At 43.2% G+C, this 144,179-nt stretch overlaps 1 protein-coding gene across 1 annotated transcript; it reads left to right on the forward strand.

The window, feature by feature from the left end:
- The first annotated feature begins 46,376 nt into the window (after window positions 1-46,376).
- Window positions 46,377-119,657, forward strand: LOC126146654 (UDP-sugar transporter UST74c-like). Its single transcript, XM_049915635.1, has 4 exons — window positions 46,377-46,435; window positions 78,416-78,572; window positions 94,005-94,241; window positions 118,811-119,657. Exons 2-4 carry the CDS (start codon window positions 78,426-78,428, stop codon window positions 119,447-119,449), a joined length of 1,023 nt encoding a protein of 340 aa, XP_049771592.1. The 5' UTR covers window positions 46,377-46,435; window positions 78,416-78,425; the 3' UTR covers window positions 119,450-119,657.
- Window positions 119,658-144,179: the final 24,522 nt, after the last annotated feature.

Raw genomic sequence — 144,179 nt, forward strand, 5'->3', positions numbered from 1 at the left:
TAATTAATTTTCGTTATTATCTTGCTTTCAAAGGCACAGCTCTCATATAAACATCCTTGTCATACAGCAGCAACAAGACGACTGCTGCCTATAGTGGCGTAAGGATTTTTAACTCCTTCATGTGGCAGTGTGTGAGATGTGCGACAGACGTTGATTCGTTCGCGAGTTGATAGTTCGAGTTCCATAAATAGCTTGATTAAACTTATTACGTCAAAACTATCTCTTTTCCTGCGCCATTACGTCCGGTGTCCTGAGGGCTAATACATCGATCCGCATGTTTCTGACAATTTTGGAAAGCATTACTGAAGTCGTACTTTATTAGTGTGTTCAGTATCCTCTGCCAGTCCACCCGAGTCTCTTCCGCTGCATCAAATCTTCGCTCCTTCAACCTGATTTCACCTCGAGGAAGAGGAAGAAATCATGCTAGCGAAGTCCCGTGAATATGGCGGGTGGGAAACAATTATTGTTATCTTGTTTGTCATCAATAATTCCCTAATAAAAGGGACGTATTCGGTCGTGAATTGTCATGATAGAGTACTCAGCCATTCCTACAGTACGTCGCAGCAGTGGACCTTCTTCCTCCCTCAATATTACATGTTTGCACCATATCTAAATGCATCAGGACCGTAATAAGGGATAAATTGTTTCATGGGGATGTAACAGGGTGAAAAGGTGAAGTAGGGGGTAGATGCATGAGGGAAAGTATGTCGTCAGATTGTGGTTGTAAATTTCCCTTCTTCGTAGGTCTGCAAAATGAAGAGCGAGCAGGCGAGTCCCCACTCTCGCTCTATCACTTCGTCACAAGAAGTAACTGCAGCGTGTTTCAAAAAGTTATACCGACCCTTCCATAGTTCGCCTTATGAATCACTGGCACGTTAATGCTAAATGGAATACAGATTAGATTAGTACTTGTCCCATAGATCATCAATACGACACTTCGTAATGATGTGGAACGTGTCAGCTTAATAAAAGGTGTCTATACAAGATAGTACATTACACAAAATATTACATGACACTTAATATTTTTTTTATGGTGGGGGTTGGGGAAATTACCCACTTACTATATCTAAAAATTCATCTAATGAGTAGAAGGAGTTGCCATTAAGAAATTCTTTTAATTTCCTTTTAAATGCTATATGGCTATCTGTCAGACTTTTGATGCTATTAGGTAAGTGACCAAAGACTTTGTGGCAGCATAATTTACCCCCTTCTGAGCCAAAGTTAGATTTAACCTTGAGTAGTGAAGATCATCCTTTCTCCTAGTGTTGTAGCCATGTACACTGCTATTACTTTTGAATTCGTTCAGATTGTTAATAACAAATTTCATAAGTGAATATATATATTGTGAGGCTACAGTGAAGATCTCTAGCTCTTTAAATAAGTGCTTGCAGGATGATCTTGGATGAGTTCCAGCTAGTATTCTGATTACACGCTTTTGTGCAATGAACACTCTTTTACTCAATGATGAGTTACCCCAGAATATGATGCCATACGAAAGCAGAGAATAAAAATAGGCGTGGTAAGCTAATTTACTGAGATGTATATCGCCAAAATTTGCAATGACCCTAATAGCATAAGTAGCTGAACTCAAACGTTTCAGCAGATCTTCAGTGTGTTTTTTCCAGTTCAACCCCTCATCAATGCATACACCTAGAAATTTTGAATATTCTACCTTAGCTACCGATTTCTGATCGAAGTCTATATTTATTAATGGTGTCATTCCATTTACTGTGTGGAACTGTATGTACTGTGTTTTGTCAAAGTTTAATGAGAGCCCATTTGCAGAGAACCACTTAACGATTTTCTGAAAAACATCGTTTACAATTTCACCATTAAATTCTTGTCTGTTGGGTGTGATAACTATACTTGTATCATCGGCAAAAAGTACCAGTTTTGCATCTTCGTGAATATAGAATGGCAATCATTAATTAAGAACAGCAGAGGACCCAAGACCGAACCTTGCGGTACCCCATTCTTTATTGTTCCCCAGATACGAATTACTAATAATACTAACGCAAGACATGCATATGGGCAGAGTCTATGTAAATCTCTGCAGGCCGTTCTACAATGCTAGAGGGGAAATTAATTCTTTGTCATGCTGTACAGGAGCTGTAGCGCTCTTCCGGGAAAACCTACTCACCCACACTGAGCAGTACCAGCTTTTGCCGGCTGGTGTGGCCAGCGGTCCTAGGCGCTTCAGTCCGGAACCACGTGGCTGCTACGCTCGCAGGTTCGAATCCTGCCTCGGGCATGGATGTGTGTAATGTCCTTCGGTTAGTTAGGTTTATGTAGTTCTAAGTCTAGGGAACTGATGACCTCAGATGTTAAGTCCCCTAGTGCTTAGAGCCATTTGAACCATTTTGTACCAGCTTCACTGTTTATAGATATAATACACCTCCCCAGTAATTCCTCACCACTTCTCTCGTGTGAACAGACAAAAGTACTTCACTGAGCTGGTATTTATATAGTAGAGTTATTTCTGGTTTATCAAGTGAGTATCTGTCTGCAGTTGTTAAGAGAGCTACATGTAGAAAAACTCAACAGCTGGAGCTGCTGGCTGGCTACGACACTGAATGGACTTCCCCAAGTGCAATACGCTGTCAGTGTATATTTCATTGTTTCCACTGTAAATGGATGGAGTCCTTTTCGCATCTTGATGGTATCAAATGCAACACCCCACTCCTAGGTCTCTCATGTGAAGATAACCTGAGGCTTAAATTGGTTCCCTCTGTAAGAGACGTAGGTCCCCTAGGTGTTACGGAACTTCAGATAATTCAACATAAGTCAAGCAATGCTTCTATTGTATATTTAAACATGACATCACACGTATTGACAACTACCTTGCATGATGTACTGTGGATGTGTGGTAAGTGCAGCCCACTCTACAAGGGCCAGCAATTCCTGAATGCAGAAGATTTATGCAGTCTACCAGTAACACAAATAATGGTGAGAGAAGTGCAGAAATTTTCTGGTCATTCACTAATTCACCACCATGTGACTACAACATGGTTACACAGCTTTACAAAATGATATCATTGACAGCCAACAACAAGGTGTCACATTTACCAATTCAGTCCCTTTCCCACAACGCTAAATAGGCCACTGACAACATCACAGTCAAGAATGAAGCATTTCTCAGCCATTGCTCATAGGAAGTCATTTTAAATAAAAGCTCACTTACCGACATCAAAACCGCACTTACTTAATAAACCCAAAGAAATCCGCTGTACAACTCAGTGAAGCGTAAGAGAACTGGACAGGTAACGCTAGGGAGGAAAACTGAAAAGCCAGCAGCGCTCATGTTGGAGGAAGTCGTCTTTACCAGAACAGTACAACTGCTGTACAGGACGTCTAATAATCAATTTCCCCCGCAACAGTGTTGAACAGTGATCGGAGATTTATGCAGAATTCCTCGATATACTTTTCTGTCCTGTGTATTATTAGCAACTCAAATATGCATTCAAAGTTGTGTTAACAAACATTGTGAAAAATAAACACCTCCACCCCCTCCCCCTGCGATTGTGTCTGCACAGTGTCGCCAGCGATTCTTTTATTTCGTCTATCGTTGCACATCGTCGTCTCAACCGGGTTTTCAACTTTGGAAATAAAAAAAGTTCGGAAGCTCGGGTCTGCAGAGTACGGAGGATGAGGCAGCAAAGTGATTTCGTTATCTGTGCAATAGTCGCGCACCAACGGGGATGAATGTCCGGATGCGTTATCGTGATGCAAGAGCCATGAAGTGTCACGCCACGTTTCAGGTCGTTTCCTTCTCACATTTTGTCACCATCAATTAACAGTTTGTCCCTGCGGCACGAATTCATGATGAACTAATCCTTCAAAGTCAAAGAAAACTATCAGCGTGGCTTTTGACATGAGCTTGACCCTCTTAAAGCTGTCGGCACACGGACCGTGCTGTCGAACGTTAACACTGAGCGTGCCGAGTTCAACGTGCTGCTGAACGCTCAGGAGTGATGAGACTTGTGCATACGGTACGTGGGCCCCAACGTGGTATACACGATCGCAATGCACTCCAGCGGCAGTTGAGGGATGTTTCTAGTTCGTAAATCACACTGTTTACTCAACGGGCGCGCGAAAAATTCCCACGTTAGTTCTATTAAAACGCACATTTCCTCCATCGTCCACGAAAAGGAAACTACCATGTCCAATCAATAAGGACACATGCTTATAAAAGTTCCATTACAAACAGTGCGATACAAATTTGGAATACTTCTCCGCATAAGATAAACATTACTTCATCATTCCCACATTTTAGTAAAACTCCAAGGTCAGTTTTACTTTATCACTGTTCCTACACAGTAGCAGAATCTCTGCGACATGTGAATTACGAAGCGTAAAAGAAAAAGGAGCAAAATACAAGTAGCACAAGCTGTCCTGTAATTAAGCCAATTGAACAAAGTTACCCCTCAAAGAAAGGTGAACTTATATTTACATAACATCAAATATTATAGCATATACTTATATTAAACTAATAATGAAGTATCAGAACTACATAAAAACGCGAATGTTAGGAAAAATAATTTGCGAGTGTTACCGGACAGAGACGCTACTCATTACACTAAACCAACAACAGGCTAAGTTTTTAAAAATATTGTTTTACGCCTTGCTAAAAACGTTAATCGTAGATAGTTATGTTATTAATTGAAATTTAATTATAACAAATTGCACGAAGAACCTAGCATTTTGGGTGGATCTTCAGTGTGTCGCTGCCTTCAGATAGCCTACTCTCATAATACGCTCATTACAATAATTCTTTTGCCATGAATATGATGTTTCTCATTAATTTATTGGAACGAATCACACAACTAACAACGGGTTTTCCAGTGATTCTCAATTTGCTGGTGCTCAGAAACGGCATATATACATATAGGCTTGAAATGAATGCCAATATGGCGCCTCGCAACTCCGTACTGAAGGGAGACGGCGTGCGTGTGACGTAGGTGGCGTTCTGCCATCTCATTGGTCAACGCTCAGACGCACGCTCAGAATATCTGACATGCCAGCTGCACGTTCGGAAAGACTCCGCAAACGTGCTATTCCACGCTGTGACGTCAGAAACTCAGCACGCTCAACCCTCAACGTTCGGATGCACGGTCCATGTGCCGACGGCTTAAGGAACATCTCGTTCTCATTTGCGCGATCCAAAAGCTCTTCACAAACTACGAGGCGAAGATCTATCTTGTCTTGACCCATGAGCCGTGGGACGAACTTGGCCGCAACACGATGCATTCCAAGATGCTGTATCGGGATTTCACGACACGATCCAACTGAAATGTTACATGCTTCTGCGGTCTCTCGGACAGTCAATCTTCGATCAGCACGCACAGTTTCGTTGACGTTCGTGACACGAGTGTCGTCGGTAGACGTCGAAGCGCATCGTGAAAAACGGTCATCTTTAACTTCAGTCCAGCCATTTTTAAACAGTGTGAGCTATTCGCAACACCGAGTACGGCTTAAGCACTCATCACCGTAGGCTTCCTGAATCATTTCGTTTGTCTCCGTAAAGCTCTTCTTGAGTTTCAGGCAAGATTTAATGCAGACGCGTTGCTCCTCTAACTCTGCGACCTCGAAATTCGCAGACTGCGACACAACGTCCTACTCAATACAGCACTGAACAATAATTAACAGTCGTACAACAATGAAACTTCCGACAGTTACACATCAAGCACAGGCGTGTGTAGGGATGCCAGCAGTATTTGGCTCCTGTACACCGTTGGCGCGAAATTAGGAATATTCTGGAATTTTTTGAACAGACCTCGTATTTGTTTTTAACTCCATTTAACAATAAACACAAGTTTTATAGCATTAAAACGTTATGTTTTCGTTTCTTCATCCCTGCAACGCGGTAACTATTAGTCCTCGAGAAAAAAGGAACAAGACCTTTTTCTAGGATAACCATTTTCGCTAGAAACAGCGGCTTGCGAGTTATTCAAGCAGTGTTGTTCATTACACTCCCCTTCCCAACCACTAACAAAAATTGACGACTACACGAATTTCCCCCCCCCCCCCCCCAGACATTTTTTGGCCTTTGTATAATGGGTTTTCTCCGTTTGCACTTCCTTAATAAGAATAAGCAGAAAGAGACTTTTGTTCCTTGTTAGTGTACAAAACTATTTGTGACACACTTACTAACGCTTTACCTGACTGTACACAACAAGCTGATAACAACTCACTTGACGCTGAAGTGATACCCAATTGCTGAAACATTTTTTTTCATTGCGCCAGCTACTACATTTAGTTGTTAACTTATGACTCATGAATCTATCTAAAGCATTTAGTTGTTTTTCTTATAGGCCATTTCTGCTGTTTGAAGACATTGTCCATGTTTTGTGATTGCCAGGAAAGAATCCCACAGTTAAGAACAGAGTGTAGACAGTGATAGTACATCATCACAAGCAGGGCCGTTGCTAGGTGTTTTGCTATCCTAGGCGACAATTGAAAAATAACGCCCCCTCTCTTTTACTACCATCTGTCTCCCCGATATCCCCTCCCCCCTCCACCAACACCACCAACATCCAACGGCACAACAGTGCAAATTTCATAATTTGGTTTAAATCGTTAAATTAATGTGACCAGATGACATCATTTCCTGGGGACAGTCCTCAATTTTCATGCTTTGCTATCCGTTCCTTTAAAACTAATCGAGGACAACAACGATTTTTTGTCCTTGATTTTTGAAATTTCCCAAAACAATTTAAATAGGGAGGGTGTATTGAACTTTTTAAACTAGAACTCAACTGAATATACTAGTGCAACCAAATTTAGCATCAGTTACTTATTTTATTGCAAGAAAATGGACTAATAAAGGTGTGGAACTATTTTATGGTGAATTAATTTTTCCTTGAATTTAGAAATCATGCTATATTGATGTAAGACATGCCGAAGCATCAGACTGTCATCTACATAACAGTGGTGTTATTTCATTTCTGTTTTAGCTGAAATATTTTTAAAATGACGAGCAAATATAATCGTTTTCAGCATCCACTTTCATCAGTGTAAATAAAGATGTATTAAGTAACTGTTTCGTATGCTTTTGAAACAAGTTTGGTGTTTTAAATTTTCCTCTTTTCCTTTTACCCCCCATTTGCTCAGTCTTTTCGCCATTTGGTTTGAAATTAATTTTTTCCGTCACTTGCCGCCCTTAAAATTTTGTCGCCGTCGACGGCTGCCTAGTCTTGCCTGACGGTAGAAACGAGCCTGACCACAAGGAATTCACTGTTACACGATGGTAATGGGAATCTAAGATCATAACATGCTGATGATATTCTCTACACCATTATCTTCTTATGTTCGTTCCATGTCAATTGACGACAGACAATATTAGAAATTAGTAGGACAGTTCTAAATATATTGAGTGTTCTTGATAAGATAAGGACATCCGATACTAGATACACACTTGAGCGACTTATATTCAAGGACACTTCCACTCCCCCCCCCCCCCCCCCAGGAAACCACTGGGAATTGATTAAAGTCACCCAGGGGAATAACCAGCCCTCCGTCTTCCCCTCCCATCCTAATCCCCCCTCCCCCACCTGGACCAATGAGGATCAAGCACATCGTATTTCCCCTCTCCACAATCTGGAACCGCGCGACCACTACGGTCGCAGGTTCGAATCCTGCCTCGGGCGTGCATGTGTGTGATGTCCTTAGGTTAGTTAGGTTTAAGTAGTTCTAAGTCCTATTTGTTAACAACAAATTACGTTAAGACATGTCGTTTGAGTTCTGTTTGTTAATACCAATTTAATATAGCGTTATTCAAGACACCAGTGGACACCAAACCCAGGACGTGCTGCTCTTTTTTAAACTTTCTCGATGCCCTCCTCCGATCCTATCTGGTAAGGATCCCACACTGCGCAGTAGAACTCAAAAAGAGGATGGACAAGTGTAGTGTAAGGAGTCTCCTTGGTAGATCTGTTGCGTCTTCTGAGTGTTCTGCCAATAAAACGTAGTCTTCAGTTTGCTTTCCCCCACAACTTTTCTGTACATTCATTCCAATTTAAATTATTCGTAATTGTAATTCTAGGAATTTAGCTGAATTTAGGCGTTTAGATTTGATTGAGTTATCGTGTAACCGAATTCTAACGGATTCCTTTTACATCTACTCTGCAAACCACTGTGAGGTGCATGGCAGAGGGTCCATCTCATTGTACCAGTTATTACGGTTTCTTCCTGTTCCATATACTTATAGAGCTCGGGAAGAATGATTGTTGGAACGCCACTGTGCGTGCAGTAATCATTCTAACCGTCTCCTCCGATACCATGTGAGCGATACATAGAGGATTGTAGTGTATTCCTAGAGTAATCATTCAAAGGCAGTTCTTCAAACTTTGTTAACAGAATTCCTCGGGATAGTTTACATCGGTTTTCAAGGCTCTTGCCATTTAGTTCCTTCAGTATCTCTGTGACAGTCTCCCATGGAATAAACAAATCTGTGACCATTCGTGCTGCCATTCCCTGTACACGTTCAATATCCCTGTTAGTCGTATCTGGTACGCGTCCTACGCACTTAAGTGATATTCTAGGATGGGTCGCACGAGTGATTTGTAAATTAGTAGGCTGATTGCACTTTCCCAGTATTCTATCAAAAAATCGAAGTCTACCTGCTTTACCCACGACTGAACCTATGTGATCGTTCCGTTTCATATCCCTACAATGTGTTACACCCAGGTACTTGAATGAGTTGGCCAATTCAAACAGTCTCATTGATATTATAGGATACTACGTTTTTCGTTTTGTAAAGTGGATAATTTTTGATTTCTGAACATTTAGAGCAATTTGCCAACCTGTGCACTATGTTGAAATCTTATCAAGATCTGACTGAATATTTATGCAGCTTTTCTCAGATAGTACTTCATTATAGATAACTGCATCATCTGCAAAAAGCCTGATTTTGCTATTAATATTGTCTGCCAGGTCATTAATATACAACATGAACAGCAAGGATCTTAACACACTTTCCTGGGGCACACCCGAAAGCTACCTCTACATCCGACGATGACTCTCCATCCGAGATAACACTCTGTGTCCTCCCTACCAAAAAGTCCTCAACCCAGTCACAAATTTCGCTTGATATCCCATACGATCGTACTTTTGACAATAAGCGCAGATGCATTAATGAGTCAAATGCCTTTCGGAAATCAAAAAACACTGCGTCTAACTGGTTGCCTTGATCCAAAGCTTTCAGTAAGTCATATGAGAAAAGTGCGAGTTGGGTTTCATATGATCAGTGTTTTCGAAGACCATGTTGTTGGTTGGCATTGAGAAGGTCATTCTGTTCAAGATACCTCATTATGATTGACTTCGGAATATGTTCTACGATTCTGCAACAAATCGATGTCAAGTATATTGGTCGGTAGGTTTGTAGATCACTTCTACAACCCTTCTTGTAGATGGGTGAGACCTGTGCCCTTTTCCAAGAACTGGGCACAGTTCGAGAAATTTACGATAGATTATAATGATGAAGAGGAGCTAACTCAGCCGCAAATTCAGTACAGAATCTGACAGGGATTCCACCGAGGCCTGCAACTTTGTTCAATTTCAACGGTTTCAACTGTTTCTGAACACCACTGGCACTAATACTAATTTCACTCGTCTTTTCAATGGTATGAGGATTAAACTGGGACAGTTCTCCTGGGTTTTCCTTTGTGAAGGAACAATTGAAATAGGAGTTAAGCATATCAGCTTTTGCATTCCTATCCTCAATTTGAGTTTCTGTCTCATTCGCTAGGGATTGGACACTAACATTGATCCCACTAACAGCCTTTATATACGATCAGAATTTCTTTGGGTTCTGTGAAAGACCATTTGCCAGTATTCCGCTATGGTCACCGAAGGTATCATGCATTGCTCTCTTGAGAGCCAAACGTGTTTCATTCACCATCTCTCTATCTATAGCCGTACGCTTTATTTTACACCTATTATGCAGTACCCTCTGTTTCTTTAGAAGTGTATTTACATTATGAACTGTCCTACTGGGTACATATCTGTCCAGTACGTGGTCAACTATTCTTTTAAACTTAAGCCATAGTTCATCTACATGCTCCTGACCTGTTCTGAAAGTTTGAAGTTCCTCATTGATATATAACATTACTGATTTTTTCTCATATATAGTTTTCTGCTTTTTTAGTTCTCCTTTGTACTTTGGTAATCATTGTTGCCGCAACTGCGTTATGGTCACTGATACCAGTTTCGGTGTGGACATCCTCAAAGAGGTGAGGTGTGCTTCTTTTAGCGCTAATGTGGATGGCCCCACACTTTTCATTATTTAGGGTCTATTGCAACTTTCGCATCATACAGATATCTCATTAAATCGTTTTGCAAATGGTTGTTATCTTCTGATGAACTTACAAGACGATAAACGACAGCGTCATCTGCTTAAACCTAAGACAGCTGCTCAGATTGTCTCCTAAATCGTTTGCATAGATAAGGGACTGCAGAAGGCCTGTAACACTACACTGTGAAACGCCAGAAATCACTTTTGTTTTACTCGATGACTTTCCATCAGTTATTACGAACTGTGACCTCTCTGACAGGAAATTAGGAATCTAGTAGCATAACTGAGACGATATTCGATAAGCACGCAGTTTGGTTACAAGCCGCTTGTGAGGTACATTAAAAGTATTCTGGAAATCTAGAAATACAGAATCAATTTGTCGATAGTACTGTACACTTTGTATAAGTAAAGAGCTAGATGTGTTTCACAAGAACGATGTTTAGTAAATCCGTTTTGACTAAGCGTCAATAGACCGTTCTGTTCGAGGTAATTCATAATGTTCTAACACAAAATATGTTCCAAAAACTTCCTGCATATCGACGTTAGTGATATGAGACTATAATTTAGTGGATTACACTTATTGCTTGTTGGTGTGACTTGTGCAACTTTCCAGTCATTGAGTACAATTTTTAGTCGAGCGAGCGGCTATAAATGTCTGTTAAGTGTGGAACTATTGCATCAGTATACTCTGAAAGGAACCTAACTGGCATCCAATCTGGACTGGAAGACTTGCAATTATTAAGTGACTTAAGCTGCTTCGCTACTCCGAGAATATCTAAGTTGAGTTAGTCATGGTGGCAGCTATTCTTGATACGAATTCTGTAATATTTACTTCAACTCCTTTGATGAAGGAACTTCGGGAGGCTGTGTTTAGTAACTCTTCTTTAACAGCACTGTTATCGGCAGTATTTGCATTGGTATCACGCAGAGAATGCATTGAGTGTGTCTTGCCGCTAGCGGACTTCAATATGACCAGAAGCTCTTTGGATATTCTGCCAGGTTTGGAGGAAAAGTTTCGTTGTGGAAACTATTATAACCATCTCGCATTGAAGTCCGCGCTAAATTTCGAACTTCTGTAAAAGATCGCCATTTTTGAATCGATTTATTTTTCGTTTATTTTTGGTGGATTTTGGAGCTGCAGCATTCAGTCCCGCTACGATAATCCTGTGTTCACTAATCCTTGTATCCGTTTTGATGCTCATTATTAGCTAAGAGTTATTTGGTGGTAGGAGATTAAGTGCGTTTTCACAACCGTTTACTATTCGAGCAAGCTCATGAATTAATTGCTCGAAATAATTTTCAGAGAATACGTTTTGTACAATTTCGGATGATGTTTTATGCATACCTCCGGATTTAAACATGTATTTTCGCCAACATATCGAGAGTAAATTGAAGTCGCCACCACTATAATTGTATGAGTCGTATGCGTGTTTGAAATTAGACTCAAGTTTTCACATCACATAAATAAGGTCACAGCAAATTGTATAAGCCTTAACGATTTCTAACCACGGATTCTGTATGTAAAAGAAATACCACACATTGATAAACAAACCCCTGCCAAACAACAACTACATTACCAGATTGTGTGATGTATCACAGTCACAAAACATTTCTCTAGAGAGATGAGCCATAGTTGCAATAAGAGTGTCAGCTGCAAGATAGCCCACGTCGTGCTCCAATCTGAGGCTGTATTACTCATGTGCCGGATAATATTGCCATTTCACCTTGACGCCACATCTGTAGAATGCATCCTGTCTGCACTATATGTAAGATTAGTCTACTCTCCTCCTCCAGAACACGCAATTTGATTGATTTTGCTCAATACTCGTTTCATAGTATTTGTCTCTAATTTTGTGTATTCTCAGTAAATATCTGCAACTTTACCAAGTTTTCACGATTATACGTGTTTTATGGTATTTCCCTTAATTTTTAATTATTTTACATCAAGTTTTCGTGATTATACCAGGTTTCCGTTGGATTTTTCCGATTTTATGTCTGTTTAATATTTTCCGACAGCTTCCCATATATATACGAACCTGCTAAAAATCCCAAGACTTGTCGTCTACCCAATGATCCACATGCATGCGTTTTGGATAGGACGAACATGAAAAATATAGTAACAATCACTTTGTACCTACATGAAACTGAAGACTCGATTTATGTACAAGATGTGACTCAGAAACAGAGTATTTCGCATATATCTTCGTTCGTCTAGAGGAGGATACCGAAACAGGTTTTCCATCGATGGACACGTTTCATCACATATGAGTTGAAAGTCCTCGGATGACTGTGGTATGGAGAAGTTTGCTGTAAACAATCGCAGGTAGATTGTGCTCTAAGTCGCACACAGAACACGCAGCTACATGCGAGTCGATTGCAGATGACACCACGCAACTGACACCCGCCCCCCCTCCCCCCGAGAGATCAACGGGAAAAATGATTAAATGCGTGATAAATTACCTGCAACACAACATCTCCCTCTCTCTAGAATGCATCATCAGTCTGCCATTAAATCATACCTTGTTAGAACCCCTCTCAACCGATCACTCCATCTACTTTCTATCATCCTTTAAAGCAGATCCATGTCAGTTTAGAGGCAGAAGGCTCTCTCTCCCAGAAAAGCATCAACGACAGCAGTAACTTGCAAGTATCACCATTACATTAATAGACATACAGTAGAATGTTGTAAAAAAGTGCACAGCAACTGTTTGTAGGGTATTTGTCAGCTGACATTACATTTATTTATTTATTTATCTATTCTTTTCCCATGGATTCCAGCTGAGAGTATTGGGTGTGTCATACAATAGGCTATGAATATCAAACTTGATTTCATTATATATAAATGAAACAAATAATTAAACAGATATAGTCTATAAGCATACAAAGTTATCACATGTTTCACATTATATATACACAAAAATCCAAACAACATACAAAAATGATAATTTTTAAGGGTACATTTCAGTGATGATATAACATATTTAAACACCATCTTAATATTCACTCAAATTGTATATACATTTCTCTGTGAGATATAGTTTCAAATGATTTTTAAAGCATTTTAGGTCTGTTTCTTTTTTAATGATTTTGGGGAGTTTATTAAAAAACCTTTTGCCTGCTTCTTTGGGGGCAGTCATAGACAGTTTTAGATTTCTATTATTTATCATGCAGTAATTTTCATATCCTCTTGTACCATGTTCATGTACATCTTTATTTAGGAGGTATTTATCGCTTGACCTTACCACCATTATGCCTTGGTATATGTACAGTGAATATACTGTCATAATATTATAGTGTACAAAAGCTTGCCTACAGGTCTGTCTTGGTGGTATTTTTGCAATGCATCTCAATGTCCTTTTCTGAATTGTGAATAGTCTTTTTAAGTAGCCAGCTTGTGCATTTCCCCATATATGAACTGAATAAGACAAATGTGGGAAGACAAGTCCATGATACATTGATCTGAGGACTTTATCATCCGCAGTATTAGCTGTTTTATGCATGATGAAGATCTGTTTGTTTATCTTCTCACACAGTGCATCTATGTGCTCCCCCCCCCCTTGCCCCCCATGCCAAATGTTTGTCTATTATAGTTCCTAGAAAGTTTGTGCTGGTTACTTCTTTAATAGTCTTTCCATTTATATTAACATTTATATTATAATTTTCACTATGCTTGGTGTGAAATACTACATTCATTGTTTTAGAATGATTCATAAGAAGGTTGTTTTGTGTTAAATATTTATTTGAATTTTCGATATTCATGAGTGCTTCCTTCTCAAGCTCCTCCTTTGTGTCAGCTGTGCAAAAGATTGTTGTGTCATCAGCCTACATTATAAGTTTCTGATTTATATAGCTAGGGAAGTCATTTACGTAGAGTATAAATAGTATTGGCCCAAGCTCCGACCCTTGCGGCACACCGTGTTTTACTGTTTGCAATTCTGATCTGTAGTTTGTTATATTTCCCCCACTAGTATGTCTGATTTCCGTTCATTGTTTCCTATTTGTAATGTATGATTTAAATATGTCACAGCATTTTCCTCTAATTCCGTACTGATATAATTTCATCATTAATTTTGAGTGGTTCACACAATCAAAAGTCTTAGATAGGTCCATAAAAATCCGACAAGTCTTTTGTTGCCTGTCAAGTAAATTAAGAATGTGCTCAACTATATCTGTTGATGCTGTTTTTGTTGACTTCCCCTCTCTGAAACCATCTAGTGATGAATGCAGTATACTGCGCTTTGTTATAAAACTTATAATTCTATAGATTTTAGCAAATGTTGAGATCAATTATACTGGCCTGTAATTTCCTAATTCATACCTGTTCCCTTTCTTAAATATTGGCTTCACTTTACTTACTTTCAGTGAATCTGGAAATATGCCTTCTTCTATCACAGCATTCAGCATGTCTGTCAATGGTTTTAATAAACATTCTCTGCATTCCTTTATGAGATGTGATGTGACACCATCCAAGCCAGATGAATGTTTAATTTTAAGTTGTTTTATTAGGTTTGACATTTCTGTATCTGTTGTAGGTATGAAAACCATAGTATGATTTGTTTGTGGGGAGTTTAACAATTTTCTTACTGCATTTGTTTTATTTTGTCTTATTAATTCGTCTGCTACAGTAATATAATATCTGTTAAAAGTATTGGCTATTTCTAGAGGGTTTGCGTTGCTTTTCCCACTCATCAGTGGGCAGACGTCCTATGCCTGATTTGTTACTTTTCCTCTCTCTTCATTAATGAAAGACCATAAACCTTTTGAATAGTTCTTCCCCTTATCTATAGACATCCTGATGAATGATGCTTTAGTTTCTCTGATAAAACTACAGTACTCTTATACAGTGTGTTGTAGGCCTTAGTATTTATTTGTTTGGAGAGGTCATAATACTCTCTCAGATTATTTCTGGCATGGATTACTTCTCCAGTCACCCAGCTTTTCTTTTTTTTGTTGCTTTCTGACAAGCGTTTTACTAACAGGACATGTAACATCATAATAATAATTGAATAAAGAAAAAAACTGGTTCCATTTGGTGTTTGAATCTTTAGCTGCACATATTTTTTCCCAGTTTTCTGCCTCTAACATCTTTTTTAGCAGATTTATGTTATGTGGATAGGTCTGTCTTCTCACCTCCCATATCTTCTGCACTGAATCACTAGGCTTTATATTTATATCTATCATGATTGAAAAATGGTCTGCTAATGTGGAGTTTATTACCTGTGTGTCACAATAGCATGTAGGAATACTTGTTATTACATCCATGGTTGTGGTTGGTGGAGAGAACAGAGAAGCACATTCTAAATGCTGACTGTTAGGGTTTAAAACACCTAAACAGTCCTGCACAGGCGATCCATTCTGTAGCTGCATATTGCAGTCACCCCAGTTGCTAATATAACGCCCTTTAGCTCACCTGGGCTTGTGATCTGCCATATATAAATTTATTACTCTATATTTGGTGGTCATCCATTCCAACCGTCTTATCGCCGTCGACGAAAAATGACTGTTTCCCTAGTTCCCAGTACTTCCATGTCAACTGTTTTTCGCATTCCTCTTGCTGTCGAATATTTGTCCCCACATAAAGGAATTTTCCTGCACCAAGCAGAAGACGTGCAATTGCTCCCTCATTACCTCTCCATTTCCCCAGTATTATCATTATTTTCCTCAATTTATACGTATTTTCTGTCATTTTTCGCAATTTTCTCAATTTTAAGTCTCTTCTGCCCATGCAATCATGACATCGCTTCTCGCCACGTATTTTAAAATTGCTTGTAAATGTAGTACAGTTCTCAACACCTAGTGGAAATGCACTATTTTTCTGGTTTGACGGCACAGTATAGCGCTGGACTCGAAAGCATCCAGTCACCTCCGCCATCACACCATTGGCGCAAAATTAGGAATATTCCAGAATTTTTTGAACAGGCCTCATACTTGTCTGCAAGTTATGACTGGCTTGCCTAGGTGATACGCCGTCACCACCGTAATGATTGACTGTCTTGTGTACCAGCAGCCAGACTGGAGATGTTAGTAGTGGAGGAAAGTATGTTTCAGCACATTTTGTTAGTGCTGGTTGCCTACATCAGGGGCAGGTATGCACTCGGGGGCAAACCTATTCTTCTCCTTTGATTGACAGGTACTTAACCTACTGTTCTCCTTTGATTCACAAGTACTTAACCTATTGTTCTCCTTTGATTGACAGGTCCTTAACCTGTTGTTCTGCTAAAAGGATCTTCCTTTTGATCAACAGGCACTTAACCTACTGTCCCCCCCCCCACCCCTCACTCCCCTCTACCCACAGGAAACCTCCCCCCTCGTTGCTACAGGTACACTTCCAGGTCTGAGTTATTGGATAGCCCCTCTCACTCTTATCAATTTGACTGCCTACTTAATTAAATTGATCAATTAATTAACCTCTCCCCCTCTAGTGAACCCCTCCCACCCCACCCTCCCTCCTGGAAATTGGCGGGAAAAAGACACAGTTGATCGATCATTTGCAGGGAACTTGATTGTAGTGTACGGAATATTGTTTAAACAATTTAGACAATGTGTGGAATATTGTTTAGTTATACAATTTAGGGGATTCAAGACAGTGTATGAAATATAGTATATTTATTTATTTAAAGAATTTTTCAGGAAATCAATCACTACCACCGCCACCCCATCCCCATCGCACTTGATCCTTCCCAACTCCCCCTCCCCTCCTTTACCTGGAAATTGGCGGCTCTGAGGTAGAGAGGAAATATCTCACGAAGGGGAAATTCGCTTGCATTTCTTTTCCTCATCATTCTCTGGCGTTTAGAAAGATACATATCTTGTGAGAAGTAATTACATCGATCACATTTCTTTTTTATTCCAATTGTGCAAGGAATACCATCATGAAACACAAATCACACGTAATTACACACAGTTAAAAATCTTTCCATCACGAAGAACGCACCGCCCGCCATCCCCTGTCCACTGGACCACACAGGACACTACCACACACGCTCCCAGGAGCCGGGATTCACGGGCACCCCCTGCAAAGTGACAATGCGACCGTCAGCTGCCAAACCACCCGAAGGTGTCAGTTCGGGTCCCACGAGGATGACGTGGCGGCATCCCGTTGATACATGATAACTGAGACAAACGTCGAAAAATACGTGTTCACCTAGGCACTGTTGCTGGCGCGATACCTCTCTACCTGTGGATAGTGACTACACAGGTCGTGCTATAGAAATCTGTTCCAATGCTTCCCAGAACAGCACTGGATGCATTGTTCCTAGCGATCCCAACGGAACAGCCCGCCCTTTACATATGAGTCCCTTCCCAAAATTCGTAAAAAAATAGTTAACCTTCACAGAAATAGTTAACCTTCGCTTTTGTAGGAGCTTTCATGATATCTCAGCTTGTCGCGTCCTAACAGGACCTGTTTACGAAAATAGCCCAGAGTAACACTGGCTGCATTCTTCCTGATGCCGCTAATGTGGCACCGCATTTGTCACGTGTTTCCCCTATCTGGAAATTGCGACGTCCGGCTTTCAACATACGTCTGCGAAATGGTAAGCGTTCTCACCGCTATGTAGAGGCTCCTATGTCCCAGTACAAAGTATATCTTGCGAATGAATGGAGCATTCTGATTGGCTCTTACTGAATTTACCCGCCAAATTACTGATGCTGCCGGTGTTGAAGCACTGTCCGCCTTTTTCTTTCTGCAGACGAGACCTTCAGCGGCAAAACTGTTTTGCACAGATCGCCACATTCCACTGACAGTTAAGCCATCCTAAAATGGCCTACAGATCATCAAATTCATCCCACATACTCACTGTGTTGCAGCGCAGCGCTGACAGAGGAAATTGGCACCGCAAACACGGCCCATGATTGCAGCCATGGAAGTGCGTGTCAGCCAGAGAGAGGCCGGTCAGCTGTGGGTGACCCCTCACCCCAGGAGGTTCTGAATGGTTAAAATGGCTCTGCGCGCTATGGGACTTAACATCGGAGGTCATCAGTACCTTAGAACTTAGAACTACTTAAACCTAACTAACCTCAGGATATCACACACATCCATGCCCGAAGCAGGATTCCAACCTGCGACCGGAGCAGTCGCACGGTTCCAGACTGAAGTACCTAGAACTGCTCAGTCACAGTGGCTGGCTGGAGAATCTGAGTTGTAGGAGTTGGAACACTGTCAATACTCCCAGCACAAGCACTCGTATTAAATCTTCTCAAATTTCTGCACAGTATACATGTGACACACGTGGTCCTGAAGGGAACTCAGTGCAAACTGAGTATTAGTTAACTGAATGAGATTTTCACTTTGCAGTGGAGTGTGCGCTGATATGAAACTTCCTAGCAGATGAAAACTGTGTGCCGGACCGAGACTCGAACGTGGGACCTTTGCCTTTCGCGGGCAAGTGCTCTACCAACTGAGCTACCCAAGCACGACTCACGTCCCGTCCTCACAGCTTTATTTCCGCCAGTACCTCGACTCCTACCTTCCAAACTTTACAGAAGCTCTCCTGCGAACCTTGCAAGACTAGCACTCCTGAAAGAAAGGATATTGCGGAGACATGGCTTAGCCACAGCCTGGGGGATGCTTCCAGAATGAGATTTTCACTCTGCAGCCGAGTGTGCGCTGATATGAAACTTCCTGGCAGATTAAAACTGTGTGCCGGACTGAGACTCGAGTGCTTGGGTAGCTCAGTTGGTAGAGACTTGCCCACGAAAGACAAAATGCACTGAAACATACTTTGTTCTACTACTGATGTTTATATATACGATGTTCAAATCTCTCTACCATGCCTGCAGAGATGGCCTAGTTACTGCTGGACCAGCATCTCACTTGGCTTTCTCAACACGCAAATACTGGTGTGAGTTCCTCGTAATCTAGAAATGTAGTAGCAGAAAGTCTCTGATATATCCACTGATGTCTCGAGGTCGGTTCGATGTTACTACCACTACCAGTACATCCCATGGCCAGAACTCAAATACTCGTAGCAGCACTGTGTCTTTTGTCAGTCATCAGACCAGAGAGGATTATACCGCAACTTTCTCGGCCATTATAGGTATGTTGGTGAGAGGGGGGGTTAGTTTTTGCGGTTACACCCTGCGTGTTGGACTGCGAGGGGTGGGCTATCTAGCAGCTCACACTCTTTTCACTGGGTCTGTTGCAACTATGGCTCATCTCTCTAGAGATACGTTTTGTAGCATTGTGGTACACCACACAATCTAGTATTGTAGTGGTTGTTTGGTGGGGGTTTATCTATCAATGTGTGGTATTTCTTTTACATACAGTATCCGTGGTTAGAAATCGATAGGGCTTATACAGTTTGCTGTGTCCTTATTTATGTGATGTGGAAACTTGAGTCTAATTTCAAACACGTATACGACTCATACAATTATAGTGGTGGCGACTTCAATTTACCCTCGATATGTTGGCAAAGATACATGTTTAAATCCGGAGGTATGCATAAAACATCATCCGAAATTGTACTAAAAGTATTTTCTGAAAATTATTTCGAGCAGTTAGTTTATGAACCTGTTCGAATGGTAAACGGTTGTGAAAACGCACTTAATCTCCTACCACCAAATAACTCTGAGCTAATAATGAGCATCAAAACGGATACGAGGATTACTGAACACAGGATTATCGTAGCGGGACTGAATGCCACAACTCTCAAAACAAAACAAAACATAAATAAACAAAAAATAGATCTATTCAAAAATGCAGTTATAAATTTTCTTGACGCCTTTCTCCACTTCTTCCAAATTAACAATGTATGTGTAGATCAGACTCAAAGAAAAGGCATCGACTCTAAGTGAGAGATGTATACCAAATAAACTAACAAACGACGGAGATGATCCCCCATGGTACATAAAACAGGTCAGAACACTATTGCAGAAACAACGAAAAAAGCATGCCAAATTTAAACGATCGGAAATTCCCCAAGATTGGCGATCTTTTACAGAAGTTAGAAATTTAGCGCGGACATCAATGCGAGATGTCTCTAACAGTTTCCACAACGAAACTTTGCCTCCAAACCTGGCGGAATATCCAAAGAGATTGTCGCCGTATGTAAAGTTCGCTAACGGCAAGACACAATCAATGCCTTCTTTGCGGGATACCAATGCAAATACTGTCAATAACAGTGCTGTTAAAGCGCCCCACTGGGCGCAAGGAATCATCTCGCACTCGTACTTTTAATTAAACACATGCTGGCAACCAGTATCAAAATCCCACGCCGATTGTGGCTTATCACAAGTTACGAATCATCAGTTCTTTGCTCATACTGAATGTAACACACTGCCAGTACATTTCCTAGTATACATCACCAGGATACATAAGGCTTGTAATACTTTCACAGGCAATGTCGCTAACGACGCAGTCCTCCTCATTTATCTCGGGTGTGACGCCGTGAAAATAAGTCTGAACAAGTACAATACGATCAACGCCCATGTATATATCTGTAATCACGTCCTGTTACTGGAGAGTAAAACGCCAGCTGTGGAACACTTATAGCAATGTTCAAGGAGAGAGAGAGAATGAAGTCCCACGGTTTGCTATCAGTCTCAAGTCAGACAATCAGAATAACACAAATACCATACGACAGCGCTGGACCAACTGACATGGGCTGAACTCTCCTTTGGATCAGACACAGCTAACCTTGTTCCGCGCATGTTGAGGTGCACATAACCCACTACAGTAAGTCAGTAGCTAATTTGTAGCGTGTGCTGTCCTGGAGCTTCCACAGACTTCCAGTCCTGGTTGCTGCACACGCAATCGCACCTCTTTTCACAATAACGTATTTTCTCTGCCTAATAGTGAACTAGCACTGAAAGACCTGAGTCGAAACAAGGCCCCGGGAGTAGACAACATTCCATTAGAACTACTGACAGCCTTGGGAGAGCCAGTCCTGACAAAACTCTACCATCTAGTGAGCAAGATGTATGAGACAGGCGAAATACCCTCAGACTTCAAGAAGAATATAATAATTCCAATCCCAAAGAAAGCAGGTGTTGACAGATGTGAAAATTACCGAACTATCAGTTTAATAAGTCACAGCTGCAAAATACTAACGCGAATTCTTTACAGACGAATGGAAAAACTGATAGAAGCCGACCTCGGGGAAGATCAGTTTGGATTCCGTAGAAATATTGGAAGACGTGAGGCAATACTGACCCTACGACTTATCTTAGAAGAAAGATTAAGGAAAGGCAAACCTACGTTTCTAGCATTTGTAGACTTAGAGAAAGCTTTTGACAATGTTGACTGGAATACTCTCTTCCAAATTCTGAAGGTGGCAGGGGTAAAATACAGGGAGCAAAAGGCTATTTACAATTTGTACCGAAAGCAGATGGCAGTTATTAGAGTCGAGGGGTATGAAAGGGAAGCAGTGGTTGGGAAGGGAGTGAGACAGTGTTGTAGCCTATCCCCGATGTTATTCAATCTGTATATGAGCAAGCAATAAAGGAAACAAAAGAAAAGTTCGGAGTAGGCATTAAAATCCATGGAGAAGAAATAAAAACTTTGAGGTTTGCCGATGACATTGTAATTCTGTTAGAGACAGCAAAGGACTTGGAAGAGCAGTTGAACGGAATGGACAGTGTCTTCAAATGAGGATATAAGATGAACATCAACAAAAGCAAAACGAGGATAATGGAATGTAGTCGAACTAAGTCGGGTGATGCTGAGGGAATTAGATTAGGAAATGAGACACTTTAAGTAGTAAATGAGTTTTGCTATTTGGGGAGCAAAATAACCGATGATGGTCGAAGTAGAGAGGATATAAAATGTAGACTGGCAATGGCAAGGAAAGTGTTTCTGAAGAAGAAAAATTTGTTAACATCGAGTATAGATTTAAATGTCAGGAAGTCGTTTCTGAAAGTATTTGTATGGAGTGTAGCCATGTATGGAAGTGAAACGTGGACGATAAATAGTTTAGACAAGAAGAGAATAGAAGCTTTAGAAATGTGGTGCTACAGAAGAATGCTGAAGATTAGCTGGGTAGATTACATAACTAATGAGGAGGTATTGAATAAAATTGGGGAGAAGAGGAGCTTGTGGCACAACTTGACTAGAAGAAGGGATCGGTTGGTAGGACATGTTCTGAGACATCGAGGGATCACCAATTTAGTATTGGAGGGCAGCGTGGAGGGTAAAAATCGTAGAGGGAGACCAAGAGATGAATACACTAAGTAGATTCAGAAGGATGTAGGTTGCAGTAGGTACTGGGAGATGAAGAAGCTTGCACAGGATAGAGTAGCATGGAGAGCTGCATCAAATCAGTCTCAGGACAGAAGACCACAACAACAACAACAACAACAATAGTGAACTCTCGCAAAACAGCGAAGCCAAGGAGTTCTTACCAACAACAACGCTGGACAAAATCCAAACTGCACACCACTCATAATTCCGCCTTACCAGAGCGTGCCAACAGAAACTGCCACCAACTACGGCGTCGACGCTGAACTAAAACAATAGCAGACTCAAGGTACGATACAAAACAAATCAACTCAATACAAAAAAGTGTCGTGTGGCACCACAGCCTCCTGGTCTTTCATTTGGACTCCACTTCGGCGACTTGCGTGTCGTTAAAACCAACATCACCCGGTTTTCCCGTACGATCACCGATGCAAGCACCAGCCGTGCCCAGCGTTGCTTAACTTCATTGATCAGATGGGAACAGGTTTTACCAACATGGCAAGGCCGTTGCTAACTCAGCATAAATGAGCGGCGTTCATTCAGTCACCGGGTATGTTGCATTTGCGTCAGCGACCCCGTACACTAATGTAATACCATTCCTATCAAACTGGTAATTGAAAAACAAATCACGCAGAAATCAAGGTGAAAGACTGTTGGTCTATGATGTGTTCACGGACGCCAGCCATTAACATTTTGCCCTGTTGTGCCTGAGCCGCACCGCGCAACTTCCGCGATTAGAACGGACTTAACTTGCACAAAATGTTCGCTTCAGAGGTTGCTCCTCGACAGCCTAGAGCAGTGCTCAAGGGCTAGAACTAACAATATGATGTGGCACCTCGGACCGCATGTTTTCAGATCTTTTTATTAACTAGCAAACCACGTAAATGGTGTGCTATGAACCTCCAATACACTAGCTATAGACAGAGAGAGGTGGCGCAGTGGTTAGACACTGGACGGCGGTTCAATCCCGCGTCCGGCCATCCTGATTTAGGTTTTCCGTAATTTCCCTAAGTTGCTGTAGGCAAATGCCGGGATGGTTTTCAAAGGTCACGGGCGACTTCCTTCCCCGTCCTACCCTAATCCGATGAGACCGATGACCTCGCTATCTGGTCTCCTTCCCCAAAACAACCCAACTAGCTATAGTAAAGAAGCGAGATGACTGGGTGTTACTGTGTCGTCTTCACCATCATCATTCATCCCCATTGCGGTCGGAGGAAGGCAAAGGCAAACCACCTCCACTAGGACCTTGCCTAGTACGGCGGGGCGGGTCTCCCTCATCGTCCTATACGCTCTGTTACGGAGTATGGGACTTAATCATCATCATAATTATCTCTAGTCGAATTGCTTGTGAAGTGGCGACGCTGTCTCGAATGTTGGCTACACTGCATTATATCGGAAAACTGAGCGCAGCTGTGTGAGAAGCTCGTATTGTTGAGTTGTTACAGAAATGGGGCAGCTTGCATTGGAACAGTGAATTGATATTGTGGAGTGTTACATAAAGACAGGCTCCATCAAGGAATGTAAAGAAACGTTTCAACCGAGGTCTCCTGGTAGGAAGCTCCCCGCGAGTAACACTATTCAAGACCTGTACAAGAAAAGGATTGGTCTAAGATCCGTTCAGAGTGCGCCGAGGAACAGCCGACCGACAGTCAGGAACCCTGAAACTATAGACAAAATTCGCACGGACATTACGAGAAGTCCCTGCAAGTCAGTAAGGAGGTTATCGCAACAGGTTGGTGTATCTCGTACATCGCGACATCGTGTACTGAAAGATAAGAAATTAAAAGCCTATCGTGTGCAAGAGTTGAAATCTGATGATCAAGAAAAAAAAGAGTTCATTACTGTAACTGGCTGTCAACAACATCTGCTAACGATTTCTAGGTCCTCTCGCTTTACTTCATGTCAGATGAGACCTGGTTTCATTTGTCAGTTTATGCAACCTCCCAGAATTGTAGATACTGCCGCAGGACAACGCACATATTCTGAGTGAAGAACCTCTCTACCCGTAGAGGTGTTTGGTGTACGTTGTGCGGCACGCGCTGTAAAGGCCGTGTATTTTTCAATTATACCTTACACAGTGTCAGTATCTGGAGATCTTTGACTCTTTCTACGCACAATTAGCAGATGCAGAAAAGCTGTATGCAGTATTCCAACAAGAAGGAACAAGAGCAACCGCTCACACATCCAACCAAATTATGGCCCACACCACCACTATGTTCCCTAGAGACAGAATTGTCAGTAAATGTCCTCAGACTTACCATCGTGTAATTCTTACTTATGGGGCGCAATAGAAAACAAAGTCTATGCTGACAATTCTCGCACAACAGAGGATTTAAACGGACTGTTACTAGAGCAGGTAACAACACCACACCTACAGAATTACAGCGTGTTGCCGATATCGTCATCATACGAAGTCAGCGATGCGTTGGTGCCCAGGGCCACCACTTCCAGCATCTCTTATAAACCAGTAACTACATGTTTTTAATGTTACTATTATCTATGATATTTTCGTTAGCACATTTTTACTCGAATCTCGGGCGTGAAACATAACGGTTTTATGTGGCACACCCTGTATTAATTCTTCACATCCGTGTGATGTTACAGGTATAATCGTCGACTGATTCAAGCTGATTTTGAAGTTACTGCTAAGTGATCTTTTCTTTAAGATTTTGATATAACTGATAAGTGTTTTGTTCGCTGTTGCTAGATTGGCATCTATATCTATATGTGTACTATCGTTGTTACTAAAAAGGCTCCCTAAGTACTAATCTTTTGAAATTCGTCACGTATTAGTACTAAAACAATGGCAGCTCGGAAACAGGCCCAATAGACATAGTTTTTTTTTCTTTCTTTAATTTCGATTCCCCCCAAAGGGGGGCGGGTTGGCAACAGCTTAGTATGCCGCTCTTCAGCCTACAGACTTTGTTTGAAAAAGATGAAGAGAATAAATAATAAAAACAGGCGATAAAATCGGAGACTTAAATAGTAACAAGGCGAAAAAAATCTTGTAACTTAAAACATAGACGAAAGGGGTGATGAAGCGAATAAAATACATACGAAGCAGACAGGTAAAATAATAGACAATTAAAAAACACGGCGACAGTCCAGTCTGGTTTCTGTTCGCAAAAGGCATAAAATTCACACCCAGCGACAGCATAGTTTCTGTTCGTAACACTAGAAAGACGAACAACACTGAACATTCACTGGAACACTGCACTAAAAGGTTGGCAAATGTGACATACCACAGCCAAGAGCAGGTGAGGGGAAACTGTACAGATAACGTGGAAATAAGAAAGGGGGGGGGGGGGGGGAAGGAGAGGAAAAGCGAAAGGGGGAGGGGGCAAAGTAGTCGATGGGGGATGAGGACCCATAAGAGGGGTGGGGGGGTGCTGGGCAGACGCGACAGGGAGTGGGGAAGGCAGAGGAGGGGAATACAAAAAGGTCTCGAGGGGCAGAAGGGAGGTTGGGAGAGGTTTGGCGAAGAGAAAACAGGATGGAAGGGAGGGGGAAGAGGGAGCCCAGGGAAAGGACGGAGGAAAGGAGGGGGGGGGGGTGAGGATCAGCGTTGATAGGAGGGATAGATGGAGGGAGAGAGGGCATCATCCGGAAGGGGTAGTTGGGAAGCCACCTTGGGAAAGTAGATGAAGGGTGTAGTGATGGAGGGTAGGGGGGACACAACAGTGAAGGCGTGGCAGGGGGTGGGGATGGGAGAGGAGAGGAGCAACCACGGGCTGAGGGGGATCAAGGCAGCGGGAGGTGTAGAGTATGCGGATATGTTCGAGGAATAGGAGCAGATGAGGGAAAGGGATGAGGTCACAGAGGATCCGCATGGGGGACGTGAGGCGTATACGAAAGGCGAGGACATAGTTTGTATACAGGCAGCATTTAAATAAACTTTGTTGTCAAGGAATGGAAATTTTATATGAAAGTTCTCGTTGGAAGATTTGCTACTTTTTCGTGAAGACGTTTCTTAAAAATAATGCCTCGAAATCGTTCACTACATTTTTGATAAAAAATACCATTAGTGGTCTTGCGTCCGTCATAGATGATTTTCGTGAATGTCGACTTAGTCGATTGTTGTTCCAAGTACACCGATGCTGCGTGCGCCATGATCACAGAGAGTGTGCTCTCTATTCTGTGCCATGATTGCAGAGAATCCGCAACTGATTTAGCCCGAGACAGGCATTTTCGGCTGCATCAAAGACTGCAGTGCGTTCCGTTTTGTGCGAAATGTCGGCTGCCTACTGGCACTATTTGACTGAAGCTCACGATCAGGCCTCTGTAACTGGTATAAGGAAATGCTAAATCCGTACCCAATATGGTAACAGTAGCCCATACTTTGATATATTCCTACGACATGGTAACTAGGAGCAGTGAATTTTTTTTGCGTTTCAAGGTGAACCGAAACCAACAAATCGTTCCTTCTCGAAGCACCCCAAAGGAAATGATCACTTGTTTTTCTGGTTGCGCCGGAAGTGTCGCGACCATTGCTTACCTTATGGCAGGGATGTCCAGCCTTTTAGCTTACCTGGACCACATTGGAAGAAGACGAGTATTTTCAGTCCGCACATAATATACTTGACACTAACTGCTGGCAAAAAGGGGGGAGGCGGCCGTCGGAGGTATATAGTTGACACATTTAAGTAATTCAGAGTTTATTAATTTATGGTTCTAAAATGAATTAACTTGAAATTTTTTATATGAGATTTCATTAGTTTCATAACTTTACAGTAACAGAATTTCATGGATTTTTTTACCGATAATATGACAGACGATGCCACGATATTACAGGAGGACAAGGCGTACACGCCTTACAGTCTATAAAGCAATAGACAATATTGCCATTAATACCTCTAACTACGTAGGTGCACAAGTCGTCCTGCATGGTCCAACAGTTTTCTGTGGTGGAGTTCTTAACTTTACCATTAGCAACAATGATAACCTACAGCAAGGTAACGGCTGGTTATCCGTGGCCCTCGTCCGTGGACCAAAAGTGGATTATCGGACATTTCACATCGCAGAGGTATACAAGAAAGACATAGGTAAATCATATTACCTGCCGTCAATGCCATTCGTCTTGAGGACCAGGAATCATCGTAAAATAAATGAATCTGAATCTGTGTCAGTGTGGGTTAAAGGTGCATTGCAAAAAAAATCAAACTTGGCGATCTCACCCATTATTACAGGAATTAAATAAAATCCGCCGCATTGGTATGTGCATTGGGCCGCATGCGGCCCGCAGGACGCGGTTTGGACACCTCTGCCTTATAGGATCGAACAACGGTTTGTGCTGAAAGATATTCAACTATTTGTTTGCCACAATTCGCCAGTCAGATCAGGAACAACAATCGCATCATTCTTCATTGTAACAATGCTTTTGTCAATACTGGACATTGAACAATTCATTATTTAAGAGAGGAAGCCAAAAAATTAAGGTCTCATCGCCCATATTCACATGTTTTATCCTAACGACTTCTTTTTGCTCTCTAATCCAAAATAATAAATGCGATTTTTATGATCACATGAACTATTGATTCCTTCGAAAACCATGTTTTTGAGACACCAACAGGCCGGCCGGAGTGGCCGAGCGGTTAAAGGCGCTACAGTCTGGAACCGCACGACCGCTACGGTCGCAGGTTCGAATCCTGCCTCGGGCATGGATGTGTGTGATGTCCTTAGGTTAGTTAGGTTTAAGTATTTCTAAGTTCTAGGGGACTTATGACCACAGCAGTTGAGTCCCATAGTGCTCAGAGCCATTTGAACCATTTGAGACACCAACGTCAAAGTGGAAGAATATTTCCAGAATGCATTCAAAAATGAATAAAGTTGAAAGATTTTGAGAAACAATAAAACTGTTTATAACATTTTTTTTAGTTGTACTGTTTTTGTAAAAAATGATGATAGTAGTACTGGCATTTAGTAAACAGATATAACAAGAAGTTTCCGATTGTGCAGTGCCATAGCAGAGGCTTCAAACACATAACTTGTTGCCAGTGAATAGCCATATGGCACAAACAAGCTCATTTCTGACTTTTATTCCAGTGTTCATTCACACATAGAATGCTGTGCATATTTCAACCGACCAGTACTGGAGATCAGTAACTTTACTACTTAAGAAGTTCACATTCATATGTACAAAATTAGTTCATTTCTCCTGCAGGGAAGTGCAGTGTTTACATTGGGTGTATTCTGTTCATTTGTTTTTAGTGTCTCTTTTCTACTACAATATGATGCTCTTTGTTATGAGCCAGACTAACCTATCTCTAGTTTGATCAGTGTTATATGTTTCTTGATCAGATTCTGAGTGTTGAGGCATGTGGTCTTACTTGTTAGAGCAGGTTAATTTATTATTTCCCATGTTAAGTTTTTTTGGGTCAGTTTTTGAGAATGAACTGCTCTGAGAAAGAATGTGGTAATCACAATGCTCAAAATATTTGCGAAAAGGGAATAAAGATTTCAACTTGCTTTCTGCATAATGGGACTTGGGAAAAGAACAGGGAGACCAGTATGAATGGCCAGACACTGAGGTCATTATGATAACTTGACTAATAGTTCATAAATATCTACCAGAAATATTTATAAAATGTAATATTTGGCATTAACAAATATGATAGTTTCCAAAAAAACTATTTTAAACTTGCCCTCCAGTAATATTAGTTCTACTTTATTAACATAATGGTAATCAGTTCTGCATAGTTATGTGGTTTATTGGTTATAGGTATGTGAACAACATTTTCACCCTCATGAAATTACAAGAATATCTCAAGATAACAGAAGAAATAGACAAGTTCCTCACACCTCACCAGACAAAATCTGCTTTAAACAGCAGTTACATCTGTTTACCCAAATTGCTCTCACTATTTGAGCAAACCTAGAAGCTACAGGGTTGGTCCTGAGGTCAAGAGATAGAAACTTGAAGAGAAAATCATCCAGGCAGCTGTTCAGGAGAGTCTGAAGGAAAGGGAAATTCATTTAAAAGCTCAGTGCATTGCATCACTGTGTGAGTTAAAGGCCAACTTGTCGATGTTAAAATTATCTGATTTCTGGAGCATCATTACAAAACCTACATTTGTATTGTTTGCTAACATTCAAACAGTTCCTGCTCCTGTGATAAAATATTCTGTTCTTGTTAATGAAATTCTTGATGCACCAGTATTTCTTTTGAACAAGCAAAGAAACAAGACAGACCTAAATGGGGATGAGTTTTTAAGAAGTGTTTCAAGCATTGTTGAATTAGGTAATCTGTTAGACTGCAAGGAAAAACCTGATATGCAGATTAATGTGGCAAATAATATTGAGCAAATTTTGAGTTTCGTGTGCGACTTCTTGCATACACTTCAAATATCTTACACTTTATTATTGAACAATTTAAGTTACTATCATTGAAGAAACTTCCATATTCTCCCTCATTCATGATATTTTCTTCTTTATCTTACAGTATATCTCCATGTGCTTATAGGCTTAATTGGGATCATTTTTTTGCAGGTCCTCATCCATCAACAGATCAGAGAGTGTGTTCTGGTATTAATTTAGGTCCCCAGAAAGAGCAATGTGAAACTCATTTTTGTCATACACAAGAGATAAATGTAAATTTCTTAAACGCCACAAATATCATGTCAACCTTCTAATAGATGAAATACATCTAAAAGAACATTTTTACTATAAAGGAGGAAGTGTTGTTGGCATGGTTAATGATGACTGTTCAACAGCAAATTCAGCATATGTTTTCATGATCAGCAGTAATTTTAAACCTGTTGTTCATATTTTACCAGTCAAGAAATTAACAGGTGATAGTCTGCATCTGTGGATTAAAAGATTTATTTTGGGTCTTGAAGAAACAGGGTTCAACTGTTGTCTGTAATTTCAGATAATATTTCCATTAACAGAAAGACTACGTCATCATTTTCAAATACTCCTTCAATATCTTATGTATTAACTATGCTAAAGATTCAACAAGACCTTCGTTTTTTGTAATTGCCTCTGTACAAAGTAGAAAAGAAGCTTCGCTTGCAGTCTGTAATTAGGCTAAATTTAAAATCAACTGTTTTTGGTGAGATTGGTATACAATCCATACAGAACATTTTCTCTGAGGTACCAAATACTGGTACTGAGATTTCTTCCCCATATGATAAAATAGTAATTAATCCATCAGAAATTACTGAAAACTGTGATGAAGATTTGCCTCTTCTGACATGCACTGCAGGTTATTACTACTACTCTTTTTTGAAACATACAAAATGTGAATTTTGTAAAGATATTCATGTGTTAGATGAGCAAGGAATGTATTCCCTTATAAAGAATGTGAGTAGAGGAAAATTACTCAGTCTTTGCTCTCAAGTTATCAGTGTGGTTGTCACTACATACATGATAGTTCCAAAATTGTGTTATAAATTTGAAACTGAGTTTCTTAAAGTTCCAAACCAAAGAGAAGTGGTTTCAAACCTGAATTGTAATTTAGTCTTAATGAATGAAGTGCTTGCGGAAAGCAAATGTGGTAGCCACAGTGCTCAAGATATTTTCAAAGAAGTAACATGGATTTCAACAAATGTTATTCATAAGAATTTCACTAGAAAGAAGAATCAAAGCATTTGGGAGGATGCTGTCCCTAGAAAGAAAAACATATTTAGTGAAAGCAAATGAAGCCTGAATTAAGCTTTAATTTTACAGTGCATGCAGAATTTATGTGTTGGAATATGGTTGCAATACATACTGTACATATAAGTTATAACAATATTATTATTCATATATGCTGTTTTCCCCAAAAATATTATGACTAATAAATCTATTACTTAAAAAAAGACTGAAATCAACCAGTGATGTGGTTCTTGACACCTTAGATTTTGATCATTTTTTTACATTATCTTCATGTTTGTTCCTGCTATCATTATTTTCACATATTGATTAGGTGTACAAATGCAAACAGTGTGACTCTCATTAGCTCCAGCTATCATACAATCGTTTGGTTTTAATACAGCAAACTTTGAGAATCCAATTTGATTTGAAAAGTTTGTACACTTCTCTTAGGTTTCTTCAAACTAATTTGTTTTGAACGCACATAGGCTTCCCATCACCATCTTTTCCCATAGAAAGGTAATCACGTTTGTTAGGCATTCACCTGCTACTATTGTCATTACAAAAAACTCTTTCACTAACAGAACTGTTTTAGCAGACAAGGACTGTCAAGGCTTAGTACCAGGAGTAAAGTGTATGCACTTTTGTTCCATTACTTTTTTCCTTACTATTTAGTTGCTTACTCCAAACTCTTTTTACAGGAGTACACTGCCAACTTTGGTTAGGGAAGTCAGCACTAAAAAATTTTCGGTTTTACTACAAATGTGAAGCTTGTCTTTAAACCAGTCACTTAACTTTGATTATGTAATATCACATCCACATGTTTTCTGATATTCACCTGTTTCTCCCTGATAAAAGTTTTCAGTTAATTTTAATGTACAATTTTGGTAAACATTTTTGGAATACAGTGATTATTATATTTTGACTAAAGTTCAGTCTTGATCACACCATTTATGTTTCAATGACGTAGGTAATTGGTTTCGGTTATTTTTACATAACCATCATCAGACCCATGGCTCCCTTAGGATGGTAGGCGGAGCTCTCCTCAGCTGCTACGAAGATCAGTTGACTTCGTAGCAGCTGAGGAGAGCTCCGTCTACCATCCTAAGGGAGCCATGGGTCTGATGATGGTTATGTAAAAATAACCGAAACCGGTTACCTACGTCATTGAAACATAAATAGTGTGATCAAGACTGAACTTTAGTAAAAAAAAAATAATAATAATATAAGTTGATCAGCTTTATCTTCGCAATATTTCTTTGAGCTGATATTTTTCTTTATTACTGAGGATTCCATACAGAATCCAAAGAGCAGTTCAACAAACACAAGCCTTCTTCAACATCAACAAACTCAGGGTTGTCAGTCATTCTATAACTCAGTTGTGCTTTTCCATAAGAGCCTTTTGTTTCAGTTATCAGTAATTTAGGTTTTCTTTCATTGATAATTTCTCTCTAAATGAAGTGCAGATTTTCATTCTTTCTTCAGTACCCAAGTCCAAATCAATCATCCAGTGTGAGTTTCTTTTTAAGGGATTGCAACAAGACTTTGACCACTTTTTATTCATAGTGTGTATCCTTAGGAAATAAAAGAAAGGTAAGGCACAATCATTGAAAAGATGAAACCTGTAAGAGGTATAAAAATGTAAAATTCATTAATATAAATTAAATTAGTGCGTTAATTGTGAAGGAACAACTTTCTGAAATACTATTACACAAATCTAGAAATGCATGACAATGAAGTTGGGTGTTTGAGTCCCCAGATTTTAATGAATCTTACTGCATTTTATGTAAAATGCCACTATTACTATTTCATAAAGGTTACTAAACATAACTGAATGCGATGTGTCGACAGAGGGGCCGACACAGTGTTATTTTGAGGGGGCCGAATAGGCACGCTATAAGCTCACCCAGAATATCGTGAAGTCTGAAACAGGACGCTCAATGAATGCTAATAAGAAAAGAACGTAATGTCTGTTTACTTAACTTTATTATCCTTGTGGTATACATCGTTCTTGTTGAGACATGCTTTGGACGATAATTATCAATTGCTATGTAAGGCTAATGGCGCCTTGCTAGGTCGTAGCCATGGACTTAGCTGAAGGCTATTCTAACTATCTGCTCGGCTAATGAGCGATGCTTCGTCAGTGTAGTCGCTAGCAATGTCGTAGTACAACTGGGGCGAGTGCTAGTCCGCCTCTATAGACCTGCCATGTGGTGGCGCTAGGTCTGCAAGTACTGACAGTGGCGACACGCGGGTCCAACATGTACTAATGGACCTCGGCCGATTTAAGCTACCACCTAGCAAGTGTGGTGTCTGGCGGTGACACCACAGAATGTGCATCAGATGCTGCATTGCAGCAACCTGCTCCTCTTTCCCCCTCCAGTGCTTTGATAATTTTGTGTCAAAAATTGATATCTACTGAAGTCCATTATTGTGTCAATAAAATTGAAAAGTTTTGTTCAATAATTGTTTATTGGTTGTACTTCTTTTCTGTTATGTTAGTTGTAATTCAGTAATTGTAAAACAAACAGCTTTATATGGAGATCTGAGATTCAGTGAAGACACCTTGTAAATAAGATGAAATGGATCTGGGTGCACAAGTAAAATAAAAAATACTTCATGTGCAGCTTACAGAAGGCATTTTTCTTTTAAGCTACTGCAGTTTATATACAGCTGCTGCCAAAATGGCGCCATGAATAACTTTTTAATATGATTTTAACTTTAGTTGAACCATAGTTTTATCAACCAGTCTCCAAAAGTTGTGATACAGATGGCAAATTTCAGTACAATTAAATTAATTTCAGTATGTTCCCACTGGAATACTATCATGAGATTTAGCACACTTGTTATAGATAGTGTATAAGATACTTTTTTCCAAAACAAAAAATTCTAATTTTGAAATTTTAAGAATTAAAATTGTTTGTTTTTGAAACATTCAATATTTTTCTAAATCTAATGAAGTTGCACACATTTTTAAACCTCGAAAGAAACTGAATGAAGTAGAACAAATTTCAGTTCTATAATTCAAGTAGTTTTGAGGATGTAGCCATTTTATGATTTCAAAGCATGACAAAAATGTCACGTTTATTGATCGCTTTAAAAATTATGAGCTCTAAAATGAAAAGACCAAAGAAATATTTAATTTTGGATTTTTCATTGATGTGACAGGTAGAATAAAATGACAAATAATTTCAAAATTCTATATCATCAATGTTCAAATTTAATTTATTATTGGTTAATTTCACGTGGACTGACCATGATGTTTTCATTATTAAACATGCTAATTTTTGTGTAGTATGTGTATAGGCGTAATGAAACACAAAGATACAAATGAAGGCAATTAGAGAAAAAAGATGGTGGACATACAAACGGAGACAAACACTTTTTAAAATACAAGGTGCCGTTCACGTGCGTAGAGTCCAAAATAAAATTGTTCAGACAATTGGACACATACAGAGACGAAAATTGTCACACGTGAACGTAGGGGCACAGAACGAACAACACTGATCCACTTAAGCACAAAACGACGGCACACACAGAAACACGAGGCGTTGATCTCCGATGCGCGAATGTTCACTAACCGTGTACGAGTCCGGGGACCTGCCAAGAGGGGAGGAGGGGGGGGTGCGAGAGGGAGAGGGAAGAGCAGATGCCATGGGCAGGGGAGATAGGGGGAAGGGAGGAAGGGGGAGGGGAAAGCCCAGGGGAAGAGGGGTGGAGGAAGGGGATGGGGGAAAAGGAAAGAGAAGGGAGGGAGGGTACCTAAAGGAAAGGACACAGGAAGTGTGGGGGAGGATCAAAGTTGATAGGAGGGGTAGATGGAGGGGAGGAGGACATCATCAGGGAGGGGGAGCTGGCAGAAGCCACCTTGGGAGAGGGTAAGGAGGGTGGAGAGATGGAGACCGGGTGGGACGTGGGAATACAGGCGCGGCAGCGGGCAGGGGTGGGAGAGGATGGGCAAGACAAACGGGTGAGGAGGATTGAGTTTGCGGGATGTGTACAGGATCCGTATCCTTTCCAGGAAAAGGAGGAGGTGGGGGAACGGAATGAGATCGTACAGGATCCACGTGGGGAAGGGGAGACGGATGTGATAGGCGAGGCAGAGAGCATGGCGTTCAAGGATTTGAAGTGATTTATAAAAGGTAGGGGAGCCGAGATCCAGGGCGGATGGGTATAACAAAGGATAGGGGGGATGAGGGATTTATAGGTGTGGAGGATGGTGGAGGGGTACAGACCCCACATACGGCTGGAAAGGAGCTTGAGGAGATGGAGTCGGGAGCGTGCTTTGGCTTGGATTGTCCAGAGATGGGGGGTCCAGGAGAGGCGACGGTCGAGGGTGACGCCAAGGTACTTGAGGGTGGGGGTGAGGGCGATAGGACGGCCATAGACGTGAGATAGAAATCAAGGAGGTGGAAGGAAGGGGTGGTTTTGCCTACAATGATCGCCTGGGTTTTGGAGGGATTGACCTTGAGCAACCACTGGTTGCACCAAGCGGTGAACCGGTCAAGATGGGATTGGAGAAGGTGTTGGGAGCACTGCAGGGTTGGGGCAAGGGCAAGGGAGGCGGTGTCATTGGCAAACTGGAGAAGGTGGACGGGGGGTGACGGTGGCGGCATGTCCGCCGTATACAAAAGGTACAGAAGGGGAGAGAGGACGGAGCCTTGGGGCACACCGGCGGAGGGAAAAAAGGTGTAGGAATCCGTGTTATGGATGGTGACATAGGAAGGACGGTGGGAGAGAAAGGAGCCGATCAGACGGACGTAGTTAATGGGTAGGGTATAGGTTTGGAGCTTGAAGAGGAGACCGGAATGCCATACGCGGTCATAAGCACGTTCGAGGTCCAGGGAGAGGAAGATTGCGGAGCGACGGGAATTAAGCTGTTCAGAAAGGAGATGAGTGAGGTGATGGAGAAAGTCGTCAAAAGAGAAGGACGGCTGAAAGCCACACTGGGTAATGGGAAGGAGGTGGTGCTGTCAGGAGATGCTGGTGGATGCGGCGGGTGAGTATGGATTCCAGGACCTTGCTGAAGACCGAGGTAAGGCTGATGGGATGGTAGGAGGAGACGGCAGATGGCGGTTTGCCAGGTTTAAGGAACATCAGGATACGGGAGGTTCTCCACAGGTCGGGGTAGTAGCTGGTGGACAGGATTACATTGTAGGGCCTGGCCATGGTGGAGAGGAAAGAGACAGGAGCTTCAAGAAGGTGACGGTAGGTGACACGATCATGACCAGGAGCGGTGTTGCATTTTGTGCGGAGTGTAGCAATGAGATCCTGTGTAGTGATAGGGGCATTGAGTTCCGTGTGTGCTATGTTGTCCAAGTACTGGAAACCATGGGCAAGGGGAGGGACAGAGGTGTCAGTTCGATCGCGGACATTGGGGAAGAGGGAGTAATCGAACTGGGGATCATTGGGGATGGAAAACACATCAGAGAGGTAGGAGGCAAAGTGATTGGCCTTACTAAGGGTGTCAGGGAAGGGGTGATCATCATGGAGCAGAGGATAGTAGGGGGAGGGTTTAGTTCCGGTAAGGCAACAGAAGGCTGACCATAACTTGGACAAGTTGATAGGTAGGGTAGCATTTAAATGGGTGCATGTCTGTCGCCAGTCCCGGCGTTTCTTAGCCACGAGGAAATTACGAACGTGTCGCTGGAGTTGCCGGTGGCGTCGTAGTGTGTCTGGGTCACGCGTGCGGAGGAAGGCACGGTAGAGACAGCGGGATTCACGGAGGAGGAGGACGGCCTGTGGAGGTAAGGTAGGACGGTGGGGGTGGATGGCGATAGTAGGGACGTAGGCCTCCACGGCCTCAGACAAGGTCTGCTGGAGAAAGGAGGCGGCATGGGTTACATTGTCAGGGTGGTGGTAGGTGAAGGGGTGGCTATCGACCTGGATGGAGAGGGTATCCCGGTAGGCATTCCAGTTGGCATGGGAATAGTCATGGACATACTTAGGGGGAGGGTCATTACAAGGGTTGGGGCGGGGGCGATGACCGTCCGAAACGGTGAGGAGGACAGGGAGATGGTCGCTACCAATAGGCTCCAGGACATCCACCGTTATGCAGCCAAGGAGGTTGGGGGAGGAAAGGACAACATCGGGAGTGGAGTTGGATTCGGGACGGGTGTGCTGGGGGATGGGGATGAGGTCGCATTGAAGGGAGGAGAGGAACCGATGCCACTGCCATAACTGGGCGGCAGAACGACTATGGATGTTGAGGTCGGCTGCGATCATGTAGGAGGAGAAGGTACGGTCACTGTGGGAGAGGAAGTCGAAGGGAATAGGGGCGTTAGGGCGGACATAGATGGTGGCGCAGGTGACGATAAGGCCGGGGAAGAAGAGACTAAGGATCAGGTGTTCGGTGGGGTCGGTAAGGAGAGGTTGGAGCTGAACGGGGATCTGGCGGTGGTGACCAATAGCAACTCCACCACGCACAATCGGGAGGGGATTATCGGAGCGGTGAAGGAGGTAGGGTGAAGTGTGGACGGTGTGGTGGGGTTGAAGGAAGGTTTCATTGAGGAGGAAGGCATCCACGCGGTGGGTGGCAAGGGTGTGCAGGAAGAGGTTCTTGTTGGCGGGAAGGGAGCGGATGTTGTTGAAAAGGATACAGTGCTGTCGTGCCATGACAGGGAGTTAGACGAGGGTGTCAAGACGGGAGAAGGTGAAATGGGCCTGGTCGTTGGAGTAGGTGGAGTACATTTTTAGTTGGAAAATGGAACGGGCGGCGAGGGATATCTGTTGGAGGGTGTGGGGGTGCTGAAAAGGATGAACATTTTGAATGACGATGGTGAGGAATCAGATGATGTCCTCAGCAGTAGGGGGTGGGCGAAGGGAATTGCCTGGAGGGGGGGGGGGGGCGTCCAGAGGGCGGACAGGAACGGTGAGTTCAGGAGTGGTAGGAGGGGGTCAGGCTTACATTTCTGGGAGTACGTAGGATGAGGGAAGTTACAGGTATTACAGGAGGGGGGGGACTGGAGATTGGGGCACTGCCGTAAAAAGTGGGCTTGCCTACAGTGCGGGCAGGTGGGGGCCTCGCAGCACTTAGATGTCGGGTGTGCATTATACCGCAAGCACATTTGGCAGCGGAGAGATTGAGGAGGGGAACGGGAAGGGTCAACTTGGTAGCGTTGGTGAAAGAGAAGGGCACCCTCCTTCAGGAGACGGTCGATGGAGGGGGCGTGTTCAGAAAAGACCCGCATAAGGCGGGTGGGGCCGGCTGAGTTATGGATGCGGCGAACCGCACACACCTCCAGATGGGGATGCGCATTGAGTTCCGCCAACACCTCCTCCTCCGTGATCGCTGGACTAAGCCAAGTGATCATGGCGGTGAGGGTTGGTGGGCGACGCGGGGGTTGGGGTTGGCAGGAGGGAGGCGGGGAAGGAGTAAGGGTGAGGGAGGCATTAGGGCCAAAGCAGGTGACAGGGATGCGGGAAAGGAGATCTGTGTGGAGGGTAGGGCTGGGGGAGGAGATGAGCACCCAATCATGGCGAGGAGTGAGGAGGGAGATGGGGGCACCAGGAAAATTCTGGCGAAGGAAGAGGGTGAGGTTCCGGGCCTCAAGAAGGGAGGGATCAGGACGGGAGAGGATGTAGCGGTAGGAGGAGGGGGAGGGGGAGGAGGAGGAGGAGGGGGCGGGGACAGGCGGGGAGACATCCATGGCATCATGGGCGGGGGAAGGGGGACGAGGCGGAGCCTTTTTGGGAGTAGAGGAGGCAGGGGTGCCACTGGGGCACTTGACGGCGGTGGAGAAGGTGTAGGGGATGGGAGTGACTGGAATGTGTCGGGGAGTGGCAGGTCCCGGTGCTGGAGTCGGCGCTGGAGACAGTGAGGGCGACGGCAAAGGTGACGGTGAAGACGATGATGATGTAGGTGAAGGGGAGAGTTGAGCGTGGGCCGTAGCCCGCCGGGCGACCACCCTAGCGGGGGCCACAGAAATGGAAGGAGCAGAGGGAGGGAGTGGAGGGAAGAGATCAGAGGAGGCGCAGGAGGGAGGAGCTGGGGACGGGGTGACAAATAGTGAGGGAGATGGGAGAGTGAGGAGTGGGGGGATGGACTGAGGGGGGAGAGATGCAGCACACCACGTGATAGTGGTGGCGGCGGCGGAGGGGGATGTGTATATGATGGCAGTGGTGGTGGCAGTAGTGGTGGTGGTGGGGGTCGACATTACGAGAAGGGGAAAAGCACAGGACAGGACAGAGAAGTAAACGAGGGATGGACAAGGCGGCGAGAAACACAGAGTAGAAGGGACGGAGAAACTATGAAGGAGACTGGGGCCGAAGCCCCACTCTGCTGCTGCTGGCGGGGGAGGTGACCTGGCTGGCTGGCTGGTGGGGACGCTATTGCTGCTGCTGCTGCTGCTGCTGGACGCTGCTGGCTGCTGGACGCTGCTGGCTGAGACCGCTGCTGGACGCTGGCTGCTGGCAGGAATCGCTGCTGGCTGCTGGCAGGAACCGCTGCTGTACGCTGGCAGGAACCGCTGCTGGAAGCTGGCAGGAACCGCTGCTAGCTGCTGGCTGCTGGCAGGAACGGCTGCTGGAGGCTGGTTGGGACTGCTGCTGGACGCTGGCTGCAGGCTGCAGTCTGCTGGCTGCTGGCAGGAACCGCTGCTGGCTGCTCGCTGGGACCGCTGCTGGCTGCTGGCTGGACCGCTGCAGGGTGGCTGGCACCTGCAATATACCTAACACTTCGAGTAGGACCGAAAGGCCAATCGAAGGTCGGTATCCTTCCGGATTACCGCCGGAGATGGGCGTAATGAAGCCATCAGTCCCTGTATAAGTTTCTGATATTTTCACTATCAAAACAGGTGAGTTTGAGAGTATAAGTGTGCGAAATAACCGATATGACTAATTTCGTTAAAACAGCGACTTATGCCACTAGAAAGATAATATTTAGCCAGAAAAAAGCGTTTCTAGAAGTGCCTGCCACAAGAAATTGTTCTTGGGTTGAAAATACTTGTATGACTAGTCTTGTTAAGCGAGACGCCCGGTGCATAGGTCTTTTCGCTAGGTGGCGTTCACTTCACCCACGAATCCTTTCTCTGGGCCTGTCGTAGAAGCGGCTCCGTCTTACAAACTCTAAAGCAAATCTCCCACATGAATTCATTACGCGCCAAATATTCATTAGTCGCATAAAATACTTCTTCACTGGTTGCAAATTCGGGTAGTTCTTCTGAAAAAAAAAGAAGAACCTGCAGTTACATCCTCATCAACATACCTTATGTAGGAAAGAAGTCGTGGTCGACCGCCAGTGTCGGTTGTCTCATCGTTCTGAGGCGAGAACTTACGACTGCTCTTTATTTTTCTCCTTCAAAATGTCTTTAGTGTCACTGGACATATCGCTAAGTCGACGACTGACTGAGTCAGCAGAGAGAGGAATATTTTACTATTTCTCTACACTCGTGTGCGAAGAGCGTTTCTGCTATTGTGTGTGGGTTTTTAAAAAAACGGCTCTGAGCACTATGGGACTTAACAGCTATGGTCATCAGTCCCCTAGAACTTAGAACTACTTAAACCTAACTAACCTAAGGACAGCACACAACACCCAGTCATCACGAGGCAGAGAAAATCCCTGACCCCGCCGGGAATCGAACCCGGGAACCCGGGCGTGGGAAGCGTGAACGCTACCGCACGACCACGAGCTGCGGACTGTGGGTTTTTAGCCTTCATGATAAGTTCAGCTATCTTATGGCTAGTCTATGCGCGATGCCAGCACTGCTGTGAATGTCAGCGCCCTTCAGCCAGAGACAAGAGGCCTGTACATATTGCAAAACAAGTATCGACGTTGTCATGAGCGTCACTTCCTTTTTTATTTTGTAACCGACGATCGATGAAAATAATTAGCGTCTTTACTTAGTAGATAGGAATGTTTTGTTGACAAAAGTCGTTTCAATTTTCCAGAAACTGAGTTTTTCACCAGACACAACACCTTCGGGTATTAAGCAACTTGGTCCTTGTTAGTCTTTGATTTACCTGTTGTCTTTTCTTTCCATTTGCGTGTAGCTTTATGATACGAAAATTGTCGACTATGGTGGTGGTTTTTTACTATTCCTCTTAGTGTGTTCAGTTCAGATGTTATGATTTCTTTAGTAAATGGATATTTTATTTGTCTCTCTATACAGGTTCGAAAATATGCTTCTTTGTATGGTTTCGGATGTTAAGAAATACTACCCTGATGAGCCCAACCATTATGACCACCCGCTTAATAGCTTGTTTCTCCGTCTTTGGAACAAAATACACACATGAAAAAAAGTTTTGCATCACCTCGGTTCCGAGAGTTCCGCAACCTGTACAGAAAATTGGAATAGAGATCAACATAAAAATCGTTTCCGCCCTTTTTATTGCTCATGAAAACCACACATTGCATGTTGTACCACCATATAGCGAGACCTTCAGAGATGGTGGTCCATAATGCTGTACACACCAGTACCTCTAATACCCAGTAGCACGTCCTCTAGCATTGATGCATGCCTGTATTGGTCGTGGCATGCTATCCACAAGATCATCAAGGCACTGTTGGTCCAAATTGTCCCGCTCCTCAATGGCGATTCGGCGTAGATCTCTCAGAGTGGTTGTTGGGTCACGTCGCCCATAAATAGCCCTTTTCAATCTATCCCAGGCATGTTCTATGAGATTCCCGTCTGGAGAACATGCTGGTCACTCTAGTCGAGCGATAACGATCCTGGAGGAAGTCATTCAAAAGATGTGCACGATGGGGATACGAACTGTCGTCCATGAAGACGAATGCCTCGCCAATATGCTGCCGATATGGTTTCACTATCGGTCAGACGATGGCATTCACATATCATACAGCCGTTACGGCGTCTTCCATGACCACCAGCGGCGAACGTCGGCCCCACATAATGCCACCCCAAAACACCAGGGAACCTCCATCTTGCTGCATTCGCTGGATAATGTGTCTAAGGCGTTCAGCCTGACCGGGTTGCCTCCAAACAAGTCTCCGACGATTGTCTGTTTGAAGGCATATGCAACACTCATATCTGAAGAGAACGTGATGAAGAGAACTGATGAGCAGTCCATTCGGCATGTTGTTGGATCCATCTGTACCGCGCTGCATGGCGTCGTGGTTGCAGAGATGGCCCTCGCCATGGACGTCTGGAGTGAAATTCCGCATCATGCAGCCTATCGCGCACAGTTTTAGTCGTAACACGACGTCCTGTTGCTGCACGAAATCATTATTCAACATGGTGGCGTTGCTGTCAGGGTTCCTCCGAGTCATAATCCGTAGGTAGCGGTCATCCACTGCAGTAGTAGCCCTTGGGCGGCATGAGCGAGGCATGTCTTCGACAGTTCCAGTCTCTCTCTATCTCCTCCATGTCCGCAGAACATCGCACTGGTTCACTCTGAGATGCCTGGACTCTTCCCTTGTTGAGAGCCCTTCCTGGCACAAAGTAACAATGCGGACGCGATCGAACCGCAGTATTGACCGCCTAGGCATGGTTGAACTACAGACAACACGGGCCGTGTACCTCCTTCCTGGTGGAATGACTGGAATTGATCGGCTGTCGGATCTCCTCAGTCTAATAGGCGCAGGTCATGTATGGTTGTTTACATCTTTGGGCGGGTTTAATGACATCTCTGAACAGTCAAAGGGACTGTGTATGTGATACAGTATCCACAATCGACGTCTATCTTCAAGAGTTCTGGGAACTGGGCTGACGCAAAACTTTTTTTTTATGTGTGTGCATCACTGATTCTGTGTATCAGGGGTCCGATAGTTTGTTGGTAGGTTTTGTGGAGGAATGTGGCATTAGGTGTCTACACACAGGTCATGTAATTCGCGTAAATAAAGGTCCTCTGATTTGAGTACGCGGAGATGGCGCCCGATAGCGACCTAGATGGGTTCCATAGGATTTACATCAGGCAAATTTGGTCGCCGAGATATCAACGTGAGTTCACTATAATGCTCCTCAAACCATTAGAGCATAGTTCTGACTGCGAGACACTGAGAATTATACTGCTGAATGATGACATTGCCGTCAGGGAAGACATCAAGCTTGAAGAGATGCCGAGGGATCGCAGCTGTCACAGTGTCTTCGATTATTACAACAGGTTCCATGCAAGCACAGGAGAATGTCTTCCATAGCATAATAGTGCTCCCACGAGCCTGCGTCCGTGGCGCGCTACGTGTTTCGAGCCGCCATTCACCTCGATGATGGCGTTTTTGGAGACGACCAACGACATAGAGTAGCAAAAGTGTGATTCACAAGAAGAGCCGACGTTTCTGTTGATCGACGATCGGATCCCGACGGTCCTGTGCCCACTTCAATCGTAACTGACGATGTTGTCGGTTCAACATGTGAATGCGTAGGGGTGGTCTGCTGCGGAGCTCCATGTTCAACAGCGTGGAAGACGAACGGTGTGCGCCGAAACGCTTGTGCGTGCACCAGCATTGTGTTCCTTCGGAGAGATGCCACAGATCACCATCTATACTACTTTACGGAGCAGACAAGCTTCGGTACCTCACGTTCTGTGAAGAGTAGTGAACGTCCAGCCATTTGGCGCCTAGTGGTAGTTTCATTGTCGTTCTCCCTCTTTCCGTAGATGCTCACGACAGTAGCACGTGAACATTCGACCAGCTTCGCCGTTTTCGAGATACTCATTCACAGGCTCTGGGTAGTAACAATCTACTCTTTGCCAAAGTCGCTTATCTAAATGGATTCCCTCATTTGCAGCCCATGTCTTCACTAAGGTGATCCTCCGTCTGTGTCTGCTCCGCTTACATACTTCTGTTATCGCGTCAGGTGCCCACAACGCCACCATGTTTTGGCTTATCAGCACATGTACTGTATTATACAGTCTGTGGCTGTTTGTTTTCGATAGATTTTGAATTTGTGCATTGTTCCATTTCTTATGATTTCGGGATAAAAGTATTACGTTTACAACAGAATATGAACAAGGCAATAAAACAAATTTACTTGATCTCGGGATCACAAGAAGTGGAACAATCTGCACGTAAATCACTAGCAGCTTCCTACAGGTCTTCAAACTTACTCGTGTAGCTGCTAATACTGATGCATCTATACATGTGGCTGTAATATACAACTATGTTTATGTTGCCTTCTCCTGTTCTGCTTAGATGGTACTCATGGACCTGTATGGATATTCAATTCTCCATTCACGGCTTTTGAAATAATTCAAAAAGTGGTTCAAATGGCTCTGAGCACTATGGGACTTAACATCTGTGGTCATCAGTCCCCTAGAACTTATAACTACTTAAACCTAACTAACCTAAGGACATCACACACATCCATGCCCGAGGCAGGATTCGAACCTGCGACCGTAGCAGTCGCACGGTTCCGGACTGAGTGCCTAGAACCGCTAGACCACCGCGGCCGGCTTGAAATACACTCCTGGAAATTGAAATAAGAACACCGTGAATTCATTGTCCCAGGAAGGAGAAACTTTATTGACACATTCCTGGGGTCAGATACATCACATGATCACACTGACAGAACCACAGGCGCATAGACACAGGCAACAGAGCATGCACAATGTCGGCACTAGTACAGTGTATATCCACCTTTCGCAGCAATGCAGGCTGCTATTCTCCCATGGAGACGATCGTAGAGATGCTGGATGTAGTCCTGTGGAACGGCTTGCCATGCCATTTCCACCTGGCGCCTCAGTTGGACCAGCGTTCGTGCTGGACGTGCAGACCGCGTGAGACGACGCTTCATCCAGTCCCAAACATGCTCAATGGGGGACAGATCCGGAGATCTTGCTGGCCAGGGTAGTTGACTTACACCTTCTAGAGCACGTTGGGTGGCACGGGATACATGCGGACGTGCATTGTCCTGTTGGAACAGCAAGTTCCCTTGCCGGTCTAGGAATGGTAGAACGATGGGTTCGATGACGGTTTGGATGTACCGTGCACTATTCAGTGTCCCCTCGACGATCACCAATGGTGTACGGCCAGTGTAGGAGATCGCTACCCACACCATGATGCCGGGTGTTGGCCCTGTGTGCCTCGGTCGTATGCAGTCCTGATTGTGGCGCTCACCTGCACGGCGCCAAACACGCATACGACCATCATTGGCACCAAGGCAGAAGCGACTCTCATCGCTGAAGACGACCCGTCTCCATTCGTCCCTCCATTCACGCCTGTCGCGACACCACTGGAGGCGGGCTGCACGATGTTGGGGCGTGAGCGGAAGACGGCCTAACGGTGTGCGGGACTGTAGCCGAGCTTCATGGAGACGGTTGGGAATGGTCCTCGCCGATACCCCAGGAGCAACAGTGTCCCTAATTTGCTGGGAAGTGGCGGTGCGGTCCCCTACGGCACTGCGTAGGATCCTACGGTCTTGGCGTGCATCCGTGCGTCGCTGCGGTCTGGTCCCAGGTCGACGGGCACGTGCACCTTCCGCCGACCACTGGCGACAACATCGATGTACTGTGGAGACCTCACGCCCCACGTGTTGAGCAATTCGGCGGTACGTCCACCCGGCCTCCCGCATGCCCACTATACGCCCTCGCTCAAAGTCCGTCAACTGCACATACGGTTCACGTCCACGCTGTCGCGGCATGCTACCAGTGTTAAAGACTGCGATGGAGCTCCGTATGCCACGGCAAACTGGCTGACACTGACGGCGGCGGTGCACAAATGCTGCGCAGCTAGCGCCATTCGATGGCCAACACCGCGGTTCTTGGTGTGTGCGCTGTGCCGTGCGTGTGATCATTGCTTGTACAGCCCTCTCGCAGTGTCCGGAGCAAGTATGGTGGGTCTGACACACCGGTGTCAATGTGTTCTTTTTTCCATTTCCAGGAGTGTAATTTTCACAGGGCATACAAAGAACATTTTACTGTTAATTTAGACATATATAAATTAATGTGGACTGAGCTGGGCGTATCCCAAACGTCTACCAACGGCGATTTATCAGTTCTTATTGCGTTACCAATAAGAATCTTACAGTATAATACCACTTTGCATCCTGTACTCCATCTTCTTCTTGTTTACTCGTTTGCGTATATTCTGATATTAAATCTTATTTTATGTCGAATCAGTCCTTTGTTAATCGTATGTTATCAGGGTATGACTTAAAATAATGTCTATCACGAACTGTCGAATATAATAATTTAATATAACATTTCCTGTGTTTGGATGGCTATATGGGCACATTCCGAAAGCCAGTACATTAAAATATATATATAGCTGCTACAATAACCATTTTAATTTTTTTGAAAAACATGACAGAACTGAAGGGCCATCACAGATATTAGCAATACCCGTATATGATTCTGTAGGCAGGTGGTAACATACGGAAGATACACACTTCTGGCATCATCTATGGCCTGATAAGCAGCGATTTCTTATCTTGTGGGACGCGGACGCTGGCCGTTCGTATCTGCAGTGTTATCGACGACCGGCGATCTCTGGCAGCAACAGAACCGTAAGTACACTCAGTAATCGACGTGAGGCTGTTATGTGCCTACCTGCTCTGCAATATGCACAGTGGAATTGCTTGGATCTGTTTCCAAGAATGTGAAGCAATGATTACCGCGATTGAAAAATAGTTATACTCAAGGGTGCCTCGCGTAGCAGACGTGCAATTTACTCAATAGGAAAACACACCGGCAAGATAAATATCTGACGATGTGGACACAACACGTCAGCTAGATCTGTCGCACGCTTTCTTTTCTGACGGGTGCGAGGTGACTGCACTTTTTCTGCAGCGGATTGCCGATTACCGACGGACTTCGTCTTTGTTTCTTCTGCTTCTTTATTATTATTATTATTATTATTATTATTACTATTATTTGTTGAATAAGTTCTTAACTTGCTGTTGGTAGTGAAACATTTTAAGTGTAACACTACGTCAGTTTGAAAGAAATGTGGGGAACTGTGACCCTGGCCACACTGAAGAAAAAACATCGGCATACTTTAAACCGAGTAATTTTGCTAATGTTGTTGCTGTGGTATTCAGCCCGAAGTCTATACTGTGCAGTTCTCTTCCCCTCTGCATAACTATTGCAACCTAAACCCACTGAAACCTGTTTACGGTAGAAAAATATTAGTTATTCTATCTACTCATACAATCTCAAGTATTCTTTTGTAGAGTCACGTTTCAATTGCCTCTATTTTCTTCTAGTGTAATCTATTTATAGTCCAAGTTTCGCTTCCACATAGACAGCACTCCAGACGAATACTTTCAGAGAAGGTGTCCTGACACTTAAATTTATATAAGGTGTTAAAATATTTCTCTTTTCCAGAAACGCTTTTTATGCTTTCTTATATTTCTTATAACCTCAGATTCCGAAGTAAAGACGTCATAATGGATATCCAGTCATCGGTCACAGGGTGTTATCTGTCCATCGTGTCACAGATTTCGGTATTTCTTTAGTGTCCCATCTTCACGTAACAACTCTTGCCACATTACTTCGTATGTTCCAAGTATTAAGTTGTCAAATACACAAAAAAATGCTAATTTGGAAATACTTGTAATTCTGAAAAACGGGTAACGGAAGGAAATAAAATAATCAACTGGATCGAACAGTGCCTAGATAAAAGTTTTTTAATTATTTCTACAAAACGAATAAATTGTTCAGTGGGGAAATCGTAGGACATATAATTGTGGATGTTCGGAGCTGAAACTGGTTAGGGCTCATTCTGCACACGGGAATAATGTTTTAGCTTCGTCTTCCTCAGTTAGTAGTACCAACCCATGAGACTATGTTCAGTTTGCTTGAAATGTCAGCTCCTTTGTACGCCAGCACGTATACTGTGTCGTCTTTGCCGGCAAGTAGTAAGGTGCCTCGGAAACATGGCGGTGTTTTTCCTTTTATCTTAAAGCTGTGATAGCTATTCACTAACCCTGATGGTTTCGCCGTCTTCATTTCATTGTAAGGATAGTTTTCGTCTTTGTCTTGTTGCCACTGCTGTACGGCTCCATGAGTTTCTTCCCTTGCTGAGCACTTGTTGCGTGCTTAAGTGGTATAGTCACACCCAAACCTCCAGATGACGGACAGTCAGATCGCTACTAAACGTTGTAAATCGATAATCGACCAGATCACCGATACAGTTTTGGCTACGTGCTGTCGTCCAGGAGAACATGCGAAAACTTTCAGTAATAAGTAACACCTGACGTATGGAGCATAGCAAAAGCGTTACTGTGAGCGGTTGTCGTACAGAGCCGCCGTGGGGAAGCCGGTAGAGCGTTAGTCTGTTATACCAAGGGTCGCCGGTTTGAGCCCCGGTCATACCAGCTTTTGTCCTTAGTACGTGTGAACCTGTTGTAGGGAAAACATGTTCTAAACATAAACAATCAGAGCATAAGAATAAAGAAACAACTGCACACGTGCAGAAGTACTAATGGTAATAATAATAATAATAATAATTATTATTATTATTATTATTATTATTATTATTATTATTATAACACTAACAATAAAAATAATAAGCATAATATAAAATAATATTAGTAGTACACAATATAATAATAAGAATAATAATAAGTACATAACGATCAGGAATCAGTACAAACACCACCACCATTCATTCAGGAGCCAAGGTTTCACAATAGTGGTGAAGCAAATGACTTTTGTACACCAAGCACATTTGATGAACCCCATAACTGCGCATCCAACCTGTAGGTTATTATTATTTCTTCCGCACGTGTGATGCATTTGTTTCTTTATTTTTCTGTGGCGATTGTTTATGTTATACTGTGAAACTACAAATTAATGTACTCTATAGGCTTGCTACTTTCAAATAAACGAAGCGAAAACGCACTACCAATAGAAAATTGCCGCAAAGTCCGATCAGTCCATTTTCATGTTAGGAATATTTTGTACCAAGTAACAGTTTCACACGTGCTGTAGCACAAAAACTGGCATGACCACGGCTCGAACCTGGGACCTCTGATACAACAAAGCAACGCTCTTCCGATTTCCACACGGGAGCTCTACGGGACACCTTTCACAGTTATGCTTTTCCTGTGTTCCGAAAGTCAGGTGTTACCGATTACATACGTTCTCCTGGACGACAGCGTATAGCGCAGACTACAATGAAGCGCCAAAGAAACTGGTATAGGATTGCGTCTTCAACTACAGAGATATGTAACCAGGCAGAATACGGCGCTGCAGTCGGCAACGCCTATGTAAGACCACAAGCGTCTGGTACAGTTGTATAGATAGGTCACTCCTGCTACAACGGCAGGTTATCACGATTTATGTGAGTTTGAATGTGGTGTTATAGTCGGTGCACTAGCGATGGGCTACAGCATCTCCGAGATAGCGATGAAGTGGGATTTTCCCGTACGACCATTTCACGAGTGTACCGTGAATATCACGAATGCGGTTTAACATCAAATCTCCGACATCACTGAGGCCGGAAAAAGATCCTGTAAGAAAGGGACCAACGACGACTGAAGAGAAACGTCCAGCTTGACAGAGGTGCAACCCTTCTGCAAATTTCTGTACATTTCATTGCTGGGCCATCAATAAGTGTCAGCGTGCGAATCATTCAACGAAATATCATCGATATCGGCTTTCGGAGTCGAAGGCCCACTCGTATATACGTGACGACTGCAAAACACAAAGCTTTAAGCCTTGCCTGGGCCTGTCAACACCGACATTGTACTGTTGATGGCTGGAAACATGTTGCATGGTCGGACGAGTCTTGTTTCAAGTTGTATCGAGCGGATGGACGTGTACGGGTATGGAGACAACCTCACGAATCCATGGACGCTGCATGTCGCAGGGGAGTGTTCATGTTGGTAGAGGCTCTGTAATGGTGTGGGGCGTGTGCATTTGGAGTGATATGGGCCAATGATACGTCTAGATACGGCTCTGACAGATGACAAGTACTTAAGCATCCTATCTGATCACCTGCATCCATTCATATCCATTGTGTATTCCGACAGACTTGGGCAATTCCAGCAGGACAATGCAACACCTCACACGTCTAGAATTGCTACAGAGTGACGCCAGGAACATTCTTGTGAATTTAAACACTTCCGCTGGTCAGCAAACTCCACAGACACGAACGTTATTGAGCACATCTGGGATGCCTCTCAACGTGTTGTTCAGAAGAGATTTCCACTCTCTCGTACTCTTACGGGGTTATGGACAGCCCTGCAGGATTCATGGAGTCAGTTCCTTCCAGCATCACTTCAGACATCAGTCGAGTCCATGCCACGTCGCGTTGCGGCACTTCTGCGTGCTTGCGGGGGCGCTACACGATATTAGGGAGGTGTGGCTGTTTCTTTGGCTCTTCAGTGTATATCGGTGGTTTGGTTGATACTCTGTCGTTTGGTACCGATCTGACCGTTCGACATCTGGAAGTTTGGGTGTTAGCAGTGAGTCACTGTTACCATTAGGTAGAATAATAGGATACATTTAACATGCTTGTGATTCATTTGTGCCATTGAGCTAGTTACCAATAATCCCTCGAACTAAACCCCATTCAAAGTCTTTAGTTCTGTAGTAAATTTGAATTCGTGCACTATATCGAGCCCTGTATGATGCTGAATTGCTAAACTATTCGGTCCCTACAGTAACATGTGCAGTTATTTTTCATTTCTGACACCTATAATAATTCGCGAGACCGGTGAGACTGTGCGTTCTTTCACTGTGCGTTCGCAGCACCAGCAACCTGCATCCTCAATTAGCTGTTGGATGTATTCCAAACTCTGTCTTTTTCTACAGTTTTTGTCCTCTACAGCTCCCTCTAGTATCCTGGAAGTCAGTCTCTGTTGTCTTAACAGATGTCCAATGAAATGCCTTCAATCAGTTTACCCCCTGGTGTAACCAATGGCTCGGTATTATTAACCCCTCCAAACGCCAGGCAATAATTATAGGCCGGCCGGTGTGGCCGTGCTGTTCTAGGCGCTTCAGTTTGGAACCGCGTGACCGCTACGGTCGCAGGTTCGAATCCTGCCTCGGGCATGGATGTGTGTGATGTCCTTAGGTTAGTTAGGTTTAAGTAGTTCGAAGTTCTAGGGAACTGATGACCTCAGATGTTGAGCCCCATAGTGCTCAGAGCCATTTGAACCAATAATTATAGGACACATCACCTGCACTTTCCGTCTCCATTAATTCTACCTCACCATATAAGACAGTCCCATCCAGCTAACTAACACACTAAAATACCTTGGACTAATCTTCAACCGGCAACTAATGTGGAAACCGCAACCTACCAACCGTCCAACTGAAAGCCCATAATAGACCACAACTACTAAAATTACTAACTGGCCACACCTGGGGCCTATAGCCCACTCCTGTCCTTCACACGTACAAATCCATGATCTGCCCCATCTCTTGCTATCTCAATGCTGCATGGATATCCGCCCCTCCCAAAGCCCCTCCAGATCTGTCTCGCTTTCTGCATCTGCTTACCTTCCACACAATGATCCTTTACCAGTCCCCTCTCCTCACTCACACTGAATGCTTCCGAATAACCTACACCATCCATAAACTTGCCCCCTACAACAGCGCTATTGTGTCCCTCTCCTTTGTGATTCTATTGTGATGGCGTGCCTCTACCTACACACCCCACCAACCCTACACCTGCATATATTCTACGTCTTCTTCCACAGAAATTTCAAGCATCTCCCTCTCCTTGACCACGAGCTCCTCCCTGACATATACCTGTCCTACCAACTCCGAATCCACACTACCCTCTCCACCACTCCCACCCTGAGTGCTCCCTCCTCCTCCTTCTTCTCTCCCCATACCATATCTCCTCTTTTCCCCTTTCCTCTCACACCCCTACCTTGTTTTCATCCTACATCTACGAACCCCAATTCCAGCTATCCCTCTCTCTCTCTGTCCCCTAAAACGACTCCTGTCTCATCACAACCTCTTACCAGGCCTCATTCCTCATCACCACCACTACTCTCAGTTCTTCCTCTACAGCCGCCCTTCCTTTCCTCCACAACCTACCACCCCAGGGCAGAACCTTTTCCAGCTTTAGTGAAGGTGTAGTGCTCCAAGTTCAATGGTCAGTGTATCTTCTGTCATGTGCAAAAGTTTCTTTTTCAAGTTTGCTTCAAGTGTTTAGTATTCTTCCAGTGTTTGTCAAGCGATTTTAACTGTGCCGTCTGTTCACATTTTTATCACTGTTTTTAAGCAGTTCATCAAAACAGCATTATTTTACTTATATTCTCCCATTAACTTCGCCCTTAAAATAATTTTAGTTCACAGTACATACGTCTCCTTGTTTTGTTTTTGTTTCACCGGCTCCGACTAAGACATGTTCAACTGGTTGAAGAATGGGTTGTTTGTGCCACTGACAGTCCAACCCCCCTTCGTCCACACGAGGTGAGGGGGGATGAAATAACAATACAGAAAAAAAAAGGCAGTGGTGTCATCGACGAGCAGCAATGAAGAGTCGGCACTGTGTAACACCGACAATGTCTTCGCATTTCAGTCGGCAGTGCAACGAGACGCGTATGCAAAATGTTTAATGCATCAAAAGGCACTGAATGCTTTCAATAAGATCAGTTTACAAACGCACTATTGTCCTACCACGTCAAAGAGTACAGAAACGGAAAATGTGAAGGAGTTTAGTGCGGATAAAAAGTTTTAAAACTTGAAAGGAAGCTCTATGAAGAGTATGAAATAGAAGAAAAATCGAAAGAGTGTGCCGTTCGAATGAGCTCCAAAACTGTAGTACTTTTTGCATAGTCATTGTGTCATTTCATGGCGATTTAATAAAAGAATATTTGGTAGTTGCACTTCAGTATTCAGGTGTCCGCCCCCGGTAGCTCAGTGGTCAACGATACCAACTGTCAATCCTAAGGGCCCAGGTCCGATTCTTGGCTGGGTCGGAGATTTTCTCCGCTCAGGGACTGGGTGTTCTGTTGTCCGGTACCTTTATCAAACATGAGGATCATGCGTCCCACACTGGTTATGGCTGACGACTTTCAGAGCCAACTTGTAAAACACTGTGTTTGTAATTTTTAAAGAGTTTGTGGCGTATTCTTTAGCGGTTTATGAAAGTGAAGGTATCACAGGCACACAGCTGTATGTACCCTCTTAGTAGTGTTGAAGAAAGAGTAGAAAATATAGGGTTGTCATGGAATTTATTAATTTATGTATGTAGAGACGGAGCGCCAGTCACGTTGGAAAATAAATCAGGATTCGTAGCACAACTGAATGGGAAAATGAAAAATCTTCCGCTACCAAATTCGCACTGATCTGCAGCATGAAGCAATTGTTCTGGAATGCGACAGGGGCTAATAAGACAGTCTAGATTCTATCAAGCATTTCCTTCAGGATCGATTACCTCGTTTCCACAAGTCTCGACAAGGCTGCCCACCTTGTTCCCTGTGACAACGGAGGGGGCTTCAGCAATCGCTGTTCTCAGGCGTGAGCTCTCCGTCTTCTCGAGAAACGCGCTGGTTGCGAAGCTCTGATCTGCTGCATGTGTCTGGTTTTTAGACAATGCTGCGCAAAGATTGCTTTTTGCAGCTCCAGGTTCTGTGCTTTTCCTCAAGTACGGTGCACACTGTTCGACGCACTTAACGACTTGATGACGTGACGAGTGGCCGAACGAAGAATGGCCGCGTAGTAACTGGCAGGCGCGCCATCTGGCACCTGCGCTACAGCCGTACGTGCCACCATCGGTCCACATAGTACCAAAGGCGGGTATTACACGACGATCCGCCGCGAACGGTACTGGTCTAGTGCGACAGCCATCTAGCGGTAGAACTGGTGAAACTACGAAAATTAACAGACACATATCCGCACACCAGAATAGACATCAGTTCTAAACTGCCGCCAATCCGTGCAAGAGCACTAGGTAGCGATAACTCGCGCATGCGCAGAAGAAGGTGCCGCAGTGATTTCTGCTTATTATTCGCATGTTGTTTGGTGGCTAGTAACTAATTTCAGTTTTTTGTTTTGGGGATTTTCCGCGTTTTTTCGGTAAGTAGGTTTTCATAAATGCAAAAAATAAATTTTTTTGCCAGTAGACTTTCTTTTATACTAGCTGTTTGTGACAGCATTTTTTTCTGTTGATTGCTTCGTATTATAGAAATGAAATGGAGCAAAGAGGCGTTAAGCGTCTAAATTCAGGCATACAGCGAGGAAAGGTGTATCAGTGCACCCGATGTATCATAATACGATACGCTGGCAATCATTTCTTTCTGAGTAATACGCATATAACGTTACACGGTGATTTTCGATTTGTATCGTAATGCCTTAGCTTACGAAAGTTCATGTTTGATTTGATTGCAAAAAAATGGTTCAAATGGCTCTGAGCACTATGGGACTTAACATCTGAGGTCATCAGTCCCCTAGAACTTAGAACTACTTAAACCTAACTAACCTAAGGACATCACACACATCCATGCCCGAGGCAGGATTCGAACCTGCGACCGTAGCGGTCGCGCCGTTCCAGACTGAAGCGCCTAGAACCGCTCGGCCACATCGATTGGCTGATTTGATTGCATCTCTTGCTTTATTTCAGCATGCCAGAAAAGAGAAACGGGCAGTGACGGCGAGAAAGTCCGTGCAGTTTCGCACAGCGCGACAGACGAGGACTGCAAAATTGAGTAGCACATTGCATTTCATTTTCCAAATTTGGAAAAAATAACACAAGTGCACTTTTAAGTTTTGATCCTTTAAAGTGTTGCAAATTGCAGTGCATACACCTACAACAACTTTTGAAATGGTGGGCTGCGCTATACTGTGGCTAAAGGCCACACTCTTAAAAGATTCCCCAGTCGCTAGGAAACGTAATGTCACAACCAGCCTGCAACTTAACAGGGCATGTACTGGTATTTTATCAGTGATCTAGGCTGGTATGATCACAAAACATACAAACATATGATTTAATTCTTACGTTCCAGAAGGAGAGATAGTCTCCCTCGTGACTGAGTCACACTTGCTAATTCCATCTTCTATCATAGACAGCAGCTTCCCGAAACAGGCCATGTCCATCCTGACGAAGTTCCGAAATTCTTGCGGATCTTCGGGCCTCACTTCTTTCATATGCAGTATAATCCTCTACCTTCGTTCCTTGCTTTCAGCCTGGGTCGAACTCAATAACGTCCACGATCCCCCTTGTGCTTCGTGCGGTAGAACGAAGGACTTTACAAGAGAGCATGTGCGCAAAGTATATCCCACGTGGATGGTAATAGGTCTACACGAACCAGCTAGTAGTTACAGATATGCACGCTTGGGGCGCTGGTGCGTAGGTGTACGGTTTACGCGCATCGTGTAATAGCGGCTTAACAATGGGACCGTTAATGTTCGCCTTCAGAACTACGCTATTCGTTTTGGGCGTGCGCACTAGCCATTTTTCTCTTACCGTACCTCGCAGCCCCTCTCGCAACGAAGATCTCTTGCCGTGACCACAGTACTTGAAGGTTTGTCTCCAAGACGAGGTCTGAACGTGTACCAGTTTGACAGACTGAGTCATGAGATGTATTAAGGCACAGTTCCACGCAGCGACAAGTTTGGCCGCAGCACTCACAGACTAGCGACATTCCCGTAACTTCGCATATGCCGATTCTGTAGAAAATATCCTCCATCTAGTCTGCCAGACACTTAATCTCTTACAGACGAAACCCTCAGAATCTGGAAACCGAAATTCGTCGCTTAAAAGCGCCAGGGGGATGCGCTGTTTCCTATTTGTAACAAGTCATCAGTCTTGTGACTGGTTTGATGCGGCTCACCACGAATTCCTCTTCTGTTCCAACTTTTCCACCTCAGAGTAGCTCTCGCAACCTACGTCCTCAATTATTTGCTAGGTGTATTCCAATCTCTGTCTTCCTCTACAGCAGTGGTTCCCAACAGGTGGTCCGCGGACCCCCAGGGGTCCGCGAGCTATGCCAGAGGGGTCCGCAAGATGCTATTAGAATAAAAAATATATTTCTTATGATAACACGTAACAGAAGGAGTTTGTTATACTAAACATCCAGATTTGAACACAAAGATTTTGAGCAATAACCAAATATTTAACAATAAGAATGATGGCTAAATTGAAAAAGTTTTAAGCTCAATATTTTTTCAATAATGAATATGTCAATGTTTTTTCTAAGTACCAAAAATAGAAAACGTATAAAAAGACTCTTAATTTGGATTTTTTAGGTACTTGATACTGTGTTATAACAAGGTACCAATCATGCTCGATGAGGGGGTCCTCGAGACAATTTTGTTGGGAACCCCTGCTCTACAGTGTTTACCCACTACAGTTCCCTCTAGAACCTTGGAAATTATTCCCTGATGTCTTAACAGATTTCTTTATCATCCTGTCCCTCCTTCTTGTCAGAATTTTCCATATATTCCTTTCCTCGCCGATTCTACAGAGAACCTCCTCATTCCTTATCTTATCGGCTCACCTCATTTTCAACATTCTTCTGTAGTACCACAACACAAATGTTTCGATGCTCTTCTGTTTTCCCATAGTCCATGTCTCACTACCGTACAATTCTGTGCTCCAAAACGTACATTCTCAGAAATTTATTTCTCAAATCAAGCCCTACCAGATTTCTCTCGGCCAGGAATGCCCTTTTTGCCAGTGCTAGTCAGTTATTTATGTCCTTTCTACCTACGTAGCACAACACCTTAACTTCATCTACTTCGTGACCACCAATTCTGATGTTAAGTTTCTCGCTGTTCTCATTTCTCTTACTTCTCACTACTTTCGCCTTTCTTCGATGTACTCTTGATCCATATTCTGTACTCATTAGACTGTTCATTCCACTCAGCAAGTCCTGTAATCCTTCTTCACCTTCACTTAGGACAACAATGTCATCAGCGAATCTTATATGCTTTCACCTTGAATTTTAATCCCACTCTTGAAACTTTCTTTTATTTCCGTCATGCTCCTTCATTGTATAGACGAGCAATAGGGACGACAGACTACACCCTTTTTAATCTGAATACTTCGCTCTGGGTCTTCCACTCTTATAGTTTCCTCTTGATTCTTGTACATTTTGAGTATTACCTATATTTGCCTAAAGCTTACCCCCATTTCTCTCAGAAATTGAAACATCTTACACTGTTTTACATTTTCGAACGCTTTTTCCAGGTCGATAAATCCTATGAACGTGTCTTGATTTTTCTTCAGTCTTACTTTCATTCTCAATCGGAACGTTAGACCTGCCTCTCTGGTGCCTTTATCTTTCCTAATGAAAAACTGTAATCATATAACAGATCCTCCATTTTATTTTTCGTTTTTCTGAATATTATTCTTGTCAGCATCTTGGATGTATGAGCTGTTAAGCTGACTGTGCTCTAGTCCTCGCACTTTTCAGCTCTTACAATCCTCGGAATTGCGTGGATGATGTTTGTCCGAAAGTCCGATGGTATGTCACCAATAAAGGTGGGAAAAATAACGTAACAGCTAGAAATAACGGTTATTGAGAAGTAGCAGTCCGTTGATAACCACTCATCTGATACCAGCAGTTATTTCAATAGCTGCCAACAGTGGCTCGCGCCATCTCTTTACCGAAGATCGTCCTACGCTTTCGCGTCAACTCATCTGAAATCTGGCTACAACGGAGAGGGATAGAACAACTGAAAGGTCATGGAAATAACTGTGAAACTGCGCGCCATCTGTTGATAGAACTGTGTACTATTTCGTGTCACTTTTTTCAGCACAAACATTAAATAAAGTTAATGTCAGAGCGGTGGCTGATAGGAACGACCGTAAAGATATTGCACATGCACGGTCGTTCCCTTGAGTCACAACTCTGTCAGTTTAGATTGGGCGGGTAGTGCAAATAGTTACTGTAAGGAGTTCGAGCGCTATGGAAATAAGTGTCAGAGGTCGGTATTTTTCCCTGGTAGTTATTCGCTCACAGTTCTCTTTCTCTGGCAATTAAAGGGTTACCATTATAGGTAACCTCGATGTTGGTGACTGCTCCTGACACCAGTTAAAGATCGTAGAACCCGCTGATATTTCCAGAGAGGATAGTTACCGGAGTGAACAAAATATTTTCGTACTGCTACGGAAATAACCACTGCCCATCGGCGGATCCAGAGAGTTGACAAATGGGGATTCTATTCTCTCCACGTCTTGTAGTTCCGGAACAGGTGTCATTCTCTTTCCGGCCTTGGTTGTGTTAGAGGGTATTGCTTTTCGTTTCGTGTTCGTGTTTTTCTTTTTGTTATTGCTACTAGGCTAGCAGTACTAGCAGTATTCTTACAAAGAGTATGAAAAGCTAAGAAACACTGTAAAGAGTATGCAACCGGTAAATATTTTTTAGGGGTTCTACACTCACCTTTTTTGTTTTCAAAGAGCTCAAGTTAGTTCATTTACCATTATGTTAAGCAAGACTAAAAACTTTGTCAGTGCAGTTATTGCTGTGTTGAGGTTCTGTTAATATGCAAAACATCGCGCTTCAATTTGAGAGCTCATCTGTGTCGTTCATTAATTAACCTGTTACATATTCAGACCGTTAACTGTCATGATATTAAATAGTAAAAAGAAAAAAGTCAAAGCAGTCAGCTAGCACTGACAGACGAAGTGTTTATTATTGCCTCAGATATGTGACAGAAAGAAAAAAAAGCAAAACATGGAATCGACAGGTAAAGTATTCCTCAGGACAGGACGTCTGAGGCGTTTAAATCTGTTACCCTTACGAGGTTACACAAACAGTCATCCACTGGAATTCTACGTACAGTAATGCCAAATGTAAGAGATACGCAACAAACTGAAGGCTTGGAGAAAAGTAATTAGTCATCCTCCCACCAAAAAATTAAGACCCTCACGGTAGCTGAAGAAATCGAACAGTTTTCCAAATCTCACATAAAACTTGGATTAGCGTACTCACACATTCCTCAAATGGACCATCTCGTACAAGAATAAAAGAATCTACCACGTTACGTAAATTTTTGTGTTGTATTACAACGCCGTACACTTATTCTATTAAGTGAACAGTACAAGAAATTAAGCCTTGAATTAACCTACAGTACGGTATTCATCTTACGTATTAGTTCATACTTTAAAAAAGCACGTTTTTTTTTTAAATAGAGATCGATAACTTACATATATACAACATGAAACACCAATAACCGTCCAAACTTCAACTGAAATGTACTGGACAGTTAATTATCTAAGGTTATGGCAAGATTCATATGACAATCCTGCCACTTTGCACTACTTGCAGTTATAATTATACTGATAACTAAACTGATCGATTCCACCTGCTCCGTTATTTAACTGTAACCTCGTCGGAAGTATAGGGTAGTGAAAAATAACTGACAGTTATTTATAATCGTTAAAGATAATGGTTATAAAAAATTACTGTAACCGTGATAACGGTTAGTCCAAAATAACCGTTTGGCCCACCTCGATTCACCAGTACCATACATTCTACACACCTACAAGAACAGTCGTTTTGTTGCCACTTCCCCAACGATTTTAGAAATTACAATGGAATGTTATCCATCCCTTCTGTCATATTTGATCTTAAATCCTCCAATGCTCTTTTAAATTCTGATTCTAATTCTGGATCTCCTATCTCTTCACTATGGCCTCCTATTTCTTCTAATGTTACAACCCCTGCTTTTAATGCCACTTAATGTTATTTTGACTTTTCTATAAGCTGAGCCAGTCCTTCCGACAATCATTTCCTTTTTGATTTCTCCGCATTTTTTATGCAGCGTTTCCGCCTCAGCTTCCCTGCACTTCCTGTTTATTTCCAATTTATTTCCAACTTCTGTGAGTGCTCTTTTTAAATATGTCCATTCCTCTTCAACAGAACCGTCTACTGAGCAGTATCTATAGCCTCAGAGAACTTCAAGCGTATCTCTTTATTCTTTAATATATCCGTGCCCCACTTCTTTGCGCATTGATTCTTCCTAAGTAGTCTCCTAAATTTCATTCTAATCTTCTTCATTACTTGTTGTGCAATGGCTTCATACACAAAGGTAAGGAGAGGAGGGCTACAGAGTTTTGCAGCAGTTGTTGTCGTAGGGAACCTGCACAGGAGTAGAAATGATTGCCAAACAAATAACAAAGCAAACAGAAGATTTACTTAACTTGTACAGGGTAGGACGAACAAAAGTGACCTGAAGAACCGAGTTCTATGGTACAAAGATACACAGCAGAGAGAAAGAAATACAGTACTAACATGATTATAGCAGATGTTAGAAGTGACCACCATTCATCTCGGCGCTTTTGGGCCTGCTCAGCAAACTGCTGAAGGCGGATTGAAGCTGGACTGCTGGAACTGATTCAGTCTCACCCAAAATGTTATGATGCAGTTCTTAAGGACTATGAGCGTTGTTGTGATACACCTGAGACCTGAGGGCTACCCACATCAAGTAATCGCACAATGGCAGATCAGGTGACCTGGGTGACCAGCTAGAGCCGTGACCAGACTGACCTCTGCTAACAACACTGTCAGGCGTGAAGATTCTGTAAATGTGGTCCAAGGTTCGGCCGGGTGCATGAGCAGTTGCTCCATCCTGTTGGAAGTAACTCTTGGTCTTTTCCTCCTCCGTTAATGTTGCCACAAATGGCTTCAAAATGTTGACAATGTCGTCCGGACCACTTTTATTTGCCCCACCCTGTGTTTCTCCAAACATAGGAAGACCCATTACAAATGATGGAAATAGAGTTCGTCTCATACAGTAACAGCAACAGTGATGGAGACGCATGCAGGGGGCGCCTGTATGGTGTTCTGCAGAGAAGTGGCTCCGAGCACGAGTGGGCTGCTTAGCTACCACTGGCCATCCTTCATTGCAGTGGCAGGGTGCTCGTGGTAGGGAGCCACTGGAGGCATGGCTCAGTGGGCGCACACAGTTGGGTCCATCAGATCTCGACCACTATCGCAATTCAGTTCTTGTGGCGCCCATAGGTTGGTATCGATACCTGATACCACATTACTGAATTGTGATCTGAATCTATATCTGCTCCCGGATATGCCTTAAAACCTAGTATTTGATTTCACAATCTCTGCCTGACCATGATGTAATCTTCTAACATTCTGCGTGGTGTCTGTTTGTTCTATATCGTGCCTCCCTACCACTTTCGCTCAACGACGCTCTGAGCGTGTTTTTTAGGGAATTGACTAGTTTGAACCTGGGACCTGTTGCTGGTAAGGAGACGCCAGACCACATATGACATGTAGAACTCAGAATAGTTCAGTGAGACTAGCGATGATATAAACAAATACTTAATGATTTCAGCGTCAGCTCCACTGCACTCCCTGTAAAAGAATCTTAATACTAACTAAATTTAGTGGAAGGGGTTCAAGGCTTTCCTATTTTTAGTTAGCTGGTAAAATAACATCGAAAAAGCAGTCAAGTTTACCATTGGAAATTTTATTCTACTCACAAAACATCGTTTATAAATTGCACTATTGATAAAAGGAAATGTTTTAATACAGGAAGGTAAAAACCAACTGTGTTCAACAAAAATGTGAACGAATATTCCCTGAGTGGGTTTCCAAGTTCTACAATGGACCGAAGGATGACCTATGCCATATCACTTCTATAATCTAGGTTTAAATTAAGTTTCACAAAAGAGAAAACTATCAAAATGGTCTACAGTGACCCTCAATTATCTTTAATTACTTATCTAACTTGTCGTAAATTATAGTGGCTGATGTGGCTTCTCAATAACTATATAACAGAAAAATCATCGCGTTTCAGATTTTTACTTCAAGTGGCAAATGTGAACACCATGAACTTTAATTGACGATCGACACTAGTATTACGCAAAAAGGGGGTGTAACAGATGAGACTTCTGCAGTTCTGAATGAAGCTTTATGCGCTGTTATGCGGCATCGCGTGCGTTCATTACCTCGTCGGTGTTCGTCAGGGGCGGAGGGCAGCACAGCTCTGCTCACCTCGCCGTCTCGGAAGCAACTCTCTCCTAACTTCTCCTAACTACAATTTACCGAAGTTGGTTTAAAAAAACTATCTGGCTGTGTTTTCATCTGACCAATCAGGGTCTCAATGTTAACCTTAAGCTCCGCCTACAAAAATTCTGTCGATCCAATGAGAAACGTTATACTTTTCGTGGTGGGGCAATGGTTTTAAAGTTTGCAACGTAACAGAGACGCGAAAAAGTCTCACGCTAAAACTTGCAGCTGGTGTGGTCCTTTTAGCGTTATCGTAAGATCTATACTGTTCTTCTGGAGGGCTCTATCTTTTAACATGGGCTGAGGGGGGGTGGTCCTGACGTAACAGAGACGCGAAAAAGTCTCACGCTAAGGCTCTAGCTTTTAAAATGGGCTGGGGGTGGTCCTAACGGTTAGCTGGCGACGTGGGTGTCCGTCCCTTATCGTAGGGCATTTTAACTTAACACGGTTCTGCTCTCGGCTTCTGTTCTCGTTTCTCCCCTTGGAACTGCGTCTGTCTCACGTTGGGAAGGTATGACATGCATTTAGGCATACTTGTGTTAGTCTGTGGTATTCCATTTGCTCACTCGTTACTCGTATTACTTTGGTTAATTTAATGTCATGATTTATTCGCAGCTATGTGACATACTACTGGATTTGCTTATCATGTCAGGGTTTTCTTGGAAGGTGTTGGATCTGCCTGACACCTTACAATCTAATTGAAATCTTCTCATACGTCCCGGCCTTTTCCAAGTAAACCTCCTCCACTTGTGATTTTTGAACAGAATATTTGCTATTACTAGCTGAAATTTATTTTAGAACTCAATTCGTCTTTCTCCTCTCTCATTCCTCATACCAAGCCCGTATCTCCCGTAACCCTTCCTTTTATTCCTTACCCCAAAACAGCATTCCAATCCGCCATGACTATTAGATTACCATCCCTCTTTATGTACTGAATTATCCATTCAATATCCTCATACACTTTCTCTGTCTCTCCCTCTTCTGCTTGCGACATCGACAGGTATACCTCAACTGTTGTTTTCGGTGTTGGTTTGCTGTCAGTTCTGATGAGAACAACTACACTCCTGGAAATGGAAAAAAGAACACATTGACACCGGTGTGTCAGACCCACCATACTTGCTCCGGACACTGCGAGAGGGCTGTACAAGCAATGATCACACGCACGGCACAGCGGACACACCAGGAACCGCGGTGTTGGCCGTCGAATGGCGCTAGCTGCGCAGCATTTGTGCACCGCCGCCGTCAGTGTCAGCCAGTTTGCCGTGGCATACGGAGCTCCATCGCAGTCTTTAACACTGGTAGCATGCCGCGACAGCGTGGACGTGAACCGTATGTGCAGTTGACGGACTTTGAGCGAGGGCGTATAGTGGGCATGCGGGAGGCCGGGTGGACGTACCGCCGAATTGCTCAACACGTGGGGCGTGAGGTCTCCACAGTACATCGATGTTGTCGCCAGTGGTCGGCGGAAGGTGCACGTGCCCGTCGACCTGGGACCGGACCGCAGCGACGCACGGATGCACGCCAAGACCGTAGGATCCTACGCAGTGCCGTAGGGGACCGCACCGCCACTTCCCAGCAAATTAGGGACACTGTTGCTCCTGGGGTATCGGCGAGGACCATTCGCAACCGTCTCCATGAAGCTGGGCTACGGTCCCGCACACCGTTAGGCCGTCTTCCGCTCACGCCCCAACATCGGGCAGCCCGCCTCCAGTGGTGTCGCGACAGGCGTGAATGGAGGGACGAATGGAGACGTGTCGTCTTCAGCGATGAGAGTCGCTTCTGCCTTGGTGCCAATGATGGTCGTATGCGTGTTTGGCGCCGTGCAGGTGAGCGCCACAATCAGGACTGCATACGACCGAGGCACACAGGGCCAACACCCGGCATCATGGTGTGGGGAGCGATCTCCTACACTGGCCGTACACCACTGGTGATCGTCGAGGGGACACTGAATAGTGCACGGTACATCCAAACCGTCATCGAACCCATCGTTCTACCATTCCTAGACCGGCAAGGGAACTTGCTGTTCCAACAGGACAGTGCACGTCCGCATGTATCCCGTGCCACCCAACGTGCTCTAGAAGGTGTAAGTCAACTACCCTGGCCAGCAAGATCTCCGGATCTGTCCCCCATTGAGCATGTTTGGGACTGGATGAAGCGTCGTCTCACGCGGTCTGCACGTCCAGCACGAACGCTGGTCCAACTGAGGCGCCAGGTGGAAATGGCATGGCAAGCCGTTCCACAGGACTACATCCAGCATCTCTACGATCGTCTCCATGGGGGAATAGCAGCCTGCATTGCTGCGAAAGGTGGATATACACTGTACTAGTGCCGACATTGTGCATGCTCTGTTGTCTGTGTCTATGTGCCTGTGGTTCTGTCAGTGTGATCATGTGATGTATCTGACCCCAGGAATGTGTCAATAAAGTTTCCCCTTCCTGGGACAATGAATTCACGGTGTTCTTATTTCAATTTCCAGGAGTGTATATCTCTAAGCTGTTCACAGAAGCTCAATCGCTGCCCTATCTTCCTATTCACAACGAATCCTACTCTGATCATACCATTTTCTGCTTCTGTTGAAATTATCTTATAAAGCCAACATCCGTCGAACATCCTTCTCCAATCCGCAGACAGGATGATTCCACACCCATCATTTTGCTGGTGACACACAATGGAGAGCCCATTAGGTGAATTTGATGTAGGCGAGGCTGACACAACTGGTTCCCGTTAAGCGTTATGTACATAGGGGACTGCACGTCCGTATCAAGAATGGCGTTGCTCACTACCCGCCACACAACACGCCGCTCTGTATGGGGATATTTCCTTTCAATCACGTTCTGTGCCCTACACAGTCGCAGGTTGGAGTATATCGCCCTCGCCGATGTAAAGTGTGTGGGAAATGGTACAGTGCGGATGTAACTTAGTTCAAGGAAGAATTGGCCATCGTAGAAGAAAGGTGCTGGGATGTCCAATAACAGCACAGGAGGAGAGAAAGAGAGATTGGCACTAAGGCCTCCAGCTACAGGCTTGTAAGACATGATGGACAACGTCGCCACCTCTTCATGTGAGAGCCGGCCGGAGTGGCCGAGCGGTTCTAGGCGCTTCAATCTGGAACCGCGCGACCGCCACTGTCGCAGGTTCGAATCCTGCCTCGGGCATGGATGTGTGTGATGGCCTTAGGTTAGTTAGTTTTAAGACTAATGGTAATAGTAACAAGTTATTTTGGAAGCAACATGCAGAGATTTTCGATACAATTACAGAATTTTACCGAGATTGGTGCTGTTCAATTCGTTGATATCTTTTACAACTGTTCTTGTGATAACATTGGCACAAGGCACATCATAAAATTCTCTGTTAGACATTAGAATTACACCAACGGAGGGATAATAAATAAAGAAATTTTACTGCGGTTTTTTTTTGGTGGAGTATACTATTAACCAAGACAACATTCTCCACTGGTCAGTTGTATTTCCAATGTGCTCTCTAATATCTGACCTCATGTTGCAGTGAGCAAAAATCCATCAAATTGCAAACGTTTGTAGCTGCACGACGTGGGATGTACGAGCAGAACTTGTTTAATCACTTAAAGCTCCAATAATTCCTTCTTCGTGTGAACTGTGTCTGACCTGTTGTTGACGTACTCTTCATCATCAGCCAACTGAAAGCCTGCAGCCTGAGCCAAATATTACAGTCTTCATTATACCCATCCATGTCGCTCCTGAACGTTTTCTTATCTCATCTACTCATCTTACACTATCTGATCCAATGTATCCTGAGACGTATTAGTTAATATTAACAGGGGTGTGTTTATCCTTCGTCTTCATGACTGCTTGAACTGTACTGGGGACACTTCCAATGATGTGCCTGAATGTATGTGGATGAATGACAGCCCGTTCTTCCTCAAGAGCAGAAACCATTAGACACTGGGGTCTTGAGCAAAGTCTACGCTCTAACTCATCTCAAATGTGGTGCTTTGGTTCATGGCAGTGCTCAGGACACCCATTCCATCGTAGGGTTGTTATCGACCGTAAACCATTGCCTTATACATGTTGCTTTATGACTGGCTGCAGTACCATGCATACCCAAACACTCATCGTCTCCGAACTGTTATTCTGTGCACAATAATGTAAAATATGTTCACATCCTTCCGCATTTAGCGTTTTGTTATTCGTAAAATCACGAAAAACACTCCCATATCTTAACACCACCACCTCCGTAGTTCACTTTTGACACTAAACATGATAGGAGGTAACGTTCTCCAGGGATTCGCCATACCCAAATCCTTACATCAGATTACCGCAGGGTACAGCGTGCTTCAGCGCTCCAAATGTCTCGTTAGACCCATCCAACGTCCACTGGCGTCCCTATTTGCACAAACTCCCTCCTCGCTTAGCAGTGACTACAGAAATGTGTGTCCTATGAGGAACTGCTCGACCATGGCATCTCATTCTTTTTAGCTTTCTACGCAAACTCATTATGCTAACCGGACTGCTGGTAGCGCTTTGCAACTGACGAATGGTTTCTTCCACTGATTTCACGCGATTTTTCACAAACACCCACCGCGATTCTCGACGGTCCCTATCCGTCAGTACATGAGGCCTGCCTAGTCGTTGTTTAGCTGTGGTTGTTCCTTCGCGTTAGCATCTCACAATCACAACACTAACAGTTGACTTTATCAACTTCAGATGCGTTAAAATGTTCGTGATGGATTTACACTACTGGCCATTAAAATTGCTACAACACGAAGATGACGTGCCACAGACGCGAAATTTAACCGACAGGAAGCAGATGCTGTGATATGCAAATGATTAGCTTTCAGAGCATTCAAACAAGGTTGGCGCCGGTGGCGACACCTACAACGTGCTGGCATGAGGAAAGTTTCCAACCGATTTCTCATACACAAACAGCAGTTGACCGGCGTTGCCTGGTGAAACGTTGTTGCGATGCCTCGTGTAACGAGGAGAAATGCGTACCATCACGTTTCCGATTTTGATAAAGGTCGGATTGTAGCCTATCGCGATTGCGGTTTATTGTACGCGACATTGCTGCTCGCGTTGGTCGAGATCCAATGACTGTTAGCAGAATACGGAATCGGTGGGTTCAGGAGGGTAATACGGAAGCCGTGCTGGATCCCAATGGCCTCGTATCACTAGCAGTCGCGATGACAGGCATCTTATCCGCGTGGCTGTAACAGATCGTGCAGCCACGTCTCGATCCCTGAGTCAACAGATGGGGACGTTTGCAAGACAACAATCATCTGCACGAACAGTTCGACGACGTTTGCAGCAGCATAGACTATCAGCTCGGAGACTATGGTTGCGGTTACCCTTGACGCTGCATCACAGACAGGAGCGCCTGGGATGGTGTACTCAACGACGAACCTGGGTGCACGAATGGTAAAACGTCATTTTTTTGGATAAAACCAGGTTCTGTTTACAGCATCATGATGGTCGCATCCGTGTTTGGCGACATCGCGGTGAACGCACATTGGAAGCGTGTATTCGTCATCGCCATTCTGGCGTATCACCCGGCGTGATGGTGTGGGGTGCCATTGGTTACATGTCTCGGTCACCTCTTGTTCGCATTTACGGCACTTTGAGCAGTGGACGTTACATTTCAGATGTGTTACCACCCGTGGCTCTACCCTTCATTCGATCCCTACAAAACCCTACATTTCAGCAGGATAACGCACGACCGCATGTTGCAGGTCCTGTAAGGGACTTTCTGGATACAGAAAATGTTCGACTGCTGCCCTGGCTATCACATTCTCCATATCTCTCACCAATTGAAAACGTCTGGTCAAAGGTGGCCGAGCAACTGGCTCGTCGCAATACGCCAGTCACTACTCTTGATGAACTGTGGTATCGTGTTGAAGCTGCATGGGCAGCTGTACCTGTACACGCCTTCCAAGCTCTGTTTGACTCCATGGCCAGGCGTATCAAGGCCGTTATTACGGCCAGAGGTGGTTGTTCTAGGTACTGATTTCTCAGAATCTATGCACCCAAATTGCTTGAAAATGTAATCCCATGTCAGTTCTAGTGTAATATATTTGTCCAATGAATATCCGTTTATCATCTGCATTTCTTCTTGGTGCAGCAATTTTAATGGCCAGTAGTGATAATTCATATGAGTTCTAATGACTGGTCCACGTTCGAAGTGACTGTGCTCTCCTGACCGAGGCACCCTGCTGTTACTACTTTTGTACTGACAACACTCCACGTCTCCTTTTATACTGCCGAGTCTGCCTGTCGTCGTACCTAGTGGTCAATTCCGCATTACGTACGGGTTTACACATACTTAGCATCAGGTAGTGTACACACGTTCATCTTCTTCGTGTTTTCTTATCTCTTGGAATCCAGCGAAGGACTGCCTTGATTCATCAACCATGCATTCAACTGGATAAACTACCTTATCAGTGTTGTGTTTATGCCATTTTAGCGGTCATAGTTTTACTTGAGTACAAAGTTATATTCACTTTTATAGCTGTGCGTGTCAATACAAATGCACAGGTTACCCGCTCCATAGTGACATCAAAACACGCAGACCAGAGTACGGGAAAGTTTCAGTCGTTGAGCTAAGGCAGACCGTAGAAACCCCCGCACAAAATTGGCGGCAATACGCATAACTTAAAATGTTAATAATTGGTAAATAACGAATTACAAAGTCAAGCTGATGTTTCATATCTGGAACATTATTTGAAAAGAACTTTCGGAAGCAAATGAAGGAATGGAATTAACGTTACGAACGTTCGCGGAAATGTGCCTTCTGCAGGCAAGTGTGAAGAGTTGGACGTAGTCGGTGCTCGATGAAATTAAGACGTTATCGGTTATCGAATGAACAGGTAATGATTTTGTATTTAAAATTAATTAAAAATCGTAAAAATGTCCAAGGCAACGTTTGATGTGATACGAACTCAATTTCAGTAAGAAAAGACAGTGATATAAGATACAACAGATACGGAGCTCGCTTCTGTGATTAGTCAACGCGATCGCACTATAGGCTTACCGATTTTACTGGCTTTCCTCTGTCTTGACTTTAACATATTGCTAGATGTAAGTGGTTTTCTTATTTAATACAAATGAGTACATAAAGAAGACGGTATCCGTTTTCTTAAATTAAAAGACTGTGAATATTCCTTTAGTGACAGTAACAGCATCCTCAAGAACACACACATATTCACTGTTGAAAATAGCTATGGTAGAAGTTGCGATCTGCGGAGAGGAATTCCTTTGACACAACGAGAAATCCTCAGGAGACATGAAGTAAGCAGGCCTTCGAACAGCGACCCACCGAGTGAGGACCATTAGGATTTACTCTCAGAAATCCAACGTAGCCCTCCAACTGCAAATTCACACAGGGAAGATATTCAGGAGTTAAACAAATGAAGTAACGTGTTATGGCAGGGAACATTACTTTCACAAATAAGACAGGAACTGTGTCATTTTCGTGGCAGTCACAATTATATTTTCGAAACCAGTTTGTTTGCTAGTTAATTTGTTTTTTTTTCTGTCTCTTTCTCAGTAATTCCCACCATGCATCTTACCGTTATTTGCCGTGTAACCATCATATTTTGGATTATTTTTATATTTAAAGCCCACGTCTCCCTGGCATAGATAAAACTGATAAGGTACGTTGATGGTAAACGTCTCGGTTCAGGCATGTTGGCAGCTGTATTTCGAAACGTCTATTTAGTTTACCAAAAGCACACCAGTCCATTTGTGTTCTGCTTATTCAGTTTATTTTCCACCTAGTGTTGGTCTTCAGTTGTCCATATTATAGAAATACATAAAATTGTTCTATGATTTCATTATTAACAATTTTAATTTTATTTTATATGTGTTCGTAAAAAAATATTAGTCTTGGGGAAGAGTCTTGTATCTGGAAATACTTTTCACACTGTCGTTGTAACAGAAGTTTGATACATCTTGTTATTCTATTCTGAAACGAAATCATTGACTTTATGTGTGCTGCAGTCTTTTTCTGCAATTATAAAAAGTATTCCCAATAAGTGATGTTTTTTCAGACGTGAAAAACTGTTCCAATGTACCGGGTGATCAGAAAGTCAGTATAAATTTGAAAACTGAATAAACCACGGAATAATGTAGATAGAGAGGTACAAATTGACACACATGCTTGGAATGACATGGGGTTTTCTTAGAACCAAAAAATACAAAAGTTCAAAAATGTCCGGCAGATGGCGCTTCATCTGATCAGAATAGCAATAATTAGCATAACAAAGTAAGACAAAGCAAAGATGATGTTCTTTACAGGAAATGCTCAATATTTCCACCATCATTCCTCAACAATAGCTGTAGTCGAGGAATACTGTTGTGAACAGCACTGTAAAGCATGTTATGGTGAGGCACTGGCGTCGGATGTTGTCTTTCAGCATCCCTAGAGATGTCGGTCGATCACGATACACTTGCGACTTCAGGTAACCCCAAAGCCAATAATCGCACGGACTGAGGTCTGGGGACCTGGGAGGCCAAGCATGACGAAAGTGGCGGCTGAGCACACGATCATCACCAAACGACGCGCGCAAGAGATCTTTCAAGCGTCTAGCAATATGAGGTGGAGCGCCATCCTGCATAAATATCTTACGTTCCAGCAGGTGTTTATCGGCCAAGCTGGGGATGATGCGATTCTGTAACATATCGGCGTACCTCTCACCCGCCTTGGTAGCAGTTACAAAACTAGAATCACGCATTTCCTCGAAGAAAAAAGGCCCGATAACGGTAGATGTGGTAAATCCAACCCATACCGTGACTTTCTCGTCGTGCAATGGAGTTTCCACGACAGTTCTAGGATTTTCGGTAGCCCAAATTCTGCAGTTGTGGGCGTTGACAGACCCTCGGAGCGTGAAATGAGCTTCGTCGGTCCACAACAAGTTACTCAACCAATCGTCATCTTCCGCTATCTTTTGAAACGCCCACACCGCAAATGCCCTCCGCTTCACTAAACCGCCAGGTAACAGTTCATGATGCCGATAGATTTTGTACGAATAGCATCGCAGGGTACGCCTAAGTGCCAACCAAACAGTAGTGTATGGAATGCCGGTGCGACGTGCGACTGCACGAGCGCTGACTTCCCTGTGCTATAGTCTCCCTTTCTTCCTGAACTGTCTCAGCAACATTACGCCTTGTGCTCGGTCGGCCACTATGGGGTCTATCGTCTAAACAACCAGTGGCTACGAACTTCGAAATCATTCTCGCCACAGCTGCAATTGTCAACGAACCTTTACCCGTTGAATCCCCTTCCTATGGCGATAGGATCGTAACGCTGAACTAGCACATTCCCCATTCTGATAGTACAGCTTCACTAAAAGCGCCTTTTCAGGTAACGTCAACATGCTGCGGCTGCTGGCGCATCTGATTCTCTCTTTTTTTCTCTCTCTCTCTTTATTGTTATTTTTAAACCCGTACAAACAGGCAGGCTGTCAGCAGCATGTTACGCCGCTCTTCCGCCATAGAATAGAGAAATAAACAACAGAAAGAATACACATAAGTGACATAACGGTGGGTAATAAAACAGTAGACACATAAAGACAAACACGGAGCCGTTCACACTCGACGATAATCCACACTACAAACTGTTAACACGACGCACAAACACTGAAGATGGCGATGGCACAGGTGAACGATGGAGTGTGACGGTGAACTCTGAACACTAAACACGACGGCACACACGAGACACTGATGGCGATGATCTCCGGCGCGCGACTGATTCTCTCTCTCATTACAGCTCCTTTTATACACGATTGTCATGCGGAGTCACTGACGTTTTGCTGTCCAGCGCCATCTGTCGGACATTTTGTGAACTTTGTTTTTTATTGGCTCTAATAAAACCCCATGTCATTCCAAGCATGTGTGTCAATTTTTACCTCTCTATCTACATTATTCTGTGGGTTATTCAGTTTTCAAATTTATACTGACTTTTTGGTCACCCGGTACATGGCCTCGCACCTGGGAACACATATGTTAATTGAATTTAAAAGTGTTACAGTCGAGCAAATCTGTTCAGTACTGTATTATAACACACTGAGGTGACAAAAGTCATGGGACACCTCCTAATATCGTGATGTTTGATGATGTTTGGTTTGTGGAACGCTCAACTGCGCGTTCATCAGCCTCTGTATAAAGTCACAATTTTTACAAAGCCCAAGTTTATACAATCCAATCTAGGTACTGTTACCAATGAAGATAATGATGAAATGATGAGGACAACACAAACACCCAGTCCCCGGGCAGTGAAAATCGCCAGCCCGGCTCCTAATATCGTGTCAGATGTCCTTCAGCCCGGCGTAATGCAGCAGCTCGACTTGACATGGACTCAACAAGTCGTTGGAAGTCACGTGCAGGAATATTGAACCCTGCTGCCTCTGCAGCTGTCCATAGTGGCGAAAGTGTTACCGTTGCAGCATTTTGTACACGACTGTGTCCCATAAACGTTTGATGGGATTCATGTCGGCCAATCTGGGTGGCAAGATAATTGGCTCGAATTGTCCAGGTTGTTTTTCAAACTAATCACGAACAATTGAGGCTTGGTGACATGGCGCACTGTCATCCATAAACATGATGTTCACGAGTAGCGACAAATGGTCTCCAAGTAGCCGAACATAACCATTTCCAGTCAATGAGGACCCAGTCAATTCCATGAAAAAGCAGCCCACATCATTATGGATCCACCACCAGCTTACACAGTGCCTTGTTGACATCTTAGGTCCATGGGTTCGTTGAGGTCTGCGCGACACACGAATCTACCGTCAGCTCTTACCAACTGAAATCGGGACTCATCTGGCCAATTCATGCTTTTTCAGTCGTCTAGGAAACAACCGATATGACCACGAACCCAGAAGAGGCGCTGCAGGCGATGCCGTGCTGTTAGCAAAGGCACTCGCGTCGGTCGTCTGCTGCCATAACCCATTAACGCCAGATTTCATCGCACTATCCTAACAGGTACGTTCGTCTATGTACCGCATTGATTTCTGTGCTTATTTCACGCAGTGTTGCCTGTCTATTAGCACTGACAACACTGCGCAATCGCCGCTGCTCTCGGTTGTGAAAGCCCCGGTCACTGCGGTGTCTGTGCTGAGATGTAATCCCTGGTGTTCTCGGCACACTTTGACACTGTGAATCTCTGAATATCGAATTCCCTAACAATTTCTGAAATGGAATGTCTCATGCCTCCAGCTCCAACTACCATTCCGCATTCGAAGTCTATTAATTCCCATCGTGCGTCCATAGTTACGTCGCAAATGTTTTCACATGAATCACCGAGTACAAATGACAGCTCCACCAATGCAATGTGTACGCAATACTTTCGCCATGTGTATGTCTGCATATCCCTATCCCACGATTTTTGTCGCCTCAGTGTAGTCTATCTATTAGCCTGTTCTTGTTGTTGTTGTTGTCTTCAGTCCTGAGACTGGTTTGATGCAGCTCTCCACGCTACTCTATCCTGTGCAAGCTTCTTCATCTCCCAGTACTTACTGCAACCTACATCCTTCTGAATCTGCTTAGTGTATTCATCTCTTGGTCTCCCCCTACGATTTTTACCCTCCACGCTGCCCTCCAATGCTAAATTTGTGATCCCTTGATGCCTTAGAATATGTCCTACCAACCGGTCTCTTCTTCTTGTCAAGTTGTGCCACAAACTCCTCTTCTCCTCAATTCTATTCAATACCTCCTCATTAGTTATGTGATCTACCCATCTAATCTTCAGCATTCTTCTGTAGCACCACATTTCGAAAGCTTCTATTCTCTTCTTGTCCAAACTATTTATCGTCCATGTTTCAATTCCATACATGGCTACACTCCATACAAATACTTTCAGAAACGACTTCCTGACATTTAAATCTATACTCGATGTTAACAAATTTCTCTTCTTCAGAAACGCTTTCCTTGCCATTGCCAGTCTACATTTTATATCCTCTCTACTTCGACCATCATCAGTTATTTTGCTTCCCAAATAGCAAAACTCCTTTACTACTTTAAGTGTCTCATTTCCTAATCTAATTCCCTCAGCATCACCCGACTTAATTTGACTACATTCCATTATCCTCGTTTTGCTTTTATTGATGTTCATCTTATATCCACCTTTCAAGACACTGTCCATTCCGTTCAACTGCTCTTCCAAGTCCTTTGCTGTCTCTGACAGAATTACAATGTCATCGGCGAACCTCAAAGTTTTTATTTCTTTTCCACGGACTTTAATACCCACTCCTAATTTTTCTTTTGTTTCCTTTACTGCTTGCTCAATATACAGATTGAATAACATCGGGGACAGGCTACAACCCTATCTCACTCCCTTCCCAACCACTGCTTCCCTTTCATGCCCCTCGACTCTTATAACTGCCATCTGGTATCTGTACAAATTGTAAATGGCCTTTCGCTCCCTGTATTTTACCCCTGCCACCTTCAGAATTTGAAAGACAGTATTCCAGTCAACATTGTCAAAAGCTTTCTCTAAGTCTACAAATGCTACAAACGTAGGTTTGCCTTTCCTTAATCTTTCTTCTAAAATGAGTCGTAAGGTCAGTATAGCTTCACGTGTTCCAACATTTCTACGGAATCCAAACTGATCTTCGCCGAGGTCGGCTTCTACCAGTTTTTCCATTCGTCTGTAAAGAATACGCGTTAGTATTTTGCAGCTGTGCCTTATTAAACTGATAGTTCGGTAATTTTCACATCTGTCAACACATGCTTTCTTTGGGATTGGAATTATTATATTCTTCTTGAAGTCTGAGGCTATTTCGCCTGTCTCATACATCTTGCTCACCAGATGGTAGAGTATTGTCAGGACTGGCTCTCCCAAGGCCGTCAGTAGTTCCAATGGAATGTTGTCTACTCCCGGGGCCTTGTTTCGACTTAGGTCTTTCAGTGCTCTGTCAAACTCTTCACGCAGTATCGTACCTCCCATTTCATCTTCTTCTACATCCTCTTCCATTTCCATAATATTGTCCTCAAGTACATCGTCCTTGTATAGACCCTCTATATACTACTTCCACCTTTCTGCTTTCCCTTCTTTGCTTAGAACTGGGTTCCCATCTGAGCTCTTGTTATTCATACAAGTGGTTCTCTTCTCTCCAAAGGTCTCTTTAATTTTCCTGTAGGCAGTATCTATCTTACCCCTAGTGAGATAAGCCTCTACATCCTTACATTTGTCCTCTAGCCATCCCTGCTTAGCCATTTTGCACTTCCTGTCAATCTCATTTTTGAGGCGTTTGTATTCCTTCTTGCCTGCTTCATTTACTGCGTTTTTATATTTTCTCCTTTCATCAATTAAATTCAATATTTCTTCTGTTACCCAAGGATTTCTACTAGCCATCGTCTTTTTACCTACTTGATCCTCTGCTGCCTTCACTACTTCATCCCTCAAAGCTACCCATTCTTCTTCTGCTGTATTTCTTTCCCCATTCTTGTCAATTGTTCCCTTATGCTCTCCCTGAAACTCTGGACAACCTCTCGTTTAGTCAGTTTATCCAGGTCCCATCTCCTTAAATTCCCACCTTTTTGCAGTTTCTTCAGTTTTAATCTACAGTTCATAACCAATAGATTGTGGTCAGAGTCCACATCTGCCCCTGGAAATGTCTTACAGTTTAAAACCTGGTTCCTAAATCTCTGTCTTACCATTATATAATCTATCTGATACCTTCTAGTATCTCCAGGATTCTTCCACGTATACAACCTTCTTCTATGATTCTTGAACCAAGTGTTAGCTATAATTAAGTTATGCTCTGTACAAAATTCTACCAAACGGCTTCCTCTTTCATTTCTTAACCCCAATCCATATTCACCCACTATGTTTCCTTCTCTCCCTTTTCCCACTCTCGAATTCCAGTCACCCATGACTATTAAATTTTCGTCTCCCTTCACTACCTGAATAATTTCTTTTATCTCATCATACATTTCATCAATTTCTTCATCATCTTGGCATATAAACTTGTACTACTGTAGTAGGCATGGACTTCGTGTCTGTCTTGGCCACAATAATGCGTTCACTATGCTGTTGGTAGTAGCTTACCCGCACTCCTATTTTTTATTCATTATTAAACCTACTCCTGCATTACCCCTATTTGATTTTGTATTTATAACCCTGTATTCACCTGACCAAATGTCTTGTTCCTCCTGCCACCGAACTTCACTAATTCCCACTATATCTAACTTTAACCTATCCATTTCCCTTTTAAAATTTTCTAACCGATCTGCCCGATTAAGGGATCTGACATTCCACGCTCCGATCCGTAGAACGACAGCTCTCTTTCTCCTGATAACAACGTCCTCTTGAGTAGTCCCCGCCCGGAGATCCGAATGGGGGACTATTTTACCTCCGGAATATTTTACCCAAGAGGACGCCATCATTATTTAACCATACAGTAAAGCTGCATGCCCTCGGGAAAAATTACGGCTGTAGTTTCCCCTTGCTTTCAGCCGTTCGCAGTACCAGCACAACAAGGCCGTTTTGGTCAGTGTTTCAAGGGCAGATCAGTCAATCATCCAGACTGTTACCCTTGCAAGGCTGCTGCCCCTCTTCTATTAGCCTAGTACACAGCAAAAATCAATTAGTGAAAAGATATTAAGAAAAGTATTATCAAAACCATTTAAGAGTTAAAAACACTTTGAAATTGAAGCTGTTGGCAAAGAACGCTATAATCCATCTCAAAGACAAAGAAAAATGTTATTTAAGAAACTCAATTAATTTTCAAACATCGCGTGTTTCATGATAGAAGATTATCTTCCATTTCAGGGTAGATGATGGTGCATTACAAACGAAGTATGGCTTAACTGCCCGCAAAATATGTGACTGCACAGCACAACAAAATTAAGGGATCATATTTCCGGAACATTTTCGACATCACTTAGATTTCGTATGCGTCCAGCAGGCGCTGGTTCAGCGATGTAGCGCTACTCATCCGACGTGTGTCGAAATGGCTGCCTCTGACACAGGCGTCTAGGGATCTGTGAATAGCTGTCTCTGTACAGGGACATTTTTAAGACCGCGCAGGTGGCACTGAGGCTGTAACAGAACGGCAGGGTCTTAGAGAGAACCTATCCATTTTATTCACATGTACGTCAATGTCCACCTCCCCCCCCCCCCCCCACTTCCAGCCCGCTAATCATGCCACAGGAGGGCGCGAAACAAGGGATCTCAAAAAGCGTAAACACCCTTTGCTGCTTCAGATAACATTCAGATTTCGTCGAATGGTTTTGCAAGGTGCCAATCTGCATACCAGAGCAAAAAATTGCTATCGCGCTACACTTCAAAAGGGTCAGATCACGTAGTATGGGACTGCAGGCCCATGATGTCCTAAGGGAAGGGTTGAATCGTACGGAGGATGCCCTCAGTGTCAAAGTTCTCAAGAACGTCGTTCTGTTGTGCATCGCATGGCAAAATGTCGTTTTCGACCGCGAAACTGTGTAAATGAACGCCCCAAGGGAAGTAGTGGTTTTATTTACTTTCTTTATGCCACATCCTGAAGGCTTTCCGCTTCGATTCTGAGGAGCTATGCGTCTGAAGTGTTTCCCTCGGTCCGCCATAAGGAAACCGCAGGATATTTTAACGCTGGGCGTCGCGGTTCTGATCTCCATCGCAGAGGTGTCAAGAGAAGGGAGTGAGATGTGGATAAGGGGAGATTTGACGAGATTCCCATCGTGTGTCACGTCAGCACTGGCTTTGGGCAGAGTTGAGATGAAGTTTGGTGCCAATGTGACATCATTAACCGTCCTTACAACTCATATGAACGTCTGAGCTCTGGCCTTTTTCTCGCATGTGTCGACACGTTGCAGTTTGAAATGTCGCTGAGTTCGAGGATGACGTCGCCGGCGCATTTTTGCACCATTACAGGGGAAGGTTGTAGGCACCCTTGAGCCAGACTTCTACGTCACAATGGTAAACTACTACGTGGTTTCGAAAAAGTCACCGTTTAATTGTCTAGCACAGAGGAGTTTTAAAATGACGCAGATTTTTACTCACCACAAAACTCTGTAACCAAATAATTAAGAATATCCTCTAAATAGCTTTAAATCAGTATAAAGCATTTAAATATGTAGAACTCATAACACTGCAGCGAATACAACCTCGTGTCTCACAACAAAAACACTTGAAAACGCCGGAAAATGCTTATGGCGGTTTTAGTGCGCACTCCATCACGTGATTCTATAATCACTCTCTACACTGAAACATCGATCGAGAAACATCACGTGTTCCTACTCGTAGGTGCACTGTCCTCCTAGTACAATATTCTCCCTTGCTATGATTGGTTTTCAGCTCTGCTTTAAAAATTTCTTAATTAAGCTATTTTATTCCTTGCTACAGTCTACATTAGAACCAAGCAGCAAAATGGGAAAATCTCAATCGTAAAAAGATTGATTGTTCATGTACATTCCATCAAAAAGTATTTCTTGTTTCCCTGTTTAAAAAAGAAAGAATACTTGTTATTGCAACATACCTGAATCACTTCCGATTTTCGGAGGGGACTGTCCTCTATGTAGGCTTTAAAAAAACAGAGAGAAATGTTCAAAATTAAGATAAATATCTCGAATACATTTGACATTACTTGTACGTCTACTTACACATACCAATACTTCAGTTGGTGTTTTCTTTTTTTAGCGCCATCCAAATGAAGCCGGTAATCAACGCTGATGATTCTGATGTGGAACGAGGTGTACGAGATACGGACACAGGAGTGTCGTTCAAAAAAGAGCATTCTTTGGTGAAAAGACTTGGATCAGCAGTCTTTTACGGCACTACATCATTTTTATTAATGGTCTGTAATAAAATTTCTGTGTCGAATATAAAAATAGCGATATTGCTTTAATTTTCGGTGCTTTCTGTTTTTGTGTCACTGAATTACGAAACCAAAGCGTCACGTCGTAAGAATGTCACTCACTGTTTTCTACGGGAGACTACGTATTTTCACAATCAGAAACTTGATTTTCACACTTTTGATATATCAGTAACGGACTATATTTATAGTTGTAATTATGATTTATTTCTTTTCTCTTGTCCGACATGCTGCAATTTAAACTTCAATAGTGATACCAATTCTCTCGTAAGTCATTTGTATTTTAGCGTCATACACCGCCGTTATGCACTAAGCTATAGATGAGAGGTTCGTCTAAGTCAGGTTCGTCTAAGTCACGCCCAAAAGCGTTTATTGCAATAGTAGCCGCAACCACCTCACGCTGTGTGGTGATTTCTACTTCATTCTCCACATTCGTTTCCTCCTTTTCTGTCTGTGGCGAGAACTACTTTCGTAGGACCCCGTATGAGATCGACTTCCACTGATTTCACAATCATAATATAGCGTAGCTGATTTCGATTATAATAAAGCACATTGAAACATTATATAAAATATGCCTCGTAGTGGTATCTGTCGATCAAGGGCAGCGATCAAAATTTGTTCAATTTTGTTAACGGTAAATGAGACTCACTTATTGAGATCGAAAACGGTCGCAAGATGGACGTACACTATTCTTTATTTGGGACTACGTATGTAACAACTTCGTTATGTTGACAATAGCTGTCTGTACTTCATTTAAATATTAAGAAGATGTCTAAGGCTACAAATATTTACAGCTGTACTATGTTCTGAGATTTCATTCCAAGTCAGTCGTCTTTTAATGTACTGCTAAGTGAAGGAGCCCATAATTCATTTATTTCTTGGATTTACGTTCTCGTTTTACAAGTTTCATATCAGTGAAGAGGCATAAGTATTGAAACAGTACTGTTCTGGTATTATCATTTTTGTTTTGCGAGACCCACGTTATAGACAATGTGTAGGTTACGATTTCTTGTTGGCATGAATATACATTATGTGATCAAAAGTATCCGGACACCCCCAGAAACATACGTTTTTCATATTAGGTGCATTGTGCTGCCACCTACTGCCAGGTACTCCATGTCAGCGACTTCAGTAGTCATTAGACATCGTGAGAGAGCAGAATGGGGTGCTCCGCGAAACTCACGGACTTCGAAAGTGGTCAGGTGATTGGGTGTCACTTGTGTCATATGTCTGTAAGCGAGATTTACACACTCCTTAATATCCCCAGGTCCACTGTTTCCGATGTGATAGTGAAGTGGAAACAGTGGAAACGTGAACGTACACGTACAGCACAGTAGCGTACAGGCCGACCTCAACTGTTGACTGACCGAGACCGGCGACTGTTGAAGAGGGTCGTAATGTGTAATAGGCAGACATCTATCCAGACCATCACACAGGAATTCCAAACTGCATCAGGATCCACTGCAAGTACTATGACAGTAAGGCAGGAGGTGAGAAAACTTTGACTTCATAGTCGAGCGGCTGCTCATAAGCCACACATTACGCCGGTAAATGCCAAACGACGCCTCGCTGGTGTAAGGAGCGTAAACGTTGGACAATTGAACAATGGAAAAATGTTGTGTGGAGTGACGACACAATGTGGTGATCCGATGACAGGGTGTGAGATGGCGAATGCCCAGTGAACGTCATCTGCCAGCGTGTGTAGTGCCAACAGTAAAATTCGAGCGGGTGGTGTATGGTGTGGTCGTGTTTTTCGTGGAGGAGGCTTGCACCCCTTGTTGTATTGCGTGGCACTATCACAGCACAGGCCTACATTGATGTTTCAAGCACCTTCTTGCTTCCCACTGTTTGAAGAGCAATTCGGGGATGACGATTGCATCTTGCAACACGATCGAGTACCTGTTCATAATGGATGGCCTGTTGCGGAATGTTACACGACAATAATGTCCCTGTAATAGACTGGCCTGCACAGAGTCCTGACCTGAATCCTATAGAACACCTTTGGGATGTTCTGGAACGCCAACGTCGTGCCAAGCCTCACCGACCGACATCGATACCTCTCCTCAGTGCAGCACTCCGTGAAGAATGGGCTGCTATTCCCCAAGAACTTCAGCACCTGATTGAACATATGCCTGCGAGAGTGGAAGCTGTCATCAAGGCTAAGGGTTGGCCAACACCATACTGAATTCCAGCATTACCGATGGAGGGCGCCACGAAGTTGTAAGTAATTTTCAGTCAGGTGTCCGGACACTTTTGATCACATAGCTTTGCGCGAGTCTGCGTAGTAATAAAAACAAAAATAATTTTATAAATATACATTAGGCCTACTGAACAATAAATGCACTAAACAGCAATTCTGACAAAGCCAGTTTGTTTTGGAGACAGTTAAATAGCTTTCTTTGATTTAACTCACAAATTGAAACACCTTCTAAACTTTTCACTCTTATTAAGGCCATAGAAGCATGGTCTTTTCCGAACGTCCTTCTGATCAAAAAGGGATTCTGATTGCTGAGATCGGAGGTTTTTCTTAATCCTGCCTTTTGAGTTCTTGTGGTGGTGTCTGCATAGAAACTTTCATTCCCCAAACATATTTCTTTATTTCTAACCGAGAAGTCAAATACCAGTTTTAATATACGTAGCTATAAATTCTTTTTTGTTCTTTAATAATGATTTATTTTTAAAAAAAATTACACCCACTGTTACACGTCCTTTGTCTTTGAACTTCCAAAAATGCGAGAACAGATATTGTTTTATTTCTGGCCGAGAAACCAAATACCAGTTTGCGTTGTTCTGGCTTCAAACTAGCCTTAATAGCGACTTTTTTCAATAAACCTTTCATCTCCTATTTCACCCTATTAGGGACGGAATTTCGAAAAATCTCTTTCCAAACATTTCCTACAGTATAAGAGCAGCAGCCTCTCCAAATTTCAGGTTTCTATCCTTAGCGGTTTGGGCTGGGCGATGATGGATCAATGAATCGACCAGGACATTTCCTTTTGTACACGGTCTAGTCACATTAATGTGACAACCCCTCAAACAGCCTGAATACCCACCTTTTGCAGCGCCGATTAGGTGTACCACACTCAAGTGGGTTGTACATCTCAAGAGAAGGAAGAACCACAAAAGCAGTTGAATAGACAATAATAATGGGTAATAGTCATGGAGACTTCAACGCACATGTAGGGAGTGGAAGATAAGGGTGTGAAAATGGGCTGGGAGCAGAAGGATGGGGAAGTAGAAATGAAGAAGACAGAGATTACTGGATTTCTGCAAGAGACGCTGTTTAGTGGTAAGAAACTTATGGTTTCGGAAGAAAGAGAACTACAACGGAACGTGGTTCAGCAGGAATCTAGCGCAGAAATCTTTGGTGGATTACACACTCCATGACTGGGAAGCAAGGGACCTTTATCTGATATAAAGGTTCTACTATCTGAGCATTAGATAGTGAGCACCAGCTACTGGTGATGAGCATGAGAATCATGAAGGAATAGAAGAAGATGGAGAACCAGGAAAGCAGCATTAGGGTACGGAAACTGAAGGGAACGGAAGTCAAGAAAGAACACCAGGAGATTATACGTGGAAGGTTACCAAAGGATGAACCAATAACAAAAGAAGAGGAATGGGGACAGTTTGAAAGTGCTATAGTAGAACCTACAGTAGCTATATGTGGAAGGACAAGAGGCAGAAAACAGTGGAAAAGGACACGATGGTGGAGTGAAAGAGTCATATAGGTAGTGAGAAGGAAGAACAAGGCGTTCAGATTATGGTTCCGAGAAAGGACCGAATTAGCAAGAGAGATGTGTAAGAGGAAGAAAGAGGCAAATGAGACAGTGGCTCGGGAGAAAACAAAGTAACGGGAAGAATGGACAAAGATGATGGAGGAAAATAGCAGAGGCAGTAAAACAGTACTATATGGAATGGTCAAAAGTAAGAGTACATGTTTGAGAGAGGAAGCAACAGTGACAGACAGAAAGAGAAATGAGATTAATAACAAAGATATACTGAAGATAGTGTGGAAGGAGTACTTTGAGCATTTGCATACGAACAGAATTGGAGACGAGGGTAATAGACTAAAGGAGGTAGAAGTAAACTCTGGGGTGAAAACGACTTGACACAGAAAAAAAATAAAATGGCACTGGCCAAGATGAACGGAAGAAAGACACCAGGTATGGACAAATTAATTGTCTAAATGGTGAAGGCAACAGGGGAGGGTGGGAAACCGTGGCTGTATCGTGTGCTGAAGGTGGTGTGGAATGCGAAGAAGACTCTAGAAGATTGGAAGTTGGTACTAATTATTCCTATAGTCAAGAAATCGAGTAGGAAATATTGTAGAAACTACAAGCGAGTCACACTGATACCACTTTACTAAAGCATATAAAAAGATCCTGGAGAACAGAATCCGAACAAGTGTTGAGGACAGTTTCGAAAGGAACAGCATGGCTTCAGACCTGGGAGGTCAACTGTTGACCTCATACTTGCAGTGAGGCAGCTCCAGGAGCACCACTATGAATTTGGGGAAGACCTCGTGATGTCCTTTCTAGACATAGAAAAGGTACTTAATAGCGTCTTTAGAAGAAAGGTCTGGGAAGCACTAGAAAAGAAAGCAGTGGAAAAAGACAGCAAAAGCACTGTGGAGGAAATGTACTGCAGAAGTTTGAGCCGTGTGGAACTGGGAGGTGAAAGGACGGATTGTTTCCAGCAAATAAATGGTGTGAAACGGGGCAGTGCATTCTAACCTTTCCTCTTCATTGTGGTTTTGGATGAAAGCAATGATGTTCGCAGAGGACTTGATGATCTGGGGAAACAGAGTAGAGGAGATTTAGGAACAGCTGAATGTTTGGGAAGAGACTGTGAGACCGTATGTGATGAAATTTAAAGCAAACAAATTTGAGATCCTGATTACAACTAAAAAGCAAGGTAGACCAACTAGCGGAATAAGGATTTGAGGTGACAACAGAAGAAGGTGGAAAGTGTCAAGTTTCTGGGAAGTGTGATAGAGGAAAATGGAAGAAATGAGAAAGAAGAGGATATGAATAACAAGTGGAGATAGGATGAGCAATGAACGATAAGGGAAATAGGGAAGGGGAATCCTTGCAGAGCAGGATAGAAACATCAAGGCTAAGATGGTATCGGCACTCGAAGAGAATGGAAAACAAAAGGATTCGCAAGAAGATACACGAAATGGAAGTGTAAAGGAAATAACCAATAGAAATATCAAGGTATAGATTGCTGAAAGGTGTAGAGCAGTGTGTTGAAGAAAGAGGCGATGACTGTTCCAGAGTAAACCCAGAAAGATGGTGGAAGAACAGGACTAGATGGCGAGGCTTCTGTTCCAAACAGATCCAGCCTTGGGCTGGAAACTGTTCAAGATGATAATGATGGCATGCACGTAGAGAGTCAGTGAGGTTCTGGAAGATACCGACAGGGATGTGGAGCCACGCAGACTCCAGTGCCATGGCCAGCTGTGCAAGGTTTCTCAGTTGAGAAGGATGCAGAGTACATACATCCCGATAGATGTGGTCGAACATATTCTCGATTGCGTTTTAAGCGTGGAGAGTTTGGTGGCGTGAGGAGTACAGTAGACTCATCCTGGTGCCATGCACGTCCACTGCGAGCTTTGTGACACGTTGCATTGTCCTGCTATTAGATGCAATCATGCTGTGGAAAAGAAACAAGTTGCGTGAATGGGTGGACTTGGTCCCCAAGGACAGATGAATACTTGTTTTGATCTGTTGTGCCTTCCAGAATGACCAGATCACCCAGGGAACGCCACAAAAACGTTCCTCAGACCATAATGCTCCCTCCTCCCGCCTGGAATCTTATGGCGATTATCGGAGGGCTCTACCTGCCAATGCCCATCTGTCCAAGGGAGCATAAAACGTGAGTGATCTGAAATGGCCTCCTGTCGCAACTCAGTGGATATCCAATTGAGTCACTGGCATGCATATTCCAACCTTCGTCGCCGATGAACAGCAGTCAGCGTTGTTGCATGAACCAGGCACCTGCTGTGGGGCCCATACGCAGAAACGTTTACAGAACGATCGTCGAAGAGAAACTGTTGATAACCCTGCTGATTCACTGGGGTTGCTGTTCAACAGTTGCAAGTATATTCTGCCGTTGGCCTCCATCATCTACGGCTTCACAGTTGCCTCGGCACCTGTTTTAATACACACATCAAAAAATTTTTTGCATCACCCCGGTTCCCAGAACTCCTGAAGATAAACGTTGACTGTGGATATTGTATCACAGACACAGTCCCTCTGACTGTTCAGAGATGTCACTAAACCCGCCTAAAGATGTAAACAACCATGCACGAGCAGCGTCTATTAGACGGTGGGGGTCCGAGAGCCGATCAGTTCCAGTCATTCCATCAGGAAAGAGGTACACGGCTCATGTTGTTTGTAGTTCAACCATGCCTAGACGGTCAATACCGCAGTTTGATAGTGTCCGCATTGTTACTTTGTACCAGGAAGGGGTCATAACAAGGGAAGTGTCCAGGCGTCTCGGAGTGAAACAAAGCGATGTTGTTCGGACACAGAGGAGATACGGGACAGGAACTGTCGATGAATAGCCTCGTTCAGGCTACTTTAGTGGATGACCACTACCTACGGATTATGGTTCGGTTGAACCCTGACAGCAACGCCACCTTGTTGTATAATGCTTTTCGTGGAGCCACAGGACGTTGTGTTAAAACTCAAGCTGCATTATGCGCAACTTCACTCCCGACGTCAATGGCGAGGTCCATCTCTGCAACCACGACGCCATGCAGCGCAATACAGCTGGGCCCAACAACATGCCGAATTCACCGCTCAGGATTCTTCACCGATGTGTGTCGCATATTCCTTCAAACAGACAATCGTCGGATACGTGTTTGGAGGCAACCCAGTCAGGCTGAACGCCGTAGACACACTGTCCAGCGAGTGCAGCAAGGTGGAGGTTCCCTGCTGTTTGGGGGTGGCATTATGTGGGGCCGACGTACGCCGCTGCTGGTCATGGAAGGCGCCGTAACGGCTGTAAGATACGTAATACCACCTCCGGCCGATAGTGCAACCATATCGGCAGCATATTGGCGAGAGATTCCTCTTCATGGACGACAATTCGCGCCCCATCGTGCACATCTTGTGAATGACTTTCTTCAGGATAACGGCATCACTCGACTAGAGTGGCCAGCATGTTCTCCTGACATGAACCCCATCGAAAATGCCTGGGATAGAGTGAAAACGGCTGTTTATTTACGACGTGACCCACCAACCACTCTGAGGGATCTACGCCGAATCACCGTTGAGGAGTGGGACAATCTGGACCAACAGTACCTTGATGAACTTATGGACAGTATGTCACGACGAATACAAGCATGCATCAATGCAAGAGGACGTGCTACTGGGTATTAGAGGTAGTGGTGTGTACAGCAATCTCGACCACCACCTATGAAGGTCTCGCTGTATTCTGGTGCAACATGCTATGTGTGGTTTTCATGAACAATAAAAAGGATGGAAATGATGATAATGTTGATCTCTATTCCAATTTTCTGTACATGTTCCGAAACTCTCGGAACCGAAATGATGTGTGTAGTTCCATTTCGCCATGCATGATATACTTTAACCATGGTGGCACGCGAACAGTTTATAAACTTCGTAAATGCTTCTACCCTTGACCTGTAAGCGAAATACCATGCACCCTCCGAACGTCAGATTAATCGCACCGTTTCCGCACGACTACTGCACTGTTTCCCACCTCCCGCTGATACGCTTTATATACTGTCCGTCCACTGCTAGTGCTGCAACCTTCCGTCTGTGAATGGTTACTGCACGTTGACGTCGAACGTAGGCGGTAGTCACCTTAATGTGACTGGACCATGTACACTCCTGGAAATTGAAATAAGAACACCGTGAATTCATTGTCCCAGGAAGGGGAAACTTTATTGACACATTCCTGGGGTCAGATACATCACATGATCACACTGACAGAACCACAGGCACATAGACACAGGCAACAGAGCATGCACAATGTCGGCACTAGTACAGTGTATATCCACCTTTCGCAGCAATGCAGGCTGCTATTCTCCCATGGAGACGTTCGTAGAGATGCTGGATGTAGTCCTGTGGAACGGCTTGCCATGCCATTTCCACCTGGCGCCTCAGTTGGACCAGCGTTCGTGCTGGACGTGCAGACCGCGTGAGACGACGCTTCATCCAGTCCCAAACATGCTCAATGGGGGACAGATCCGGAGATCTTGCTGGCCAGGGTAGTTGACTTACACCTTCTAGAGCACGTTGGGTGGCACGGGATACATGCGGACGTGCATTGTCCTGTTGGAACAGCAAGTTCCCTTGCCGGTCTAGGAATGGTAGAACGATGGGTTCGATGACGGTTTGAATGTACCGTGCACTATTCAGTGTCCCCTCGACGATCACCAGTGGTGTACGGCCAGTGTAGGAGATCGCTCCCCACACCATGATGCCGGGTGTTGGCCCTGTGTGCCTCGGTCGTATGCAGTCCTGATTGTGGCGCTCACCTGCACGGCGCCAAACACGCATACGACCATCATTGGCACCAAGGCAGAAGCGACTCTCATCGCTGAAGACGACACGTCTCCATTCGTCCCTCCATTCACGCCTGTCGCGACACCACTGGAGGCGGGCTGCACGATGTTGGGGCGTGAGCGGAAGACGGCCTAACGGTGTGCGGGACCGTAGCCCAGCTTCATGGAGACGGTTGCGAATGGTCCTCGCCGATACCCCAGGAGCAACAGTGTCCCTAATTTGCTGGGAAGTGGCGGTGCGGTCCCCTACGGCACTGCGTAGGATCCTACGGTCTTGGCGTGCATCCGTGCGTCGCTGCGGTCCGGTCCCAGGTCGACGGGCACGTGCACCTTCCGCCGACCACTGGCGACAACATCGATGTACTGTGGAGACCTCACGCCCCACGTGTTGAGCAATTCGGCGGTACGTCCACCCGGCCTCCCGCATGCCCACTATACGCCCTCGCTCAAAGTCCGTCAACTGCACATACGGTTCACGTCCACGCTGTCGCGGCATGCTACCAGTGTTAAAGACTGCGATGGAGCTCCGTGTGCCACGGCAAACTGGCTGACACTGACGGCGGCGGTGCACAAATGCTGCGCAGCTAGCGCCATTCGACGGCCAACACCGCGGTTCCTGGTGTGTCCGCTGTGCCGTGCGTGTGATCATTGCTTGTACAGCCCTCTCGCAGTGTCCGGAGCAAGTATGGTGGGTCTGACACACCGGTGTCAATGTGTTCTTTTTTCCATTTCCAGGAGTGTATATAGAGAAGATAATACACGTTACCTCACGAGGCTCAGTCTAAGGAGGGGGAAATGGTCCATGAATCAGCTACTATTATTTCTCGTTTGTTTGTAGGGGGTTATGTCGTCAGTGTGTGTAGAATGCCCCAAGCTACCATTGTCCTTAGGGTTCCCGGGCAACAATCACTGCACTGGGATCTGACCAGCCCAGTTCCCAATCTGGAAACTTCTCGGACACCTGTACTGCTGTGGAGTGCTAATTACATCGCCGTAGAGCATCCAAAACACACACACACTACTATATTTCCGTAAACTTGCGCAGGGTTGTGGACCATACCCGATATTATTCAATCTGTACATTGTCCAAGATGTGGAGGAAAGTAAGGAGAAATTTGGAAAGGAAATTAAAGTTAAGGAGAAGAACTAAAATTTTGAGGTTGGCTGGTGACATTGTAATTCTGTCGGAGCGGCAAAAGACTGGAATGGAACGGACAGTGCCTTGAAAAGAGGTTATATGACAAGCATCAACAAAAGTAAAACAAGACTAAGTCGAATTAAATCCGGCGATGCCGAAGAATTAGATTAGGAAATGCAACACTAGAACTAGTAGATGAGTTACTATTTGGACAGCAAAACCCGGATAATTTCCGGAATAGAAAGAATATAAAACAGGGTGGCAGTAGCAAGAAAATATTTCTGATGAAGAATTTGTTAACGTCCAATACAAATTCATGTAGCTTTAAGAAGTATTCATTGTATGTATTTGTTTGCATGCAGCCTGGTACAGAAATGAAACATGGACGATAACCAGTTCAGATAAGAAGAGAAAATAACATTTTTAAATGTGGTGCTGCAGAAGAAGATTGTATGGGTACATCTAACATCTAATGAGATGGTACTGAATCGAATTGAGAAAAAAATAAGAAATTAGTGGCACCACTTGATTAATAGAAGAGATCGGTTGATAGAACACATCCTGAGATATCAACGAAGAGTCAGTTCGGTGATGGAAGGAAGTGTGGAGTGTAGAATTGCAGGGGAGATCTAGGCATAAATACAGTAAGCAGATTCAAAGGGATGAAGGTTTCAGACTTATTCGGAGATGAAGGGACTTGCACAGGATACGCAAGTGTGGAAAGCTGTATCAAACCAGTCTTCGGACTGAAGACCACAACAACAGTCTTTGTAAGTTGGAGCTACCGAATAACGATCCGCTTGGGTCCCGTCGAATCGCAAGAAATTTTCGCAGCTTAACGCCGCAGATAACGACTAGGTATTCAGGATAGCTTCTGTGAAGTTTGGGAATAAGGGGAGACATAGTGGTGTAAGTATGGCTGTGAAGGCAAGACTTGACTTGTGTTCGTGTATCTCAGGGGGCAAAAGCATTTGTGGTGAAAGACAAGGTTCCGCTTCTAGTGCCAGAAAGGCACAGACTTTTAATCTGACAGGAAGTTTAAAAATAGTGCACATTCTGCTGCAGAGTGAGGGCTAATTCTGAAATCTTTTCAAAGTTTAGTAACAATGCAATGGGTAGATACCATTCATAAACATTCATTAACTCTTTATCAACAGAGAAAGTAATTGCCCCAAGATGGGTCGTTTTGCAGCACCATACGAGACTTCCCGGAGGTACAATAGTCCCCCATCGGATCACCGTGAGGGGACTACTCAGAAGACGTCTCATCAGGAAAAACAAAACTGGCGTTCTACTAGTCGGAATGCAAAATGTTAGAGCCGTTAATCGGCCAGATACGCTACAAAATTTAAGGAGAGAAATAGTGAGGTTGATGTTATATATAGTGAGAATTAGTGAAGCTCGGTCGCAGGGGAAACAGGATTTCTGGTAAGGTAAGTAGACGATTATAAATACAAGATCAAATATGGGTAATACAGAAGTGGGTACGATAATAAATAAGAAAATAGGAATGCAGGTAAGCTAGTATGAGCAGCATAGTGAACGCATTATCATAGCCAAGAAAGACACGAAGCCTACTCGCACCAAATTAGTAGAAGTTTATATGCCAACTAGCTACGCAGATGATGGAAAAAAAGGATGTTGAGATAAAAGAAGAAATTCAGAGATTAACGGAGATGAAGATTTATTTACGCTGGAGGAATGAAATTCGATAGTAGGAAAAGGAAGAGAAGGAAAAATAGCAGGTGAGCATGGATTGGGGGAAAGAAATGAAAGAGGAAGCTGCATGGTAGAATTTTGCACAGAGCGTAATTTAACTATCGCTAACACTTGGTTTAAATATCATGGAAGAAGACTGTATACGTGAAAGAGGCTTGGAGACATTGATATGTTTCATATTGATTATATAGTGGTAAGAGAGAGATTTCGGGAGCAGATTTTAAACTGTAAGACATTTCCAGGGGCAGATGGGGACTCGGATCACAATTTATTGGTTACGAACTGCACTTTAACACCAAAGAAAACGCAAAATGATAGAAAATTACGAACAGGGACCTCGATAAATCGAAAACACCAGAAATTATTGAGAGTTTCAAAGGGAGCATTAGCCGACGTTTGACTGAAGCGCGGGAAGGGAATACAGTAGAAGAGGAGTAGGTGGCTTTGAGAGGTGAAATAGTGAAGAAAGCAGAAGGTCAAATACGTAAAAGGACAAAGCATAGTAGAAATCCTTGGATATCACAGGAGATACTGAATTTAATTGATGAAAGGAAAAAATATAAAAATGCAACAGATGAAGGGATTACAGACGTCTAAAAAAATGATATTGACAGAAAGTGCAAAACGGCTTAACAGGAATGGCTAGAGGACAAATGTAAAGCTGTACAAGCATGTACAAGGGCATTGAAAAATAAATAAGCCAGTGGCTGTAAAATGAAAAGCGATTATCGTTACGCCATTGCCTACTGAAGAAGTTGTGGTCCCTGTAAAAGCTACACAAGAAAAACGTTGATAGTGTCTAAGATATCCATTTTCGTGTTTTCTGTATTATAATAATTTCCTTCATTCTGTACACGCCCGTATCGATCTGACAGTTGTTTGACTCCAGTTGGAGTCAATTACATCATTAAAAGCAATCGATGTCAGTCTTCTGAAAACGGACGTTTTGTTGTTATGGGGAAATGAAATCCGCCTGACAGCAGGCCCTTTCTCAAAATCTCAGAGCTGTGTATGCAATGCTTCACAAAATAGCATCTTCTAAATTTTAGAGGCATTTTAAGGAGCTGAGAGTAGTTTTGTACAAACAACGAACATTTTGTGGTTATAACTGTGCAAAAAAAAGTAGTCCCTTTTTATATTAGAATTGTAAATGCCTACAGGTGTTGCCAGTTTGCAGTTGGGAATAACATATAACAAAAATGCCGACATTTTGCCAAAAGAAAACAGCACAGGGTTCAAAAATTTCTCTCAATTTGGGGACAATTTACTTGATTTTAAATTTACTTATAGTGCAATGTATTATAGTCTCAAGGGGTTAATTACGTACGTAATGTTAACTGAAAAAACTCTGTACCACATGGCAAAGACTTTTTAAGGGTAATATACAGGGTTATTACAAATGATTGAAGCGATTTCACAGCTCTACAATAACTTTATTATTTGAGATATTTTCACAATGCTTTGCACACACATACAAAAACTCAAAAACTTTTTTTAGACATTCACAAATGTTCGATATGTGCCCCTTTAGTGATTCGGCAGACATCAAGCCGATAATCAAGTTCCTCCCACACTCGGCGCAGCATGTCCCCATCAATGAGTTCGAAAGCATCGTTGATGCGAGCTCGCAGTTCTGGCACGTTTCTTGGTAGAGGAGGTTTAAACACTGAATCTTTCACATAACCCCACAGAAAGAAATCGCATGGTGTTAAGTCGGGAGAGCGTGGAGGCCATGACATGAATTGCTGATCATGATCTCCACCACGACCGATCCATCGGTTTTCCAATCTCCTGTTTAAGAAATGCCGAACATCATGATGGAAGTGCGGTGGAACACCATCCTGTTGAAAGATGAAGTCGGCGCTGTCGGTCTCCAGTTGTGGCATGAGCCAATTTTCTTTATTCGTCGACTTCCGCGGGCTACGCGCGAAACTTGCCCGCACGCGTTCAACCGTTTCTTCGCTCACTGCAGGCCGACCCGTTGATTTACCCTTACAGAGGCATCGAGAATCTTTAAACTGCGCATACCATCGCCGAATGGAGTTAGCAGTTGGTGGATCTTTGTTGAATTTCGTCCTGAAGTGTCGTTGCACTGTTATGGCTGACTGATGTGAGTGCATTTCAAGCACGACATACGCTTTCCCGGCTCCTGTCGCCATTTTGTCTCACTGCGCTCTCGAGCGCTCTGGCGGCAGAAACCTGAAGTGCGGCTTCAGCTGAACAAAACTTTATGAGTTTTTCTACCTATCTGTAGTGTGTCGTGACCATATGTCAATGAATGGAGCTACAGTGAATTTATGAAATCGCTTCAATCATTTGTAATAGCCCTGTATATGCAGAATTTGTTTCTTAAATGTGTCCAATTAAACAATGGTAATGAAGTGAAACTTCAAAACTCATTGTCTCAAAAGAACTCTCTTTCATCACAGATATTTAACCTGTCCTAATTCACTCAAATTTGGAGACAAAATTTTATTTCTTTTACAAATTGTTCAGAATTTAATGCTGAACATAAAAATTACAATAGCTAAAAATCCAAAATTTTCGACAAGCAGTCCCTTTTCGTTTTCCGTCTCACAAATTCTTACGGGAGAAGATTTAGAAAATCTACAACTATCACTTATCTTTTTAAAACTGTTAAACAGACAAGTAGAGTTTCTAAGTGATGTATGAATTAAGTACAATTTTTTGAAGATGTCCTGTACACAGTTATTACTGTAAAGAGTTTGTTGCGAAATTCTGTTTCTGTTGTACACGCTGCTATATGCTGCTCTCAGCAAAATTTATTAATATAAATGTTCTTAATTGCATTATTTTACAAATATGGCTATTCCTCCATTCTGCATACCCGATCTACAGGAGTAAGATGCTAACCTAAATCCTGTAATATTTAACAAGCCACTGTCTATACCTGTTTCCATGTTATTGTAAATATAGTGACGGTATTCGGAAATTGCTGTGTTCATTTTGGAAGACATTAAACAAACGCAACGAGCATTACATTAACAAGTGACAGAGAGGTTTCCGACTCTGTTATATAACTTCTTGAAGAGAGAAAGAAAGAAAGACAGAGAGAGAGTCATAAGCAAAACATTGTCTGTCTGTGGTGCACACAGTAGCGTTGACATTGATCAGGGTAGAAACAAATAACGTTTATGGTGTGGACAGAGTTTGGTGATCCCTGCTGTCACTCCAATCGGCAAGTCGCTTGTAGTCTAGAACCTGGCTTGACGGACGGTCCATACGCATTGCAAAATACCTCTAACGGTTTCTCACCTTCTGCACTTACTTTCTACAGAATTTCTTTCAATAGAACAGCTGACAATGTTCACCTCGAAAACCGCACAAAAGCTGGATTAAGAAAAAAGTGATAAAAAATTCTGGATTACCCCAGTATCAAAGTGAACAACGCCATACTGAAATGAACCAAAGCTGAGACGGAAAATTCGTTGGTGTGCTTGCTCTTTATCACTAGTTAGTCTTTGGTTTTCTCTGGCTTAGTTGAGTGAGCGCTGTTTCTTTTTCCAGTGTCCTGGGAACAAAGACCAATTTACTACTGTAACTGAAGCATGACCATCAATGGCGCTAAGCGTCCTTCTTCTCAGGAAATTTGGGTTTTTCACGCCTGAACGCATCCAAAAGCGGTTGCTCTTCCTGAGTTGCTCCCCCCCCCCCCTTCACCCTAAGCGAATAGCTGAAAGAATTCTACATGTGTAGTATACCCTACCTTCTTGAAGATGCATTTCTGTTTATATTTGATCGTTTACTCTTCCACTTATGTTGCAGTCAGAAATGAAAAAGTTGGTACGCTGCAGATGACATTAGATCCACGATTGAGCTGCCAGGAACACCTACATAGATAGAGTGGAAGAGAATACGACAGTTTTCGCTACAAGAAAAGCTATATTCACTATAAATGTGAGAAACGTTCGAATAAAAATAAAGTAAATGTAGAAGAAAGTATGTCATATCACAACAATTAAGTTACGTTGTTTAATTTTTGTTTCTTTTGCAGGTAGTGTGCAAGGTAGTCCTTACAAAGTATGGGTTTCCATCTGCTCGAGTGATTGGTCTCGGACAAATGACAGCAACAGTGATTATGCTGTACGCAGCCCGTCAATGCGGATTTATATTTTTTCCCGCATACGACTCATCTATTGTCACTAAAGTGTGGCCATTGCCTTTTGTGTACTTGTTCAATGTAGTCTTCGGTCTCTCAAGTACTCAGGAGCTTTCACTGCCAATGCTAACGGTGAGATTATATTTTTTAAAAGGAATGTGTTACGTCTTTGTGTTTCTATTTAAGTAAAAAAATTTGTATGTACATATAAAACATAATGTATATGGACTGTGGTATTCATTTTCCATGGCATATTAAAAGCACGAAAAACATAGCTTTGCTGGTTTTAATATCGTTACTGGAGGAAAGAAACGAAGGTAGAACACGGCATAAAAGCAGCTGATGAAAATGCATTCTTCACTAGTCAGCCTTAAGATTATGACAGACAAATGCCAGGATTTCAAAGGTTGATTGCGTTTCACTACATTATTGAAGGAGAAGTACTAGGTCTAACTACATTAATTCACTTAAGTTATATTCCAAGAAGGGGATTTTGGGAAAAGTGAGAAACGTTTAGAATGTAATGTGTTACATTAGGCATACAGTCTGTTAAATAAGAGCGAGATAGGCATTACACACAGATAGTAAAAGATATCGCCTTAGTACTTTCACAGCCCAATAGAGGGAACCTTTGTTCTTCATGCAATGTCCATAAATTATTAGTTTACTTTGAATCCTTGACTGAGATACACAAGAAGAGACATGATTGCATCTTACGCGTCGCGTTTTGAGGCTGTAGCCTCCCCAAAGTAAAACGAAAACAAGTCACTCCGCGGCGTCTAAATGTAACAGGAAATCAAAATAATTTGTAACACGTTATAAACTGGTTAAAACATGGCTGGCTTTGGCAATTCGTTGCACTCATGTCGCTTCTTGTGTATCTCAGTCAAGATTCAAAGTAAACTAATGCTATTTGGACATTGTGTGAAGAACAAAGAGTCCCTCCATTGGGCTGTGAAAGTACTAAGGCGATACCTGTTACCATCTGTGTGTAATGCTGATCACGCTTTTATATAACAGACTCTATCTATTTATAACTGTTAAATGAGAACCTAGGCCTGCGCTAGAGACAAAAACCGCCCTGTTCGAGATACAGTCTTAACCTGACACAGCCGAAATGAAGCAGGAGCATGTCTGAATTGTAGGAAGGCTGTGTAATAACCTAAGTTTGTATTTACCAGGCATAATAAACGTTACTCTACAGGGTAAAATGTGGCGATAAGTATGTCACAAATGCATCTTCTAATTATATCTAAGGTAACAGATTTTTTCGTCATTCATGTGTTAGATTGCGAAGCCTTCTCACAAACTGATGTCACCCATGCGTGCAACTATATCTCTCCTTTTATATTTTCGTAATCCTGCTTAATGTACAATAATGTTGTTCGATATTGATGGCCTTATTAAGTAAACCATTTAATTGGCCGGTGTTGCCTTAGAGAACCTATGAAAAACCAAAGGCAGAATGACTAAATCAAAGTTTAATAACAAGAGTTTATTGTTGTACTGCAACCAAATGTTTCCTTTTCTGCTACTATTGTCACGTTCTGCCCAGCATCGACATAGAATCAGTTAACGTACGGTGTAGTTGTCGTCAATATGAATGTTGATTTAAACGTCGCAGTGCTTTACTAGGCATGGTTCTACTGGAGGTGGCTACCACTTGCCTTTCTCCAAACTTCGAAATGACTTACCCAGACAACTGTGTGGTCACCTACAGTTTAAAACTGTTTGCAAATCACAGAGCAAGTCAACATGTTTACTATCTGCAACATGTTTACTATCTCCACAAGACATATTTTGAATGAGTATGATATTGTAGCATACCATTGCTCAAAGCAATTAATATTTAATTTAACAGCATTCTACTACTAACGAGTTTCGGAACGCGAATTAAAAGTAAAAAAAAAAAAATATATTACCCAAGAAAATTTGTAAAAAGTACATAGTGCAGCTTTCTCCCTCTTCAAAAATTCTGAACACCGGCTGACTGAGTGTTCTAAGGTTTCCGTAACGCCTTCCTCACACTGGACGTGTTTTTGAACGTGAAACACGCTGAAAGTGGTTTTCACTATGGTCGGTTCACGCTCAGAAACAAGCTGGTTGATCACACGGAACGTGCTCCACAATCTTATTTGCGATCGCAGTGATAGTTACAGGCTGTATCTGATCCGCAAACCATACAATTCGTTTACGAAATTGGACGAGCATAGAATAGCTACTGTACGTTAGCTATCGTACAGGATTAGCGAAGAAGATTCTGGACGCGTCGATTGATTGGACAACGAGTTGTTTGTAGAGGAACGCTGCATATGTTACTGATGACATTATAAAAACACTATTCCTTTTTCACTGCGTACATCGCTGGCCGGAGTGGCCGTGCGGTTCTAGGCGCTACAGTCTGGAGCCGAGCGACCGCTACGGTCGCAGGTTCGAATCCTGCCTCGGGCTATGATGTGTGTGATGTCCTTAGGTTAGTTAGGTTTAATTAGTTCTAGGTTCTAGGCGACTGATGACCTCAGAAGTTAAGTCGCATGGTGCTCAGAGCCATCACTGCGTATATTAAAACGCAGATGTGATCCCTTGTCGGTATGCGAGCCATACTGTCCTGCCCATAGTACTCAATGAACTAAATTATGAGGGAATCAGCTAGAGACGAAGCCAGTAATTTTGAAATTCATGGTTGTATACGTTCCTTGACACATTCACAAAATCGAACAAACTCAGTCCTAAAAGACGTGCATTCTTACATACAAAAAACATCGGAAACTCCAGACCAAAGTTCTATTAAATTAAAGCCTCACAATCATAAAGAAAACATTAAAAAATACTAGCAGATAGCAGGGTGCAAATCTGCAGCCTTTCACTTCAGAGGCTGTATTTCTATCTGTTACACTACAGCTAACACACGTTATATGGATCTACATTTGTATCTTTTGGTTTCCCAAAGACTAAAGACTTTAACCGCATGTATGTTATTATTTGACATTTAACAGAATCTATGAGTCGACCAGAGATAACTGATCTTTATATCTGAACGCATCGTTTGATATAACACGGGGTTACGTCCCATCAAGAGTAGTGTTCGTTAGAAAGGTACTGGGTTAGAGAAGGGGCCATGTCCTTATAAATGAGTGTACGGTGAATCTGTTCCAACAAAAAAGAACAAACGAGAGAATGCAATGAAAATTCTGTGGTACATACCTGACGAGCCATTTTATAACAGTATCTGCCAGTGGCCAGCGAAGGATGGACAAGATAAAGATGAAGCATACCAACTATCGTCTACTTTGCTGTATTTTGCTTGTGGTTGTATTTTGGGTACAATATGAATAAACCACACACTCTTTTGCTACTGTGATGAACTATATAAACTTGCATAACACAGTTCTTCCGCTGCGAACAGGACGCTAGTTGCTCATCAACATCACAGGTTCGGAAAGGGGCCATCTCCAGTACATTCAGGCTGATTACCCACGACAGTCTATGGCTAAATTATGTTGTAATGGTGTACATTGTTTCACTCTAGGGTCAAATGCTAAGTGGCAACTCTACGTCATGATGCTTAAACTAGTATTGTAGTAAAACAGTTTGTTATGTCACAAATTTGTTTGCGTGGCCATCCTCCGCAGCAAGCACAAAAATACTTGTTTTGTAAATAAAACCGGCTTTTATGGCTGTTGCAGCAAGGAAAGGTGGTTTTATTAAAAAAACAAGTAGTTTGTTATGTCACCTGAAAAATTTATTTTCTGGGGCATGACCTATTTTCCAACCAACTGATTCAAAAATAACAGATTGTACCAAAAAAAAGGGTTCAAATGACTCTAAGCACTATGGGACTTAACATCTGAGGTCATCAGTCCCTACTTAAACCTAACTAACCTAAGGACATCACACACAGCCATGCCCGAGGCAGGATTCGAACCTGCGACCGTAGTCGCAGTGCGGTTCCAGACTGTACCAAAAGGACTAGTTTTTGATAAATCTTCGGTGCTTAGGTATTTTAAAATGTCATGCTTTCGTAACACGGAAGCAGGTATAATATGAAAACTACTAAATACGAAAAGCCTATAACCACCGAAAACTCGTTTCCTGTCATTTTGTCATAACAAACCGCACCAAAGCGACGATTTTTCGCGATACCCTGCATGGGTTAGTGCCTTTGAAACGGCTTAATACTCTGCCTGAAAAAAAAAAAAAAGATGAAGCAACCAGAAGAGAGGAAGGGGGGGGGGGGAGGAAACGAAATGAAACTTCATTTGTTGAGAGGGTATGTGATGTTTACAATATCGAGCCAGTTTTCCAAAGATCTTGGCAATATGAGCCCACTTCTCGGTATGACGTTGCACCCTCTCTGGCCCATGCACTGATCCGACTGGGTCGTAACGTCAGAGCTGGTCCCACACGTGTTCTACCTGTTACTGATCTGGAAATCTTGCTGGCCAACGTGGGTACCTCATCATCACATCATCAAAGAAAAATGGTTCTGAGCACTATGGGACTTAACATCTGAGGTCATCAGTCCCCTAGAACTTAGAACTACTTAAACCTAACTAACCTAAGTATATCACACACATCCATGCCCGAGGCAGGATTCGAACCTGCGACCGTAGCGGTCACGCGGTTCCAGACTGAAGCGCCTAGAACCGCACGGCCACACCGGCCGGCCATCACATCATCACGCAGACAGTTCACAGAGACATGTGCAATGTGTGAACGAGCATTGTCCTGTTGAAAAACGGCACCACGAAACTGTCGTATAAGAGGTAACACAGAAGGATGCAAGACGTCCGCGACCTACCTTCCGAATTCGCTCAGTCACTACCAGGCGTGACCTGGAGTCACAGCCGATGGCTCTCCACACCATGGCACCAGGAGTAACGCCGCAGTGCCTCTGCAAAACATTGAAAGACTAGGATCTCTCCTCAGATCGCCGCCAACGATAATCATCCTGGGTAGTGCAGAGCCATTCATCGCTGAACACAATGCGACGCCGTTCGTCTGCAGCGCACACTTCCCGGTCACAGCACCACTCCAAATGTAGCCGTTTGTGCTGTAAATGGCAGCCTACGCTTGGGACAGTAATTCCCTGGTCCAGCTGCTCTGCCAGTGGTGCGGAATGACACGGTACGTTGCAGGGTTGCCGTTACTTGTTCTCGGATGCAGGCGTCGATTTGAAGGGGTTAGGATGTATGCGGCGCACAATAAGGTGACCCTCCCTTATGGTAGTCACACATGGTCGACCAGAACCTTGACGACGAGTATGACTGCCCCCACGTTCCCAAGAAGGCCAACATGGGGCCACTGTCGCATCTGAATGTCCCAAAAATCTCGATACGTCATGATTCGGCCAGCCGGGCGAATGGAGATCCACAATAAGGTACGTTTTCAATCTCTGCCAAGTTCTGATAACGCTGTCTCACAACAAAACACGACGTCACCGTGTCCTTCACAGTGATCATCCAGTATTTGACAGCGTTCACGCCTCTTATACAGGGATGTTCGGAAATTCCTGTTACCAGGCTTCTAGGACTTGTGGAGAATAATGAGTACATAATATTTTGAATAGGAACCCATGTCCGGAAATGTCGTACAACGACGGTACAGAGTGCCAAAGCTATAGGCTCCAGCGCCTGTAAATGTATGTACGATCTATTGATGACGTTACAAACTGTCTAGGATGATGGAGAAGTATAAATGTATCAGTTTGATGAAGTGTCCCTGTACCGGAAACGAAAGACTAGAAAGTTACTTGCGAAAACCGTTCTCATACATCTGGCAGTGGGATACACGTACTGGTACTGTTGTTGCTAAGATTGTAGGGCAGGCTACATTCAGAGGTGACAGTATGGACCAAAAGAAGAACAAAATGTCTATTAAAAAAGAGCTCTACAGTGCGTACTGAAGAGCTAAGAGCATTTGTTCAATAGAGAAGACGTGCTTCACAGTAGCGGAGACGAACACATGCTTATGGGTCCTCACTTCCGCTGTTTAGAGTCCATGTTTACTGGACATTTTTCCTTGTTTTCCTCCTTACTACCACCTCTGAAAGTTCTCTACGTTACAATATTAGCAACGACAATACAAGTACATACTGTCAAAAGTACCACAACGGTTTGCGCTTACAACTTTCAACTCGTTCGTTTCTGGTACAGGGCCTTTTATCTCAAATGGATACATTTATCGTTCTTCAACATCCTAAACAGTCTATAATACCATCAAGGAATCCCCCTGTTTATACACACATTTACAGGCGCCGGTCCCTATAACTTTGACGCTCTGTAGCGTCGTTCGGTGACGTTTCTGGACATGGGTCTATATCCAAAATATTATGTACTCATTACTCTCTAGAAGTACTGGAGAGGGAGGAGGAGGAGATTAGTGTTTAACGTCCCGTCAAGAACGAGGTCATTGGAGGCGGAGCACAAGCTCGAACCAGGGAAGGATGGAGAAGGAAAGCGGCCGTGTCCTTTCGAAGGAACCATCCCGACATTTGCCTTAAGCGATTTAGGGAAATCATGGAAAACCTAAATCAGGATGCCCGGACGCAGGTTTGAACCGTCGTCTTCCCGAATGCGAGTCCAGTGTACTAACCACTGCGCTACCCAGCTCGTTTACATGTCCTACAAGTTTGTGACGCGGATTTCAAAACACCCTGTATACCGTAGCAGAGCTGTTAACAACAATAAACAAGAACAACAGTAACGCATTCTAGTGGCCGTGTTACGCATCAGAACGAATTGCGTCTCTGATCAGTTACAAACCGCCGATGATGTACGTGTACTTAGTTACATTGACATCCGACCGTATCTTCTGGTTGTTTCACTTTTTACTCATAACATGTGAGTGATTACATAAAAACCACCAAACACTGGCTTCAAGTGCAAACGACGCAATCCAGTACGGCAAGTTCTGCTTGTGACGAAGATTACGGATCTTGCATCTCACTGGTCACGTTCCTCTCCATGAAGTAAATATGTGTGACATATTCTGCCCTTCGGAATGTTCTGCAACGTGTAATTCTATGTTGTGACGTCTCAAAACTAAACGTTGACAAAGCTCCATGTCCACGTTCGCAGTGTAAAGACTGTTTAAGAGAAAACACCAAGCTGCCTGCAGATGGAGACATAGGAAGTCTCCAGATAATGACATCCCAAGAGGGCCTCCAAGCATCATAGTCGGATGTTACTGTCCTACAGTGTCTGTGGTAATAGTGCAATGGGGGCACCATTTAAAGAAACCAATCAAACTTCACTACTCATCAGAGCAAAGAGGTCTGCGAACATTGCTAAACTGAACATTACTCGTGGATAGTTGGTGAAACGAAGAAAACGAACTGGCCAGTCCGATGTAAATACAGCATTACGAAATAGATTCGCATTCATGCACGCATGCACTCCTGAAGGACATTGTATTGTGAAGATATAGACACTGTATAAACGCAGACATTGTAACCGTTAATGATATATCCTTGCCTCGACGGGCTAAAATGACCATACAATATTTGTCTCCCTGTGCGGGGATCACAACTGTGCGAGAATAACAGTGGGGACTACGTGACATACGGAAGTTTGGGGGCGTGCTCGGATGGCCGAAGTTGTTGAGGCGACCGCTCGCAGAGCGGGAAATCAGGTTTCGAGTCCCGATCCGGGACACGTTCCGTCGGACATCAATGCATGGTCGCAAATGCGAATCTATTTCGTAATTTTCACCACAGCTGCAATCGTCACTGACAGTGTCTGCTTCTTGTATTGTGAAATAGAGACACTGCAGAAACAAAAACATTGTAATCACTAAAAATACTCCGTTTGTCTCAAAGTAATAATTAAAACCCAGGAAAGAGCCCCGGGATAATAATTAGTACAATGAGCACATTATTATTTTCTTTTATGTTTATTGTATGATGACAAGACTTTTTTTCGCAATTACCTTTGTAAAAGGTAATTTCTATTAATCTGCTTGTGGTCAAAGGTAGATAATTTATGCTTTGTTGAAACAAAAGCAGCTATAATATGAAAGCAGCTACTGGAGTCCCGACAAAGTATAGGGTGTTCATAAAAGAATGTCCCAGTTATAAAGTTAAATAGTATCAGTTGTTAGCTTTGTAAAGTGTTTCTTCAAGATCACAACTACAGAGTAGCTCAAGCAGTTTTAGAGAAGCGCCTGCACAAGTAATGTTTTGTTGTTTTCCCAACTGCAGCGCCACACACGTAAAATGGAGGCTCCTGAGTGTAAAGTTTTTTTTTGCGATAGGTAGTTTACTAAGAGTGAATCTGTAACTTCAGTTCAACAAGCATTTCTTTTATAGTTTAATTGTGATTCCCCATGAAGCAAAAGCACCAGCCGATGGCATTCGAAAGGAACGGAACTGTGTGTGAAGGTAAAATTACGGGACAATCACACGTATCTGAAGAGGATGTCGACTGTGTCAGATCATCTTACCTTCATAGTTGTAGCAAGCCTATACGGAAAGCACGTTTTGAACTTCAGTTGCCAAAGACAACAGTGGGGAAGGCTTTAAGACAACGTCTACACTTGCATCTATCTATACAGGTTGTACAGTTGGCACATGCTTTAAAGCCAGATGACTATGGTGTACATTATAACTTTTGATCTAAGTGGTAAATACCCATTACGTTCCTATCTGGGGGCCAGATCATCTTCATGAATCTGTTCAGTATCAAAGAGATTCCCCAAAATTAAACTTTTTCTGTGCCGGGCCCAGACGTCAAGTGTATGGACTTTTTTTATTTTTTGTTGAAGCTGCCACAACGCGAGTGGCTTATCTGGATGTGCTGCAATAATGTCTGTTTCTCCAATTAGAAAGTTAACCAGAAGACTTTATTTGGGGACAAGATGAGCCCCTCCCCAGTGACACCTCTTTGTACAGGAGTGGTTGAAAGTCGAAACTGACCGCTGGACTGGTTGTAATGGTCAGAACAATAGCAATCTTTCCGTCTGGACTCCGTGTCCACCTTACCTCATGCCATGCAAATCTTTTTCCTTTGGGGCTTTATACAAGATCGCGTCTACTTTCCGCCACTACCTAATGATTTGCCAGAGTTGAGACACAGAACAGCAGAACAGAAGAGGCTATTGCTTCAGTTACTCTGGACTTTAACCAAAGTGTGGGAAGAATTGGATTTTAGGTTGGATGTGTGCTGTATAACTAAATATGCACATAATGAACATATGTAGCAAAAACTAGGTTAGTTTATCTTCATATCTTTGGATTATAGGCAACCACTCAAAAAAAGCGGAAACGCTGAGACGTCGACAGGCACACACAAAAAGAAAGAAAACTTTCTAGCAGCACTTCGTGAGGAAAGCGCAGCTTGTTGCCTCCGCACCGCCACTCACCCGTGGCTGTCTGTGGGTAGGGTTTTGGTTAGCTGAAGCTTGTTTCCTCCACTCCCTGCCCCTGGGAGCTTGGTCAGGACTTCGTGAACAAACTTGAGCCTCCTATGCATAAGCGATTTTCTGGCCAAAATCGACTACTCGTTGTGGATTCGCGACACATGTTTGTGTGAATCTGCCTCCAGCTACATCACAAGTGGGTCAGTGACGCCAATGATCAGTTTACTGCGCCGAGTATATAATTCTAAAATCTTGAGTGTGCTGTAGCCTGTCAGCGCATGCATAGAAACAGGCTGCTGATATCGCAATTTAACCTTTCCTCGCTGAGCTCAGTCCTATTATAGTAATGGATTTTGTGCTGTTGTTTCTCTTTAATCTTTATTTTGTTCGTAGCTCCGTTTTCTCGGGTCATTGAAAAAGTTTCGCGAGTGCCTGGGTTTTTTCCTACTAGTCTTCTCCCGCAAGAGAAACGAAATATCTGGATGCGAAAATGTACTCACGTTATACGGTACCTGGACAAAAAAAAAAAAAAAAAAAAAAAAAAAATGCCTACACTATGTGTAAGTAATAACTTAAACAGATAAACGTTTTAATCAAAATAGTTTCAACAGTGAAAAATTCAGATCTGTTTAATGAGATAAATAATTTTCATTGTTGTTTGGCACTTAGAAATAAAACGAGGCCGGCCGGAGTGGCCGTGCGGTTCTGGGCGCTACAGCCTGGAACCGAGCGACCGCTACGGTCGCAGGTTCGAATCCTGCCTCAGGCATGGATGTGTGTGATGTCCTTAGGTTAGTTAGGTTTAATTAGTTCTAAGTTCTAGGCGACTAATGACCTCAGAAGTTGAGTCGCATAGTGCTCAGAGCCATTTGAACCAATAAAACGAGATACAAAAGATGAAGCATTTATTACTGCCCCCTAAATATTTTTTATATATTTGTAAGTATATATTTTCTCGAGCCGATAAACATAGATGTTTTTAAGCACACTGTTCAGAATAATTTGGGGAACATAAACTTGGCCATCTGCTATACTCCATTGGACAATAATTGAGGACTTAGTATGTTACCAAATTATACCTTTATCTTTCACAGATTAAGTACATGACAGGTAATCATCATTCCAAATTCATTTACGTAATGAGAAATGAGGTGTCCGCAGGTGCCGAAAACATAGTGTAAACAATCACTTTTCACTGAACTTAGAGAGCTTAATATGCTCTCCATGACCATTTATGACGCCTGACACCAATGTGACACACTCCGTATAAGTCTACGCCGGTATCCATTCCCATTCTTCAATGAGAGCCTTTGAGAGTTCTCGAAGAGTCTATGGTGGAACAGGACGACCACTAGCACGTCTGTCAAACATGAACCACACATGCTCGGTGGGATTCAGGTCGGGACTGACCGCTGTCCACTCCATTACTTCAATGTTCAGGCTTCGCAAGTCGCCACATGGGCCCTGGCATTATCGTACATGAGAAGGAATTCGAGGCCATCACCGCATTCAGCAACCACCACATGATCCAACAGGACCTGTTCGACGTACTGTCTGGCAGTAAGACGACTATGGACAACGACAAGATCCATATGGCATCAACACTCACGCCTCCCCACACCAACGCGGAACCTTGGCCAAATCTGTAGATTTCTTGGGCAACAGTTGGTAGGTACTACTCACCATGGCGTCCCCACACACGAACCTCACGTCAGAGCAAATCTGAACTTGTCTGTGAAGAACACCTTTCGCCACTGACGATGTTAGCAGTTGACATAGGAAAGGCAGAACTGTAGGCGAACTGCTAGACGTTGTCGTGGCAAGTGGGTTACTCGAACAGGGCGTCTGGATCGTTTCTCGTAACCCGTTACTCACAGTCTGATTGGACACAGCGGCTCCGTACCCCTTCTGGGATGTGTTGCAGTGCTCTGGCAGTATCCGTAATACGCTGCAACTCAGTGACGGCCAGATAAGGTCCTTCACGGGGGTTGTTGAGCATCAGCGACTTCGTCCAACTCGCCTTTTGTGCTGACCTGTCTCTATGTGGCGAGTCCATGCCACATGGAGAGGCTCGGCATCAGCATCAACAGCAACAGGGCGGAACTTCCATCCTTCTTGGATCAAACAGACTGCCATTGCAACTGTCACTGGATTAAGATGTGCCTCTGCACGTGTGCTTGCGAAACGCACCAAGCTGTAGCCAGCCTCGTATTTCATTCTCCATTTTACTCAGCACATTTAATCGATTGATAAGATAGGTTTAATTAATCAATAAATTCCGACGTATATGGAAAAGAGCGGTATTATCTTGGGAGAGGACGCTGATTGTAGAATATTTCCTTTGACTTCTCGTAATTCTAAAGTGCATGCCGAATTCACTGTGGTACTTGGCAGGCAGTGAAAACATAGCCCTTGTAGTTTCCGTTCCCCTTGACCTACCTTCACCGGACGAGGCAGCTGACTGGACGCGCGCTGGAGATAACGCCGGCCCCAGTATTGTCATACTATATTTATTCTATCAAAAGAAAAGATTTTACTTACCTATAAAGTCAGACATGTATTACGCGGCAACCCGCTCTCACATTCACCGCGGCAGAGGGCGGCGCGAGTATTTGACAAAATTAGCCATGCTCAGGAGAGAATACGTTTGCATGTTGAGTTCAGCGAACTAGCCCTGCCTTTGCCAGTTGTCAGACATTAATTCAAAGGTTTCTCTGAATGACAGACCAACCAGTCATGTGGCATGTCCCATGCGATAACAACGCAATATTGTGCAACAGCCACGGGGCGCCTCCACAGGTGAGCCTTTTGTTTGGTGCCGATGGGTCGCGGACGCCAAGAGCGTAAACATTGAGAGGACAAATTTACGGAAAGCTTTTGACGGGACTTCATTAGATAGGTTGGAAATCCGGATCTTTGGGAACAGCGATGTGCCATAGGGTCATACTCGCAAGTTGCTGGAAAGAGGAGTTCAGATTGGTCGGCGTTCAGGTTCTTCCTACACCTCGACGCCCAAACCTCCCAGAACAAAATTGTTAGGAAGTGTCGGATTGGCGGAATAAAGCGCGCGACCTCAGATTGGCCAATATGGCAGTTTTGGCGGACTCACACCGAGAAGGAACAGGAGAGAAAACTATGAGACACTTCCTCACTGGGAGCCACAGTGGACACTTCCTCGCTGAGAGTCACAGAAAACACTTCTTTGTCGGGAACCAAAGTAGACGGACTTGGTCGTCGAGCGGCGCCGAGAGGAAGGCAATTCAAGAGCAGATGGGCCGCACCCGACCCCATCTGCAATCTCACCGCGCCCCGTCCCGCGCAACGTGTATCGCAGCAACGGCGTAGGAAATTCGTACGAGATGATAAACGTGTTGGTTCAGATTTATGTCAGTCACTGTGTGGGGTACCTTTCAGCCATGATTTTACCCCTTGGGGTTCTATTTCTACTTACTCACTAACATTCCGATGCAATTATTAGCAACACCTCAACTCGGCGATTAGCAGTTATTTAAAATGATTTCTTGTTCGTTCGGTCTATTTTATGAGAACTTTTCCAGACCTTTCCCTATGAAGATCCACAGTTACCACACGCTCATATGTGTACATGTAGTTATTTTCCCATAATGAGTATTTGACACTTGCTTGTTCTGAGCAGGCACTGCAATCATAACAATAAATGTACATAATTTGTAACCCTTGTTTCATTACAGTAGCTGTTACACCCCGTCACTTCTCTGTAATTAGTAAAGTTTAATCAGGACCCACAACTACTGTCCACGAGTCAGGGCCCCCTTTCCTTCCGTCTCCTTGCGCTGAATTACTTTACATACACTTGGACCGTACTGGCGGACTTGCACTTTGAGAGAGGCTACTCAGTGCATGTCAGTGGCGTAACAGATTGTCTAGACACATACCCCAGTGGCGCCTTACACATAGTTGAATACAACGTCTACAAACGACGAACATCGTCTGTGTGCATCACAATACTGGCACACCAGTACCCGCTTCCTTCTGAGGGGTCAGCTGATATTGTGATGCATAACGCAGCCGATACATGGCGAATGACTTTAGTTGTTGCATACATTGAAAGCGAAGGCCTCAAGCAGTGCAATGTGATCCAGCCTGTATCGAAGTAGGTTTAACACGCCGGACTTTGACGCAGTGTTCCTCTAATTCTTTTCAGTTGTATATTTGGACTACATTTGTCCTATTCTTTCAGTTCTCAGGTTCGTGAAGAATTTGCCGTATGAATTTTGTCAAGAACATTTACTTCGAATTTTGCTTTCATCATTAATAAATTATATAATTATTGCTTGTTCCTACATTTTGTTAGTATATTTCGATTTTTTCGTAAAAACAATGGTCAAATCGCACAGCACACATCTCTCACAAGAAACACAGATTCGGCGCTGAAGTGTAAATGAAAAGTACCACTCGTGACAAGTGACAGTCAGTACAGGAATAAAACGCCACCAGTGCTGCAGTAGACTCAATTCACGAGTCGTCGACTGAGACAAGCAAGTCGCTCGTGTAAAAGCGGCTTCATACCGCTTGCACTAACGTTCAAGAACGGCGTTTTCCCGGTTACTGTCGCTGTAGCACCTCCGTTGTCACTTGCAACGGTCGTTTGTTGCAACATGTAAATTCAGATTTTTTTTTGTCTCGTGTTTTTCTCCTTTCTTGTTAAAATTATTGTCACATTCATGAATTTGCTTCCCTGAACAAATGGGCATTGGAGCTCTTTTCCAAAGCGGGGAAGCTGTGTGTCGGCGACTTTTATTGCGTGGCCAGCATCTATGAACATCTGCTATGCCATAACTGATCTGTTATTTAACACAAAGAGATATACAGTGAATACTAAACTGAACATCGAAATATATTTTCGTGTTAAAAAATGTCGTGTAAACAATGCATGCGTCAAAAACAAAATAAAAATTGCATTTCAGATCATGCCAAATTTTATTACCCTATGATAACTTAATTTCCTGCTAAATTTCCTCTTTTACATACAGCGCAAAAAATGGCCGTGGCTGAAACTTTAATTGCCCCCATATTACAAAGGAGCCAATCACATTACATGGTGTACAGATCTGTTCATAAAAGTAAAGAAACGTTTGAATTTTGAGTGTAGTAGAAGGATTAACACCTTGTTGACACTTAGTATAGGAACACATCCTCTAAAAACTGGCAAGAAAACTGCGTCGCGTCCTTAAGTACCTGGCGCCAAGGTTTGGTTCATACATGGCCCAGCGCAATTTTTTGCGTTACGTAATTACTCTCTTTAATTAGTAAAAATCACGAAATTAACACAATGGACAGTTCATGATTCTTATTAAGATATTTTCGGCGCTCAATAGGCCACAGCATGTGGTTCCTTCACCACTCAGTATTCCGTCCAAATGTCTTCAACTTCAGCGACTGCTTGTAGTCTACGAGGAAGGGAGTCTGTGAGGTGGGTGATGAATCTCTCCTTTTCTGCCACCTCCTCCCAGGCAGCAACAATGAAGTTCTAGAAGGTATCACCAGCTTCGACGTGTTGTAAGGCCAATTTTCTCGCTTCGTCCGTTTCATCTCTGCCCATACGGTTGCAACAGGCCTTACGTCTGGTGCAGAAGGAGACCAGCCGAGAAGAGAATTCTCATTCTCTTTAGCAAACCACTCCTGCACCATCGCTGACATACTAGTACGCAAGGTGGCCTGGTCCTACTGGAAACAGATTACTCCGTCAGAGTATATAGTTGTCATACTGATGGGACCATAAATTTCAAAAAACGTTCAAATGTGTGTGAAATCTTATGGGACTTAACTGCTAAGGTCATCAGTCCCTAAGCTGACACACTACTTAACCTAAATTATCCTAAGGACAAACACAGACCCATGCCCGAGGGAGGACTCGAACTTCCGCCGGGATCAGCCGCACAGTCCATGACTGCAGCGCCTTAGACCGCTCGGCTAATCCCGCGCGGCACCATAAATTAACTCATAATAAAGGTACTGGGTACCATCGAGTCAACCATCTATCCAGTGAAACATTCCACGTCCACGGGAACACATCCAGCTCCAAACTGCCATAAATATAGCGCCGCTATGCAATGACTCATGGACATATTTGGAGTCGAAACGACACCATGTGACCTGTACACACGTACTAGACCATCATGAGCTGTGGACAATACCAAGTCGTAAAATATCACGTCACTCCAGTCAGGATTTATACTGTCCTCGGCAAACGCTAATCGATAGTCTCTATGATCATCACGGAACCTCTCCTTGATGCCAGCACGTTTCATAAATAATTTCCCGAAGCTGGCGCCTTATAGCATCCACCGACACGGCAAGCGTAGTAGCATGCTTCAACTGCATCGCGTTCTGCCGTCAGGTGTTGAAAAGCTCATTATCCCGGAATGTTGTTACACTCCAAAGTCCAGTTCCCGCACGCCTATTGGATTCTCTAGTATCTCGATAATGATTATCTTTTATCGCTCAGTGCGCTCTGTGGCACCATTCTGCGCCCTGGCCTTCGAAGCTGACCAGTTCGCTTCCTCCACAAGGGTAATGACGTGGTCACGAATAGTCTGTTAACGATGACGCATGGCGCACGAATAATGTGTCTCGATATAAAACTATGTGGTGCTGGTATTTGACCTTACTCGTCTGCACACAGAATGAATGGTGCGCCTGCACACCTAATTCGCCACGACAGACTGGAGGCCTGTTACCGTTTAACATCAATGAATCTGGGTGAAAAATTCTCACGTATTGTGTCAAATAAAGGTAGTAGATTTAATTTCTCGACTCCAGGGATGTCAATCTCTAGCAGAAGTGACTCTCATTTATTTATAAAGAAAATTCCTTCTCATCTTCTGTGGGAAATTAGCTGCACATCATCGAAATGTGTTTCACATAATACAATGGAGGGTTTCATAGACAACAAATCCTTTGATTATAAGAATGTGTCTCTTATGCCCAAAAAAATTGCAATTGATTCGAACAAGAGACGCTTTACTCAAAGAGTCTGCTTATTTTTCATTTAGTTACAGCGATAATTTACGAACTTATCTCTATTGAATCAACATGTAGTAAATTTATCGATAATACCAACATATTATATTTGCAGAAAAGATTTTCTGCCTTCTTGGAATAGATCTGGAATACTGGCAAGGTCATTTTGCTGTATGTAATAGTTGAAGTAATATTTGCTCGTCTGCATGTTCCGAAAGCAAACAGAAAAATATGACATGCTACACTTCATTCACATCAGTTCCACACAGTGCTTTAACATTGGATGCGACTTCTGGCGGGCCATTTGTTCCACCAAGTTTATACAGGGTGGTCCATTGATCATGACCGGGGCAAATATCTCACGAAATAAGCGTCAAACGAAAAAACTACAAAGAACGAAACTTGTCTAGCTTGAAGGGGGGAACCAGATGGCGCTATGGTTGGCCCGCTAGATGGCGATGCCATAGGTCAAACGGATATCAACAGAGTTTTTTTTTAAATAGAAACCACCATTTTTATTACATATTCGTGTAGTACGTAAAGAAATATGAATGTTTTAGTTGCACCGCTTTTTTGGCTTTGTGATGGATGGCACTGTAATAGTCACAAACATATGGCTCACAATTTTAGACGAACAGTAACAGGTAGGTTTTTTAAATTAAAATACAGAACGTAGGTAAGTTTGAACATTTTATTTCGGTTGTTCCAATGTGATACATGTACCTTTGTGAACTTATCATTTCTGAGAACGCATGCTGTTACAGAGTGATTACCTGTAAATACCACATTAATGCAATAAATGCTCAAAATGATGTCCGTCAACCTCAATGCATTTGGCAATACGAGTAACGACATTCCTCTCAACAGCGAGTAGTTCGCCTTCCGTAATGTTCGCACATGCATTGAGAATGCGCTGACTCATGTTGTCAGGCGTTGTTGGTGGATCACGATGGCAAATATCCTTCAACTTTCCCCACAGAAATAAACCCGGCGACGTCAGATCTGGTGAACGTGAGGGCCATGGTATGGTGCTTCGACGACCAATCCACCTGTCATCAGATATGCTATTCAATACCGCTTCAACCGCACGCGAGCTATGTGCCGGACATCCATGATGTTGGAAGTACATCACCATTCTGTCATGCAGTGAAACATCTTGTAGTAACAACGGTAGAACATTACGTAGGAAATCAGCATACAATGGACCATTTAGATTGCCCTCGATAAAATGGGGGTCAATTATCCTTTCTCCCATAATGTCGCACATACATTAACCCGCCAAGGTCGCTGATGTTCCACTTGTTGCAGCCATCGTGGATTTTCCGTTGCCCAATGGTGCATATTATGCCGGTTTCCGTTACCGCTGTAGGTGAATGACGCTTCGTGGCTAAATAGAACGCGTGTAAAAAATCTGTCATCGTCCCGTAATTTCTCTTGTGCCCAGTGGCAGAACTGTACACGACGTTCAAAGTCGTCGCCATGCAATTCCTGGTGCATAGAAATATGGTACTGGTGCAATAGATGTCGATGTAGCATTCTCAACACCGACGTTTTTGGGATTCCCGATTCTCGCGCAATTTGTCTGCTACTGATGTGCGGATTAGCCGCGACAGCAGCTAAAACACCTACTTGGGCATCATCATTTGTTGCAGGCCGTGATTGACGTTTCACATGTGGCTGAACACTTTCTGTTTCCTTAAATAACGTAACTATCCGGCGAACGGTCCGGACACTTGGGTGATGTCGTCCAGGATACCGAGAAGACATATCACACGCCCGTTGGGCATTTTGATCACAATAGCCATACATCAACACGATATCGACTTTTTCCGCAATTGGTAAACGGTCCATTTTAACACGGGTAATGTGTCACGAAGCAAATACCGTCCGCTCTGGTGGACTTTTACGTGATACCACATACTTATACGTTTGTGAGTATTACAGCGCCATCTAGCACAAAGCGAAAAAAGTGGTCCGACTAAAACATTCATATTTATTTACGTACTACACGAATACGTAATAAAAATGGGGGTCCTATTAAAAAAAAACGCAATTGATAACTGTTTGACCTATGGCAGCGCCATCTAGCGGGCCACCCAAAGCGCCATCTGGTTTCCCCCTTCAAGCTGGACGAGTTTCGTTCTTTGTAGTTTTTTCGTTTGACGCTTATTTCGTGAGATATTAGGCCCAGTCACTATCAATGGACCACCCTGTATACTGTACTACGTGTAAGCTAATTTTAATGTTACACTTCAACGCGTTAAACGTGTTTCACTGTACTGACAATGTTAAATTGTCGGCTCAGTGCCTATTTACAGAGCAAAAAATACAATATATGCGTTCCGAAGGTCAAACCTTCATCATAAGAATTACTGTAGAAGAACCTCTAAAAGCGACCAATATGGAACATACACAAGAGCAATAAGAATAAAATAAAATAAACGGGCGTCGAAAAGGATGTGTATCAACAATTTGGCATTGTTAATCTTACAGTGCCGAAGATAAATAAAAATACAGAGCACATTACAGCAATGTTTGAGCCAGAATGTTCGAGCCAGATAGAAAATATTTTTCGAACGGCTAAACACAAAGGCGTATATGTGTCGCTTGCATGTTTCAATCAAGCTGTGTCTCGGAACGCTACGATATCGGGACCTTTATTACTGGAAAGAGCTAATGAACTTGCAGAACTGCAAATCCAGGCTGTTTGGCACGTTTCAAGAAAATAAACGACACAATGTTGAAAAATGTTTGCAGTGAAATTCATGAAGTGTTACTGACTACAGCTATAGGTTGTTTGTAATCTACCTTGCCTTCAATTCTCTAAATAATATGACGTGAACTAACCTTCGTCACAAACATATCCGACTGAATTTCCCGCTGCTTATCCAGTACAGTTTTGTTGTTTAAAGGAAAATTGTGTTCAGAGGGGAAATTCTCTAACGAAGAATTTCGGTGTAGGTAGGAGGCCATTTGCATGGCTCCAAAAAACTACCCTTATTTCTCGTTGGGAAAAGTTTGAAACAACGGTGTGTTAATGAATGTAGGAACGTTATTAGATGAAAATAAGACCAAAAAAAGCATGGATGGTGGATGGTGGCCGCTTTGTTCACCGATTAGATTCTCAATGTAGGTAAACAATAATTTATTCCCCCCCCCAAAAAAAACAATAATATACTGTATATCGATTATCATTTTACAGTACGTATGTACAAGAGCAAATTTTAATTGTATAGGCCCTATCGGATCAGTGTCTGCAATCCAGTTTGATTTGACTGTAAATCCAGTAGTTTTTCTTACCCAATGTTTATCACAAAATTCTTCTAACACGAAGAAATATGTCAGTACCCGCAGTTTCTTGCTAAGTATTTTTCGCTCTATATTACACAGGGTTATTCCTAAGTACCTACAGTCTTTAAGAAGATGAGCACATGAAAACTAGAAGACATATAGAAAATAGACGCAAGTCAATGGATAGAGCATCGCTCTAACTTTTTAAATCGTATTACAAGTGCACTGCTTGTGAAGCGGCAATGTCAGCTTGTGCGTACAGTTCACTGAAATAACTGCTGCTTCTCGGGAAGCTATAACTACAGGAGCCCGCTATGGATATGTGCTAATTTGGTTCCCTATCTGCAGGCGAGATCGAACGCAATGCGACAATACGCATCGGATGATTTGTCTACATTTTCTGATACGCGTGCCCCTAGGCGATGCACTCTGCAACAACGCCACGGCGTTGAACTTGAAGGGACGCTCTGTCCACTGATGTCCGCCATTTTTCAATGCATCTTGTTATCACGAAGTCGTCCTCTGAAGCCCCAGAGGGTGGTTTGATAAGTCTCATAAAAAAAACAAAAAAAAAACAAAGATGTTTGTTTCGTAACCATCTCAGCTTATATCTCGACATAGTCTCCTCTGAATGTTACATAGTTGGTCCAGCGATCCTCCAGTTTTTTCGTCCCATTGGAGAAATACGTTCCGTCAAACTCTGCGGAATACACGTAGACTGGAAATATCACTTCCTCAGTTGACTTAAAAATTTCTTCCCAGTAATCCAAAGTTTCAAGTTGGAGAACAGGAAGAAGTCACTTGGCGCTAAGTCTGGTGAACATATTAGATGAGAAATCTATTCAAATCCCAATTCATGTACATTCGCCAATGTTATCGCTGATGTGTGGGATGGAGCATTTTCTTGTGTGCCAACATTGGTCATTTCTCAGCCAACGCAAATTTCAAATGATCCAACAACGAAGCATAATATGGTCCACTTAATGGTTCTGCATTTTCCCAAAAAAAGGAATGGCCATCACCTTAACTAGCTGACGAAATGGTCTTTGCCTTCTTCAGTATACTTTCATCAATTTGTCCATTGTTTTGAGTTTGATGTGTAATGATGGATCCAGGTTTCATCAACAGTCACAAAAGAAGTCTTGCGGATTGCGATTAAACATCGCCAGATATTGTATGGAAATGCTGTGTCGACTGTGAGCAATGGCGGCACCCATCTCGCACACAGCTTCTTCGTAGCCATTTCTCCGTGCAGCATAGGATGGAATCGCTGAGTTGAGATGCCTGCAGTCTCAGCAATCTCACCTATTTTTATTCGGCGGTATGGCAATAAAATATCATGGATTTTGTCAATGGTTTCCTTTGAGGTGACCTCAGTTGGGACGACCAGAGCCCGCTTTTTCTTCGGTGCTTGTCTGACCACGGTGAAATTCAGTAATCCAAAACTAAACGGTCTTCAATGATGGTGCGGAGTCCACGTCAACATCATCCAATTCTGTTTTGATTCATGTGGGAGTCGAACGCTTCAACTGAAAATGTTTAATAGCAGCATAAAACTCTGTTTTCTCAGTTTTCAATCGCAGTCGACACACTGCTCGTTTCAGACGTCTATCAAAATGAACTGCAGGCTGTACAGTGTTGAAATTGTTTATACAATCCTTGAAATAATAATGCTTATCAACCATGAAGATGCCACAAAAATGTTCGATTCATTCTTAGAAATTTAGCAGACTCATCTACCTTCCCTCATAACCCTATGTGATAAGAGGCAGCAAATAAAACTGATACAAAATTGTTAAGGCTTTCGTGGCCACTTGTTGACAAACTGCCTATTGGCTTCTGTCTCGGGTTCTTCGGCCGACGTTCATCTAATGATTTTTCTGACGTTTCGCCAGCACGAGTGGCTGGCATTGTGAAAGCTTCACCCTCCATTGCCAGTGGTGAACTGGAGGAGAGCTCGCGGCCGCAGACTATATGTACCTGGCGCGCCAACGTCCGAGGGCTTCTCCACGGTCATTTCCGGTGCGGTTCTCCTCTTGCTACCTGCGACGGTCGTTCGCTGCAGTACGGGAAGCCAGGATCCGTTTACCTTAAGGCTTTCCTCCTTCTTGTTGAACACGGCGCAAACACGGCGTAAAGACGATTTTCAAACCGACAAGGAAGATCAAAGAGTGTCTTAGATCGGCGAAGGAGAAAAAGAGACCCACTTGCAATGTCGGGAATATACCGTATACCTTGCATATGCGGAAAAGTTTATGTCGGAATGACTGGACGATCCATTAACACCAGGATCAAAGAGCATAAGCGACATTGCAGGTTGGGGCAGGTGGAGAAATCGGCCGTGGCAGAGCACGCACTGAATGAGATCGACCACGTAATAAAATTCGCCGACACGGAAGTTCTGGCTGTAGAGAAGCACTATCACACGCGCTTGTTCAGAGAAGCTGCAGAAACCCAAAAACACGCGAACAGTTTCAACAAGGAGGAGGAAAGCCTTAAGGTAAACGGATCCTGGCTTCCCGTACTGCAGCGAACGACCGTCGCAGGTAGCAAGAGGAGAACCGCACCGGAAATGACCGTGGAGAAGCCCTCGGACGTTGGCGCGCCAGGTACATATAGTCTGCGGCCGCGAGCTCTCCTCCAGTTCACCACCGGCAATGGAGGGTGAAGCTTTCACAATGCCAGCCACTCGTGCTGGCGAAACGTCAGAAAAAGCATTAGATGAACGTCGGCCGAAGAACCCGAGACAGAAGCCAATAGGCAATTTGTCAAATCTGATACAAATGGAAAAAAGTAAATAAACTGTTTATTATTTCAGAAGTATTCACCATAACCGTTAATTCATTTATCCCACTGTGTGACAAGACGGGCAGCGCCTTCATGGAAAAATATTGGTCGTCGCCTATGGAACCATGATTGTACCCATCAGGTTACCTTCCATTCAGAAGGCTGTTGCACGCAGCGACTGTTATATTGACTTGTAAGAAATAGCTGACAACTATCAGTCGTCCTTTTTAAATTTTATTGGCAGATCTAGATTTCAGCCTGAAACTAGCCATTCTCAATGCACTATCATTTTTGATCGATTCTTGCAATGCCTGTTGGTCAGGCTTCATCCACAGTTCATTTAATACTATTAATACTATTAAATGAACTGTGGATGAAGCCTGACCAACAGGCATTACAAGCATCGATCAAAAATGATAGTGCATTGAGAATGGCTAGTTTCTAGCTGAAATCTAGATATGTCAATAAAATTTAAAAAGGACGACTGATAGCTGAAATCTATTATTTACATGATTGTACCCAGTCGTGCACCTCCTCGTCTGACACAAATTGACGGACAAGAATGTCTTTCTCCAAGGCTACAAAAATATTTAAAAATTGCACGAGGAAGAGATTGGGACTGCTTTAGAGGGTGTGTAAGGGCTTCCCAGTGAAACCTTTGCAGCGTACTCATAACGTTGGCAACATGTGAGCGGGCATTATCCTGCAACAGAATGAAGTTGTCCGTCAACAGTCCTGAGCATTTGGACTTGACAGCATGCTTCAGTTACGCACAGGGATATATGGACACTTCGCAGAAATTGAAGCGCGCCGTCAAGTCCAAACGGTATCACTCTGTTACAGGATAATGCTCGCCCACATGTTGCCTGGGTTGTTTAGAGTATGCTGGGAAGCCCTCACACATCCTCCACGTAGTCCCAATCTCTCCCTATGTGGCTTTCATATTTTTTTGGAGATCTGTAGAAAGATATTCGTTTGCTGTCTATTTGCTTTGCAGGATGAAGCGCAAACGTGTGTGCAATCAGGGTTCTATAGGCAATGGCAAATATTTTTCCATGAAGGCACTGATGTCTTGCCATACACTGGAATAACTATATTAGCAGTTAAGGCTTTTAATTTTGAAACAGAAAAAAATTTACTTACTTTTTTCCATCTGTCTCGTTTTCATTTATTTCCCTTATATACGAGGGTTATTCGGAACGTAAGGAACGATCGGTCGTGAAATGAAAACAAAACAGTGAAAATCTGATGTAGCTTTGCACAGATGCGTTGGGCACTATGTCTAGTACGCCCGTCGATCGCATCATGTCGCTCTTTTCAGTTCTGAGCCCAAAGTGAGAACGTAAAGACGGCTAAAAATTAGCATCTCCCGCCAAGTATGAGGGCCTGGCGAAAGATTTCGAGTGAAGCTATGCAATCAACGCAACATAACTGTCACACGGTTCGTTCTACATGACAATTCTCAGCCGCACTCTGCAGGGGCGATGAAGATGCCCCTGCAGTGTTTTCGATGGGAAGTGTTTGATCACCCACAATACAGCCCGTAATTGGCTACCTCTGAGGTTCATCTCTGCTCAAATGAACTGCTGGCTATGAATACAATATTTTGACACAGACAACGAGCTGCAGTCCAGAGTAGAAAACTGTCGAAATGCACTGGCGGCTGTCTTCTATAACGAGGTAATTGAAAAGTTGGTACAACACAACGGCAGATGTCTAAATCCGAGCAGCGACTGTGTAGAGAAGTAGCTGGAAGGTGTAGCTAACCGTTGCAAATAAAACAGTATTGATTTTCACTGTGGTTTCCATTTCGCGACCTATCGTTCCTTACTTTCCGAATAGACCTCGTAATTACATATCTGTAACTAGCGTACCTAATCCTTTCATTTTTTTCTATTTACAACAAATGCTGCATTCGAGGGTAGCTTTTACTGTTAGAAAATGTAAGGCATATACATTATCTTCTGAAACTGAATAATGTAACAAATAGCTCGACACATAAAATGCTTCCCAATGTGGGGCTACTAACAAGAAAACTTACACTCATACGATATAGCTCATACAAAGCAAAGAAGCCTCTGTCACTTTAAAAAACAGCTTGTGAGAATAGCCATAAGATTTTCTGTGACGTTCAAAGCCTTCAAAACTGAAAATCATCTGCATCAGATTCGTGTCTGCTCTCCAGCTTTGTTACATGTTTATCATAGTAGAGCACTTCAAGTATGTAATATTTATTTACTAACAATGTTCTGCGATTCCCACAGGTTCTCCGTCGCTTCGCTATTCTCATGACTATGCTGGGGGAACTCTATCTGTTTGGTACCCGCCCCACAATGGCCGTACAGCTGTCTGTCTACAGTATGATATTCGGAGCTGTCATAGCTGCCAGTAATGATCTGGCTTTCAGCGTTGAAAGTTACGTCCTGGTGTTGCTGAACGACTTTTTCACTGCGGCTTATGGAGTCATCATGAAGAAGAAACTAGATATTGCAGATCTCGGGAAGAATGGATTACTCTTCTATAACTCAGCAATGATGATACCATTTATAACAGCGCTTTCTTGGGCAGCAGGCGACCTTGGAACAACAATGGAGTTTACATTATGGAATGATCCTTTGTTCATTGCTTATTTTGTTCTCTCTTGCGTATTAGGCCTATTTCTCAATTACTCAATGATGCTTTGCACACATTATAATTCTGCTCTCACTACTATGGTAGTGGGTTGCATAAAAAATGTCAGCATCACATATTTAGGTATGATAATTGGTGGCGACTACGTATTCTCATGGGTCAATTTTTTGGGTATTAACGTAAGTGTAGTTGGAAGTCTGGTGTATTCGTGGGTTACGTTTAGTCAAAAACAGCCTATAAAAACGGTTGTGCCAAAGATAAGTTCTGTGTAATATATGGCTGTTACACTGTGGCGTTAATTGCGTCTTCAGTAAGACTGAAATACAGCGTGGTCTACGTCAGCAGTTGAAGTGAAGAAGAATACGACTTATAAAGGAGCAGTGTATGCTTACAAAGCACCAGTAAGAGCCACACTGAATATTCACATTGTGAATATGTTATTGACATATTCTTTCCATGTGGAAAGTCAAATACAATGATGATGTGCCAGAAACTGGTTTTATAACCGATTATCTTGTGTACATATATACTATGTTTATATGTGATGTAATTTGAACCTTCTGTACAGTACAGTTATTTATTATCATACAAAAATACAATGTAATATTTGGCCATTACCTACCTTGATGCATCTGCAGTTTATCCTGTTCTTAATGGATTCTCGCAACGCACTACATATGCAGCCTGATAAACTAATTATTGGTCGATTACACAAGGTCATAAAGTAACCAACATTCAGCATCTTACCTCCATAACAATGAAGAGAAATTTCATTTTTTTCTGACGTTCTTATATGACTGCATACGGCATATAGTACGTGCCCTCCATCCGGGCGTAGTGTGAACTAACTCTTGTCACCGATATACTCCAGTACAAAGTCGTGAACGTTGCCACCTTACTGCGAGCATGGAAGACGATCACGGAAGATACCCGGGCGGGCAGCAACGACGGCTAAATGTTAAAGTCACTACATGTATTGGCGATGGAGTGACAGCTATGAAAGATAAGTTGACGAAAACTGCAAGCGAAATGTTAAAGTTTAGTAAGTCGAATGTGTGCGAATTACGCGGGAGGACCACGATGCTGAGCGGAGTATCTACACCAAAGAAAAGGAAGAAGAAGAAAAATGCGAACAATAAGTACCCCACTGACGAAATGGATAAATGTCTTATTAGAAACGAATGTCATAAATTTCTTTTATTTCCGTCAAGATCACAAAACCTTTTGGTCCTTGGACTACCGGTTTCGGACCGCGATGACCAACTTCAGATCTACAGAAAAACATGAGACAATCAAATACAAGTGCTTTTTTTCTAAAAAAAAAAAAAAAAGTTTGAGGGTACTCCGACATTGGATATAATGCAGCGAAAATTACTTATAACTGAAGCATGGGATACCACCCGTCTGCTTTTAGCCATGACGTCATCAACATCGTCATGGTAGTGGGACCATAGAGACAGCTATCGGTAGCTCTGCGTTTGAGCGTACGCATATCCGTTTAGCACTACCGTCGCCCACTACTAGCGGACGAGGGCACTACATGCTTGTCGAACTGGCTGCCAGCGGTTCAGTTGCCTAGAACGTTTGCCGCAGTTTCGAAATGCTTGAAACAGTCAATGTCATCGCTTTTCCTACCAAAAACTGCACTGGTATCGTTCGTATTGCGAATACCAACACGAAAAAGTGAAATAAAAAAATTACGTCCGTGAAATAAATCTTTGGCACTCTTCCAGATTCTCAACATCGTAAAAAAATTACTTTCTCGACGAAAAAGTTTAGGGATACGCATCCCCCAGCGTTCCCCCAGAAAAACAGCACTGAACGCAACTACTGGACAGTTTACATCTCATAACAATAAAATATGACATAGTTAAAAGATTACTTTCATAGATGTGGAAACATGAGTTTAAAATCTGACAGAACGTACCTGTTTTACAACGTGTCCTAATATAATGAAGTCATAGTGAGACCGTCAAGAAATACACAGAAAATCAGCTTTGCTACATCGGACATATTTAAAATGTGGTGCAAACTAGATCATACTACCGGCAGAATCATCCTGTTAACAGCGCTGCAGTTCGGAACAAACTGAGATGCAGTGGCCACAAATTACGTTTGTCTCATTGGCATGTTAGATGTCTTCATTTGTGTGGCCATATTGTCCGTAGTTGCTTTACATTACATGACGGTATTATCGTTCTGTCGCTGCAACTATATAAAAAAAAAAGGGTGTTCTTTTCCTCACCAGACGCGTTTCACTTTATTGAGATAAAGCTTCATCAGTGGTCTATAATTAAGTTATTTACATTTTGATTTGCTCCCCCACCCAAAAAAACCTCCATCACTATTCCTTCCCTACTCTTGCATAGTATATAAATATGTAATTAAATAGAGTTACCCACACATACAATAAACTAAAAAAATAAAAAATGAATATAGGCCAAAGACAAACTAGTGACAAGGTTATGTTGGCAACACTTAGAAACACAAACCACATTACATACTTAGAAGTACGGCATTTCCCTATGTAAGCGAGAAATCAAGCGGAAATCACCGCAAATAAAAACCAACGAAGTGTTAACTAACCGTTTTTCGACCTTACACCAAATCAAAATGTAAATAACTTACTTAGAGACCACTGATGATGCTTTAACTCAATACGAAACACGTCTGGCGAGAAAAAAACAACACATTTTTTGCAGTTGCAACGACAGAACGAAAATACCCTCAAGAAATGTAGATGTCGCCACTACACTGAAGCGCCAAAGAATCTGGTATTGGCATGCGTATTCAAATACAGAGATATGCAAACAGGCAGAACACGACGGTGCAGTCGGCAACGCCTATATAAGACAAGTGTCTGCCGCTGTTCTACAAGTGGGTATGCCATCCCAGTCTCCACTTTTAACTCCAAACCTACGCCCTGCCTATCAATTTTGTCCATCTGGTCGTTTCCTTCCTCTTACGCCGTCCTTCCTTTGACACCCTCCACAACACCAACTCCTGTATTTTTTATCCCACTGCTAGCGTTCCCCAGGGCTCCGCCCTCTCCCCTCTCCTCTATCTCCTGTACACCACCGATTTGCCCAAGCCACCCCCACCTGTCCACCTCCCCCAATGCTGATGACACCGCCTTCCTGGCTCTCTATCCAACCCTTCCACGGTTCCAATGCACCCTCCAAACCCACCTTGACCAGTTCACCACTTGGTGTAACCAGTGGTTCCTTCGTATCAACCACTCCAGAACCCAGGCAATCATCATAGGCCACACCACCCACTCCTTCCGTCTCCATGATTTCTACCTAACCATTTATGGACATGCCATCCAGCTCACCCCCACCCTTAGGTACCTTGGCCTCACCCTCGGCCCTCACCCTCCTGACCATTGAGCAGAAAGCCCATTCCCACCTCTGCCTCCTGAAACTCCTGTCTGGCCAGACATGGGGCTGTTTTCCTCTCCCATCCCTTCCCTCCCCAGCCCCCTTCAGTGCGTCTCCCACTTCATCCCCATTTTCTCTCCCCTCCTTCTCGCCTCCTTTCCCTTATCCCTCATCCCCTACCCCTGGCAGATCCTACCAGGTTTTTATTAATCATCAAGTGTGCTGCATTAATGTTGTTTCCAGCGCCATTCTACAGTGTCATCAGTGATGTGGTTTCAATTGTGTGCTCGACCTGTATATAGTCCATGATTGTTCCATGCTGCATTTTCCGTTACGTGGCTGTTTTAATCATTCTGCAACTTTTTGTGCTCCAGCTGTACTTTGTCTGGTGCCTTTTAATCCCTGCAGTGTGTGTTTTGTGTGTACAATACTTTTTTAGATTTTTACCTCCGTTCTGCAGTTGCCACTTTTTGTATGCTTTCTTCTCTTATGTTCCACCTTTTCTGTTTCTATGTTCTGTCATATTTCCTTCTTTATGTTGTTTTAAATGTCTTCCTGTCTACCTGCAATGTCCTTCGGCTAAAGAGCAGCTCCTATGCTGCTGCCAGCCCATCCCAGATGGGGAATTGGAAATACAATAAAGAAAAAAAAATGGTGCAATTGTCAGATCGGTTACTGCTGCTACAATGGCAGTTTATCAAGGTTTAAGTGAGTTTGAACGTGGTGTTATAGTCCGCGCATGAGGGATGGGACACAACATCGCCGTGGTAATTATGAAGTGGGGATTTTCCCGTATGACCATGTCATATGTGTACTGTGAATATCAGGAATCCAGTAAAACATCAAATCTCTGACATCGCTGAGACCAGAAAAAGATCCTGCAAGAATGGGATCAATGACTACTGAAGAGGATTGTTTAACATGACAGAAGTCAACCCTTTCGCAAATTGCTGCACATTTCAATTCTGGGCCATTAACAAGTGTCAGTGTGCGAACCATTCAACAAAACATCATTGGTATGGGCTTTCAAAGCCAAATGCCCACACAGGTACCTTTGATGACTGCACGACACAAAGCTTTATGCCTCGCGTGGGTCTGTCAACGCTGACATTGGACTGTTCATGACTGGAAACATGTTGCCTGGTTGGACGTGGCGCATTTTAAATTGTATTGAGTGGATGAACGTGTGTGGCTATGGAGACAACCACATGAATCCATGGACCCTGCATGTCAGAAGGGGACTGCTCAACTTGGTGAAAGCTCTGTAATGGTGTGGGGCATGTACAGTTGGAGTTATATGAGACGTCTGATATATCTAGATACGAGTCTGACAGATTACACATACATAAGCATCCTGTCTGATCACCTGCATCCATTCATGTCCATTTGTGTATTCCGACGGACTTGGACAATTCCAGCAGGGCAATGCGACACCACACACGTCCAGAATTGCCACAGGAAGACTCCAGGAACACTCTTCCGAGTTTAAACAATACCACTGGTCACCAAACTCCTCAGACATGAACATTATTGAACATATCCGAGAGTGCTTTCAACGTGCTGTTCACAGGAGATCTCCACTTAATGGTGTCAGTTCCCTCAGCACTACTTCAGACACTAGTCGAATCCATGTCACATCATGTTGCAGCACTTCATGTGCTCGCAGGAGCCTTACATGATATTAGGCAGGTGTAGCAATTTCTTTGGCTCTTTGGTGTATTAGGACATGTTGTAAAACAGATATGCCTCATGAGATTTTAAATTCATGTTTCCATATCTATAAAAATACTTTTCATTACATCACATTTTAATGTTTTAAGACATAAATAGTCCACTGGTTGTATTTGGTTCTTCCATGATTGATCAGAAGTTGGTCATCACTGATTAAACCCAGCAGTCTAAGGAACAAAAAGTTTCGTGATCACAGACAGAAATAAAAGAAATTAATTCTATACTTCCTGGATAACTATTTTAATCCACAACTGTGTTGCAGTTTGTGAAATTAGGCAAGAATAATCGACTGATAATGCTTGAGGAGAATAAGGATGATTCTAGCACATTTTTAATTTATTCAAGATGGCAGATCCTACCCCCGCCACCATGGTGTAGATATGGCAACATCACACTGATGATGTCACGGACTTTCTCCTCTCCCTCCTCTCACCTCTGCAACCCCTCCTCTCATCCCCCTCCTATCGCCACCATACACCCCTCCCCACCACTCCACCATCTCCTCCCTTCCCTTCCCTATCCTCCCCTCCTCCCACTTCTTCCAGAAAATAAATAAATCGATCGGTCTGTGCTGATATGTGAGCATGGAAGGACACAGCGTGATTTCTCTTTATGTTGGGAAAATGATTACTAAATTTTTCTGTTGTGCATGTGCCTTGGCGTGTAGTTCACATTGCTGCCACCAGACGGCGCACGAAATCATGATGTCATGGGAGAAAATTGGTGGGAACCAATAAGAACACTTATACTGCGGGTAAACCCTTGTTAGCAGAGTCAGACACGTTGTTAAGCGTTGTTGTCCCACAGCACGCAGATGAAACAGCAACAACTTCTTCTTCCTCCAGGATTGCCTTTGTCAACATTCGTCAACCCTCCCTACAAAAAACCTGTTGTCGGCTACATCAAAGACAGTATGAAATACTCTGTGAATGGGTATTGTTCACAAGGTCAATGTTACCCGAGCATCTCTGTTGGCGTTCATATAGGTAATAAATGGGGTTTACTATGCTTTAAACTACCAAATTTCAACTACTTTTCAACCAACTATCCTCTTCCCCTCCCACCCCGGCCCAGAACAATGTCAGGAAACGCAATAATCAGCAGAAAACTCAAAATCGGTGAGAAATTCGAATTTTCATGGTAAATTAGAATTAATTTTCATGGTAAATTAGAATGAATTTTCATGGAAAATTAGAACTTTCATGGTAAATTAGAACTTTCATGGTAAATTAGAACTTTCATGGTAAATTAGAACTTTCATGGTAAATTAGAACTTTCATGGTGAATTAGAACTTTCATGGTGAATTAGAACTTTCATGGTAAATTAGAATTTTCATGGTAAATTAGAATTTTTTCACGATGAATTCAACTGCTAATTGTGTTGCAATACGTATGACATAATAATAGTGATAATTATAATTAATAGTAGTATATTCATTATTTATAAAAATTCAATTTACATATCGCTCGTGTGGAAGGATGTAGGTTACTCTCTTTATTTCATCATGTGTAGAATACTAGTACAGTCTTACTATGATGTCACAGTCCAAGAAGGCTGACACAGAATACTGGTGCAGTCTAAGTCTCCTTCTCCCATTGGCAGTGAATTCAAAATTGGTGGGAAGTACACATCAGTAGGAAAATTCAAGTACTTTCCTCTGGTTTTGGAACATAGTAGTTGTGGAGGAGTAGCTGTCATTGTTCAAGCACTAGAATGTACCTCTAGCCCATCTCATCAATGAGTGCTGGATATAGAGAGGATATTTTCGCTATTAGTCTATCACTAGAGAACTGCTCCAGCCAGTCTACCCAATAGCCCTACGTAGCAAGGAAGGGTAATAATAATAGGACAGCAAACTGTCACTGATGTACAGGAAGAGTGGCCTCTTGCAAATCTACAAGCAGATAGTTACTGCTGGGAGGGACATAAGGATGGGTAATAATATTAGGACAGTGACCCACTATCCCAGTGCTACTGTTTTTTTTTTTCTTTATCATCATTTCATTCCTCTGGCTCCATATGGACCAGAGACGGCTGTCAACGGATACTAGTCGCCGCTCCTTGGCCATAAGAGAGCAAAAATATTAAAACAGTGTATAAAATTGAATATGGCAGAGTGACAAATGAATGTTTGACACAACAAAAAGACATACATCCTGGTACATAATTTAAAATATAAAAGGTGGAGTACATGATGAATTAAAAGACTGACACAGATGAAACGGAAACAGAATGGTACATGAAAGATAACCAAGCAAGGTGGCACAGTGGTTAGCTCACTGGACTCACATTTGGGAGGACGACAGTTCAAATCTGCATCCGGCCATCCTGATTTAGGTTTTCTGTGATTTCCCTAAATTGCTTCAGGCAAATTCCACGATGATTCCTTTGAAAGAGCATGGCCGAGTTTCTTCCCCATCCGTCCCTAATCCAATAGGACCAATGACTTTGCTGTTTGGTCCCCTGCCCCAAATCAACCAATCAGCCATGAAAGATAAAAGACAGAGGGACAAGCGCACAAGTTATAAGCAGTAAAAAGCCAGTGTGAAGTGATGAGTGGGCCTAGACTGCCAGGAAGTGGGGTATCACAGGGATGTAGCAGTTGGGGTAGCGCTCAAGAGGGTGTGTGTGTGTGTGTGTGTGTGTGTGTGTGTGTGTGTGTGTGTGTGTGTGTGTGTGTGTGTGTGTGTGCAGATGGATGGATAAAAGAGAAATTTGGGATGGTGAAGAGGAATGCCATACTGGGCTAAGGCTTAGGATGTGATTGGAGAGGAGTAGAGAGGAAGAAAGTCCTGTCTGGGGTAGATGGGATGGGTTCATTTATATCTGGTAAGATGGGTATATATTAGGACGGATTTCATGGTCATGTAAGGGAAGGCAATTAAAGTTCCAGCGAGAGAGGATATGGAGGGTGTGGAGATGTAGTACTGGGCCAAGTGCTGGTAGAAGCATGGCAGAGTACCAGCAGCAGTGAGCAGGGGGGAAACTAAGGGGTGGGTAATGCCGAGTTTGTGGGTAATGTAGGATATTTGGAGATGTTGAAGATGGAATAGGAAGGAGGGGACTTTTATACATTGGTAGAGGACACAGGTGTGGGAGGGTAAGCAGACTCCAAAAGCTAGGCAGAGTGCATGGTGTCAGAGTATCTGTAGGACATGATGAAAGGAGGGAGTCCATGTCACATTGGCATAGCAGAGGATGTTTGGATCAAGGATTTATTGGTGTGATGGAATGTGGAAGGGTACAATCCCCATGTTTGGTCACTTGGTAGTTTTATTAATTTTAGTCCATTGTGAGCTTTCTGTTGAATGGTTAGTAGATGGGGCTTCCATGTTAGTCAGCAATCAAATGTTACACTGAGGTATTTTAGTGTGTTAGTTTACTGGATAGGATGGCTGTAAATGATAAGGTAAAAATCGTTCAGGCGGGAGATGGGGTGGTTTGGCCTATAATTATTGCCTGTGTTTTGGTAGGGTTGATTTTGAGGAGCCACTGGTTGCACCAGGAGGTGAACTGTTTGAGGTGGAGCTGGAGAGATCGTTGGGATATTAATGCTGCTGTTTTTCTTCTTTACTGTGATTTCATTCTCCTGCCCCATATGAGAAGGGGAGGACTGTCAGTGGCACAGTCCACCGCTCTTCAACTGAGTGACATTACAGTTAATAAAAAGCTGAAACGATACTTATAAAAGGGGAACATAATAACACAATAAGGGGAGACAATGGGGGTTAAAATATACACTTATACAGAGATGTTCATTGTCAGACACAGTTAAAAAGGTCCACATAAAGTTAAAAACACAGCAGGCTACGGGCTATATGTGTAGCATGTAAAATACATCAAAGTCATATACACAACATAAAAGTCGGCCACAGTATTAAAAAACACACACGAACTATGACACTTTAAAACCACTACACAAGATGAAGAGTAAAAATTGCCGGGAGGGAGCTGTCGAGGGGGGGAGGCCTGAGAAGAGATAAGAGAAAAGAGAAGAGGGGGGGGGCTGGAGTGGGTGAGACTAAAAGAAAAGGGGTTGTGGGGCACACCAAGGGGCAGGAGATGAGCAGGTTGGGGGGTGGGAGTGGGAGTGGAAGTGGGAGATGGAGAGGGAGAAGGAGAGGGAGGGGGAAGGCAAACCCAGAGACATGGAAGGGGTGTACTGGAAAGGGTGGGTGTGTAGGAGGGAGGAAAAAACCGCTCAGGGGAAGGAAGAAGGAGGGAGGAAAAAACCGCTCAGGGGAAGGAAGAAGGAGGGAGGAAAAAACCGCTCAGGGGAAGGAAGAAGGAGGGAGGAAAAAACCGCTCAGGGGAAGGAAGAAGCAGGGAGGAAAAAACCGCTCAGGGGAAGGAAGAAGCAGGGAGAAAAAACCGCTCAGGGGAAGGAAGAAGGAGGGAGGAAAAAACCGCTCAGGGGAAGGAAGAAGGAGGGAGGAAAAAACCGCTCAGGGGAAGGAAGAAGGAGGGAGGAAAAAACCGCTCAGGGGAAGGAAGAAGGAGGGAGGAGGGAGGAAAAAAACGCTCAGGGGAAGGAAGAAGGAGGGAGGAAAAAACCGCTCAGGGGAAGGAAGAAGGAGGGAGAGGGAGCCCTGAGGAGGGAGGAGATGGTTGGTTAGAGTTGGTGGGAGGGGTAGATATCAAGGTGACACTCATGATCCAGGAGGGGCAGGCGCTTGAAGGTACGTTGGTAAAGGAGGCGTAGGGCATGGAGACATAGCGATAGAGGTGCCGCAAGAGGCCAGGGGTAGAGAGGATGGGAAAAACCAGGGGGTGGGGGACCGAGTCTGCAGACGACAGACGGGGTACAAAAGTGTTCGAGGACTGGGCTGCTGCGGCCCCATGCTTCCTCTATACAGGAGTTGTGTAGCAACAACATTGGGGAATGAAACACACTTATATCTATTTACGAGTCGCAAGTCGCATCCTAGCCAACAGAAACATAAGAGATACACTGTATGATATTTTTTATGAATATGCTGCTCATCTCAAGACAGACGAACTGGCCACTCTTCTCCAGTCTAGTCCAGCGCCATCTACCAAATGTATTGTCTACCTGAAGAGCCGACTGGACGAAACCTTTCAAGACAAGCAGGTGCAGCTTAGACATAGTTAACTGAAATGCCACCCACAACATAGACTACCCAGTTTAAAAAATCCACTTTACTCATTCCGAGAGGTGGATGTTGTCCATACACCTCGAATTTCTCATGCGAATACAATGTAGATTCCTCTCGTTTACTCGCGTTATTTTCGAAGACAGAAGAAATCGTAACATACACGCATTTTCACATCGCTAAATTATGGTTAATTCTTGTGAAAATCCTGTACAACAGTATGGCATTGGTTATATTTCCTCCAAGCATTCTCTCATCACGTAAAAAAGTGTGTTCTTATGTGCTTAATATTGTTATGACCTGCATCACAGGACTAGAACATTAAACTCATTTGTGGCCCACAACGGAGTGCTAACAGCATGCTCACAGGATGCCTCATCACTTCCGAGGTCTTAAGGTATTCAAATGCTTCGTCACCTATGAAGTCTCGTAAAGTAGTCAAATAGCAGCACAGAGGAGTTGAAGTTTCAGATTAGTATTACATATCACTTCATAAATTCGGTATATATCTGATTTTATTACGATGGATATCTTTCCTTGTGTAGACGGAAGACTGAAATTCTGTTAAAGACAACGAAAAAGAAGCCTGATTACTGCCCCAACTCGTGAATCACATCCTTGGCATTTCAACAAATTATTATTACCAGAGTAATAGCACCCAACCCCTTTGTCCTCACTCTTACATGAGCACCTCCACAAGATATTTAAATCAAAACTCGAATCAGTTGAATACGAAAACTTTCAACTACGCTCTGGCATATATTACATTCACATTCAATTTCTCCAACTGAGCCTAACTACACGTACACGTAAACAGATATAAAGAAAACAGAGTGAACAGACTTTACTTTTCAGCATATACTTCGTTAGGTTGGCAACGTGTACATAAACAAACCAAATAAGAAGAGATATAAACTGAATACATAGTATTTGCGACTCTGAATCAGTTTTTGGTGAAATATTCGCAGCTAGTGACAGAAGAATAATTGTGCACCTTTTAGCGCAAAGAACATAAAAATTTCGAAGGAAAAAAGTTTGCAACATGAAAATGTGCTTACGTCTTGTGTATTGAAGTCTCACTGATCACAGTCTTGCAAGTAGTTATGAAGGATCAGTCATAATAATTGCTTTCACAATTATATCACTAGGCATTATAACACAGTTTTCGATTCCATATTTGGTTGCCAAAATACCGTATTTATTTTTTAACTTGCTTTCTCCGACAAAAACGGTAATTAAAAATAGTTTCATATGACGTGCATGTATCCTTTAATATGCCTGAAATGGCCACATGATATCTGAAGTCAGCGGAAAAGCCTCCACTGCACAACAAACGTATGGCAGCATACGTTAAAGTGCATTACGATACATCTGCCACGGAAGACGTCTACACAGTTTTGAGAACTGCCAGTGCATTCGAAAGTCGTAAATAATAGGTAACCAATCATTGGTTGTTGTTTCATGGAGGAATACATGTCTTATGGGAAATGCTGCAAATGGCAGAGTGGCCATAAAAGTAATTAAACTTCTTCATTTGCTGACGGTCGCCATAAGAAAACTGCATTCAAGTTGTAACTTCTCCCTAACATAAGGCTGTTTGCAGAAACTAATAGAGATGTATACACAAATACATCACAAATACATGTACTAGGGGCTACATTAAACAAATATTCAGGCAGTAAATACGGAACTGACCTACCTAATGAAAAGTGATGTTATTTGCTGTTGGGCTGCAATAATAAGAAATACAATTCGTCTGTGTGTTGATACAGTGTTGCAGAGTAGTCTCTCCTCTGCAGGCCTCTTCATCTCTACATAACTACTGCATTCTACACCCATTCTAATCTGCTTACCGTTGGCAAGCCTTTGTCTCACTCTTCCATTTAGCCTCCATTATCAAACTAACGATTCTTTGATGCCTCAGTATATGTCCTTCCAAGTAACCCCTTTTGTAGCAAAGTTGTGTCATAATTTCCTCTTCCTCCTCTATTTAATTCAGTACCTCTTTTTTAGTTACACGATCCTTGTATCTAATCTTCAGCAATGTTATTTATCACCTACGTTTTGAAAGCATCCATTGTCTTCTTGACAGAACTGTTCATCGTCCACATTTCACTTATATACAAGGCTACACTCGACACAAATACCTTTGTAAAATAGTACCCAACCATCAAAATTTATATTCGATGTGAACAAATTTTCTTGCTATTGACAGTTTTCATTTTATATCCTCTCTACTTCTGCCTTCTCAATTACTGCTTCCCTTTCAAGTCATTGCAGTATTAGAAATGCAGTTAGGTTTCTGTGTTTGTGTCCCTGTCTTTTACCGATGATACCTCCAGAGATTCAAAGAATGTTTTAAATTAAGTTTGTCAAAACCTTTTTCTAAACATGCAAATGCTATAAACACAGTTTTGCCGTTCTTCAGTCTGTCTACGTAGCTAAATGGTAGGATCAGTATTGCCTTGAGTGTTCAGACATTTCACAGGAATCTAACATTGTGTTCATATTAGTATGTATAACTCCTCCCCCTCTTCGCTCACAGCTGCAAGCGGCGCTGACTTCGGTCGCGCAGCTTGAGGCTGTTGCCAATGGACACCACTGTGGGGAGCCGGACTTGGGTATCACGGGGATGTCAAACTCGTCCCGTCTGTCCCCAGATCGGTCTGCCGCTGTGGTTGCCCCGGTTGCTGCCCGCAGTGGGGCTGAGCCCTCGCCTGTGGTTGATTGGGAGGTCGTTCCAAGGCATGGCAGGCAGCGAAAGACGTCCCCGGAGGCTGATCAGAAAGCCTCCCCGGTGCGTCTGACAAACAGGTTTCAGGTACTGTCTCTGGCTGAGCCAGATGCAGCTGTCTGCCTTGTTTCAGAGGATGATTCTCAGCCTTCAAGGTCCGGGTAATCACAGAGGGTGGGCTTATTGGTAGTTGGGAGCTCCAATGTTAGGCGCGTAATGGGACCCCTTAGGGATATGGCGGCTAAGGAGGGGAATAAATCCAGTGTGCACTCCGTGTGGAGTCGTTCCTGATGTGGAAAGGGTCCTTCCGGATGCCATGAAGAGCACAGGGTGCAGCCAGCTGCAGGTGATGGCACATGTCGGCACTAATGACGTGTGTCGCTTTGGATCTGAGGAAATTCTCTCTGGATTCCAGCGACTATCTGATTTGGTGAAGGCTGCCGGTCTTGCTTACGAGATGAAGGCAGAGGTCACCATCTGCAGCGTCGTTGACAGAACCGACTGCGGACCTTTGGTGCAGAGCCGGGTGGAGGGTCTGAATCAGAGGCTCAGACGATTTTGCGACCGTGTTGGCTGCAGATTCCTTGACTTGCGCCATAGGATGGTGGGGTTTCGGGTTCCGCTGAATATGTCAGGAGTTCACTACACTCAGCTGGCGGCTACACGGATAGCGGTGGCTGTGTGGCGTGGACTGGGCGGTTTTTTAGTTAGAAGGCCTCAGGAAAGTACGGGGTGGGCTGCAATCTCAAAGGGTGCATGGCAAATACAGGACGTGCTTGGATCAAGGAACAGTCGGAATTGTAGTTGTAAATTGTTGTAGTTGTGCTGGGAAAGTCCCTGAGCTTCAAGCGCTAATAGAAAGCACAGAAGCTGAAATCGTTATAGGTACAGAAAGCTGGCTAAAGCCTGAAATAAGCTCTGCATAAATTTTTACGAAGTCTCAGACGGTGTTCAGGAAAGATAGATTAGGCAGAATTGGTGGTGGAGTGTTTGTGTCTGTCAGTAGAGGTTTATCTTGTAGTGAAGTCGAAGTAGATACTCCGTGCGAATTGGTATGGGTGGAGGTTATACTTAACAACCGAACTAAGTTAATAATTGGCACCTTCTGCCGACCCCCAGACTCCGATGATACAGTTGCTGAACAGTTCAGAGAAAATTTGAGTCTCGTAACAAATAAATACCCCCACTCATACGGTTATAGTTGGTGGGGACTTCAACCTTCCCTCGATATGTTGGCAAAAATACTGGTTCAAAACCGGTGGAAGGCAGAAAACATCCTCCGAGATTGTCCTAAATGCTTTCTCCGAAAATTATTTCGAGCAGTTAGTCCACGAACCCACGCGAATTGTAAATGGTTGCGAAAACACACTTGACTTCTTAGCCACAAACAGGCCAGAGCTAATAGAGAGCATCATGACTGATACAGGGATTAGTGATCACAAGGTAGTTGTACCTAGGCTCAATACCGTTTCTTCCAAATCCACCAGAAACAAACGCAAAATAATTTTATTTAAAAAAGCGGATAAAGTGTCACTAGAAGCCTTTCTAAGAGACAATCCCTATTCCTTCCTAACTGACTATGCAAACGTAGACGAGATGTGGCTCAAATTCAAAGATATAGTAGCAACAGCAATTGAGAGATTCATACCTCATAAATTGGTAAGAGATGGAACTGATCCCCCTTGGTACACAAATCAGGTCCGAACGCTGTTGCAGAGGCAACGGAAAAAGCATGCGAAGTTCAGAAGAACGCGAAATCCCGAAGATTGGCTAAAATTTACAGACGCGCGAAATTTGGCACGGACTTCAATGCGAGATGCCGTTAATAGGTTGCACAACGAAACATTGTCTCGAAATTTGGTAGAAAATCCGAAGAAATTCTGGTCATATGTAAAGTACACAAGCGGCAAGACGCAGTCAATACCTTCGCTGCGCAGTGCCGATGGTACAGTTACCGACGACTGTGCTGCTAAAGCGGAGTTATTGAACGCAGTTTTCCGAAATTCCTTCACCAGGGAAGACGAATGGAATATTCCAGAATTTGAAACACGAACAGCTGTTAGGATGAGTTTCTTAGAAGTAGATATCTTAGGGGTTGCGAAGCAACTCAAATCGCTTGATACAGACAAGTCTTCAGGTCCAGATTGTATACCGATTAGGTTCCTTTCAGATTACGCTGATACAATAGCTCCCTATTTAGCAATCATATCCAACCGCTCGCTCACCGATAGATCTGTACCTACAGATTGGAAAATTGCGCAGGTCGCACCAGTGTTTAAGAAGGGTAGTAGGAGTAATCCATCGAACTATAGACCTATATCATTGACGTCGGTTTGCAGTAGGGTTTTGGAGCATATACTGTATTCAAACATTATGAATCACCTCGAAGGGAACGATCTATTGATACGTAATCAGCATGGTTTCAGAAAACATCGTTCTTGTGCACGAAGTAATGGCCGCTATCGACAGGGGATCACAAGTTGATTCCGTATTTCTAGATTTTCGGAAAGCTTTTGACATCGTTCCTCACAAGCGACTTCTAATCAAGCTGCGGGCCTATGGGGTATCGTCTCAATTGTGCGACGGCAAATCATCGAGTAAAACTGAAGTGACCTCAGGTGTTCCCCAGGGAAGCGTCCTGGGACCTCTGCTGTTCCTGATCTATATAAATGACCTGGGTGACAATCTGAGCAGTTCTCTTAGGTTGTTCGCAGATGATGCTGTAATTTACCGTCTAGTAAGGTCATCCGAAGACCAGTATCAGTTGCAAAGCGATTTAGAAAAGATTGCTGTATGGTGTGGCAGGTGGCAGTTGACGCTAAATAACGAAAAGTGTGGGGTGATCCACATGACTTCCAAAAGAAATCCGTTGGAATTCGATTACTCGATAAATAGTACAATTCTCAAGGCTGTCAATTCAACTACGTACCTGGGTGTTAAAATTACGAACAACTTCAGTTGGAAAGACCACATAGATAATATTGTGGGGAAGGCGTGCCAAAGGTTGCGTTTCATTGGCAGGGCACGTAGAATATGCAACAAGTCCACTAAAGAGACAGCTTACACTACACTCGTTCGTCCTCTGTTAGAATATTGTTGCGCGGTGTGGGATCCTTACCAGGTGGGATTGACGAAGAACATCGAAAGGATGCAAGAAAGGGCAGCTCGTTTTGTATTATCACGTAATAGGGGAGAGAGTGTGGCAGATATGATACGCGAGTTGGGATGGAAGTCATTAAAGCAAAGACGTTTTTCGTCGCGGCGAGATCTATTTACGAAATTTCAGTCACCAACTTTTTCTTCCGAATGCGAAAATATTTTGTTGAGCCCAACCTACATAGGTAGGAATGATCATCAAAATAAAATAAGAGAAATCAGAGCTCGAACAGAAAGGTTTAGGTGTTATTCCCGCGCGCTGTTCGGGAGTGGAATGGTAGAGAGATAGTATGATTGTGGTTCGATGAACCCTCTGCCAAGCACTTAAGTGTGAATTGCAGAGTAGTCATGTAGATGTACACTCTTTGACATAAAACTCGACCGGCGGCCGGCCGCTTCAGAGGCTAAGTCCGCGCCGATCGCGACATGGGACAAAAAAACTGGCCAACTCGCTAATTATCTAAGTCCGGTTATCTGCACAATCTGGCAACACTGTAGACTGCGGCACTTCCTGGAGGAAAACTTGTCCCAACATAGAGAGACTCTAGGCTGATTACGCCTGTGGTCTAGCGGTAGCGTGCGTTGTTTCTGTTCATAATGTCAGTGGATCGAGAGCAGCTGGCATAAAATATTTTTATAGCCTCTTATGTCTGAATGCTGAAGACGTGAATGTAATGGTAGCGCAGATTCAATCTATTTCGCTTTGTGACACACCGATATCAAAATTTTATCTAGTAACGATTTTGCGGCAGATTTCCTGCAGACTGCCCTCTTCTGGACGTCGTATGCGGCAAAGCTCCGGGATCCGTTTGCTGGCTACTGGCAGCGGCCGTGGCGACAGCAGCGGCGCTGCACTCCCCCGTTCTTTATCGAAAGCGCCTGCTACCGCTCATCGCTTTTGATGATTTAAAACGCTTTATTATTAAATGTTGCTCCACAGAAAATTTCTACAATTTCCATTCACGCTCAAAAGCAACGGAGACAGACGCCCTGATTAGTAGGCGGGTAATCGGCAAGAGCTGAGTATGGCCCGAAATTAATTTTATAGACTGGGACGAAATTGAACCACCTCACTACATTCGATGAATTTATAAATGCTTCATACCTCGTTTCTTTTCCTTTCAAACTTAATTATTTGTGCAACTTTTGGTCAATGTTTGGATGTTTTCGTCAAGCCAGAGTGAGCGTCTGTGGTGTAAAGTGTATTACAGTTCTTGTTTCATTCCTTATGGTAAGTCTATGCGATAAACTGTGTGAATACCTTGCAATGCATGCTCTGTAGCAGTGCAGGCACACTGCACATTTGGAGCTCCATGTATGGGTTCATGAAGTATTTATTGTTGATCGGAAGTGATAGTTAAGGTCATCAGATTTAAACCAGAAAAATTTGTCGTTTTGAAGGTTTCAGAGAACGGAAAGGAATTGCTAACGCCGGTGTTAGAAAACGTCTACAGTTAAATGCTATTGCAAAAATTTAGAAGATGGGAACTATATTAATGAACATGTGCACTTCATAAACAACCTTCCGACATGTTAGACCTATATGACGAACAAAGCTCAAATTTATATCGTTGACAGTCGGTTTGAATCTTTTCAGGACCTATTTTACAGTGAAGCACCTTGGAATTTGCAAAGCAGAAATCCATGATATTAACTTAATTTACTAAGTCGAAATCGGACGAAGATTGATGTTTAAAGGCATTCTTCAGATTTCGCATAAGAAATTTTTACTAGCAGTTTGCAACTCCATTAATTAAAATGGAAAGTAAAAGGTTGTAGTCAGCGGCTTCTACCGTGATTCGAACTTATAGTACAAGCACTGCAACGCACAAGGGAACCTCTGAGCTAACGACACACTGGCGGCCAGAGGCGGACTATAGTCACTGCGATGTTGCCTGAGCCTCAAAACGCAACCTTAAACACACAAACAGAGGAGGTGGAGATTACTGTTTTAACGTCCCGTCGACAACGATGTCATTAGAGACGGAGCACAAGCTCGGATTAGGGAAGGATGGGGAAGGAAATCGGCCGTGCCCTTCCTAAGGAACCATCCCGGCATTTGCCTGAAGTGATTTAGGGAAATCATTGAAAACCTAAATCAGGATGGCCGGGCGCGGGATTGCACCGTCGTCCTCCCGAATGCACACACAAACAGGTGTTACTTATGTGAAGAACGCCGTTCTTGGAGTCCAGAAATTAAATATACTTTCTAATTGTGTCATCTTGCAGTGGATTATATCGTACGAGTCTTCGATGTGGAAAACGAATGTCAAGTGATTTTAGCGAGGTAACGCCGACCTACACCCGGAAGTAAATGCACTATCAGAGTGTTGACACATACTTGCTATGTATACATATGAGACATTCAATTATCATTAATCCAGAATGATACAAGTTTCAGCTTCCGGCGTGGAAGAAGGCTGTTGACGCCGACATTATATCATTTCAACGTAGGGAAAGCAAAACGGATCATTCAATGTTTCTCATTCAACATAAAGCATGTGAGATAAATTTCCGTAACGTTCATAATCATCTAAAAATACAAACGAAGTAAAAATACACCGGAAGCTTATTCGAATTGAATATAATGTAAGATACCAAACGCTTTGCACCTCGATGTCGAATTTGTCCACTTGCAATCGTTTGCAGCATGCACATAGAATGTCATGATTACCACGAGAATGAAGAAATATGAAGAAATATGTTGGTAAGGATGGAAGCAAGAAGAGACGCAGTCAACAAATATTCTATTCCTCGTGGCATTCATTTCATTTGACACGTAAGAAGAGGTAAAGCGGGAATTTACTTTCGTTAACACGAAAGATATGCCGCACATATTGATAACGAGGAAGTCTGCGTCTTCATACGTTTCCTCCTTGAAATCTGTATGCTCTATTATATACTAAGTAGCCCGATCATTGTTTCAGTAATGTTACCCTCTTGTTTGACCCTGTAACGATGAACAGATTCCAAATGCATGTCTCTGCGTGAAAGTAGCTGTTCGAACCCTTCCTGGGTTGTTTTTTGTGTTTTATTGCTTGGAATTCCTGAAGCAGACCACTGTGCCTTCCCCCCTCGTGGCTTAGGCCTCAAAACTAAACCGCTTTGTATCCAATGGCATAATTTATTCATACAGCATCAGCATAAGACTCTTGCGAGTGAGAGAATGACAATAACAATCGTAACAAGAACAAGCAAATAATGAATGATGTTTATTCCAACGCAGAACGAGAATGGCTTTAAATATAAAAATCTATATCTATATCCATATCTATTGATCTTTGAGTTGGCACAATGCAAATATATTCTTAGCATTTAGTTACTGAATTTAGTTCTGGATGTTTGCAGAGAAAAGGAAAAGTCGGTACTTCTCGCTAGTGTAATATAATGTGAACCAGCAACTACCCTTTCCTTAGAACACGACTCAAGCAGGTCCTCAAGTAGGCACTGCTGCATTCTGTTCCCTGACATTGCTCTGATGACGGTTAATGCAGATAGTCCCGATTATGAAACACAAAACGTATTGCAGGTTAGTTCCTAGGATAGTAACATTCAATTTGCGTTGTAGACGGCACATGAACGTGACGACTATCCATATTACTCATCAATATAAAAAGACAATATTTTGGGAATTTAGCAGGATTACTCAAAATGAATTCTGAAATTGGGTGACTGACCGCACAGGTGCTAAACGTCGTCAAGAGTATACGATGTCCTAATCGCATTAGGAATATGAAGATCGTCTTCGACAGCTCGCAACTTTCACATTGCTATCTCCACCCTACTCCAGACAGCTCTCGGTGGAGTTGCACTACGTTGCCGATGTTATGGAAGACCTTCAAACCGACAACAGACCACATATTGAAAAATACAAGCGAATTCTCTTGCAGCGTAATTTTATTGTAACTAATCTAAAAATTATTGGAGAGGAACATTGTCCTATTCAAAAAAAGTAAAATGTTACACACTGTTGACGTCAAACGGACATTATCTATGTCCCGTTTTGTGTCCTACTCATCTATAATATCAAGTGTACTATGAAAATGATTATATATAATGGATTATAAGGTAATGCATTGATACCAGATGGTGGGGGCCGGCCGATGTGGCCGTGCGGTTCTAGGCGCTTCAGTCTGGAACCGTGTGACCGCTACGGTCGCAGGTTCGAATCCTGCCTCGGGCATGGATGTGTGTGATGTCCTTAGGTTAGTTAGGTTTAAGTAGTTCTAAGTTCTAGGGGACTGATGACCTTAGAAGTTAAGTCCCATAGTGCTCAGAGCCATTTGAACCATTAGAACTATTTAACACAAAATGACATTAAAAATTTAAGTTATTCACAAGCAGCTAGTTGAGAATATGTATGAACATTAAATGACACGACGAACCGTCTTGTTCTGCATATGGATTCAAACCCAGCTCATGCAGACTAAGCAAAGATTTTGTGACTGACGGAAACAAACAGTCATTCCTGATTAGGCATACAGAGAGTGATATACCTCGATTTTAGACAGTATCAGTTAGCAAATATCAACTTTAAATTGCATAACGCAAACATTTTTAACAGACGCGAATTCCTACCCAGCATCTATTGTCCCTGTTAACGAACTACGAGAGATGTTAAATATTGCTTCTTCACAAGTAACTTACTTGAAATGCCGTGAGGTAAAGCTGTGTGTTGGACACGGATTCGAACCCGGAACCTAATCGGACTGCTATCGAAGCACAGTCAAATGTGACATATCGGAATTTCGCGGCAGTAACTAGATGTTTTAACTGAAATGACGAGACGAAACATTAATTTTTTCCTTCCCAGGACTCCAACCCGGCACGTATCGCTGTTATATTCTAGATAAAACTAACGTTAAATATGGGTTTGTTGCACCAGCAGTGACATGTGAGGATGTTTGAACTGAAATAATGTGACGAAGAGTTCAGCGCTCACTGGGAATACAGCCCCACACATATCGTTGTTGACTACACACAAAGAGACGTAAGCTACCGAATTTTTCTCCACCGCCGGCCGCGAAGGTCTAGCGGTTCTGGCGCTGCAGTCCGGAACCGCGGCTCTGCTACGGTCGCAGGTTCGAATCCTGCCTTGGGCATGGATGTGTGTGTGTGTGATGTCCTTAGGTTAGTTAGGTTTAAGTAGTTCTAAGATCTAGGGGACTTATGACCTAAGATGTTGAGTCCCATAGTGCTCAGAGTCATTTGAACCATTTTTTTCTCCACCAGCTGGTCAGAATAGCATCTTGAACGTACAGTCATCTCGCAAATAGTTCTGTGTCTCACTGGGAGTTAAAAACGTCGGATATCGTTAGTGTTGACTGCGAATGAAAATACGTTAAAAATCAAAATTATTATCCACCAGCAGATAGGTGTTCTCATGCTAGAGCTTGATAATACATAATTAAATCTTTAGTGCCGGGCCAGGATTCGATCCCATTCACGTATAATATGTGAAGGTGTTGAGGAATCTGCAGTTTTGAACAAACAACAAATTGTAGCCGAGCTGTATTGCCACGAAGGGATCAAATTCCGCGTTAAGGGCGGTCTGAGTTGCATTCCCAGTTCAGAACCAATTTTATCGACATACAGAAGCTCAAATAAAAGATGGAATAAGTGTCCTGTGATCATACATAGCGTTTGTGTCGTCACTTGAAATAAATAACTAGTATAAGAAAGGTTACTGGTGATAGAGTTTCTACATGTCGCCACTCCAGACTGTATTGTGGTTCAACCTACCGTCTACTTGGTAAAGAAGGAATATCATCTTTAATGTGAATTTTCAGACCACGCAGCCATTATATCTCCTTCACTTGGTGTAGCCAGGAGAGAATGGAATCTGTCTCTCCCTATCTAAAATCATTGACAGACGTGGGAATCGAACCCAGACCATAAGTATAACAACCTACCATCCGTCCAACAGACCACGAAATCCTCTTCTCTGCGAGTCATTTTTCTATCGTAACGCAGTTGCGCCACACTGGATGAGAATTCTGACACACAGGCTCCCTGTAGTAATTTGCAGCATGTTCAGTAAATTCATTTACTTGGTTGACCGAATCACCATGAACTAGCTGCCTCGGCTACCCAGTGCATACATTCGACTATTTTGTAATCACAGAAATAAAATCACGTTACTGCCACCTACACACAACTGCCAACATTGTAGGATGCAGAAGTTTAAATAGGAAGTGTTCCTTTCCACTTGAGCTATTCTATTGCGCTATCTGTTACTAGAAAACGTCGTTCAGTCCAAAAGAAAAGCTGTAACTGTTTGTCTCTCAGAAGTCAAGACCTGGCCATATGCATAATCTCACAGTGCTGTGGAATCCAAAAGTTCTGGAGGAATAGTTGCCGAGCTCTGGAGCTGTTGTAGCTACGTGTCAGCTTGTAGCATAGATAAGATGTCGCGAGTTCGAATACATTCAGTGCTACATTTTTTAAAACGCAATTCTGCTCTCTGCTGAAGTTATCAATCTAATGGAACTTTGAACATAATTCCCTTCACTTCTCAACCCAAAGTAGTCGCATGTGGAAAAAGGACTAACTACTATGACATTTTGTTCTATTCAGGTTTAATAGACAGCAGGCAGCAGATGCATCTCGAAGATGTGCAGGGAGAGCGCATCGTGCCATAATATGTCAGAAAAGTATTTTCTACATTAGCCGTCGTGTGGTAGTGATATTTTATTCTTCTTCAAACTTTGATTGACAGCTTTAACTCAGAACAAATTTTCTACATGAATGTAATCAATAAACTGCATGTGCATTGTCAGACTGTCATAGGTAACATCAGAGAATTCGCATATATCGTTGATGATTAATTTCTCTCTCATGTTTACTATTGTTTTAACAACACTAAAGGAAACCTTACGAAAATTGTGCACTGTATTATAAGAAATGAAATAAAACTAACCATGATAACCTTACGACGAAAGTATCTGTACACAAGCATGCCTCTATCGACACGAATTAGTAAAATACTACTCACTTAGATTTTGATTGGGTCTGTGTTTAATTGGTATGCTGTGTCATACTCAAGAGGTATGCAAATGTGGCATTTCATAAATATAGTTACGTATTGCTAGAAACCCAAAATTCGCTTGTCAGCAGCGGAAAGAGGCGTTACCTGTTGTGCAGCATTGTAAGTTTTTCAACATTGCACTATGAGCTGAAAGCATTTTCTTGCGATTTCCTTATTGATGTTTGATCTGACTGCTTGTAGCTCTTTCACAGAAGGGATAAAAACGTTTCAGTCAGTGAGACTGGAACTGCAAACCGTAATGTACGCTGTTTCACAGGTCAGCACGTTACCACAGAGCTGGCGAGGAGGTATGGGTCTCAGTTTCCTATTACGACGACAATAGTAACTAGAACTCGTAAACCGCTATTTAAAGGTCGAGATTAGTTGCGATTTCCACCTGCAACGACTTTCCTGGGCTGAAAACCGTAAATTTTCAATCTTTTGTTACCCTTCAAGCTATAATAACTCAGATTATTCAATGGAAATGACAGGTAAAATCAAGTGAACTTTGAGGCTTAATTCCGTACACACCAGGAAGTAACTCGTCGATCACAGAGTTGCCAAACATACGTTGCCTTGTTGTCAAATCTCAGTTACAGTACCAGCAGGAAGAAGACGAACCGATGTGATCCTACAGCGGCCTGGGAAGTGACCATAGCTGGTGTCTCCAAGTCGCGGCTGCTACGGCCTGGAATACGTAATGCGTCTGATTCGCTTTCTGTAACTAGGTTTAGGGACTGGAGCGTAGTTACTAATAATACTCAGAACTGACTGCAAACTGAGCATCATAAATCAGTAACTCTCATTGTTGTTTTTATATTTCTTTCGTAATTGCACTCAAAACTAAGAAAGTCATTCACAGGCGTTTTCGTGCCTCGCCGATAGTCGAGCACAACATACAAATAAAAATAAAAAAGAATGTGTTCGTGTGTGTGTGTGTGTGAGAGAGAGAGAGAGAGAGAGAGAGAGAGAGAGAGAGAGAGAGAAATAAAAAGCAATGAGAGAGAGTGTAAAAAATTGTTGTAAAGAAATTGAATCATGGTATTTAAAGAAATCTTTCATTAAAATGACACGTTCCACATCATTACGAAATGTCGTATTCATGATCTATGGAACAAGAGTTAATCTAATGTAATCTAATCTAATCTAATCACATCATATTGATGATTAGCCATGAAGAGTCATGAATTACCGAAAGTTTTGCCAATACCAGTAACCAAATCTAAACTTGAAAATAAAAGACGACATTTTTTGTAATAAACCGTGACTTCTATCAAGACCCTTTCATCCCTGTTATCTAACCACGAAAGATGTCTGATATACCTCCATTCTGAAGTAAAAAAGTGTGCATGCATTTAAAGATGAAGTGCATGATGTGAAATTCTGTGACGGAGATACGAACCCAATACGTAATCCGATTGTTAACTAAGAAAAATCAAATGTTAGGTATCGGTTTTTCTTACGAGACGCTAGGTGTCTGAATCTAAAATAAAGATACAAACTTTTGTGCCTAAGCGACAATCGAACTGCACACCTACCGTGCATCCACGAAGTATCAGTTGCTTACTCATGAACAGTAAGATGTGTGCGTGTTTGACCAGAAATAACGACACCTGTTGCGATTGTTGGCAACACATGAACAGACATTGAAATTGCGCGTTAATTTTCACTAGCAGTTGGGTGTGCACTTGATAAAGCTAGAAATGAAATTATGAACATTTTTGTACTGGATCAGGTTTCAGACCCACATACTTACCTTTGGGTGAGACCTAGAGAAGATTGCAGTCTTGGGAAAAGGAGCGAAATGACTGAACTATACTGTTCCGAGAGATTCAGATCCTCGAAAGAGGAGATACGAA

This window comes from Schistocerca cancellata, chromosome 2, assembly GCF_023864275.1.
Source record: "Schistocerca cancellata isolate TAMUIC-IGC-003103 chromosome 2, iqSchCanc2.1, whole genome shotgun sequence".
Lineage (NCBI taxonomy): Eukaryota > Metazoa > Arthropoda > Insecta > Orthoptera > Acrididae > Schistocerca > Schistocerca cancellata.

Coding starts and splice junctions, on each gene's coding strand:
- LOC126146654 (XM_049915635.1), top strand. CDS start 78,426: ATGAAGCCGGTAATCAACGCTGATGATTCTGATGTGGAACGAGGTGTA. Junction 78,573..94,004: donor CTACATCATTTTTATTAATG/GTCTGTAATAAA, acceptor TTTCTTTTGCAG/GTAGTGTGCAAGGTAGTCCT. Junction 94,242..118,810: donor TTTCACTGCCAATGCTAACG/GTGAGATTATAT, acceptor CGATTCCCACAG/GTTCTCCGTCGCTTCGCTAT.